The following is a 123477-nucleotide window of genomic DNA, read 5'->3' on the forward strand; positions in this document are numbered from 1 at the left end:
ACACTCAGTGTTCGCTCTCCTATTATCAAAGTATGTTCGTCGTCCGCCATCCCCGGCGTTACTCCAGTTACACCTTCGTTATCTACGCCTGAAAAAGAAAGCGGGGAATCTCTCCCTGTGAACGCCTCATCAACGCCTCTTTTAGAATTCACATCTTTTGAAGGAAAACCAATCGAGTCTCTTCCTTTTGAAAATCTTAATACTCAGGGGCCGGTACCTACTCCCCAATCTTCCCTAACCAACCAGGCAAAAAGTATTAGTAACTTGACCTCTATGTTGGCTGATCCAAGGTTAAAGGGGAGGGGATGCCTTTCTTCTCCTACAATTTTAGCTACTTCGCTTGAAGAGTCCCGTCAGAGGGGTTACTCAGAAATTCACTCCTCGCAGGAGAGGAAGGATGCACTCGCCTTTCCCTCATTGTCCCGGTCTCCTAACCTACTGTCGACTTTTTCTTCTATTTTGCTTGGGAAAAGTTTACTTGGGAATCGGTATTTAAGAGCAGAGGGCAGGGCTCAGAGCGAGCTTGAAGATTATTTATCGAATTCCGGCGCTCACAAAGTTTTAAAGGTTGGCAGCCAGGATGTTTCTAATTGGAATGAGGGAAGTAGCTGCAATGCCGACGCCACTTGTACACGCAACTTAAATACTTCGGTCGAAGAAAATGAAGAAAAACTAGTGGACCGAAACTATAGTGATAATAGTTATAATTTTAAAAATATAGAGATTAACAAGAGTGCAGGTTTGGAAGACAGTATGTATATTGATTTTAACAACAGTGATATCATTAATAACAGTAGTTATTTTAACGGGCCTGTTAATAGCAATGTTAGTAGTAATAACCCAAATAGTAAAATTGGTACTAACGAGTCTACTTCAAAAATAATAAGTGGCAGTCCACCCTCTCAATCATACACTCTGACGCCGCTGCAGATCAACCAGCTTTTTCTAAGGCAGCAACAACAACTTCAGAAGCAATATCAAGTGCAGCACCTCCAGTGCCAGCAGCAGCTACAGCAGCTTGCTACTAACCAGTTTCGTTTACAGCAGGCGATGCAGTCGCCTCGCCTCTCCTCCCAACAACTTCAGCAATTAATTCAGCAAAAAACGTTATTGCAGCAGCAAAGTCAGTTCATCATACAATCTTTTCAACAGTTTCAAGCGCAACACGCTTCACAACTTCTTCAACTACAGCAACAACAACAACAACAACAGAGGCAGTTGGCCCAGGAGATTCTACATGTTCAAGATTATCTTCGCAAAATTCTTCATTCCCAGGCGTGCCCCACAGGTGACTTTTTTCCCTGTCCCTTTTTATAAATCATCACAGAATTCACCTGGCTTATGCTAATCTGCTCAGAAATGGGGTGTAGCGAGCCATGTATTCGGATGAAAAAGGTTTTTCGGCACCTGCTCGTGTGCGATGGAAAGCTCTGTACTGATCACTCCTGCTTATCGAGCAGACGGATCATAAGTCACTACCAAAAGTGTGAACAGGCTAACTGCCAAATTTGCTTGCCCTTTAGACAGCCTACGCCTCAGCTGTTTATGCAACAACAGCAGAACATGGCTAACGCCCCTTTTCTCCCTGCGACGCCGGCCTTTTCAGCTTCTGCGGAAGACTGGCGTGCAAAGCTAAAGTCTAAGGAACGGTTCAACCGCATCATCTCAGCCGTGTAACATTTGTTTTACTATATTGTATATTGAAGCTTAATATTCATGGAGTGTGGTTCATAATTGACAAATTATATAGAGTTGTTGCACTCCAAAAGACATTGCCCGGTGTGGCCCCCGAGCAGCTGCTGCATGCCGCACAAAAGCTTGAGCAGAGCGCTTTTTCGAATGCTACTAGTGAGGTACTTGTTGGCAAACAATATTTTTCTTAGAGCACCGAATTACTAATGCTTTAATAATATTAGGTTGAATATATAGAGCAGATAAAACTTAGACTGCATCAGATAGAAACAACTCAGCAACAAAAGCAATTTCAGCAGCACCAACAACAACAACTTTTCATGCTCCAGCAGCTTCAACAGCTCCAGAGTCGACAGGTGCACATGCTTAGCCCTCTGATCAAGCAGGAAGTCACCGTTACTCCAGAGCTCAACCGACCCACCGTCGCCTCGTCCGCCACTACTCCGCATCTTAACGCCTACACAAATGAAAATGTAACAATTTCTTCTCGGAGTTCCCCTTTGCCCTTAAGCGGCGGCGAAGACCACAACGCAACTATTCAGCAGCACTTGCACCAAAACCAGCTTTACCAACTCCTACAACAGGCTTTATTCAAGCAGCGCAACGGGGACCAGCTAACCCCCTTGGAACTTCATCTATTGGAGCAGATGCGACGCAACCGCCCCAAAACTCCTCAGGAGCCCATAGAGCCGTTAGTGCCTATTCCCCACGATGGCGCGGCCGCCACTGGCAGTGTAGAGGTCGTATAGCATCTGTTTGTACAGTAACTTGTCCGATTGCATTTTTATGCATAGCTCCCTTTAAAAAAGGATGCAGATAAGCCCGCGGACAAACCAGACGAGAACCGGCTGAAAGCTATTAAGAGGCCGCGTTACACGCCACAGGAGGTTGTCCTCTTCTATTTTTTCCAAAGAGCAGTTGCTGACTGTTTCTCTATTGGCCAGGTCAAATCCGACCTGCTTGCCCTGCATGAAGCCATGATGCGGGAGCACGATGCTTTGCCGTTCAATGAGCCTGTGGACCCCGAGCTTCTTAAAATTCCTGTGAGCTTTTGTTTGCTAAAGAATCTTTTTTTTTCCAGCTGCCCTCACGGTTTTTTTTATAGGATTACTTTGACATTATTAAATCTCCTATGGACTTTGCTACTATCAGAAATAAACTGAAAAACTTTGAGTATATCGACCACATCGACTACTGCCACGACGTCCACCTCGTCTTCATGAACGCTTGGACCTACAATTCCAAAAATAGTAAAGTTTATAAGATGTGCACCAACATGAGCAAGTACTTCACTAAAGGTATAACCGCTACCTGAGGCCTTTGCTTTTTTTTAATGAGAATCATCTTTGTTCGTCAGCAATTGGGCCTGTTATGAAGGAGCTCGGCTACTGTTGCGAAGGCCGGAAACTCGAATTCAAGCCTACACCCGTGTTTTGCTGCAGTATTCAATGCCAGTATGCCCCCATCCCTCGCCTGCAGCCTTATCACGTCACGAGGTGTGTTAAGCCCTCCCTCTCTTCTTTTTCTGACCTCTCCTTCCTTCCACCTCTTGCACGCCCCGCAGCGAGGAACCCGCTTATAGCGTGTGTCAGAAGTGCTTTGCTGGCGCTGACGTTGCTGTGGCCGTGGTTCACGAGTACGATACTAACTTTACCGTAGACAAAGAAAAGTTTAGCAGGAAAATTAACGACGCCATTGAGTACGAGCCGGTACGCAGTTGCTAATGCCATGAGTTCCTTGCGCTACGCTTACAGATGTCGCTTTTTTCATTGCCAGTTGCTGGAGTGCCACGGATGTGGGATGCGGTGCCATCATATCTGCCGCTTGTACAATAAACTAACGGACAAGCACATTTACTGCAAAAAGTGTGTTGACGAGCTAAACATTGATGTTAAGGCCAATCGCGTCCCCTCTGAGTGTAAGCGTACCTACTGCCTCTCAATATGCACCGAACCTCTAAAAATCCTTTTTCTGCTGGGGGACGGCTTATCAGCCTTAACTAGAACTAAACTTGGTGACTTCCTCGAAGAGCGAGTGTCACGTTTCTTGACTGGGTCTGGCGCCCCTCCAGTGATAGTCCGCGTCGTCTGCCAAATGAATAAGATCAACCAAGTCGCTGCTGGTATGCGCAAGCGCTATCCTGATTACCCCGCGGAGTTTCCCTACCGGTTAGTAAGCAGCTTGTGCGTTTGGGCAGGAAAACACTACGTGCTAACCATGCGGATACAGGCATAAAGCTTTGTTTTGCTTTCAAAAAATTGACGGCGTGGATGTTTGCTTTTTTGGTATGCATGTGCAAGAATACGGCTCTGACGCGCCGCTTCCCAACAGAAACCGCGTCTACATCTCCTACTTGGATAGTGTGTACTACTTCCAGCCGCCTTCGTAAACATTTCCCCTTCTTCCACGTGACAGCTACCATTGACGCTACCCGTATTTTTTGCAGGTACCGCACTGCCGTGTATCACGAATTTCTTATTAGCTATCTGGAGTACTGCGGGAAATTGGGCTACTTGTACGCGCACATTTGGGCCTGCCCGCCTGCTCAAGGGGACGACTACATTTTCCACTGCCACCCGGAGGACCAGAAGGTCTGTTAACCGCATGCCGCCCGACAATGTTGGCCTGTCTAACTTGTGGTAGGTCCCCAAGCCGAAGAGACTGCAGGAATGGTACCGAACGATGCTTTCGGTGGCTAAAGAGAGGAAGGCTATTGTGGACTTTCGCAATATTATTGAACAGAAGGAGCTTGAGAATATTTCGTCGGTCAAGCAGATCCCTTATCTCGCTGGTTGCACTGTTTCATTAATGCTTCTTGGGGTCCCCAGCTGGTCATTATTTGCACATTACATTCAGGTGATTACTGGCCGGATGTGATGGAACAACAAATTGTTAAAATTGAAGAGGAAAAAAATGCGGAGGATACTTCAGAAGGCGTGGAAAGCAGTAAGAAATCCAATAAGAAAAGTACGTGTCGTTAGTGACCTCCTGTGTTTTATTACTCCGTTGGTAACCTTATAATGCTTAGCCAATAAGAAGAAGAACACGGCCAATCACAGCTCGCTTAAGAAGCGCTCCACGAAAGTTAAGAAGCTAGAACGGCAAAGCTCTGAACTGGCAGAAGTTGTCTTTGAGTTTATGAATCGCAATAAAGACGTTTTCTTTATTATTGATCTCAACCGCAAGGGCTCCTCGGTACTGCCCTCTTTACTTTTAATGGGGATTGCACATGCGTCAGCCCTCTAAGCGTCTGCTTCTCTGCAAGGCCAAGCGGACCATCGTAGATCCCGACCCCATTAACAAGTGCGAGCTGATGGAAGGGCGCGAGGGTTTTCTGAATATTGCACGAGAAAACCACTACCAGTTTAACACGGTGCTCCTCTCCTTTTTTAAGCTTATTTTTTGCTGAGGCGGTTGGTTTCTGCAGCTTCGCAACGCTAAGTACAGCTCGATGATGCTGCTCTACCACCTCAAGCACTCCAATGAGAGCATGGACAGCGAGTTCACCTGTAACCTGTGCGAGTGCCGCCTGACCCCCATCGACCCGAGGTACCACTGCACCGGGGGTTGCGAGGATTACGACATGTGCAAGAAGTGCTACGATACGAGAGGCCACGAGCATGAGATGAACATGATTGGCCTAATTATGGACGATGACAAAGACGATCACCAAGGTATGTTCGTGCTACTCTCGCTTTAATTCGTCACTTATGCTTGTTATTACGTCCGGCAAAAGGAGCGGAACCCCGTAGGTCCAGCCTCCCCCTGACCCCAGAGGAGCGAAAGCTGCGCATGAAGCGCGCGTTGGACACTGTGATGCACGCCTGTCTCTGCTCTGATAGCGCATGCCAAAAAGACAGCTGCTTGCGGATCAAGCAGATGGTGCTACACAGCAGACAATGCCAGCAATCTTCCAAGTGCCTTCACTGCGGCAATCTCTTCAGCTTGTCGATGTTTCACGTTCAGGTGCTAAACCCCTCTCTGGCTTTTTTTATAACTGCGTGCTGAACTGTCATCTGTAGAACTGTCCGACGCCGTCTCGTGAAGTTTGCCCGTTTCCCTTTTGTAACCAAATTAAGCAGCGTATTCTGCAGCGTAAAAAGAAACTTAAGAACAAGCGCAAAATGAAACGCAGGAGGATGAAAGAGCAGCAGGCGTTGGGTTTCCAACACGTGGCCTCTCTGGGTGTGTCCGCTTTTCCCCATCCCGTCCTCCCTCCTGTCCTCCCCAACACCGAATCAGCCGATTTGGTAGTTGGGGGTGCTCCTCCTGAATCCAAGGCAGGCAGACAGCCCAGCACTGTTACAGGTGCAACGGTAGTTGCACCGGCAGGTGGCAAAGATTTAAAGGCAGTTTTTAGCAGTACAAAGTATGGCGTTAATACCTGCGACGACGGTAATAGTCAACATGGTACCGCAATTAGCTATGGAGGGGTTGGGAGTAACTCTTTAAAAAGTGATGGAAATCATGACGAGGGTGATGGCAGTAATAGCCATATTGAAGATAAGTCGACTATCATACATAATGAAAAAAATTATAATGAAAGCAATAATAATAATACGGTTATTCAAACTGAGGCCTCCTCTACGTCTTTAAACTCTAACCTATATGATGATGCTGCTAATAAAAACTTGTTACAGTCAATAAATAATACTCTTCGTTCACACACTACAACACAACGAAAAGATGGGGGTCAACCCCTTCTTCTGGAGGCTCCCGCTGGGGACGAGTTTTCACCGAAGCCTTTAAAAGAGGGGACCATATATCTCTGTCCTCTTTCGAAGGAAGTAAATAATAATAACGGTTCTAAAATGCAAAGTGATATGACCAACAAGGAGTTTAATTCACGTCCAAACCAAAATAATAGCATTTTAGGGGCTTGGCGGCAGTAAACATATATTTAAGCGTTCCGTACGAACTTCAGAAGGAGAGAGCACTTGCAAAAATGTAATAGAAGAAACGGAAAATGAAGAAGAGGACAATGAATTAAATAATAATAAGAAAGATAGTAATATTAATAATAATAATGATGATGATAGCAATAATAGTAATAACAATAGTAATAATAGTAGTAGCAACAATAATAGTAATGATAGTAGTAATAGCAATAGTAGTAGTGATAATAATTATAGTCATAACAATAATAGTAGTAGTAATGCTAATAGTAATAATCATGATAAAGCTAGTGGCGGTACAATTAGCAGTAGTTATGGAACTAACAGAAAAGCCTTTGACGATAGAAGTGCTCAACATGATGCCCCTACTAATGAAAAGTTGCCCCTTCTTACAACGGGACTCAATGGAGTTACTAGCGTCACTTTAGTGCCTGAGCTAAAACAAGACTCTGAGCTTTTTAGTAATCATGACGCCAAAAAAAAAATTAGTGAAAGTAGCGGTATTAATGCTAGTAACCCTTGTAGTGAAGCTGTAAGTAATACCGATATAAACAGCAATTCTGGTAGCCCCGATAAAAATTTTATGAAATTGACTCGCCTTGAATACCGCGCGATTGAGCGCTCTATCTCAAATAAGAAGTTAAATTTCTCTAACAGTCAAGAACTACTCAAGCATTTCGAATTGCTTGTCTCTAAACTGTATAAAATTAAAACAAATATGGATATGGAAATTTTGAGAGATCCTTCTAGTGTGGATAAAGAAGTTTACGGCAGAGTTTTAACCTACTTTCAAACGGTTTTACTTATTTAATATATAAATTGATATACGTAATAAGTAGGCGTACAATAACTAATGCAGGTAAAGCGCATCTCTGCGGCTATTAAGCAAAATAACGATAAAGAAATTTCTGAAGACCTTTTTAAGGTGATCCATAATTTACTTGCTTTTTACGATGATATCCAAATACTTTTAGTAGAGCGAGAAGGTTCCTTATTTTTTTCTTAAGAAGTTTCTATAATTAATTTTTTCATAAAGAAACTAAAGAAAGGGGAGAGTCCGATTTGCAAGCCCAAAAGTTTTCTGCTTCCCTAGAAGCTCTCCTTCCGCCTGCTTACATTAAAAGCAAAACTGCAAAGACTAACTTTTTATCAGGAATTCAAATGTTGGCTTACTCAAAGGAAAGTGAAGGTACAAACAAAATAAGCTCGGAAGAAGAAAATAATGATATGTTTGGTCATAACAAGGAAAACGTTAACTGCAACAAATCTTTGTTAAGGACTAAAAGTAGACGCCCGCCCAGGGCTACCCAAAAATTTATTAGTTTTAAAGAGTCTCCCCTGCGTTATGAAATATCCTCCTATACAGACCGCCTAAAAACTAATGAAGCCTTTACAGATAAGCTTAATATAGTTTCAGAGGGTGGTTGCCGTATTGGTCTAAATACATCCTCAGGAGCCCATGAGCTTGATACTACAAGTAATATTTCTAGAAGGAGAGTTAAAAAATTAATTAGGAATACCAAAAGAAAATGTAATACTCCAATTAAAAAGGGTATGGGCAACGTCAAGGTTAGCGGGCCCCCAAGAAGCCGTTTAAAGGTGAGTCAAAAAAATAAGCAGAGTGCTAAAGGTGAATACTCTGTGACTTCTGGACATTTTCAGTCAACAAAAAGAATATCGCCTCAAAGGACGTCCTCAGAGCAGCCCACAGCCTCTGTCGGACATGTTATGAATAACTTGGCAAACACTTCAGAAGTACAGACTGCCGTTGACTTTGACGAGTCAAGGAGCATTTCGGAGTTAAATGCGGGATCTCTTAACACAAACACAAATTTGGGCTTGGAGTGGGCTAAAGAGCCCTGCCTCGCTGTTTATCCTAACTCGGATTCTAAATCATTTTTTTCGACTACTTCTATTACTATTCCCTCAGTTTCGCTTATGGACCCAAATACTTTTTCTATTAGTGAATCTTCCAGAATAAACCAGCTTGTCGAGGTTATGCCCACCTCTCTGCTTGACAACAGGCATCTTACTGTTATTTCTCCTCACCTTGTTAATAACAATTGTTTGCAAGATGATAAAGTTCAAACTTTACAAAATATCCAACCTGTACTCTCGTCTAAACAACACGCCCTACACTTGTATCATCAAGGCCAGCGCGTCCTACTGACGTTACAAGAAAAGATCCAAGCGGCACGACTAAGGGCTCAGTCGAATGCCCAGCAAATCTTTCAACAGCTTCAGATAAGCGGAATGGATTTTGAATTATATATTAGCCAACTACAACAACACATATTACAAATTAAGAAATCAGTTACCGCTCTGCCACAACCTTTAACTCCAGAAAAGATGCTTGATGCTGAACTTATGGTTTTTCAGTATTCTTACGTTTTGGACTATCTAACAAACAAGCAACTCCTTTCGCGTCAACCTCAAGCGTCTGCTTTTCAGCAAAACCCACGAACGACAGCTCTTGACACCCAGTCAGAAAAACTCATGACCAGTCAGCTGCAAGCACCAGCATTTAGTAAGCTTTTTTTATCCGCCGCAGTTTCTGGCTTAAACAACCCGCCGGCTCAACCTGATATTCGGTCGCCCTACATACCTCGCCAGGTTAGGAGTAGTGCCGGCACTATTTCGCAGATAATTCATCAACGCCTTTTACCTTAATATAACAATTTAGTTAACAAGACTTTTTATGAATATTAAGCGAAACTGACAGATACACATCGCTGGTTCACTAGTAGCTATTTTAGCACGTCACCATGGAACTTAAAGCTGCTTATTGCACTATTATAGTTCATTTATTTTAGTTATTGTTATTTGTATAACTACCCTCTGGTCACCCTTGACAGTGTTAATATTTTATGTATAACTTCCTTTTTAGAAGTGATGGCTAGGCTCCCCTTTTATACAGTTATAATAAAGTTTATTTTTTTAATTTATTTTTTTATGAGCTTTTCTTTTTTCTTAACAGTGATGCGTCCCCTAATATGCTCTTAACTGTATCTGTTAACCTATTCACACATGTGTGAATACTCTATGATTTTAGAGGTTTAGCTAAGTCCAGCGCCCTTATTAGGTTTTGTACAGTGTTTTATTGCTATTCAAAGTATTTTTCAAGCTATGTTCGTTTGTGTTTAGGAAAGACGCCCCTCTAAGATTTAATACAAGTTATACTTTAGTCAACGCTTTCTGGGGGTATACTGTACATAGTGGTTCACTGAACATATATAGAAATGTCGTCTTAAGTATTTTTAAAAGACAACTAACGGTCTGAAATAGCTAATAAGGTCATACTTATAGTATATAGGGAACAACTTTCGGTAGAGGAAGTAATAAAAAAGTTAGAAGCATAAGGGGTCAAAAAACTGCTTTAAGAAGAAAAAAATCAGCCATGATAGCTCGCCTCCTTGAGATATTTTCTGTGTTTACGCTATTAATACCCTCGTGGACCGTGCTAAAGCCAAACGCATCCGATCGACTTTTGAAAACATACAAGCTCCAGAGAATACTTTTGAATACTAAAAACCTCTTAAATTTAATTTGTCGTACTGTTAACCACGTGCGTCTTATTAATTCAGCATGCCTGTGGCTATAAATAAAGGTAGCACACGCCCCTTAGAAGAAAATTTTAATTTTACTGCTTTCTGCCTGGGGCGTGTTGCACTGTAAGGGGGCAGTCTATTTACTGTATTATTTATTTATTATATTGCCTAATAAATACGTTTATTCCTGCCTTGGGTATAGATAAGTCTATGCTTTTTATAGCCTTTACCTGTGATAGTGCCTTTCTTGGAATAATAGTACGTTTAGGATATAATGGTAAGGTTCTAATGTTTAAGACATGATATAGAATAAAGCTTGGAGAAACCAAATAGCATGTAAATTTGTGTCATTAGTAACTTCTTCAATAAATAATAAAGTTGGGTGAGCAAAAACTTTTTCTAATTATCTTTGGCAGAAAGTTAAAATTGTTGTATAAGATTTAAAATTGAGATGTAGAATAAAGCTTAAACTAAATTACCGCGCTTACAAAAGTTCTTAGTATAGAGCTTTCTAAGATGCGTAGGTTTAATAGTTGCCAGATGGGGTTGACTTTGATTCTGCTTTAAAATATTTCTGTAAACGCATGAGTATAACTATATCTGCTACCCTACCTATACAGCTTTTTCCTAGCTTCTTTTATTTGCCCTGCAACTTCTTGATTTATCGCTAGGACCAACTTATTCGCACCCTGCAAGGCAATGAAATAGTTCGAGTTTTTCTTTCCTTAGCCAATTAGGGGCCCCTGTGAATAACTGCACTGAAAAGCCTGAAAGCCTTTTCATGTAGAGCCCCTCAGGCACTTTATTTGGGGATCTAAACTCCAAGCACCACCGCTTATAAAAATTGGGTAAAATGCGCGACCTTAGTGCTCAAATTCTTAGGTCACAAATGAAATGCTTCCTAAGTCGAATTTCGCCAGACACTGATCAGCAGTTTGAGCTAACCACCATGGCGCTCGCTCCGGATAACAACCTGATGATGCTGAAGCAAATACCGTTGGTGGAGGTAGAACGTATATGACTTGTGAACTCGACAGTCACCCTCGACCCCTTTTTTTGCGATAAAAGGCGGCTATTGTTGTAGTGCACTACAGGACTCCGCGACCAGCCTATACGCAAAGCAAATGTCCGCCTATCAATCTTTTGTACAATTAGCAAAAAAGCTGTGCATTTGTTGACGCAAGTTATGTCCTACCAGAATTCCAAGTTGCACTTCGGAGAGTCACTTAACGACTCAAAAGCTCCTCAATCTGCCAAAACGGACGGGCCTATGCCAATAATTTAATAAGGTAGCAAATCCAGCTCTCTGTATGCCGAAAAACCGTAGGAAGTTGGTTCACAAGGGATTCCTTCATAAAATTGCGCTGCGTAGCCCTTCCGCCCACTTTATCTTTCCCTTTGACCCTCGCAAAATGTTATCATTCACGTATTTAATAAGTTAACGCTGCGTAAGTTCCACAGGTTTTCTAGCTTATAATCCAACTTCTCGTTTTCCTTTCTTTCCATTATTCAAATTCTCTATTAAGCTATCCTCTTATTATATTTTAAAATATTTCTTTCGAAGACTTAAAATACTACCATCAACTCGATTGTGCCTAGAGCGCTGTACCCTTTTAAAAAATAATAAACTTCCTTTTTAATATTTGAAAGTACAAAACCCTTTTTAACCTTTTAACAAAGTATATAATGGCACTCTCACATGGTCCAACATTAATTCATTTTTTAACACTTATTTTGCCAGCAACAACAAAGCCAATATCCTTACCGTAATCGATAAAATAATCGAAGAAACTCAACCCTTTTAGTACCCATTATATCAATTTTTTAAAAAATATTCCATATACAGGAAGCAGAACTTAATTACGATTTATTTTAAGCTACTTTTATAATTTCCATAAGGCCACGGAAGATAAGTAAACTGCACATCTTGAAATCTTTTTTGCAATTTACTTAATCTTCAAATAACTATTCAGTTTACTACTTTTAAAAAAACTGAACTTTCATTTTTTTTTTTTGAATCGGTTCTAGGCAGGGAAAAAAATATCTCATTGTTAGCCTTACAATCTTCATTTTTTTTTAAAAAAAACTTAAGTACTGTAGACAAAAGTGTAAAAATTAATTCACTATTTAATATTTACAAAAAATATTTATCAAAGAATATGTTAAAGTTCAAAAGCATTTTACTAAATTATTTAAAACTTTTTGAGCTGCTCGATTAGCACGATACCTTTTACTTGAAACAATAAAAAAAAAAGAATGACGCGGCCTCGTATCAATTTATACCTATATTTATTGATGTTGTGCTTTTAAACGGTGAGCCCTTAATGACAAACAGAAATTAATTAAACAAATAGTAAAAAAATTGAAAAGCCTAAAAAGTAATATACAATGAGCCGATAGAGAAGATACTAGGGGGCAGCATATGATAAAAAATTAAGTGCTTTTAAAAAAACGTGCCAAAACAATGCAAACTAACGCAACATTAGAGCTATCGAAGACACAAACAAGTTGCAGCATAATTTATAATCTCACAGCTGATAAAGTTAGTATACAACAACGATGACTCACAATTAACATTAGCTAAGTACGTTTTTATATTAATCTTCAACTCCAACTATTTTTATAAATAATGTGCAATACAGAATTACTATATGTTACGCAGTTTCTTCCTAGGCTTCTTTTAAAATAAAGATCACTATGGTACATAACTTAGTGTAGAGCGATATTTGATGTACATAACTTCAAGCCAAACTAATTTAGAATTTAAAGCAAGAAAATGTTGTAATAAATAAATTCTTAGCAAAAAACAGACACCTACAACCACAAAATGAGAAGTTGGGAGCAACATATCAAAGGCAATGCTTCTAACAAAAGGCTGAGGTATTTAAACACAATTTACCATTACATCAGAGATAATGGAGAAACGGCGTGTGAAACGCTAATATCGTACTTCTTCCCATATTTTTTATCAAAAACATAACTTAAGGCTATGACAAAGATATAAGGTAAATAAATTTAATAATAAAAACACCTAAAGGAAGTTTGGAAATTGTATGGTATAGATAAGCAAAACCCTGGTTCAAGAACTATGAAATTTCATTTATAAAAATTTTAGACAAAAATTATAACAAAAAAAGCAAGCCTTCTTGCTGAAACCTAGATGCTCATTGATCAGCAGATTTTAAACCAACAAAAAAAATTTAAGTTTCAAGGTTGTAATTTAAGTAGTCGTACAAATGACTTCTACAAAAACTGTTTTATTTTGGTATGATAACCCGTCTCGCGAAGATTAGAATAGATAAATTTTATATTTATTACACTAAACACAGTATTCTGGTTCCTGAATCGGGTTTATTATTTTACGAATTGAAAAGAGGCAAAATAAAAATTTTACGAGAGCTAGGCCTCTGTGAAGTGTTGGTGCGAAATACTAAAGTGCGCATTTTTTAAAAATGAACTGTAAATATTAAAAAACGAACAGACAGGCTCTACAAGCTGAGTGTTTACACAAAATGACACGTATTCAGGTCGCTAAGCAAAAAATTATGCAGCTGCCATAAAAAAAAGGGTTGAACAGTTTGTATGTTCGGATAACTCTTATTGCTCCTTACCTAACGGAGACGCATACAAAATACAATGATTCCTTATTGCAAAGGAGAAGATGACCTGAGTCTAATAATTGGTATTTTAATACTTGATTTAGCCGGTGTTGAATGTATACATACTCGGTCATAAGTACTACCCTACTATTTTGGTCGCCACGTTTATAAGTTGACCTTTTGACCCTAAGTTATGTTTCAATGGAATGGGTAAGGTAGAAGTGAAGTTGACTCGTTTTTAATTGAAAACTTCCTTGTTTGAATGATATTTGTCGAGAAAAATAAATTTCATCAGCGATAGAACGTGTGCTTCATTTAAGCAGTTATAGTTATTTCCAACTGATTATTCGTACCCAAAACCATTTAAACTTATCTTCAAAAAGTTATTGCAATAGATAAAAATAAAGTATTATATAAAATATACGTAATTTTATAATGAAATTATTTTGAAACTAGAGTTATTAAGGATAATGTTAATAATAAACATCCGAAACTATTTTAGTGAACCAACTAAGGACTCAGTTACTTTGTTCATGCCTATAATTTTTAAATTCGGCAGAGGTTAGTTAAATGGTTAATTATGGCCGTTAGTGCTTAATATACCGTCGTAGCTTAAAAGGACATATTAGAATGTAATGATATTATATGTTCATTAGTTTTAAAGTCACTTTATACCAATATTTTAATAAAAACTTTTGGACTTCTGAGGAATGCTTTATAAAAGCTTCTTCGGACCATAAAAATTTCTGTTGCATATACAATGAAGTGATTTACTTTTTAGCTACATAATTACAATTCCTATTGAATAAAAAAACCGTTTACCACCAACAATTAAACGGCATTTCCATGGATAATTTAGGTAGCGTCGACTGTTTGCTTTGTGAGCATTCGTGCTAAATTGTACATCCTTTATACAAGTAAAGAACTAGACTCTAAAGGTTCATAGATGCATAATAGGAAGCGTTTTAGAATATACAATGTCACCAATTTAGAGCATTTGTGTAACTAAAAAGTTTAACTATTATGCAAAAGGCCTTTAAAGAATATATATTTTCCGTTAAGGAGAGCATTTCAGCTAGCATAATTAATCTAGGACAATTTTTTAATTGACCACTATGTAGGCCAGCGCTCGATCTAAAATATTAGGGGGCGGGGGCGTTAAGTCAAGCGAATTCTGAGCAAAGGGCGTAGACATAATGTCAAGTTTAAAGAAGTTTTTGAAACAAACCAGCTCAATCTCTTACTATGAGTATATTTAATAGGATTTTTTTAAGGACATAAGGGTCACGTACTTCCTACTGTGCAGCCTTTTTGCTCAGAAAATTAAATTAAATTCATTTTTTGTATAAGAAATACTAACCGGTTTTATACTCATAGGGCGATGCAAAGCCCTACAAAGTGTAGAAAAAATAAAGCATAATTCTTAATGCTAAATCTAACCTTAAAGTCTTTTTTTTATACTAATTAATAAAGCGGAGGGTATAACTACACAATAGTTTGCGTATCTGGTCACAGATTTTATAAGCCCATATATAATTTCAGGAAAAAAAGTCCCTCAATTTTTTAAGTTAATTCAAGAGGTTCCAAGGCCCCAAAACTAATACATTATAAACAATAATATAATAGAGTATAATATTTATAGAGATATGAGTTAATAATTTAATTGATATTTTTATGGCATACTTAAAAGTCCATGAGACAACATTACGAAACCACAAAGAACATAGTCGCCTTTATTGCGCTTTCCTGATGCTCAGTCGAGCCAACAAACTTCGATACTTTGAGTCTTCTAACAAAGTTGTGACTATTCCCCTCTGCCCTACTAACAAAGCTCGAAGATTTGACCCCATAGATCATAATGGAATGAACTGTACCTTTCCGAATGCGCTCACCTAACATTATCGTGAGCAAGGCATTCCATTTTTTAAATTACGATCTCAAGTAATAAGCCATTTTATATATGTTTTAAAGATCACTCTTGCAAACCGATTGCTTTGAAGTTTTTAAAGGCATATAAAAATAAGAAAACTTTATATATATTAACTTGAATTATTTTTATTAGCTGTGTGCGTTTTAATTAAATAACATCAATTATATACATGTTATGTGCGCGTATGCTCCAGCAGCGTATAAAACTATAATATAACGTATTTTCTTCAAAGATTAAAATCTTTCGGGTGTAGCTCTTCAAGTGCGACAAAACGAACTGCTGCGCCCTTTAAAATAGGCGCCGTGGTTTGTGCGCAATGACTCACTTCCCCACGGACTACAAATTGAGCTGCTGGCCACAATCTTTAAAAATGACACCGTCGCCCTCTCAAACGGATTGTTGGACACGCAAATCAACTTTTAGCGGAAGAACTCACTTAAGTGTTGTAGGACGGCGCACTCCCTGTTTGATTTTGATGGTTGTAGCTAAGTTGGGGGATTATACTGAACGTGAAGACAGTTTTCATGATAATTTTATTTTGTTCTCGTGGACAGCCAAAAATTTGTTTGAGCGCTATTGTATTCGAAATTGTTAACTCGATCGAGCACCAAGGAACGCCACTTACAAATAAATAAGTCTGGTTTCTACTTTTCTTTTGGTTTAGGTGCACCCGCCTCTAGGTTACCTTAGTTTTAAGTTCTTGTCTGCTTCTATTGTCGTTAGTTTTTGAATTGTATTACAACTTAAAGCTTCCTGTTTATTTCGTTTTCCATAGTTCTTAAGGTAACACAATTATAAAAGCAATTACAACTTGCTTGCTTGATATAAACTAAAATAGCATAAGCACCGAAAAACCGCGTTTATTCAAATAAGGTACTACACTAATAATAAATACTTTACGCCATTCTCCTTTTCTTCCTTTTTTTGGTTAACTCATTTTTATTGTCTTTCCTCTCCTTTAGTTATAACTTACAAAAAGATCATTAGACCATTATCAATAGCGGTTCAATGCTTATTGCTTCTTTGTTAAACGTTTCAAGTCTTAAAATATTCCTGTTTATTTTGTGTTTACCGGGTATGTTAACTTCATTCCTCTTGTACCTTGTAATCATAACTATTGTAGTAAGACACTTTTTTTGGACTTATTATGACGAAAACTTTTGTGAAATGACTATTTTGTATAAAAATCCGACGGTTGCTTTATATAGTTTTTCCAAGTTATTTTTATTAATTTTAATTTAGTATTACAAACTTGAACATCCACAGTTAGATCCAAAACTGTTTGATAAGTATTCTCTTGTTTACTATACAGAACAGGATACAAAACAAGTACTAATGTTTTTTGGTTTTAACCTTTTTTATATTGTATTTTTCAATAGTTTACTGGGCACCCTGTTCTTTTTATACCTGGAAACGCTGGAAGTAGAAGGCAAGTTCGCGCACTGGCCTCTGTTTCAACGCAAATGTCAAAGAACATCAACAATAGCATCAACTTTGATTACTTTGCTGGTTTTTTTTACTTAAATATTAAGTTATTGTAGTCTTCTCAACAAATGTATTATTTATATAAACTGTTGCCTGTGCACTTCTTTCTATTTCTCACGCTAAAATTTGCATTGAAGATTTTTTTTTTATTAGTTGATTTTAACGAAGAACTTACTGCCATGTATGGTGTTTTAGCTCTAAGACAAACTGAGTATGTTGGTAGATGCATTGCACAAATACTGGAATATTACAATAATAGTACTTGCTATTTTCTATATGTTATGTAATACTCTCTTACATAAACTTTTAAATTTTTTAAGAAACCAAAAAAATTGTGATAATAGGCTATTCCATGGGGGGTACGATCTTTTTTGCCACTAGCTTTCTTTATTATTTTTCCCGTAAAGGAGTTATTGCACGTGCTGTCTCCCATTCGGCAGAAGATTTTTTAAGCAAAGATCTTCAGCAACTACTGCACAATCGCATCAGCTTAGTGCTTACACTAGCCACTCCCCACAGACCGGTGTTTGTACCGGACATATATATGGCCTTTTTTTATTATAAATTGAATTGTGTCTATGAAAGAGAGAAGCAACGTCGCCCGGAAGGTTTCGAAATCATCCTTATGTTGTTTGGGTGTTGCTAAATACTCATTTCTATAAGAAACTGCTTTACTTCCTCCCCTTGTCTTTATTTCTGGAGGCGACCGGGACTTTTACACCCGGTACGGTTGGCCGTCCGTGGGAAGCTCCAGCAAATACTACGAGCGCATCTACGAGAGCGAGAAAAACAGGAGTCGGCTTAGCACGCTGCTTTTTTCGTCAACCTATGAGATGCCCAACACGTGTCTTTCTGCGGACCACAAGTCGATTGTCTGGTGCAGACAGGTCACTTTACTCTCGTTTATTCCAGGCGGTGAAGGAGGGTGACGCCTGTTGACTTAGGTCATCATTGAAATCGTAAGGACACTTTTTAACATGAACGAGATCGTGGCTCGCAACAATACAAGTGCCGTTTGGAACTCGTTTTATTCCTTTGAAAAACGAAAAAACTTGTCAAGCGGAAATAACAGTTATAAAATGACAGATTAGAAGCATCTTTACCTGACTATTGGCTATTTTAAGTAGGTATCCATCTTCCTGACTTTACTATTGTGGATGTTCGCCAGCCTCCTCACGCCACTGCTATTCGCCAGTCTGTGGCGAAAAACACGTGTTACCACTACTCATCTAACGACACGCAAGTTACCCTTTTGTCCAATGCGAGGGTTGACAGTCTCTTTCTCTGCGGCTCGAAGCAAGGAGAGCCCAGCAAACAGTGTGGATGTGCTTCCGAAAATTGCCATGGGGAAGATATAACCTTGCGAATCCACGTGTTACCCTTTGATTCAAAGTTGTATACGGGAGGCGACATGGATTTTACGATCCTGCAATCCGGGAAGCCGGGAAACACCACCAGTAGAACGTTTTCGTACCTGCTCGTGGAGTTAAAAAGGTATATAAAAGGCCCTCAACATTCCTCTCCATCGCCCGCGAGCACAAGCAAACCCGACTTGTGTCACGGTAGGTCATCTTCTCTCCTGGTCTGCTTTAAAGGAGATAACAGCCGGGACCAAGAAGAATACGTCGACTTCAGCATACCTAAGAAAGCACACCTCCAATTTCCCAAAGGTGAAGCAGTCGAAGATATTATTTGTAAAAGAATATTTTGCCTACAAAAAATTTAATTCAGTGTTTTCAAAAATCTTGTTTTCTATGGAAAAGCCTAGCAACGACGACTCTGGCGTTTATCTTATCCAGTTTACCGTACGTATGTACATCTGTTTATCATAGACTAATAATTGTAGATTTTTTTCAAAAGAACGATTTCCCCTATGCGTTTATTAGCTTCTACATGAAAATCACCCGGGTCCATTGCACTTGCTCTGGTAGGTTTGCCCCTCTTGCACCTTTTTTGTGTTACCAGCGTTATCTTATGCAATATTAGACCGAGTGCTAGGGGTTTTAGGCGAAAAAGAGTTATGCCATGTGTCTCGTCGCGAGGAGTTGCTATTGTTTCTTCAGAATTCCCAGAGGCCCGACGACCGGAAGCGACCAGTACAACTTCAGACTCTGACAAGTTGTTGCTCGTATAATGTGGAGATTGCTGTGTCTTTCTGGAAAACTGCGGCCATTTTATTTCAGCATCACATATTTGATGCAGTGGCCGTTGGTTTTGCTTTGATCTTTCGGCTCTCTTCCAAGCTGGCACTCCAACAAGCGCGGCAGAGCGGTCCTCTTTTTTTCGGCGGGTTGAAAAAGCAGGCTGCTTATAACGAACGTTTTTTTCCCTTTCTCTTTCTTGCAGAGCCCGTTAAACTTTTCAGCGCGGACTTTCTATTAATAGCTTATCTGTATTCGTTTACTTTTACCTCCGACCTGCTGTCCATCTTCTGGATAGGATCCACTTCTGCGGGTTTGTGTCTTCCCCGAGTCTTTATAATATATTTGAATCTCACAACTTTTACAGGCTTTGTACTACTGTTATACGCTTTCACGAGAATTTTACTCTTTAGAACGCGTCCTTCGCGGACATATTGTTGCCGGTGCGTAGTAATTAATTTAATAAGTTAATTATTAAGTTTTTTTTTGTTATTAGCTTACCGCGATCACTTTTTACTGCACGAACATTAGTCTTCGCTCTTATATTTTCAACTCTTCTAGCCGTTTATTTCACGCCAGGCGTTGTAATACTATTGGCAAGTCTACTATTTCTGATCTTGTGCATCTTCAAAACGCACGTGCGTGCCGTTATTCTTTTTCCTCTTTATATGACTTTCGTTTAAGTCAATCTCTTTTGCAGGCAACGCCAATAAGACGGCAGTTGGCGGCACTGCTTGTCGGGTTCTGTGTGTTCTTCGCCACTCTTGAGATGGGCGAGGGTATCAGTTACTTTAAGGCGTTCGTTATTGAAGGCGCAAAATGCAGTCATGGCGCTTTGTTATTTCCGTTGTTTTCCGATTACTTCAGCTGCTACTTTCAGTACGTGACCTCCTCTAACATCGCTCACTCACGTGCCCTTCGGGTCATGGAAATCCTGCAGGTAGCGAAGGCCTCCTTCTGGTGCCTCGCCCTGCTAATGTTCCTGTACAGCCTGCACGGTCCGGAGTGCAGAGCATGTACCTCAGAAAGGACGGGCAAACCATGGTCGGTTCTATATAAATATTCAGAGCCGTCGATGGTGTTTAAAATGCAACCTTTTATGTTTTTCTAAGGGGAAAAGTAGCCAAAAAGTTGTATACTGCTACAATTAAGTTCTCGGTTTTTGTCCTGTCCGCCTCTATGTGCATCAGCGCAGATAGATACGGATTGTTTGCTCTTTCTTGGTACTCGTGCTTGTACGCCTCGATTCTTTTGGTAGTCATTTATAAAACTCCGGACAAAGAAAGGTAGTTTGTAATGTAGAAAGTTTAGTTCATAAAAGATAAGCATAATCCAGAAAAACAGAAAAACGATACGAAATAAACGACTTAGCGAAGAAGCATTGACAACTATAAAACATGGATAATTTCGAACGAAGAACTAATTGCCGTGTACATAATAAAGTGGTTATTATACTTAATATTTCCTACCACGCTAATTTCTCTGCACACACAGTGACAAAAAAGTCCAGCTAAAAAAATTGCTGTGATGAAGGGTGGAGGGGAACACACAATTCAGGATATACAGAAAGCAGTGCCTAACTACTGGCTGTTCATATTTTTATTTATAGCCAAGAAGTCATTCTTGCTTCTTTTCAGAGATTTTTTTCTTCTCGTCTTCGTCAGAATAAGCAAAAAGCTCGGGTAGCTCCCTTCGAATAGCAGCAGCCAAGAAAGTAGACCCTGAAAACCACGCATCCGGCAGTTGGGGGCTTTCGAGGAGAGCAGGGGTAGAAAAGTCATACCTACACAAGAGGGGACGAGGTAGAGCAGAGCTGGCTGGGAAGCCTTAGAGAAGTGCATTACAAGTACGGTGCCTATTAGCCCAATTATGTAAGCGAGAAAGCCGGTCCAGAAGTAGACTTTGGAAAAGTGAGCCTTCTTCTCGCTCTTACGCTTATCGAAGCGTAGAAGAAAGGCGATAAAAATTCCTGCACAGGCGAGTGTGAGCGCTTCATGATGAGAGAAGGAAAGGGGGAAGTAGAGAGTACCGGGAACGACAATGTCTCCGAGACCGAGAAGAAAAAACGATCGAGAGTTACTGGACTCAAAAAAAGCTAAATCCTTGGGAAAAAGCAGTTTTACAGGAGCGTCAAAGGAAGTTGCGACAGTGACCTTTGATAATAGTACATATTAAAATAAAGTGCTAGACTATTAGCGGAAGTGTCCACATCTTACCATGACATCCGTACCAAAAACCCAAAAGATGTCGTATAAAAACAAACCGCCTAGAAGAATAAGGCCGATCTAATGTCAAAGCGCAATACAAACTGCAATTCTAATAAACGAGAAAAATAGAGCAAACTTTATAGGTCCCAAGAGAAACTGACTCGATCCCACAGATGCACAAGGATAAGCCAAATAAATTGTTAGCCATCCATTGTTTGTGCTTGAAATAAACTGCGCCGACAACGCTTCCGACAAGTAGAGAAAATATATTGGAGTAGTCAAAGGTCAAATTAAAGAGATCTACTGCATAAAAGTAAAAATTAAAAAGTTTAAAGTACTACTATTTGTTTTATAAGGTAATAAAATAAAATATAACCCTCCTCGTTTCGGGTCAACGATAATTTATAAGCGGTTAAATATCTTCCGAGACCCAAAAACTGAATAATATTTCGAAGAGGACGAGTTAAAACGTGGCCAATGGATACTGCCCCGATAAGCACGAAATAAATGCTCAAAATGAAGTTAATGTAGTCTTTCCCAAAAATCTTAAAGATTGCATAAAGGCCAAGAAGAAAACCAGAAGCATATAGAGGAAACATCGCAGCTTCCTGTTTTAATAGTTTATAAAAAATCTTCTTTAAAGTTTCTAATAAACCTTAGTAGTAAGAGGCGGTTCCTTGTCATTTCCATCCTTTTTAGGGGATAAAGACCAATGACTCCCGATATAAATAGGGATGAGGGCCATAAGTAAAAGTGCTATATAAGCGACGAATATGTCGGCATCTTTAATTCCACTGAACTCAGCCAAAGTAGGAAAGGCAGTGGCACTTAACAAATAAGACTCAAACCGAGAGAAAGGTGAAAAAATAGTAAGATTTTACGTTACGCTGTTAAGTACTTCAACAACGCTTTCTTCTGTTACATTAGCCATTATTAGTTTTATAAAAATATGTTCGGCGCAAGCCAAGAAGACAATTCAAAAAGGAGTTCTCGGGAAGACACCAGGTAAACCAAGGAGATTTGAGCACGTAAACTGTTTAAACTATTCCCTAGTACTCTGATGTTTCATGTTTAACATGAGTTGCTGCCCTCAGGCAATTGTGCATAGCTTAGAAGGGGTTTCGGGTTCTTTAAGGTGTTTGGACTGATCGAGGGCATATCCCAAATTATGTTATAAAAAATGGCATGTACAACACACCTTTCTTTTTGTTTATTTTTTCCGGTGCCTTTAGCACTCCCTAGGTTGCTCAAAATTTATCGAATAAATTATTAAAGTTTTATATATTTGCGAGTTTTTTTGAAACACTAAGCTTAAATTTTTTTAACGTTGTGGCAAGCATTATTTTTTGGATAAAATAATATTTAAAGTTCCGAGTTAATATAACTGAATCAAAAGGTAGCTAAATAGGGAATATTATTTGACCTTAATAGTTACTGCCTCTTTATCAAGCAAAACTCTTACAAGTTACATTGAAAAAATTAGTTTACAAATGTATAAGCTTGTTTTATTGTATATCTTCTCTCTTCTATCACTTGACTTTTACGCTCAGCAATAGCGCATTGGAAAAACCTATTTACATGTGTTTTACGAGTAAAAAAGTATTGTTTAGATGTTGGTGCAAACCACCCCGCGCCTTAGTCACATGCCATTACACGCGTTTTTATTGTGAGTTATTTCTTTTTACTCACCCCAAAGCTATAAATACTCTTTTTCTATGAGACAATAAATGAGCCACATGCTGGTTGAAACGACGGTTTATATCCCTTCAATTTCGCCTGCCGCCTTAATGCGCCGGCATCGACAGTAATAACTAGTGACGCTTGCCAGCTGGTGTCGCCGTTGAAAAATTGATTTATCGCGAAGAAGCGCGCTACACAGTTACTGCGCTGGCTTATCTTCGAAAAATAGGTAATCTTTTGGGGTACCTGTTGTTTTTGTGCACTGACCGAAGTATAATAAAGATTATTCAGTACAAAAAAATATATATATAATCACTTATTAATTTCACTAGTCCAGAGACGCTACTCAACACAAGAAGTAGTCCACCCCACTACGAATCAGAAGAAAAAGATCTCTAAAACCGCGCTACTGTCTAGCTTATATACAATTTACGACATAGACCTTTCTAAGTTATATTCACTTACTAACTGCATACCGAGTAAAACCCTGGTGCTGAGTGACAATAAGCTCTCGTGGCGAAGGCCATACTGCAAGTTTTTTATTTAGTAAAAAAAACCTCTTCTAAAGCTTTGAATTCTTTTTTGAATAATTATCTGAGAGAAGAATGTTAGTTGAGTCATTAGTATGTGGCGAGAATCGAGATACTCCTTCCATAAAATTTTACATGGTAAAATAAATTTATTTACTCGTTTCTTACAAGTATCTTTTAGTTTGTGCCCGTTAATAAATTTAAGCTCAATTCGCTAAACTAAATTATAGCGTTATCTTTGTGTAATAGTTATTATGGGTATATACAATTTTAAGTAAGCGTATAAAGAAAAAAAAATGTGTATGTTAATATAGTCGAAATTTTAAGAGTACTTTGAATAATTATATAATATTTTTTTTAGAATTATTACAATATTAATTTTAATAAAAGAATGATAAACTCAACTTTTATGTACTTTTTTGGCAAGTATGTGTTTTTAAAACGCATCAAGCCATACTTCTCAGAAGCTATCTTAACTATAATAGTAAAAAGCTGGCTGACTACTTATAAAGAAAGATGCTGTCTGGCATCAAAATTTCATTCTATGCCCGCCTTGTGACTATGAACCAAAATTTATGGCCGTCAAAGACAAACGAAGCTGTTTGCAAAGGGCGCCTCCCACTTTTTTAAAATGATGACTTCGCGAGATACCTCTCAAGTGCGGGGCAGAAGAAAGTTTTTTGTTTTAACTTTGTTACTTGATAGTTAAGCTTGACGTTTTGTAAGTTAAAATTAATATTAAGTGTGGCAACCATAAAAGTCGTTGCTTTATTTTTATTTTTTAAATATTAAAAAAAATTTTTTTTCAATCTCAAGTATTTATAAAAAGGACATCGGTAGACCTCATGCTCCTTAATTAAAAACTCTCACCAAGTTATCTAACAGAACCTTCCAAAAGGGCTGTTCTATTGCACATCGCTTTAAAGAATTATTTTACTTTAACGAGTGGGGCTCCCCTAACTTATACATTAGAATTCCAAAGAAGTTACCCTCCACCAATTTTTTTACGTAAAAAGTCTTTATTAGTGTATTAATTTTTAATAAAAATATATAAGACAAAATAGATAGCTTTTCGTCCATTACGGCAACTACACAAAGCTACCTGACTAATATCATAAACAATTTTGAGCTTTAAAAATAAAGTTAGTTAACAAAATTTACAAGATTATCCCAAAAGAAATATTAAATAAACATTTTAAATTAAATTTACTAAAAGCGGGAAACCAATATTATATAACAACTATATACAAAGGGACGGCGAGTCTCTTTTATACCGCTATGAAAAGATACTAAAAATGCACTCGCAAAAAGAAAATCTTTTCACAAAAATTAATGTATAATGAAATTTGTAGTCATTCAGCTTGTATAAAAACGAGAAAACTAAAAAAATTTTAGGACTGGCTTGTTAAAAGTCTCAAATTAACTTTTTTTTTTAAAATTAATATATAAGATATTTGCGGACGTCGTTTTTCGTTATTAAGCTTATTAGGGTTATCATCTAACAAAGTACTTAAAGACAACACAAACCATTAAAACACAACAAAAAAAGTTTAAAATAGTTAATATACAAATCGTACTGCTTCAAAATTTGTAATGAAAATAGCAACATCATATGAAAGCTTATCTTTAGGTATTGGAACGTAAAAAAACTATAGCCAAATATTTATTATAGAAAGAAAAAATTTCTTCGACGTTTTCGAACCAAGACTCAAAACTACACGGTAATTTTTTACACTAAAGGTTATAAATATTCAAAAATTACTTTTAGAAAGCAAAATAAAATAATAAATAGAGAAATAAAATATTCTATTCAAAGCTATTGTCATAAGAAAACGAAGCCATCCGCCTGCTGGCCATCAATTAAGAAAACTGTCCAAAAACTTTTATTATAGGCTAGTAAGTTAGCAATCACTGGCTTAACTTTTACATATGTACAAAAAAGAAGTATTAGCAGGTGCCTATTATTTTTTACAAATTTATTCAACAGAAAAAATCTAAATAAGTTTCTTATATAAAACAACGTAAATAAGGGAGAAAAATAAAATCGCGATATTTTTATTTGTAATAATTTTATTATAACAAGTCGTAGTCATCCAGCTTGTCGTTATACTTCATGATATGTCTTTTGATCTTCGATGTGTCCACCCACGTAACAAAATCTTCCAAGTTCCTCGTCACTAAAAAAGCAGGATCTAAATTCAATAAATAATAAAAGTTAAAAAAATATATTTGAATAATTAGTTTAATAAATAATTAGTTACAATAATTAAAAATATGATAAAACTAAATAAATTAAACAATGTTATAAAAATAAATATTGCCAGTAATGGTGTCTGGCCCAACCCGGACGTGTGCTTGCTCAACTAGCTGGACGGCTTGCCTGACCTAACAGCACGATTAAAACACGCCTACAGAGTTGATGTAAAACCAAAAGTATAAACTTAAACAAAATATACATAGATAAAAAAATTAAACATATACGCCTTAGTAAGTAAAAACTATTTCTTTAATATTTTTAAAAATATAATAAAAAAAGTCTTGTGCTACAAAAGCTCGACAATCACAATAAATGAAAATTATATGAGCTAATGGTAAGCAACTGGTCCTTTTTATTGAAAAGATGAGCTTAAAGTAATTTAAAATTTTATTTATAAAAAATAATTACTTTTCATTACTTATCATGTACAAAACTAATAAAATATAAAGAGTTGTTCAAATATATATTATGCAGATTGAGCCATCCTAAGTTTCACCATAACAACAGGCAAGCGACGGCGACAAAAAGCGCTTACTGAAACTTTTTCGCAACATTGAAGATTGTCCTTTAAAATTATTATTCCCATATAATATAATTTATTAAGAAGCAAGTCGGTGTATTGTATGCGAAAAGGATCCGAAGCGTCAAGCTCTACTATTCTAAAAAATATTATATATAATTACATCATGTGAAAACGGCAAAAACTCAATAAGTGCAGCAAATCTTTCGTATAGCTCCCACTAATTTATTATTTTTAACGTAATCTTCTCTGTTTTGTAGATGAAAGCGTCTTTGTACCTTTATTTCACGCAAACTATTTTCTTTTCTATAACAAAAGAAATCAACCTTTTTTAAAAGTTTTTTCTCATGGTATTTCAGCTTTCTCATAATCTACCTTAATTAATATTAAGGCCGCCGTAAATAAGTTTATTCCCGATTTACTATTTAGTAGTACTGCGCACGCTTCTTTTGTCCCCAAATAAGATTGGCTTATTAAGAAAAATTCACAGCCCCGTCCTTCCCCTGTCTAATTAGTAAATTTTCAAGTACTTGTAGGCTGTTGCACGTGAAATAAAAATTGATCAGTTTGTAATAATAAAGTATATTACAGCATTATAGAAGGAAATAAATTCGTAAACACCTTTTTATCCTTACATATATAATTGGCCATGAAACTATATAAAACTCTGATTTTTTAGTTTACTTAATATTTAAAATTTAATACCTAAACCTTTTATCTTTATTTAAGACTTTTAATCCTTTTTACTTCTTCTATCCTACTAACTTTGTCACACAGCTTTTAGAAAGATTTGAAGAGGTCTGGAGATTTGTGAGGGACGTAGAAAAGCTCTTTAAACCTCAACCCCAACTTAGAAAAGAATATATGTACCACAAAAATTGTTACCTCCTTTGCTTCTTACTTTAACTTATATACAGCCCTTTCTTAAAAACCGGAAAATCATAGTCATGTTGACACATCCATGGTAGGTTATATAAAAGTGCCCACCTATTTCCAACCTACTGGGCAGCCCTGCCTGGAGGTTTTCTTAAGGAAAAATTTTCTTTCAACTCTTAGAGATATAAGTAATGACTTGATTTAAAGACATTATAAATAAAAATGTAACTTCAAATCTCTTTTTTAGACGATTCAGAAAAAGGTAGTGTTATTAGTAGCAAACTAGTACGAATTTTTTACTTATCCATTGCCGGAGAAAAAGTCACTAAAGTGGTCTCAAAAAGAGTATGAAGTTGCTAAAATTAGCACTCAATCTTTAAAGGAAAATCTTGTATTAGGGGTTCCTGCCCTTTGAAAATATAGTTGCGGAAGATTTAATTATAGGGAGCCTACTATTACTGATCTATTTACATCTTTCAAGATCAGATGTCTCCATTTACACCCATGGTAGAAGCTTCCATCAAAGCGGGATTGAGAGTTGTCGCCGTAGCTCTGTGGTTAAGAGCTTAATCACGCAAGCTTAAGTTCGTAAGTTTTGTTCCCAGAAGCTTTATGACTATCTTTTTCGGTCTATAATGGTTGCATAACTTAGCCTTATCCAATAAAATATTTATTTTAAAGAAGCGCACTACACTCCCCCCCCCCCCCTTTTTTTTGTGGTGTGCGGAGCCCCCATGTTGCCCATCAGGAAAAATACCTGAAATTACCATCGACAACAAATTATTATGGCAAATACTAAAACGACGGCGCTACTGCATTAATTATGCACGGGGTGTGTGAGGCCGGCCATGCCCACATTTTTCCTGCGGGGATATTCGTTGCACATCGTTTACCTTTTCAAATAGTGCAACTACAATTAAACTACCTGCTGCGGCAGGCGCCAGTGCGTCTTGTTTGCACTTAAAGTAAGTTTCGCGTAGCTCTGAGATAGTTCCTAAAGCGCAGCAGCGTCTGTTTATGACTGTCTTGAGAAGCACACGAACTGTCATTGGGTTAAGGAGCTTACATGTATGTCCTAAAAAAACGCGTATTACCGTTACGGGCCGAAGATGGTAAGGTTTACTGAAGATAGTAATAAATAGAAGAAACAAGTGAAACTAATAAGAGTTTAAAGCAGAAGTGGAGATAAGATACAACCAAGATCTTAGAACAAAAGCGAGCTAAAACAAAATTTGATTAAAACTTTGTAAAGGAGGCTATAATAATCAATGTACAGCTATGCTTTTAATAGGGCGCTCTACTACCCAACAGAGCTTGAGGTTTTTGAAGCACGTTATTAAAGTGTTAAAAAATGTTACAAAGCTACAATTCTTGTATTTTAGAAGGTTTATAGAGGGCTTCTAACGTATGACCTTAAGGATTAATTTTTAAAATGCCAGACCATAGTAATTTTTCGAATTAATTAGGTTTTATTTTTTAAAAAATAGAAAGTTTGGGTCAAGTTAAGATAAAAACTTTAACCCTTACTTGGCACTACCTTCCAGCCGGTGTCTCAAGGAGCTCCGCAAATTATCTCCTTTGTGCTTGCCAGCTAATATCTTAATGTAATTATTGATTACAACTCTTAACCTACTTAACGAGTAAAAAAAGAATTAATAAGCTCCTTTCATATAAATGCATGTTAAGTTCAATACTCACAGACGCGTTTTTCGCTTGAATTTTCTCTTCTATGGGACACTTATAGGAGGAAAAATACAAATTTTTTTTCGGCGGTGTACTAACTCCTTACCAAGTCTGTAAAGCTAAATTCATCTCGTAACTGATTAAAAAGAACGCAAAAAAACGCTATGAGCGGGGCCAGCACACTGTCCAACGAATTTTTACTTATGAATATCCTTCGACCTACCTAAACACTTTATTAAACCCATCCGCTCATGCTGGCAAACTAAATACTTATTTAAATACTACCCGACCCTTCCTTCTCTACTACTAATAGTAGTAGTAATTATAGTAATGGTAACAATAGTAGTTAATGTAATAGAATAATAAATAATTTTTTTATCAAAAAAAAAATAAATAATTCTAGTTTATACTAGTTTGTAATAAACTGCATTATCTATGTGCTTCATTCATCTATAAAACCATAAAAGGCTAAATTTTCTCTCCCTTCATTACAAACAGAATAAAGATTAATCAGTAAAATGGACGTGTATTTTAAACTCAAACATGCCAGCTTCATTATAAAATAATTTTAGAGCGCGTAGTGCCGCGCTGGACTGCCTTTTTATAATTCATTTAAATGCTTTAATCCAATCGACGAAATACGGTCGAACGTGAAGGCCATGTGTTAAGATAATAGTTTTACTTGCACTCGTGGACTAAAAATCTGTTTTAAAGCTCGTGTATTACAAGTTGTTAACGGTCGAGTACCAGGAAAACGCCAATAATAAATAATAAATATGGCACATACTAACGTGTCCGTTAGTTTAGCTAACTATAAAGTTGCGTACAGTATTTCAATAGTGCTATTTGCCAGCATGTATAAAAATAAGTATATCGCGAGGTAACCTGCACTTAGTTATTAGTGATAACAAAAGTTGCTGTACTTTAATATTTTTTGATTCCGTCAGTTAAATAATGGGAGCAGAGTCCGTATTATTTATGGGTTATCACATAAAAATATATTCCAATAAAAGTTGAGAAGTAAAAATGACTATTATTCAAAGTTTTAAAAATTAGGTTATAGAGGTTTAATTCAGGTTGGATGTAAATTAGTAAAGGATTACAACTAAAATAAAAATAGCTATTAAAAACGTTCTTAACGCTAAGTATAAAACTTTATTTAAAAACTATATAGGTATCAGCCGGTCCTTTACTCTAATTATTTTTGTTGTCAGGGTTAACGTTAGGTCTCAAGCGGGTTAGTTGCTTTTTCAAAAAAGCGACTCGACTTATCTTATTGATGATTTGCGCTTTTTTTGAAGCAATATCCAAGGCTACTTTAGTAGCTACAGAAAAAAATATATATTAAGGAAAAAATAGAATAATTAAAGTAATAATACCATCAATAAAACGCGACTGAGAAATTCGCAAGTCACGAGGAACGAGTACTCCAAACCACTGCAAAGATTCGTTGTGTTCATATCTCTGAAAGTTCGGAGGTTTTAAAAACACATACTTATCAGAATATCTATCAATAATAATATTGCTGACATACTAACTAGATCAGGAAGTGAAGGTGTCCAAATTTTAGGGCCAAGCAAACTATCACTAGCCTTAAGAGGAACCGAATTAGGTGAATCGGAGTCAGCTTTTGCGTAGTTGGGACTATTGACTCTACGTTTTCTCGTAATCATAGAGGATTCTGCCCTTTTAAGTCCCAGATAAGACGGAGTGACAACTTGAAAATTGTTTCCATTAATAATTTTATTCTCCACCAAATTTTTAGACCTGCTCTCAGTAAAAACTAAACCCTCAAAATCCCTATATAATGAAAACCTTTAGAATACAATAAAAATATAGTGTGTCTCAATTTACTAGGAATTGACCTAATGAACTACATAAAATAGAAATAAAAGTTTTATGTACACACGATAGCGGCTGTGCGTAATAAAAATATACGTAAGCAAATAGAAATGTGTTTACATAGTATCAATATAAGAACACATATTTAAAAACCTTACACAGATACTAAAAAAGAAGGTCGACACTTGGCCGGATAGAGAAGCACAAAGTTCTGAGAAGAAAAATTGCCCGAGCTATAACGAGCTTTAGAAAAATAAATATGGGCCTAAATTCAAAGTAATTTCACTTGATTTGCAAAGTAAATATAGTTATACGTCGCAAAAAAGCTATACGCAAGCATAGTTTAGTGATATACCTCTTGAAGGGATTTACACAGGTTTCCATATAGTATTTTCATATCAGCGTATAACAATATTATTTCAATTAATAATTCGTCTATAGTAACTTGAATCTTTTGAAAAGAATCTGACATTTTAAAATTTCATTTCAATAAAAATGGCAGGATTCAAGTAAAATATATACTTAACAAAATAAAATTTTACTGGTTTGTGGGGCTTTTAATAATTTTTAACGCGCATGCTAAAATAGGCTTACGATTATTAGTTGTTAATGATTGGAATAACGCACGTGATTACATTTATTAACTTTTATACTTTATAACCTTATTATTATCAGTTTATTTAGTTATAATATAGGACTTGTACTTAGTAAAAATTTACCATTTTTTAGTATGTATGATATTTTACTTATAAAGCTTCTATGGTTATTTTTTTTGTAAGGAGAATTAGGTTTTTTATTGTTAATTAATATTAACTTTGAGCCCTCTCATTCAAATTAATTACTAAGGTTATGATTATTATTACCAACACAATTACAGATACAAAGTTAAAATCAATGCATTAAGGTTAAATTTCTTAATGGTATATAAACATAATTAAGTAGAAAAGCTAAACGATTGCTAGGAAAAGACTTTTTAGGAACTTGACTTATTCCAGAAATTAAATTTGACGTATAGTTTGCAAAATGCAAATTAGTTAAGGAATTCATATACCAGCCCACAATAAGTTATAAGTAGCCCTTTACAGTAAAACTGTTAATTAAAGTCATTAATTGCATATGAAAACATACCCACTTTAAAAACTAAGGTCCACAACTGATTTACTGAAAGGAAACAAAAAAATTGTGGTCCCTGAAGATAAAATTACCATTACCCGATCGATAAACGAGGGATATAAAAGTTAAACAAATGAATCTTTTTATTAAAAAGTACAAAGATTATTCATTATCATAAAAAAAATCAGATTGAATCTTTCTCGCCTAATATTTTGCATCTTAATTAATACTAAAAAGGTAAAGTGGTACGGAAAAATAACGTAAATATAAACCTAAAACCAGTAGTCCCTCGGCTCAGTGGGCCGTTAAAGTGACTTCTAAACTTAAGAGTAAAATGCTCTTGAAGTAATAAAAAGAAACTTTTATGGGAAATGAAAATCGCAAAGCGGTTACTTATGATTAGTACACCTGTTTTTAGTCGCCAAAATTATCAATAAACAAGAAAACCGAGTGAGAATAATAATTATTTTAATATAATTAATAAGTTAAGAGAACATATTGAATGAGCTACACATAAGATATGAGGGTTGTTAGGCAAATTTTTATACTAATGACAGCTTTAATCAAATAAGTTCTGCACTAGTAATTGTGGACAGTAATAACTTTTTTTTTAAAATTTACTCTAAAGTAAAAGCGTTAATATAATTCTTTTTAAGCAGTTAAGATTTAATACTTTTTCTAATTTTTATTCTTCACTAAGGATAATATTTCTTTATTTTATTTTGATAAATTTCTAGCAAGATATCTCGCTGGCAAATTTATTTTTGGATATGAGAGCACTCGAAATAAATTATAAACGAAAAAATTAAGCTACTAATACTTTAACTTGACTTAAATTCCTGCAACTTTTAACACAGCAAAAACGAATGCGAATAATTAGTTAAACCTACGACTTTTTTCTATAATCCTTTCTATCTCGAACGCTTTGTTTAGGACTAAAGTCTCCTTATCGGTTACAATGTACGATATTAATGAGGGCGAACGTTATATACGCTACGCCTAGTCGATAAGAATGGATCCCACGAACTTGAGTTTACGCGACAAAGCTCTTAACCACTAAGCCACGGCCTGTTCAGAGGGAATTAGTTAAAATTAATGGCTAAACCCCTAAACGGAAAAATAGTTTGTAGTAGTGGTACGTGGACAGTGTACAAATCTTTGTAGTTACAATTTAATTGAGACCACTCATTTACAAACCAGCGCCATCACGTGCAGGGTTAACAGCGCTTAAATTTGTTCAAAAACTTTTATTTGCAACTAAACGAAGTATTGTCATCAATATGAAAAAAATAAGGGTTACTAAAGCTAATTAGACTTAACTCCAAGTGTTTAAGCAACGACAAAAAATGCGGTCTTTTTCATAAATTGTCTTTTCCCTCGCAACTATGGTGTAATCTTGACAAGATTGCCGGGATTAAAAAGGATATACTAAACACAGTAATTTTTTGGGTAAGCACAAAACTAAATCTCAATTTAGGAATATTAATATAATAATATCCATACATCCAGCCTACTTTAGAGCAGACATAATAAAAACCTTAAAAATGGGTTAGTTAAAAACCAAGGGGTTTATGTTAGTTATTACTTTATAAGATGCGGATAAAATGAAAATTTTTTTTTAATTATACATGTATACATATATAATATCACCTTATAAGTGTTAAAATTTTATAGGCTAATTTAGCACATTGGTTATCAGTATAATTTAGGCTTCATAACAGTTTTTTGCTATAATTGGCTTTTAGTCACGCGATAATGTTAATGAAAATAATAAATTTTTCTGTAACTGAACATTTTTAGTTGTAATTGTTTAACCAATTTGCACTGTAAAATAATTAAACAATATTTTATAGGATATTGATCTCTTACGTTGTACTTAATTTTTTTGTTATTTTTATTTTTATTTTTATTTTTATTACTTTTATTATTCTTATGATTTTTATGATTTTTAAATATTTTAATGGACTTATATTCTTTGTTTATAAAACTATTTATATACAAACGAAAGTTCATGCTATTAAAAGAATTGTTTGTAGTATTATTATTATACCTTATATAAATATTTACTGAAATGTATTTATAACTTTATTATTTTAATTTCGCTGATAGGATTTACTCCTTTTTGTGGGAATGATAATTTTTTATAGCGTTTTCATGTTTTCGCTAAACTAAAGCTAAAAGTCCGCGAGTAGTTATTAAAATTTTATCAGATTATGCACACTACTAACAGTAGATGATCAAAGTATAGGTTTCATTTAATCATAATTTTTTTCTTGCCTAATTTTAGCTATAAATTCCTTCTTTTAGTTTAATAAAACAATAACTAACAAGAAACATTTAATGGCACAACTCAATAATAACCCAATGTTTAAAATCTAATAATTCTACAACAGTTAAATATCAATAACCACGACAGCCGTACACCAAAAATACACAATAAAATTATATATGTATATATACACTAAGAGACATTCTAAAAGTAATAGATTTATTGACTAAAAGACAAACAGCTAAAAATACAATCAAGAGCACATTAATATTTTCTCAGGAAAAATAAATTCATGAATAGACCATTCAGTAATTAGAATTCTGTTATAATAATAATAATAAAAATTAATATTTATTAATATCCATACATAAAAAATAACTTGACTGCTTTTATTGCTTTGATACAACCAAGCAAAAGTAAAATATTTGAAAACCTCGATAAAATTATATATACAACTACGGAAGTTTGCAAGTGGACGATACTATGGTCCGATTTAGTGAGCATTGCGAAAAACTAGGTTTTTCAAGCTACAACCGTGATAAATGTGATAAGACCATGATACGAAGTTATGTTAGAAGAAAATATGAGAGACCAACTGTGCAATCTGAGAAGTGGTCATACCGCCAAATACATAACAGGTGTGTCTAAAGCTAAATGCTCACTTTATAAATAGTAGGAAAACTAAAAACCTAAGGAAAAATATTAGTAATCTTTTATTAAAACAGGAATGAAATGCCTAATAACATCGGGTTGTAGTATAAAACATATAATTTTTACTAGTATTAATGAATTCATTAATTAATTGTGTTGTAGTCTTGCTAAGTGAGGCTATCAGTAATTCAATTTAACCAATAGCGATACATTTAAAAAATTCAGCAATCAAGAGTAATGAGTATCTTCGAAAAAAAGATATTATTTTTAATTCGGACGGCTTCCGAAACTAAAAAAAATTAGAATACTTGACTTTTTACTCGTTACCACAAGGAATTATTCTAGTTTTACAAGTCATCTGCAAGAGTGTAACAATTTTTTAATACCAATCACACTATTTTGAGAGGCGCGATTATAGTTAAGGAAAACATTCAGCACACGTCGTTAAAAAAAAGTAAAGTTTGTTAGAGTATCCATGTAAGCACAGATGTCAGCTTATAAGTCATTTACTTTGACTGAGGGTCGCACTTGCAAGCACGCTTATGAGAACAGTAACTGTTCAATAAAAGGGAGAACTAGGGACAAATGATCTAACTCATTATTACGCTCTCTAGCAATTTTATGTAGTAAACATAGAGAACTAAAAAAAGAATTACTTTCCAGAAAGAATTTATTTCTATATACGAGTTTACCTTAGGAGAGTGGGGAACACAGTTTTAACTGGAGGCTTAGATACTATAAAAATACCTCAATGACCAACTTTTTCGAATGTTATTACGCAAAAGCGGGTGAATATGCTTTTCCTCCACTAGCTCTGGGTATCGAGGCTGCAGAGTTTCCATTCAGAATCAACAAAGCAAGATGATTATAAATTGCCTCAACTACTAAGTCCTCTAGTCTCTTAAATCTATAAACTTAATGGTTTTAATTAAAATCCTAGTAAATAAATGAGGCTTTTTAGAAGATATAAAGATGCCGTTTAAACTTAATAAAAATTATATAAAAAAGTTATAATGGCTAAATCTGCGGGCTTGTCATTATGGAAATTAGCATCATCTTTTAATTTTTACAGAAATTTATTAAATTACCCAGATATTGTTATCCTCGTTTTATGAAACTACCACTATAACTCAAGCAGAGGGACGTTTGCTTGCGTCACCTTTTTTACCAGCTGTGAAAATTAACAAAATAATTAACTAACTCCGGAATAAAAAGGGCTGGGGGGCCTAAACAGTGTACCCAATTTTATACTCTACGACTTATTCGATATAACTAAGTATTACATATCACCTCGTTAGCAGTTAGCGGGAGTCAATTTAATTTTAAAAAAAAAAAAAAAACAGAAAACTTTATAAAAACTATGGCCCCGTAAGTTTACTATCTGACATTAGTGAGTTTGCAGAGATTTTAGTACACACAAATTAAAAATCTTTGTGCATAAAAATAGCATAATTCCGCTCAAACTTGTATAAATTCCACGTGATTTTCAAGGGTAACTTAGATCGATGAACTGCTGTAAAGTTATTGTGCTTCTTTATTAATTCCATCTCTAACATATCGGCTTTATTGAAGCCCACCCTGTTAGGTTTTTACAGAGCTCCTAAATAGATAAGTAGTGAGCTAATTCTGTTTACATGTCGATTTTTAAAGCTTGGTAGAGATCCGTCTGTTTAAACCTCTTTTTTAAAGTCGTTGAACGGTGTTTGACTCTATTGTAAGCATTCATTGGAAAGTATTTTTCGGTTCATTAGTTGACCTCTATATAGTATAAGGCTAACAGGTTTTGGTTTTTAGGTCTGTAATTATTATATCCGAGAGTTTATCCTTTCTTTTTGAATGACAAGTGTTAGTGCATTTTCTAGATGTTTTCAGTTTGGTTTTTTTATGTTAGTTATAAAAGCTGCGTTATTCCTCGCCTTACCCCAGTAATTAGGATTTAAGCCAAATTTTTTTATTAAACTTCTTGTCATTTGCGAGTAGCTTTAACTAGATTCACTTAATATGTACCTGTGAAATCCTTGTAAGCGGCACCGTACCATTACCGGCCCTGATCTCATTGTAATTGAACACATTAATTATGTCCCAGTTATGTGCTGGAATTCATTTTTAACAGTGTTACATATTATTTGTTTTTGGTCCTTGTGAACTTAGTAGTATATTTTGAATCTAGCGTCTGTCAAAACCAAAGCGTATTGTTAGCCAGTATCGAGATTTTGTTTTCTGCGTTGTATGGTAGTTCCACGAATTCCATTCTTTCAGATTTGATTGTGTTTATTATGACCCCTCTATTTCCTTTTTTGTAAAAATTAAAAGAGCAAAGTCTGATAGTGGTTCGGGTATTAGTGTAAATGTTTTCGTCGTTCAGGTTTGCAAGGCTTCTCTAAGATAATAATTATAATTGTTTAAATAATCATTAATTAGGTAAAGGCCGGTTTCAATTTGGGTGTCAGTTCATTAAACTAATTATGCCTATTTTATTAAAAAGGGGATAGTGAACCCAAATTCGTCCAGCTTTTTTTTTTACTAACTGATATGCGCTTAAGTGATTAGCCCAGTAGAGCGTTGCTCCTTATATGTGTTAACGATTATGTAACTTCTTAAAAATCTAAATATTAGACTCCCATTCCTAAAAAATTTCTGGTTATGCAGCTGTGGCAATAGGCATAGTATTATGTAAGGGAGGGAGAGGTGGTTTGTGATAAATTTGATTTTTTAGGGGCACATTAACTTAGTTTTTTCCATTTCTAAAGCATTTTTGGAATTTATTCTCTTTTTATAAAGGAAAGTACTCTTGCGCATGAGTTGTAAGGGCCTTTAATTCTTCTCTTCTTTTTGAAGGTTATTGAGTGTGCCTAATATTGTAAGAATTTTGAATTGTGAAAATTAATGCTTGCGGTATATGTGGTCATGTATCGAGTTACGGCTTGCATGTAAGTCATGCGTTGTTTAATTCTTTAACACTATGTAGACTGTGTCTTTCTGTAAATACATATTAAAGGCGAATGGTTCCCAGCGCAGCTCTATCATATCGCTAATATCCTTGTTATACCTATTTTCATTTAAAAAAAAATTTTGGATTCAAGATTTTTCTTTACGTTATACGGTAGCAGGAAAAGAAGGTGATGGGAGGCCTTAAAAAATAAAAAAAAATTACTGGATCATAGTAATTTTTTAAAAAAATGACTAATGGGAGTTAACCTATATAAGTTTAATTCAAGCCATTAGTCCAAAAATATATACTCGGAGAAGTATCTGGGGAGGATGCAAGTGCAATAGATATCTGTTGGTGTCTGTACTCATTGGTGCGAATAATTTGATACGATGAAATTACACGTTTTAGACTGGAGAACTTTTTTTAGAAAACGCTGCGTATTGGATAAAAGAATTGAAAATTTTTGCTTTTTGATTATCCGTTCCCAGATTAGTGATAAGAAATTAGTTTGAAAGAGCTGCTAAAATAAAGCAGAGGAGAGTTTTCCGGGCGGGAAAAGTTCGTGATGTCTTCCTAAGTTTACTTTATAACCTTATTTTTGCCTATAGTACATTTGCTAGAACAGTTATTGTAAAGAATCTGAATTAGTGGAGTAAAATGAAATTTTTGGATGTTCCCTCTTTTGTTAAAATATGTTCAGATTTATCTGTTAAACGTGGTGATGAATCACTAGAGTGTGTCCTAGAATCTTATTCCTGTAAGCAAACAGGAGCTGATAAAAAAATATTAAAGAAAAAGAATTGCAACAGAGCTTATGAACTGAACAAGGCAGCCTGCCTAGCTCCACCTCAAACCTTTAAGTACTTACTTTTTGAATGGTTAACACAGATTTAGAGTTCTTTAAAACTTCTGCACCATTTAAACAGATTAATAGCATAGTTAGCTAGATTTAATAATTTACTTATATCTGATAATAGTTAATATTATTAAGTTTAACGGGTGCTTTTACTATATAGTTTAAAAAAAGATAACCAACACGAGACAACTACTTGGAAAACGGTGCACTATTTAAAATCAACTTTAAACTCTTCTTTTCCGGATTATGAGTTTTCCAGTGTAGATTCGCAGCAATTTTGCCGGGAACCCATCCTTGAAGCAGGAAGAATAAAGAACTTCTGTTGTTAATACCACCTATATTTTTATATTATTTACTATAGTGATTAGCTCCGTAAACAATTCTCTTTATGATTATGTGGAACAGCGCACTGATTTTCAGCAATACTTATGGGGAATTATTAATGCTCATATTTCCTTAGCTGACTGCGAGATCTACTCGTACATACCGCAGTGCCACTCAGATCCTTTTTATGAAGACAATATTCTGTAAGCCTCTTTGGTTTATAAGATTGTTGTTTTTTATTGAGCGCATGTTTTTCTAACTATAGAAGACTTTAAATTTCAGTAGCTAATTATAGCAGTTGTAAAAACAATTTTAATAGATGGTCCTTCAATTATTTATTCTTCAATCCAAAATTGAAAAGAGTTTTATTTTTTGCTTGCCGGTCCAAAAGGTTTTGTCTATAATTTTTATCTAAAATAAATTTATAAACGAATTAAAAGCAGGAGTATAACCTATATTGCAAAAACTCATGAAGAAACCAATGTTAACGTTGCCTCGACTTTATTAATTAACAGTCCCGATATTTAATATACTGCCTGTTTTACACAATTTAACTGAAAAATCTTACTAACTTAACTTGGGCTCCACTTTCCAGATTTAAAAAGCTTAGCAAACAATTTAATGGTTAAAAACTAAGAGTATAAAAAAACTCTAAATAAATTCAAAATTTTTTTAATTCCCTAATTCCTCGAATATTTAGTTCTTATTTTAGCAGTGGTTTTCAATATAAAAACAAATTAGAAATGAAGGCACACTTGAGCTTTAAAATAATAGTAGGAACCAAGTTTTTTGCTCTTCATTCATTCAAACAAAAACTCTAGATAGAAAAAACCCTTATAGTTTGAAGAGTGCTTAAATATCTTTAAATAAAGGTATTAAGAATTTTTAATATGACTGAGAGAAATTTAAAAAGGTAGGTAAAGATGAAGAAGAGAAACGCCAAATATTTTTATATAGAGCTAAAACTGAAAAAAAATTAGATTGATATTAGCATAAATTTACAGATTCCAAGGCAGAATACTGCTAATATATAGAGAAGCGAATATTCTCCACTCTATAGGCTTCTCTAAAAGATTTTAGACCTGGAAATATTGTAGTTTCGAGAAGCCCGACATTAATTACTCAGTGCCACTGCTTTAAAAAATTTATTTATTACTTAAAAATTTGTATTTAAACGAACTTATACCTACAGTTCAAGCCTTTCAATTCTCTGGACCCAGCTACCCCACTCAAACAAGTTGGACAGAGCTGTTTAAAGCGCTTACTGGTCTAAACGATGCAACTTGTAAAAATTTTATAGTATTTGATTGTAGTCGAAGGAGTGGTAGTGTAAATTTTCCCAGAGTAATATATTATTAATCTTATTTCGTCGTCTCTCCACCGAGCCATTAAAACTAGTTCGTTCATAGATGTCTTCTTCTAAGACAGGCTCCCCAAAAAGGCAAAATTATTATCTGTGTGACCCACACGTTCGGTTCAACCGTCTGCTAAGAGTGCGTTTTCCCACAACTTGTGAGTCCGTCCGCTAAAAGGAGGTTAGCGTGTCCAACTATTCGTTCGCAGAGAACGACGGCCTCAATTTTGAAAAACTGTGGTCAGCAACTCAAGCTGTAGTTTGTGGCGAAGTGTATCATTGCGCACAAACTACCCTCCTTTGTTAAAACGCACAGAAGTTTATTTTGTTGCCTTGAAGCGAGGACGTGATTGCTGATAAGTCGTAGGCCCAGACAGGAGGTGCATATGCCATAATCGGCCGAATGCACAGCACGTAAAAACCTCCGCTTATTTTGCAACGAAAGCTTACTTTCACTGCACAATAATGTAGCATCAGAGCCCCTGCTTGACCTTAATCGCCACGTAAGTTATGTGTGAACGCCACAACAGCTTAGAATCTATACTGACACCCAGGTATATTACCTGAGGGCCCCACGTAATTTCCATGCAGTTAAAAGTTAACGGTGGCGGCAGCGCATGGGGTCCCTTGCACTTTGCTGCGTGAAAGATGTGGTCCCATTGACGATACCCGCTTGCAAGCGTGTCGAGATAAACATTTTGGATGCTGCGGTTGTAAAACAAATGACTGTAACGATGAATAAATCGTCATACCATTGAAAAAAAAAAGGATCATAAAAAAAAAATAATTTTAGCGTGGCTCTTACAGTTGTTAGTGTGATAGAGCGGTGTAGTAAATACCTGTCCTACCTAGTACTTTTGCTCAGCTGAGATAAAATTAACCGAGTACTATTACCTCTTATTAAATCTTTCATTGTTATCGTCCTCTAATCATTTTTTTCTTATTATTAGCCAACGTATCTATTTCTCTATGAACATTGCTTACCCAACCGCTAGTGCTAAGATTGTTACCTATAGGAACTTCCGGATACGAAGGCACAGTTTAGCAAATATAAGCCCTTATATATCACCTGGCGCCCTCCGAAGAATGCTTTTAAGTTGCGATTTAAGAAGCAGGACTTCTATAATGTAAGAGTTAATTAAATTATTAAAAAGTAAAGTGTACAAAATAAAAAAAATATACTACAAAATACATAAAAGTAAGGAATAGTTTATCGTCCATTTTTCGGTCTGCCTTTCCAAAAGCTCAAGAGCGCTTCCATATCTGTATAATGACTTTAATGGAAGCAGATTAGTTTTTATAATATTATCTGTGTAGTTTATATCCAATTAATAAAGTGTGTCAACTTATTTTGTATGCGTTAGGAATTTAATTTCTCTTTTCTTATATTTTTATTGGATACTTCCCATGTAGTTGATTGGTTTAAACACGAATTATTTTTTTTGTAAAATTAATGGGTTTGTGTTTTATGTTTTCTGTATTTCGTTTAGCGTATATGTGTTTTGTAGTAAGTGAATTTAAACAAATACTATTTATTTTGATCTATGTGTAGTGTTTATTTTTTTCTTTTTTGTTTGGTGTTTTAAACCGTGCCATATGTATTTTTGGTATACTACGTTATTGTGTTCCTCTTTGTCCGCCATAAAGATGCTTCAAAGAAAAATTTTTGGGGCTACATCTTGGTGGAGAAAAAGAGTAGGAGCGATCACTTTATTGTCTCATAGGGGAGGGATCTTCATAGCTTCAAGGAAAAAGTACAAATGTACAAACATGGGACAAACATAGAAACACGTACTATACCACAAGCACATGGCATGGTCTTGTGTTATAGAAACCCATGTTGTATATACCCGTAATAGGAGCTCGTAACTGGTGAGAGTTAGTTCCAACACATCTTACAGATAGTAAGTCTTCAGCACATAAGCCTTCAGCACACACTGATATACCTTATCCTAATCATAAAAAAGGAGTATTGATTTGAAATTAACAAGAACTACTTATAATAAATTTATAGCTGTTACTATTATACAACCCAGAAGCTGGCTCTATCTTGCACAAATAAGGCATAGAAGACAGGGAGCCCAAGAATAACCACGGCCTGTCAGAGAAGCAGAGGGTGTCATGACCCAGATACACTTGTATCTACCTTGTAATCCAGCTTTAAATGGAAAACCTAATCTCCAACCCTATGGATCTTTCGGTCAAAGCTTGTTACTGAAGATAGATATTGACTTATCCCAATTTTTTTTATAGTAGTTTACTAATTCAAAAGAGTACGCGTAAGTTACAGCGATGAGGCAATACTAATTCCATAAGCCAGTTAATACAGTACCCTTAAATCGAGGTTAATTTGGTACCTTCCCTTAAAGTTGATCGTGATTATGGCCCCTTCTTGTGGTGTGCTTTGGATAGTTAGTTAAAGAAGTAAAGGATCATAAAAAGAAGAAACTTATCTACTTTATCTTTCTCCAACAGGTGCTAAAGATCTCCCTTTGGGCCATGTCAGTGCTAGCAATAAACTAGCATGTGACTTGCTTAGATACTTAAGTACTTTTACCTCATCGAATTTTATTCTTGAGGTCTTATTGACTCTGTAGCGATAGCCCAGGTTGCTAGTGCACACGTCCGTTAAAAATATAAAAGTTAAAACTTTAAGACAATGGAAGGCATCTTAACCATTGTACGCGAAGTGAAACTTTCTAAGGCAGCTATGCAAGTTCGGCAGGCACCCAATCAGCAACCTAGCCCGTAACCCACGGGAAGCCCCAAGGAATACTACCATGGTAGACACGAGTTTTACATGAACAGATTTTTTTCGACCGCTTTACAACAATGCCTAGAATAGTTGAAACCGTACGTTAGAAGTATCTACATTCTCTTAAATTTATGTGACATCTGGCTAATATATACTGGTTAATAACGCTATTAGAGAGAATTGTCCCTGCTAGAGGGTAGCTAACCCCCATACAAGCTAGACGACTTTTGGTTATAGGCACGAAGCTCATTTTTACTCAAGCGTATCCTTTTTTAACAAAAAAATAACGATAAATTTTTTTTCGTTCTACTACAGAAGAACAAACTAATTAGTTTTGTTCTTCTAGAACAGAAAAATTATTTAGCTCTAAGAAAACATATATAAATAGTATTTACTAAACTATCCAAGTCTACTACTGACTGGAAAGGACCAGTCCACACTTAATGGAACGACCTAGACAAAGAAAAGATAAAGAAAAAAGAGAAAATATGCGACCTCCATGTGAAAAATTTTCCGCTATCATATCATGTAGATCTCACTAATAGTAATTACACATTAAACAGTGCAATATACCCTCTCTTTAAAAACCTATTTAATGATTACAAAACAAGGTTTTAACCCTTATACAGTCTCGTCATAATTAAAAAGGGTCCCCTAAAAAAGATAGAAATTGCTTTTGTAACTGAAAAACTATCCGGATGGGAAAAGAACAAGTTAGCAATACACCTGTAAGATGACTTGTACAGTTATGGTTAGCCAATGGTTTAGATGCCAACTTTAGGGGTTTAACCATAGATGCTGTAAAACTAAACCCATTAAGTGAAGTGCACAGAAATGCAACAATTTATTTGACTGCCAACACCGTAAAGACAAGCCCTTTGTTTGCGCTAACGGTTATGACAATCATCCAATAATTTCCAATAATATATCAGGACTGTTTGGTTTTTCCTTCAAATAGTCTTTTTAAATCTTATAGAAGTGACGATTCTTACTTAGAATGGTTAAACAACATTTCTGAACTAGGCAACTATGCAACTCTAGTTTCCTATGTGGAACGCATCCCGCGCTTAAGGACAGTACGGATGTGAGGAAGTTTCCATGATCTAAAAATCGTTACAAAATGGTTTCCAAACCATTAATCGTCTAAAACATTTTTTACAGGTTGGGTGTCAATATTGAATGCGGTTGTCGAAATGTGAGTTGCATGTGAGTTGCGAGGGTTACTAGAGAAGTTATCTTTTCGATCAAGCGAGCAATATAAGGAATTATTTGTGTTTTATTATAATAAGGCTGTTTTTACAGCGTTGACAAAGCGGTTTGACTGGATAGTGTAAGCCTTCGCGGGTAGTGTTCGCAGCCCTGGTAGATGGCGGTGTGCGCTTCACGGCAGTTTGCACAACTGGCAGGGGCTTTCTTATTTATGTGCATCGCGGCGTCAAGTGACCCTTGCCTCATTTTATGCATCAAGGGGCAGCAGGACAGAAACTTACGCTGTGTCAAATACCTTACAGAAGTGGCATTGTCCGACTCGATTACTCTTTCAAGGCTCTTCCACCTTAACCTTAAGATGGAAAACCGTCTTTAATTTTAAAAGCTTTTGTCGACACACACCTCGATATATACATTAATAATATTTATAAAGGTCGCTTCGTGCGTTTCCATCGACAGTCCCCCGTATGCACTCTTGCTACGCGGAGAGACAAAATGCTTTGCGTGGATAAGTCTCCCTCGAGTAAGTTCTACGAAGGACAAACTTAAAAGCTGCTCCACTGGTAGTTGACGGGTGAAATGTGGTAGCTTTCCGTCACGTATAAGCGAAGTGAAGGTTCGATACTCGTCTGCAGTAGCTAAAAATATTTTAATTTCTTGAAGTGTGTCCCCAGTCTCGGAATGGGCCGTTGGCTTCTGGAAGTTTGCAAAGTTACTATACTTCTATTTTTCGTAGAGAGTCACATGCTGAATCTTATTATTTCGCCAAATTAATGAAGCCATAAAAGGTGGATGGGAGTTGCTAGAGGTAGTTCGGGTAATGGGAGGAGCACTGTCCCTCTCTAATCAACGCTATCATCATACCCTCTAATAGACATACTCTCTCTTTGCTAAATTTATAGCCACTATTACTATTATTAACAAAAGAGTTTTTGATGGTGCTACTAATAATTTTTCTAGAAAGATTTTTACAGGCATTTAGTTTTTTTTGCAAAAGTGAACAATACTAAAGTTATTACTACCACGCTCTCCTGGTTTTCAGTATTTCTTCTTCTTACTAATAAAATTGTCATTAGTTTCTTTTTTTTATTTTTTAAATGCCTTTTTTTCAAGAAGCGCTACCTTCACTATCCTCCATAACTTCTTCTATTCAAGGCTCGCATAGTAATTGAAGAGAAAAGAAAATAGCAATATCAAAATTTATAATAGAATTTTCTATCCTTTCCTTCCATCGTTCACTCTCCAAAGCCATTATTTCAGTGACCTGCAGCTTCAGTTTTTTAGCCATCAGCCCTTTACAAAGATCCTCGATAACAGCTAATGAGTTAGCATATGTCCTTGTAATTGGGTTTGCAGGAGAGAGGAGTCGATTTATAGAACGTAATATATATACAGTAAAGGTTAAAATAAGTTAAATATTTTTATCAAAAAAAAAATGTAGTGCTCAGACCACATCCAAAAATGCTTTTCTATTTACTGTTTAGTGTTTCTTCATATATAATAGCTCATACTATTGACATCTCAAAACCACGTTTACTAATGATTACCACGTGAGGCTCATAAAACCTTCCACGATTAATTTTCAATATATCGTCACTCTACTAACGATGGTTATTACTCTCCCTAAAAGTTTATATAAAAAGTTTTATATTTTTTGTGCTATTTGCGATGAGAAAAAGAAATAACTTAGTAAAGAAAGAATTTAGGGAGAATTACAAAAAGTACATTGAAGATTTGAAGAAGAGATCTAAAGAAGTATTCCCATTATTAGTTTGTTCATAACTGCACTTTACGTATTAAATTGTATATAGTTTTCCGAGCCAGTATCTGAGAAGTTTAGTGACCTTCCTCTTTCAAAGGAAACTCTTAGAGGTCTTAGAGATAATGGCTACGTTACCATGACAGAGATACAAAGAAAAGCTATTTTCTTGGCCTTAAAGGGGAGAGATATCTTAGGCGCCGCAAAAACAGGCTCAGGAAAAACTCTTTGCTTTTTAATTCCTGTATTTAATTATTTTTATTATTATATAGTTTACTTTATCTTTTATATAAAATTTCCTACAAAGATTTTGGAAGATCTTTTAAAGCATTACTGGTCCCCTATATTTGGTTTAGGCGCACTTGTAATAACACCTACTCGCGAACTTGTAATTTTTGCCTAGATTTTACCAGCTCATCTGTATTGGAATATTTTTTATAAGGCTTATCAAATTTTTGAAGTTCTAAGAAAGATAGGGAAACAGCACCACTTTTCTGCTGGATTAGTGATTGGAGGAAAGGATTTATCTGCAGAACAGCAGCTTATTTCGAGGATGTGTATACTGATTTGCACTCCGGGGAGACTGCTTCAACACATGGACGAAACTGAGCTTTTTGAGCTTAAAGAGCTTCGTATACTTGGTGATGCACACTAATCCACATCTTTGAAATTTTTATAGCAACATAATGTAGTTCTAGATGAAGCCGATCGAATTTTAGATTTGGGGTTTGAAAAAACGGTCAACGCTATTATAGCAACACTCCCTAAGCGGCGTCAGACGCTTCTCTTTTCTGCCACGCAAACCAAATCCGTCAAAGACTTGGCCCGTTTGAGTCTTCAAGTGTATATACAGTCGTTATTAATATTATAGTTAGCTTTATTACCATCGCGCAGGATGCGGAGTACGTTGCTGTATACGAGCAGCCACAAGTGCTTACTCCTAGCAAGTTGACTCAGAACTACATCTTCTGCGAACTCTCTTCAAAATTGAAAATTCTTTATTCTTTTCTCCGTTCTCATACCCGAATGAAGCTTCTTGTTTTTGTTTCCAGTTGCAAGCAAGTATTAATATTATTATCATTGGTGTCTTGTGATTATATATTTTATTACATTATAGGTTCGCTTTATATACGAGGCTTTCAGACGACTGCGCTGTGGACTGCCACTGTTGGAGCTCCATGGTTCTACATATGCTATAGTGAGCGTAACTTTTATCGAATGTTTCGTTCAAGGAAAGCAAAAGCAACCCAAACGGATGAGTATCTACGATGAATTCTGCAGGAGGCGTTTTGCCTGCCTTATCGCTACAGACATTGCCGCGCGCGGCTTGGACTTTCCCTCTATTCATTGGGTATCATGATGATCCTTGTTGGTATGGTTATTTGTTACGATTATCGCTACGAGGTTCTTCAAGTGGACTGTCCGGAAGACGCCAACACCTACATTCATCGCGTTGGTAGAACGGCTCGTTACGAAAGTGGTGGCAATGCTCTCCTCTTTCTTCTTCCCAGCGAAAAGGCTTTTTTAAAACTTCTGCAGGTATCCATTTATTTTTTCACATTATTCTTATGTTATTTTTATTTGAGCAGGAAAAAAAAGTTCCCATCTCTGAACTGCAGCTCAATCCCCGAAAAATAAAGTCGATTACGGCGAACCTCGCAGCTCTTTGCGCCGAACATCCCGACATCAAATACTTAGCCCAGAAGGCATGCCTTTACAATAGGCTCTTCTTTTTGTTTGTGCGAGTTTTGCATAACTTTAGTACTTCGTCTCATACATTCGTTCCGTTTTTCTTCAAGCAAACAAAAAAGTTTTCGATGTTTCTTCATTGTCGCTGGACGAGTTTTCGGTTTCTTTGGGGTTATCGCAACCCCCGAAAGTTCGTTGCGTAAAGGTGTGATGTTATCACTATTATAATTATTGTTGTTATTACATTTGTTATAGCAAGTCAAAGATGGAAAGAATAAATGCAGGCAAGCCTCTCAACCAGACACCACCACTCCTACTGCGGAGAAAGTTGGTCTCAACGAGGTGCCCAGTTTTTTTTGGATGCCAAACTAAAGTGCTCACGCGACGCTCCTCAGGAAATAGAAGACGATTTATTTGTAGTGAAAGCGAGCGCAGAGAATGCCTTTCCTCCACTTACAGAGGAGGAAATACGCCAGATAACCAATGGTAAAGATGGATTTCTTACTCGTAAGAAGGCTTCCAAGTTTATTGGCTTTGGCTCGTCCATCAAGTTCGACGCTGAAGAGGTTGCACCTCTCGTATTTTGGGCATTCCATCTTTATTAGCGTGCGCGACTACAAGGAGGACGCTGGCGGGATCAATTTAAGTAAGCAACTCCAGATCATGACCGAGCGGGACAAAGATGATAAAGAAAAGCAGCGCGAGGCGGTGAAAAGAAAACATCGAGAGAAGAGGCAAAAGCTTCGAGAGCAAAGGAGGCGACTCGGTTCGGTAATGTCCCCCTCTTCCTTCCTTCATCCGCCATCCCCGCCTGAAGCACACCTTTCATACCGGTTAGCTGCACTCGCCTCAAGCTGTGCTGCTCAGCGAGGGTCTCTCCAGGGGTGGCTCACCGTGTTCGGATGCGGAGATTGACAATCACAAAAAAACCTCGTTAGAAGAGGACGAAACTCTGGCCCTCTCGCTCCTGCAGGGCGAATAAATCTTATTATTACTAAATACAAATAAGTTAGCGGCGTGAATATCCATTTTAAGGGGAGCTACCTTCGAAGCTTCTTTATACATTAGCGAGCTGTACACAAGCTAGTTAGTATGTTTTATGCTAAGACGAGTCTTAAAAACGGATAGGCGTTTTTACATGCTTTGACATGCTGCCATCTGTATTCATACGAGCCTCCACAAAATTCTAATAAAAAGCCGTCGTTTGATTTTATAGGCTCAATTTAATTTTATACAAATAAATATAAAATATGAACAAGCGCTCAAATGTACACCAACTAAATTAGTAGATATAGTTGTAAACCCGCTGGGAGCACAGCACTCCCTCAAGCCACCAAGCATTAACTCTAAAGAATTTTAAAACAAGCAGTGATGTGCTGCTTTTGCAAAATTGCTGACTGCTTCTATCCGCCTCTTAGTTTTAAAAAAATAAAAACTGTTATTATTATGGTGGTGGTTGCTTTTTTTTCACTCATCAGTATTTATTACACAACTGGCTTGTTTAACTTCAGTGTCATATTTTTCAAATGGTAAGAAAAAAAATAGATTTAATTGCATACACGGCAGCTTCTAGAAAATAGAGTGTTACTCGGGCTGTCGAATTCAATTTGGGCTAAAGTCAACGGGGTTCTTGTTGACTCGAATATAAGTCAGCGGTTTATTAGCGTTTAGAAACATTGCCAGTAGCGTCTTTACCTATATCATTTACTATGTCGCCTATTTAGAGATTATGCAAGTTTAAAAGCTGAAAGCTTCGCGGAAAGTCTGCGTTAGTGGAAATTCCATAACCTTTGCCTGTGCTATGAAAAAAAGGCTTGCCGAGCTGGTAGGGTTATGTGCGCTTGTATAAGAGTATAAAAAGTGTTCTTAGCTTCTTTCCAATTAAACGAGGCCCAACTCAAAAAGTGATGACAGAATTTTAATAAAAAGGTTTTACCCTATTCTATTTAATATTAAGCAACAGCTGTGGAACCACGCAAAACTATAAGAAATTCCATTACTAGAATGTCAATAACCGCACTCGCAAGACAAAACGTATAAAAAATAAACTCATGGAGCACACTAATTTTATTATAAACGAGCATATAATAAATATAGTTTATTAGTTATTGAGGAGAGCCTCCCGCTTCTGTCGGCTGTTCAGGAATTGACTTAAGCATCAAGTAGAACAACAGGCCGGGAATGAAGTATATCCACTAGTAGTTGCTTGTAAGCAACCTCAAAAGTATTAATAAACAATTTCTATTTTATACGTATTTTTGAAAGAATCCTTCGTTTTCGGTAGGCACAAGTGGACTAGACTTTTTACTTCCGTTGTTACTATTCTGCATTTGGTATCTCAGAAGCTGCTCGTCAACCTCCTGCCTGATTTTTTTATTAACAACCGGCCTGCACACAAAATAAGATAAGTGAAAAGAAGAATAATAATAAATAAAATTGAATAAAAAAGAAAACTTGCATTGTTCCTTTAATAACTGACTTGGCCAAGAGGACTTTCGACTTAAAAACAACAGTTACATTACCCTTTAATGGATAATAAACATAGGATATTTATGTAAACGAGAGGAAACGGAAAAGTAAGAAACTTTAAATCCATAATTGACTTCCAAACGGCACGTTTTGTTAGTAGGGCTGAGATCCATAGCTATTACACTCCCCTTTGGACTAAGATGTACAGTAAGAACATCGTGAAAGTTGGAGCAAAATAAAAATCTCTAGATTTTATCTAAAAGATATAAAAAATAAAGTTATATCAACTATAACGTTACAGCCGGCGTTAATGTCATAACATGAGTGAGGGAATCGGGATAAGTATTGATACGAAGCAAATAAAAGCCGTCTTTATTCGCAAGTTCCTAAAGATAAGTGTTAAGGGAATGGTAAAACCTTACAATATTTTTAAAGTTATAAATTCTTTAGTCTTACAGTATAAGGTCAACTTAAATTTTTGTTGTGACAATTTTATTGAGACGAAATATCAAATGGGAAGTAACAATTTTCATTTTTCAAAGTATATAACTAAAAATTATAATTGCTACCAAAAGTTGGTCCTTGTTTAGCTGAGATAAAAAATTTTCACGAATTGACGAGGTATTAATACAAAGTTTACCCCTTTCTTGAAATGTGTTACCGTCATCAAAAGAATGTTCAAAAATAAATTGAGTCTATTATAAATTGGATCAGGAGAAAGAAATGGTGAAAAAATATTTTTACGTACATTTCCTATTAAACAGAAACACAAAAAAAGCTGGAGTCTTAAACCCGGGAAAGAACAAGGCATTCTTATTTAAAAGTCTGCGCTAATCAACCCATTAGTCGAAAGAACTCTGCGCTTGTAAAGGGAAGAATGCCGGTATACACCCACTGACAAAATGAAGTCAGGGGCAGCCGTTAGGTTTTCTAATTTTGGTTTAGTTAAAATTTTCTAATGTCCTTAGACTTTAACTGTAAGGTTATGCATTTACAAACTTTATTGCTCAGTGTATATTTCTTTTTCAGTTTAGTAAAAAGGTAGCAATGTTGCTTTTTTACAAGCGCGGAAGGTTTGTAATAATAGAAAATTTAAAAAAAAAGAGTTTGGCATTAAGCCTTCTGTGACAGCCACTCTATGAGCGGTAGTTTACTTTAAGTTACAACAAAAGAGAAGTTTAGTACCACACTAACCAGTCTGTAATAGAGGTTTGGGGACGTTAAACGCAGATGTATTAAAAAAACTCGTTGTGGACTCACAGCTATTCTACATCAAGAGGTTAGGCTCAACCTATATTTTTTGTGTAGAGGCTTCACAAACGGTTGTAGTATGTTTAAAGGTCCTATTAAAAATTGAGTTAAACAAAGCCTATTATAGTTAATAATTATTAATAGTCCTTACTGTTTGCTAAACAAATTGAATGAATAATATCAAACTATTAAAGATATATTTAAATAAAAACTGTATGAGCAAGGAGGAAGTTTGTATATTTTAATAAAAATTCTTATTAGAATATAGTTTCTTCCACCACCGTGTTTTTTTCCAAACAACTGAACGCTTTTTATAAATTCGGTTAAAAAGCCTGGAGAAAACAAAAGAAATATATGAAACTATTCACTAAAAATGTAGTATGTAAGGTGGTAATTTTATAATATTAAGACAATTTTGCTAAACAAACAATTTTAAAATTTACTTTTCATTATTTATATTTTCTTTACTTATAATATGTCTCCGAACTATTAGATTTTTTTTTTTTGGTATAGACAAATAAAAACTCCTTTTATCAAAACTTAAGTAAAATGTTTTCTGCAGCCTTTAAACCCAAAGTAAAATTTAAGTGATATGTATATAATAAAAATTAGTTCAATATATAATATATTTATGTTTTCCTTTTTCGATCTGCAAAGAAAAGTATCATTATTCTCTTTGTTAGCAATATAGGAAAGCGCGCACCTACTATTATCTTATCCCTATAGCTTAGAGTAGTTCTGAAAAAGTATTGTAGAGAGTGATTGGTTATAAAATATGCCTTAGAGTTTGTACATACCCTTTAACTCCATAAATTTTTTATTAATATATATATGGTCGGTATTTGCGCCCCGTCCCAAACTAGTGAGCCCTCTGCTAAAAGGCCATTTTCCAACCATTCACCCGTAGAGAGCGACAGCACCTTTATCAAAAATTGTAGTCAGCAGCTCAATCTGTAGTTTGTGGTGAAGTACTATATAATTGCACAAACCACGGTATCTTTGTTAAAAGGCGCAGTACTTTACTTTGTCGCACTTGAAGCAATGACGTTGCTGCGGGAGGAGATGCATATCTCATTCTCGGCTGGATGCACAGCACTTAAAAATTTCGCTTTTGTGCAAACAAAATTTTAATTTTGCCGCACAGTAAAGATATAGAATCAGGGCCCCTGCTTGACCTTCTGCGCAACGTAATTTACCTGTGACTGCCACAACAGCTTGGTAATTATAAGGGACCCTAGGTATATTGCCTGAAAAGCCAAAGCTCCATGCTGTTAAAAGTTAACGGTGTTGGAAACTCATGGCGTTTCTCCGTTGTATAAAGCCTCCTGCCCTTAGCTGCGTTGATGGAGGTGACCCCTCTGGCGAGAAGTAAATTAACATACTATAGGTGTAAATGGCGACCCGCGTGTGAAGGCGGACTGGAAGAGGGGTGTTGCTCGTATCTAGAGCGCGATTAGTGGTGAGGGACCTTGCTGGAGTCCCGCCGTGAGATAACGAGGCTACGACAGAGCAGCGCCTTCTCTCATGTTGAAGACCAGGCCTTATAGTTATGACTTGAGTACTTCTCAAAGGCTGCACTGTATCGCCAGAGCATGTTGCTCGCTTAGCAGGCCACCATGCCATACTCGGTCAAAAGCCCTCTCAACATCTAGCGGGTCAAGCAAATGATTCGACGACAATTTATTCAATGTCACAGTAGCCATTAAAAAAAAAAGTATACATTTACTAACACGACAATATTTACCTCTTTCATTTTGCTCTTTTTTCTCGCCATGTGTGTTTGCAACTGGCCCCTGCGACCTCTCAACCTGCGTTCCTCAGCGTAAACCTCAAGGATGCAGCCGTTCCAGTTTACTATACGCTGTTCTACGCAGGATGTTTACAGGTTGACTGAGAGGGTTATAGATAACCAGGACAGTCAAAGAATCCTAGTCTAGTCAGGTTGAGGGCAATATTCCTTGCAGAGTTAATAATGCCATTGGATATTGAATTGTGTTAGATGCTTCGTTTGATCAGGATGGCTTCTCCTCTACCACTTGTCTACAACGGATCCAGGCGATACGTCAAAAAATTGCAGCTGTTAAATGGAACATTTAAGGAGAGCTGTGTTTTGCTGACCACATAGGCATCTATTCTTTCGCGTTGCACTAACTCATGCAAACTGTATTTTTCTGGGCGCCCTCCGTATTCCAAAAACATATTCTTCTGTGTTTACGCGCGCTCTTGAAACTTAAAGTTATTGCTAACAAATTCTAAGCTTTGCACGGTCTTGAGAATGGTTGAGAGACTTGTGGTCTCGATAACTAACAGCTGCCGTAAAGTCGGTTGCGATCGCTGTTCTTGTTGTTGTTAAGTGATTGAGTCAGCATTATCAAACGTAAATAAAATTATTTGGTGGGGTAGCTTGATGTGTTCTCGTTCTAAGGCGGGAAGCATAGAATATAGTTGGAAAATGGTAGCATACGGAGCGGTAAAGGGGTGGCGCGGTCGCGTAGATTGGTCGGCTTTTAGAAGCCTCCGCGGGCAAATGACCCTCACCACATTTGACGGACCAAGGCGCCGCAGCGCACAAGCTTATACGGTAGCCTAAACTCTAACAGCGGTGCATTGGCCAACGCAATTGCTTTTTCAAAGTTCTCCTACTTAGATTTAAATCTGGGAAATAGTTTCGTTCTAATAGCTTTTGTCGTTTTGTGGTTCTGAGTCTATGCAGCAACAACGAACGCTTCTTCCGGTTACCATTGAGAGTGTCCTCCGTGTGCATTCGTCACCTGGAGGGGTATGGCTAATAGACGTAAAGTTAGCATTAACTACTCAAAGGATCCATTTCATATCCCTCTCTAACGGAAAAATTGGAGAACCTGAACTCATTCCTCCAGAAAAACTTAAAAAAGCTTCTGTTGGAGTCCTAAGATCAAGTCAAGAATTGAAGAATTCCGGGCGACCACACCAGAACAAGTGACTCAAAACGTTAAAAATGCATTTGGAAGGAAGTCACTCGTAACATTCATGAGCAAAACACATGAAATGCGTCATGCAAGTAAGAGACATAACGAGTCCATAAAACAATTCGCCAACTGTTTGGAACACATTTCAAAGCCAAAGAAAAGAACAGTGCATAAGCAAAGGACTGTTACCTCATATAGGTGAAATTACAAACTTACATAAAAGCATAGCCCTTATCCCACAGGGTTGGAGAAGAATTTAAATACGATGTTATATCACTAGGACAATATTACAGTAATAATCCAGAAAATTAGGATTACCGTTATGCACTAAATGTCTTATTACAAGTGGGAAACAAGCAAAGTTGAAAACAACTCGAACGCTTTATCCCTTAATACCTCCTGTAATCAACAAACTTACATGGAAAAACAGCCTTCCATATTTTTTAAAGGTTGAGCGCCATCCTGCAAAGGCTAGCAGGGTCAACATTCACGATGTCAATGTCCACATATTAAACAAACATGCTATTTTTGTTAAGAAATTAACCACATTGAAGAGGCACGCCTTCATAAGAATTTATGGCACCAATTAAGTTATAACTCTCCGAAAAATACGAACAAGGGATAAAGATGGTTGTTAACACTGGGGCCTATCCTCATTTTACCAACGATGGGGGTTATTGACTAATACCCGATACGATAAACACGTTACTAATACAATAATGATAGCACTAAGGCTTGTTAAATCGATTTTTTGAAATTGTTAGATCGTGGTAATGCTATATATGCCAAAATTTAAAATATAACCTGATCTCTGTAAGTAAATTTAATGAAAAAGGATTTGATATCTGTTTTAAAAATAAAGAGTTTTTATCAGAAAAAAAGCAAAGTTATTGCCCAAGGTAGAAAAGATAATGTTTACTCCTTATAAACGGTAATGGCTACGATATTACAGCAAATGACCACGACGTTTGATACCATGAGTCTAAGTTTATTATTCTTAGAGAATACTTCAAGTATAAGCATATTATTTGTGCTTAAAAAGAATTTTTTTTTTGGAGTATCATATTTTAGAACTCAAGACTGAAATTTGCCCAAAATGTAAGATGAAAAGAAAAAATGTTAGCAAAATAAGTGAAACTAATAATCAACGAAATCGGGACATTTAATGTATATTGACACCTTATATTGGGACATACTGTCAGATGAGGGCCGTAAGTATGTTACAGTCGCAACGGACGCTAGGTAGGCAACCCCTATTCTTTGTTTCTCTGTTTCTTCTATTAGGTGGTTGTTCGTTTACAAAAGGGGCAGTATTCGAAGCGCTGCCTCGTTACCCTTATTGAAGCTATTACTTTTTTTATTACAAGGATTTTACTTATTAAGATCATTATTACTTTTAATATTTTTATTGAACAATGTATTGTTATTTTACTATTATTATTGTTGTTAACAGTTACACAATTATTATTGACACTATTATGGGAACTCATAGTCAAAAGATGAATGTTACTACTTACTAGTATTAATAGTAACTGTTTCGCCGTGAATAGATTAGTCTTTTATAATTAAAAAGCCTCGCTATTTTCTAGTGCCCCTTAGGAGGCAGGCGTTTGGTTAATCTAAAATTGTAAGACCGAAAATACACTATTATTGTTAGCTATGCTTCCAAGAGGCTCTTTTCGCCTTTTTAACTTATTTTTTCTGGGTGGCTATAGTAACTAACTTCAAAAAAGTTTTGCCTTGTAAAATCCAACTCTTTTATAAAATCTTCATTTATAGCAAATAAATTATCAGTGATAGCTCGCAATCTTTCTTCAAAGGAGAGACTCATAATTAATATAAGAATAAATATATATTTAGAAAGTAAAAAGGATAAAGAAAAAGAAAAAATATATATCTAAGGTCTGTTGTACATAGACAGCAGTTATAAAATTACATTGTTTAAGTTTTCTAATAGAAAAAGTATATTTTAAATGAAACGGTATGTAAATAAGTTATATATATAAATATATATCGCAATTTCTAAATAAATAGTCGAGTTGCACTGACCACATTTACAATAGTATGGACTGCTGTAAGGTTTTTCTACCTCTAACGTTTTTACTTTATTATGATAATTACAAATTTTTGCCTATATATAATATTTATCTCTTTAGTTTGCCTGCTCGGCTACTAAATAAGCTGCTATAATTACTTCCCCAATAGGAACCGTTTTAATTCTATTAAAGGAAAATTAGGTTCAGCACTAGTAGGTAGCTTTAAGCCTGCTTTAAGGATTGAATGCAGTATATTAGCGCTGAGTTCCTTAAAAAGACAAAAATAGTAGAACTGGTGTTTTTTACTTATTCAGTTATTCTATTATTAAATCAATTAACACGGATTATCTGCCCTGTAAACAAAAAGTTTTTGATACCAGTCTAAATTCTCACCTCACTTTAGTTAACAAACTATAATGAGATAAATTAAATAAAAAAGCGCTAGTGCGGACAAACTACTGCAATGGGGGCGCTTATTTCAACCGCTGCAAAAGTTAAAAAAACTAGTTTTCGTATAACTGTAATACTTTTTTAATTACTTGTGGCTACAATACTACTTTTATTTAATTTGCATTATTATAAAATTGGGTTATATTACTTTTAAACCGCTATAATATATGTATATTAAAAAAGCGGCCATACGAATTTTTTTATTACTATTAATGATTTTTGCAGTGCTCGGTGAGGCGCCGACCGCTTAATCTTGATTCGGTTGCAACTAGGCGCCTGTATATCCTAAGGAGGAGTATTATGACTATTCCAATTTTCTACGGGGGAGTGGAATACGTAGTGAGTCTCCTAATCACCACCAAAGTACTAAGTCCCTGAAAATATACTTCTCAGATCGGAAAGGTTGAAGTGCCTTTTGTCAGTGCATTGTCCCCCTTAGCCATACGAGTGTTGGCGGCTGTTACTATAATTACATATATGATGCAGTTATTGTTAAAACCTCTCTCTAAGGAAATTATTTTTTTTATTCAACTGCCAAATCTTTATATAGTTAAATAAGACCTCTAAAAAACATACGGAGTTTTTGGCTTTACACTCTGTGCGATACCTTTCTTGCTAAGAAAACAGCATAGTAAGACTTTGATTTACAGGTAAATTGGTCGTAGTTAGCCTAGTAAAGGAGATAACGCGTTTAAACGTTCATTTAGCTTTAAATTGAGTAGCTTTTACGGCCCATATACTCAGGAGACAATAAACCAAAAGGCCTCCTCAAACGGTGGTCCATCTTTTGATACAGAGAGCCCCATCTTATAAGGAAGCTACTTTACGAAGAAGTTTTGTAGAGTATTGTTCTCTGATCCCTCTTGATTACCTTTTAATGGGCAAAATTTTGGAGCTTAAAATAGATTTGTTTTACGTTCCCTAACTAAATTTACCACTTTTTTATGTTTCGTTAATTGCTGCCTATACGTTAGAACTTGCTCAAACTTACCAGAGATTGTTTCTGAGGCCAGACCTGTCCTTTATGGTTCATTTCCATAGACCTAATCTTGCAAACTGAACCTAAGCGGCTAGTAGTAAACATAGTAACCAGTAACCTATAAGGGGTTAAGGCATGCATGGGCAAGGTATACCATTTATTCACGTTCTGGGACAGTTGACCGAAGAAAAACCATCCACACTGGTTATTAAACTTCCAGGAGAGTACTTTTATATTGTTTTGATTAGGTGAGCATGAAACGTTGGGCAAACCTTAAAACATTTTGAAGTGTCGAAATAAGTCCAGTCTACAAGGGTTGCTTTTTAAAATGGGAATCGAGACATTCATGCTTCGAGTCTAGGGGGGCTGGTTATGTCGCCTGGCAACGGTGGTACGTTGGACTGCACATCCCCTTAAATTAGACCTTATTATGTGGCTTGTAGTTACATACTGAGCACCAGAACCAAATATTTCTACACTGTACCCTCTAAATTAATGTTGTCATAACACCGGCAGAGCTCATTGGCTGGCAATTTAACACTATAATTTTTCATTACTTATAAACTAAGTGAGGTTTTTGTCTACTTTTAGTGCTAGCCCTTGTATAAACGCTTATTAAAAAACCGCTGAAAACAAGCACCTAAAACTGATCCCGATCCCGAGACTGGCATTGCGACCAGTCAGGTATCAGGATATTCTTCGTTGTTTATTATGTAGTAAATTAAGAAATAAAAAATACTTTTTGACGCTGAATACGTTGCCTTAAAGATTCCACCTATTAGGTCATAGCAACATCAAACATTTACTTAAAGGCAAAGACAACTTATTTATCATTATTATATATAATAACACTAAAAATACAAATATTAATCAAAGTGTTTAAACGTCTACACAATGAATAGGGATTTGGCTCCCCCTTCTTTTGCGACACCCACAAAAGCTGAGTTAGTGGAAACATAAAATAGCGTAAACGGGTATAATGATGCTATGGACTAACTGATAAATATCACGAAGTTTAAGCCTTTTTTAACGGTTTTTCATCTTCGTATATGACCTTGAGCTAAATATTAGTGTCAATTAAATTGTTTAAATAGGCTCAGTTACCACCAACATCCTAAAAATTGTTTTAAAATCAAGTAATCAAAATTTTATGGATTAATTTCCCGAACTAACATTAATATAATCTTTATATATAGGACTAAAAAAAATTCTTGTAAAATTTTATAAAAGTAGACTAATATATAACTAAAGATAAATAAAGCAATATACTCGTTTCTTAGCAGATTTAGTCAAAAAAATTACATAAAAATCATAAAAATCAATTAAAAACTTTGGGTTAAGTGTCACAGCTTCATGATTTTATTTACAAATTTAAAATTTTAATTTTCCTCGACACGTGAATCTAACTTTAGTAGTATTACCGAATTATTAAGCAGTTACACTTTAAAATTTAAGCTTATTGGTTAGGGTTAAAATATAAAATTTTTATTGGATAATTAACTAAATGCATTATTCGTTTTTTTTTTTTATCTTTGGCGTCCTCTACGGTTTCGTTACGAGCGCGGTACGACCATCTGATGGGTGCTGACGGTGGCTCAATTCCTACTCGAGGTGAACTTGTTAAAAAAAAGGAGAAGCCGAAAACAGTAGAAAAGGAGGTTTGAAGTATTATTAAGTTTGATTATGTGTTTGATTATGAAAAGTTATATTGTTTATAATATAATTTTTTTTTTTGCTAGAAAAAATCTCTAATTTTTTATTTATTAAAAAGGTCGTTTTAGAATCTAAATGGAGTTACTGTGCCTTGTCTAGTGAGTTTTTAAGAAAGCCTATTGTGGCCTGTAAGCTTGGAAGGTTTGCTTATGGCTAATATTTTTTAATTTAAATATTTCATTGTTTTTAAATGAAAATTTAAATTTATTACACATTATCGTATATGTAAAATAAGACTATACAATAAAGAAGCCCTTTTGAGACATTTACTTGATCGTAGTCAATATAGCGATAACGCGACTTTGGTTTCTCACATACGTGGTTTAAAGGTATATAAACAATTTTTAATATTAATTTTAACTTCATAGTAGTGTAAATATCCTTTATATTATTAAAAATTTGGTGTTATGTTTTCTTTTTTTGTTAGTACGAGTTTATTTTTTTATTTCTTTTTACAAGATATAATATTTTTTTAATTTTTATAATTGATTAAAAACTTTATGCTATCAATACATTGCTATTAGGATGTCGTTACTCTTAATTTGAAGGACAATCCCTCTTTTGAAGATAAAAAAAAAAATTTTACTACGGAATCTCAGTTTATGTGCCCCATTTCTGAACTTCCGATGAACGGCATTCACAAGTTCCGCTTTTTAAATTATATAATTTCCTTTTAAAAAAATATTTTATTTTGTATTTATAATTTTTTATAGATTTTTCTATAACTGGAACTGCGGCTGTGTTTTTTCGGAAAAGTCTTATAAAGAAGTCAAAGAAGAAAACTGTTTAGTGGTCATTTTTTAGGTTACGTGGGAAAATTGATTAATTTTAGTTAAGCAATTATAATTTTTAGTGCAATCAATCTGTGTTTGGTTTGGTTATTCCGCTTTACCCCGATAAAAGCAAAGAAGATGAACTGAGACTTTTACTTAAACTGAGCTCTTCGAATGTATCTAGAATTTTTATTTAGTTTACTTATTTTATTTGATACTATATCTAAATTTTGAATATGTTAACATTGTTCTACAATTTTTTCTTATCCTTAAAATTTAAATTTGTAATTCTAGTAAATTAAGTAATTTTATGCAGTTTAAGGCACGTTGCTACATGGAAGCTTTAGAAACGTTATATTTGCGTAAAACTTTAAGAATGCAGTTCCAAATTTATATAAGTGGAAAAAATTTAAGTCGCTTTTTTTGATTGTTAAAATTTTTGGAAGATTTTTTTTTTGTTGGGTTGATTTATTGTTTAAAATTTAGGGCCGCTGCAAAAGGAAATCAACTTCTCGCTTAAATTCTTTAACATCAGTCAGTGAAGTTTCTATAAAAAAGTTGAGGCGACTTGAGGTAGTTTTATTATTAGTATGTTAATTGTTAGGAGTAAAAGATTTTTCATAGCCGGAAGGCAGCGAAGTTTACAAGTCTATTTTTGCTGATCCCAAAAAAAAGAAACCGGAGGCTTCCTTTTTGTGTCGATCCGTTCACGGCGCTTATTTGTAGTTTTTACTTAATAAGGGCCACATTTTAATTAAAAAGATTTTTTTGCATATAAAAACTACTCGTGTGCTGTAAGTTAATAAGCCATCAAGGTTATAAAATCTTCCTTTAAACAATTGTTATGAATATTCGTTAGGTTTAGAGAGAAAACTAGTTAAAAATTGTTATAAAAATATTAGTATACGCTACGGAAAGTTGTTTGAAATAATTAAAAAAGAAAACGCTCCGAAACAGTTAGTATATGTTATATAAATTTACTCGGAAAATTTAAAAGAAATAAGAACGTTTTTAAAAAACTTTTAGTACATGCTCTCAGTATATGCAGAGGGGCAGCAGGTAGTGCACTTTTACAGGGCGGCGGGTTATGCCTCTATGAAGTTTTTTTAAATCTAATTTTCGAGTATAAGTGTTTGTAAAGAAAAAAGGCAGTGAAATTTTTTTAATTACTTTTAGAATTCTTATACTGTAGTGTTACGTTTACTCAAATTCTACGACGATTTTGATATTTATTTTGTGTTAGCTAGTACAAACTTGGAATAACTGTGTTTTCGCCCGCGTGTTCATTTTCATAGTTAGGTCAAGTTGTATACTAATAAGTGTGACTATATATTTAAGGTCAGTTTACTTTCATTTAAAAATAGATGAGAAGCTAATAAAAAAAAATATCTACATAATTTTCGGTTTACTAAAAGTTTTATAAGGAATTAAATATCTTTGTTTTCTATTAGCGACACGAGCAGCGACTTTATTATATGGCTACGTTTTTTACTTGTTAAGAAGAAGCGTCTCATAGTTGCTAGGAAATTGTCTTTTGAAATGTAAATTCGAATAGTTAACGAATTTAATAAAGGCCATTAACTCGCTTCTTAATTTGTGATTCTCCTAATCGTTTTTAATTCCTTTTTTTACTGTTATATTATTAATCGCTCAGCTCTCTTTTCATCTTACTATAAACGTTTTACTTTTTTCAGTAGAGTATGAGACGTCTAACCCTCCAAGCCCACTAACTTATTTCACGAACAACTGCTTTATACAGTTCAACCAAAAGAGCAGAGATTTAGGATAAGAAACTTTTTTTAAGAGTGACGTTATTCTTATTAATATCTTTAACTGATTAACGCTTAAACACACCTAAAATTACTCTCGATTACCTCAAAGAAATCAAAAGTAAACAAAAATCCTCAAAGCCTTCTGCGCTACGACTTGGAGGTTGCGTCGGTGTAAAGGGAAAAGAGGCAGCAAGGTTTGCCGGAAATGTTTCATCTCATAGAAGAATTAATAGAAAGGCCACAAAAAAGTCTCAATTTATTATTTTAGCCAAAAATGTCTGGAATCATAAAAGACTTCGTAAGAGGGTGACAAAAAATTCTTCACTTCTACTCATTTTCACGATTTCTCAAAGTCAAGCAAGAAAAGTCAATATTATTTTGCACACTTTGGATTATAAAGATAGTATGCTGGCCTCTACTTTACGTATATATTACGGAGAATATAAATGCTAGTTAATTATTTTGATAAAAACTTCCAGAACTTTTTTTTATCATTTTTATTTTTTTGAAATTCTGATAGACAAGCCTAGGGGCACTTAGTTTGCGTATACTTTTCAGCTCTGAAGATAATGCCGAAGTTGTAACCAGCTACCCTCTTTAAAACTATAACAAATCTAACCTGTTTTCTATAATAATAAATATGATAATGTTATGTTTTTATTCTTCTACTATTCTTATCGCTAATAGTATATTTTCCATAAGACTTCTCAGGATCGTACAATTCCCAACGACTGGCCGGAAATAAATGCTTATTTTTTTCGTACCATGAGCGCTGTACTATTTTGCCTGCGTGCGACTTTCAAATATATATAAAATTTATAACATAAAAATAAGTAAAAAATCTGATAAAATTCAAGAAAATACGCACCTCGTCTTTTTCCTTTCGAGCATCGCTCAGCAGTCGGACATCGTCATGCACATCGAATTTAAATAAAGGGCCTGACTTGCCACGGGCTTTGCTTAGAATGAAGTCATAAAAAGTATAATGCTGCGGAGTTGAAGAATATAAAGACCGTTAACAATACAACCATGAATAGAATAAAAAAAGCATATGCACGCCACAAGTCGGGCGGCTGCTACTCACGTGAGGGATGATCAGATCTTCTTTGATGTACATGAGGCTGTCGACTGCGACATTCCTCATGTCGTAAAAGTCTTTTTGCAGTCCTGCTAAGCACTTCTCCAGGAACTCTTTAATGGTATTTCCTTTTCGCACCTCGCATTGAAACACTACGAGTGGTAATCTTTAGTAGTTTAATGTATAGTTTACTTCGACTTCGCGGCGATGACCCGACCCGTCCCAGTACGAGTACACAATTTGAATCAGCTCTACTATAGTCATAATCATCATCCTTATCATAATCATAGTTATAATCGTAATAACACATTTGATGGCTTCCTGTTGCGCAATCCACTCTTTACGAAGTTTTTCTCTTAAAAGTTCTTCTTCCAGCTCTCTTTCTTGGTCCGGCAGAAAAGAGGTTTCGACCTTTTAAAGTAATAAAGTTTTTGTACGTATTCTATAAATGGCAACCAAGACTCCGAGATTGGCACCCAATAATTGAATAGGAGCCCGTTATAATAATTTTTACCCAAAAATAGAACCAATTAACATAAAATATCCGCAAATTACTGTCGGATCCTTTTTAATTTTAAAATCGAGGCAAAAGTTTTCCGAATCTTCATTATTCTCAACTTCATCAAAAGACACGACGACTTTCTTAAGCGACTTTTTATCTTTCCTTTCAGTTTTTCTTTTCAGTAATCTAAAAAAAATAAAAAGTAAAAAGTAAAAAAATTAGTTATTTACGTACATATTTTTTTTCTCTTCAAGTTTTCTTTCTTCGTCGTTTATTAAAAGTTTTTCTAAATTTTCTCTCCGTTGTCTGAAATCGTCGAGCCGTAATAAGCCGAGAGTCTTATTTATAAATTTAACATGAAATTATGATAAATATTATTATCAAGTAAAGGCACCTGATCGCTTAAAGCACTCGTAACATCCTCAGTAACAACTTTAAATTTATTATCCATCTCCTTTAATTTATTTTTCTACAAACCAGAATACATAAAATAAAATAAAAAATTTTAAAATTTATTAAATTATTTTTTTACAAATCCCAATAAGGAAAAAGTAAAAAAAATTAATTTTTATATTTAAAATTTATAAGTTATTAAGATGTTTAACAAGATAACTATTTAAAAAGTTATAAATAAGCAATTTTTTAATATAATTATAATATAAAATGTTTAGAAGTAAAGCAACAAAATTTAAACAAAAGTAAAATTTTGATGTTATAAGTTTAAAATAGTTAAAGCTATAAACAGATTTCATAAGATTTCTTAAATATAACAAAAAGTTTATATAAGCAAAAAAACATATTAACTTTATAAAAATTTATTATGTAAACTAAAAAGAATTAAAAAATGAAAAGATTACAAATAATAAAAAAGTAAAATATTAAAATAAAAATTATAAAAATATATTTTAAAACGTCTTGAATTTCTTTTTTTTTCAATTCAAATTGAAGCTTTTCAAGTTCACGCTGTTTTAGTAGCGCTTCACTGCGCCCAGCTTCGCTGGCTGCTCCTTTATACTGAGCCATGGTGTGCTAATTATCTTCGATCACCTTAGGAATTTTATAAATAAGAAAAAAAAAGATCACTTAATTATATATAAAATCAATATTTATTTAATATAGGTAACTTATTAAGTAAAAAAAAATTAAAATTAAAGCAAAAGGTATAACCTTTTTAAGCAAGTTACTACAAAATGTTCTTATAGTAAATATAAATTAAAAGTAAAAGTAAAAAGTATATTAAAACTATTTTCGTTGTATAAATATTTTTTAAATAATACTAACATAAAAAGATTAAAAATTAAATATAGAAAGTTTAAAAGGTTTTATTACTTTATATATATTTTGTTTTTGAAAAAAAAAATCAGGTAAATTGCAATAAATTAATATCAATAAAAAATGTATATTAAATTTTAAACTAAAAAAAATTTAAAGTTATATAATATTTTTATATTACCCTTTTTTACAGTATTTTAGTAATAATATATATAATGTATTGCTTACAAAAACCATATTACATAACTATTACCCATCTACAAAATTAATATACAATCGCGTGTTCAAAAACTATAAAAGCGTCAATACTTGTAATAATTTTAAACAAGTGTAATAAACTTAATTCTAATATAGTAAATAATAATATGAAAAAAAATTTATATATCAAAAAGGTCACTAAAAGAATCTATAAAAATAATGTACAAAGAAAGGCCTATATTACAATTTTTTAGGTAAACGTTTAACTAAGTTGGCTTGACACTCCAATGAAAGGTTCCACTTTAAATTTGCAACTACCGCCGGGTCCCAGCTGAAATAGCGAGAATATATTGTCACATGGAGAGATAACACTGTACCCACGGAGCTACGGCGACAACTCTCATCTTTTTTGCCTCTTACTCTTCTTTCTCTATCGGGGTCGCTACCTATTGTGGGAATAGTAGTTAATGGGACAGTTTATAACATATACATAACGTCTTAGTGTTTGAGTTATTTTTAAAAGTTTTAATCATAATCAGTCACTTTCTAACTAGTTTTAACTCTAAGAAACTAACAAAATAAAATCCTTTTATTTACTACTATACACAGGTGTACATATAATATTAGTACTTTGTTTAAAAAAGAAAATAGTAGAAGTTAAAGGGGCTAAATCGAATTTCTCCAAAAGTGTGACGAACGTACAACTAAAATATAAGAGTTACAGATGTTTAAAGCTTAAAACAAACATATTTTGCGATTTATTAAGCCGTAGCATGTTGAGGATATAAAGGAAATTGTGGTGGTGGCTTAATTTAAGGTGAGAATTTTGTTATTTCGAGTTACGACGGAGAATTCATGGCCGCACTTAAAAACATTTTAAGTTTTTTAGAACATGGGAAGTGCAAGAGAGGCGCTTAATTTCTATTACAATTCATTAGACGTAATATTGGAGCTTGTTTAAACTTTATTTGGAGGAAAATCAAGACTGTAGTAGTAACGTGAGAGGAAGTTAATGAACTTCTATTGTTGGATTAAACTAGAAAAACAGATGTATTTTTAAAAATGGCGAGAAAGGGGGACGAGATTTTTAAGTTCTCTCATTCGTTTTGAGGAGAAAACAAACTTTAAATATGCTAAAGTAATTTAAAAATAGGTAAAAAATTAATTTTAGAGAGAAAAGATTCTAATTTTCGTAATGTTGAACTTGACTTCCAGGAGGTAGTGAGTTTTTGTTAAGTTAGGTATTCAAAAAAATTGGATTGTAGGCTTACGGGTAAAGATTACTACTTGAGAGATAAAGAATCAGAGATAGGCGGACCTAAACTTTTTGACAGGCGTACGAGACCTTGTTAACAAATATTACTGGTATGAATAGGATTTTATAAAATAACTCTTAGGGACATAACACACATTTTACAACACCTGGTTAGGAAGAATTACCTCATCTGCAACAAGCAACTGAATTAGAAGGATATATAATTTAAGATGGCAGCTCGATAGTGAGTATTAGAATATTGGAACTGCTTCAAGTGGCATCAATACGAAATGAGAGATCTTTTAAAACGTAAAGCGGTCAAGGGAGTGTGTAAAAAACTTTGGAGGATTGAAATGTTGGAACCTACTGTTGACTATCAAAAAAAACAATACCGTGGTAATAGAAAACCCGAGTACAAGTATACCCGTCAGCAGATTCTAGACAAGAACTTCAGAGATACATGACAACGTGCGACACACTACAAGGCCTTAATTAAACAATGTATTATTAATAACTTTGGAACTCGAAGGGAGGTTTATTAACTCAAAGGCTGAAAAAGGCAGGATACTTTAAATTAAACCGCTAAAATTTTTCATTAAAATCTTAGATAAAAAGAGTCTAATAAGTATTTCGTGTTCATATTGCCGGAAGAGGAAGAGTCAAATGAACTGTTCTTTTATTTAAGTATATAAACGCGCCTTTAGAATATTAGAGGGGTATGGAGAGGATTAGGATGGGTTAAAAAGAGTGCGCGTTTGTGTTAATGACTGCTTGGGGGCGGCAAAATATGGAGGTCGGGTGTTAAAAGTGGTCATAAAGTTAAAATTTTGTCGGAAACTAAAGTTCGAGGAGTGAAGATGTGCTTGAGGACCGAGTTCAGGCTTTTACAAATGTGATGAAGCCAGATAACAAGGAGAATTGACGGGATATTTTGCAAGTAATAAATTTTTGGAGTGCTTATTATGTTCTACAGTACGCAGAAATATTGAAACCTTTGAAGACTATAAAGGGAAAGTTGAGTTTATTTGGAAGGGAAAAAAATAGTGGGGAGGGGAGGTCGGGTAATATATTATATATTCTTAAAAATATGTTATGTGTTAAATTCTCCTCACAGCAAGGTTCTCTTTTAAAAGTACGAAGAAGAGTTTGCTATATCGCATTTGTAACTACAAAGCTTAATGATGCTCAGAAGAGATACAGCATTATTTATAGGAAAGCATTAGCGTGGCGTGGTATACAAATTAACTAGTAGATTTTATTTTTTATATTAAGTAGCCGGCGGCTTATAGTAAAGATAAACCATAAGGGCTTATTTGGTTATTCAGGATTAAATGTGAATGCCAAATAGTGAGAGGAAAACGTATACACCGAATTCAACAAGTTACGAATAATTTAATTGGACCATATGTTACGTCCCTGCTAGGAAAGGGGGGGATGATTGCAAATTTGATTTCTAGGTTAACTAAGAGGAAGGAAAAAATTGGAAGCAGAGAGTGAAGTAATGGTCCAGGCGACTAGAACGGGCGTCTAGTAAAAAATAAGTAAAAGGGTTCCGTAGAATTTTTTATGTTGTTCAAATAAGATGGTAAGATTTTTAAACGTGTAATTGGATTGAGCGCATGTAGAGCTGGTCCGTAAATGTGACACTTGTATTCGATTTAGTAACAACCTTGGAACACCTCCATGTGGGTTTATTTCAACTGTATTCGTAAGTCCTTTTCCTCTATTAGTATTAAACGATGACCCCATCTATGTTCAGCGAAGGTTATAGATAACTGTTTATTTATAACACTTTTTTATGTTATTAATTTATGCAGATGCTCGGTAAAATTGAGGGCAGACTGCTTAGTTTGGCTAATAATTTAGATCAACTGGCGGGGTCCATATTCAGTTTCCGCTAGATATCGATTCTTTTTAAAAATTTCATAAAACTATGTAGAGTTTGCAAACTGTAAGTGTGCGATCTAGTGGATTGCGAGGCCGTTGGAAGCGTGCCCCTCTGCCAGGGTTCGTATTTAAGTTCTCGAGGACACTAGTGTTTTAAATTGCTTACAGACACCTTTCAAAAGAGAAAGTATTTGCAATGTCGGAAAAAGACTTTAAGTCTGCGTTTTAAACCCAGTTTATAGTATAATGCGTAATTACGCAAAAATTAAGGTGCGCCAGTCCTTAGCTTCAGAAGCTTGTTTGGTTTCGTCTGCAGGACTGCAATCGCCAAAGGTTTTTCGTATGCCCAAGCAGCAGTGTGTAGGTCACTATAGGCCGCACGCATACTTTTTAAGACAAAATTTATGGCGCAGGTACACTGAGCTTTTTGCGCACAACAATGAGGAAAGCGGATGTGTAGTAGCTTTGATCTTAGCCGTAATAAATTCTACTTAGTGCCGCCAAGTCGCTTATCGTTGCTGACGCCCTATTATTAACCTTAAAGTTCCATAAGATATTAACACCTTCCAGAATTATAGGCGAAGGTAATGTAGTGCATCTTCTTGAAAAGAAATTTGCTTACTTTCTTTACCGTTAATGGTTACTCCCCTTTGCGGGTAACAGTTAGAAACGTTTCTAGTAGCGTTGTAGGTGTTACCATATTAATAAAGGACTCTTAGAGGACGCATAAAAGGGTGGTTTCGTCGGCGCAGGAGGTGGAACACTCCGCGTGTACAGCGCGAAAAACGGGGGTGAGAGCAAAGAACCCTGCGAGTACCAGCTGTCAGTCAACGATATGGCGATAGCGCAAATTTAATTTCTCACTTGGAAGGGGCATGTGCATAGAAACGATGCTAATACCTTGTAGAGGGCTACGGAGTACTCAGTACGCGTGGTTTGTGTAAAAGACCATTATGTCATACGCGGTCGAAGTCTTATATAACGGCGAGAAAGGCGACGCCTGTAAAAAGGATGTTGACCGTTGAGTGGCCCCTTAAGAATGCGAATTGAAATTCTGAGAGCGCTCTGTGTATTTCTCAAAACACTTTTTATCGGCGTATTAAAACAACCTTCCCAGATTTACCCACTGCTAGAATCAGGCTAATAGGACGATAGTTGCTTGGATATGGTAAAGCATGCCGAGTCTTTAAGCATCACCAAAGTGATGGTTTCCCAACATGTTAAGAGGAAGCTAAGAAACACTGCACAAATGCACGGCGTACCAAAAAGTTGAGTCTTTCCCATTTCGGTCAGTTGATCTAGAGGGTGACTCTCACTTAACAATGCGATATATACCTTCACCCTGCAACAACTGCTGCTGTGCGTCCATTTTTTTCGGTGATCACCTTTGGTATTCCACTACAAGAGTGTCAGATAACGCAAAGGACTTCTCTAAACAACCATTTGCGGTCGTCAGTTACTTATCGCTCGAAGAAATGTTTCATGGATTTGCGAGTGGTGCATTATCTCTGCTAATTGTTTTAAAGCAGTACGTCGTTGCTGTTGAGCCGAGTGTGATGCAAAAGATTTTTTTCATGACTGCAAAAAGGGGCATCGGCGTTACTGGAGGCGTTTCTGCGAGTCGTTGACGTGTCGATGATGAAAAAGCAATCACAGCGGTTCTTCAGACGGTCCTCTCGCGCAGATTGATGATAGAGTTTTGTGTGCTGCGGTCCAAGCAGTGCTGCCCTATGCGATCACTCTTATGCAGTTGCACACTTAAAGGAAATGGTTTTAAGGCGAAGGTTGTCGGTTCTTATTTTTTTAACAGGTGTACAAACCCAGACGGAGGCAACCGCTTAGCGCGGTCCTCGCCGTATGGGCAGATTGCATAAAGTCACGCCATACGAGGGGGAAATTAACAGGTTAAATACGTGAAATCATCATTCCGGGATTGAGAGAATTTTTTGTTTTTGTAGGGAAGTCGTACACGTAACCACCCGGCCAGAGAAATGCAAGTTACCACAGACGGGAATCGAACTCGAGACCGTGGATAGCGCGACAAAGCTCCAACCACTGTGCTAAGGTGACAGCTCTCACCTCAGTGTGATGGTTTTGTGTATTTATTTAACTTGTTAGAAATTATTCCAGCATACCAAAAGCGCTCGAAGAGCCCACCAATATAGGCCACAATTTCTTGTCAAAAAAGGCAAGGGGAATTATTTTTACTCTACGCGTACGTGGTTCTTTTGGTTGCACTCGTTTCAACTGTTTCTTCAGATAAGAAGCAAATTCCATTTTTTCTATATCTGATTTGGTAAACGCTCGCCATTCTAGCAGTGAAAGTGTTGAAGGCAATTTTTAGTTTATATCGTTCTTAATATTACAGCTTCTTTTATAAATTTCCTTAAAATTATTAATAATAATTTTAATACTAGTGGTATTAGTATAATTACTATTATGATTACTATTAAAGATTTTAAAGGCTTTTCATTATAACTATTACTACTGCTTATAATAAGGATGTTATAATTACTATTCCTACTAGAGGGCACCAGAAATCTTTTGCTATCTTCCAAGAAGTCCTCTTTTTACGTGCAAGGTTTGTCTAAAAGTTGTAGCGCAGAAAAAGAATTAGTATTTGATAATGTTCTATTATTAATTTAAAAGGCACCTTTCTTTTTTAAGATTTCTTTTTAATTTCAAATTGGTGAGTTATAGTCTTCAACAATTCTAATTCTTTTTTTTTTTTTTTCAAAAATTTGTTCACCGCTAATAATTTTTTAGAGCAGCATAAAGATAACCCATATTTTTTTGATTATAATTTGTGGAACTAGACCCTTAAGAATGAATTAAGATATAAAGTAAGGTAAAATAGCTAATAGATTAAGCTCGAGCAAAAAAAAAAAAAAAGAAAAAAGTCGCTGAGCACGAGCCTTACATTCACTTCTGGCCAAGGGATTTCAAACTAAAAACACTAAAGGGGCTTACGTTAAAAAAAAGTCGATATGCCAGGGAAAGCAAGGGCCTAAATAAATTTGAATGGAATTTTTAAGTGTAGAAAGCGCACGGACAAGGTATTTCGCCCAGTACCATGATCTGTTGGCTGTACTTGAAACTGATTTTAACTTTGGTAGTAAAAAAAGGGCATTATAGATTAAAAAAATGAATTATGCATATATTATGTTTATTCCTTTTGTTCAGTAAGGTCAATATACGAATTCTAACAAGGGTGATAGCGTACATACTAGTCTTAAGATTGTGTTAAAGCAATCTCATTTACATATAAGTATTGTTATTTTTTTTTTTATAAATTTTTTTTAGCCCCAAGCCATATATTTCGAGCCCATTGCGCGGTCTTTTCGTAACTGGCTCCATCCTCAGGTAATCATTGGTGTGCTGATTGTTACAGATTAAAACAATTAAAACCATTTTATAGGAATCTAGAGTTGTCGCCGTAGCTCAGCGGTTCAGAGCATTATCGCACAAACTCAATGTCGTGGGTTCGATTCACACCAACCCGACTCTCTTTTTCTATCCTTGATGGTCGCATATTTAGCCTCGCCTTTATAAAGACTAATTACATTACTCAAGTATTATTAATACTAGTACCATTACAAAATAGCTCCAAAAGTTCACTAAGCTTGCATCCTTCGGATCAAAGGAGTCAGTGTATGTAACATCACTCATTGCTAGACCTGCGTTCGTCTCCGGTACTAACGTGAAGAAGTTTAATCTAGCAACTGAACCGTCCATAGGTGGCGTTAGCCTTGCCTAGAAAAACGTTGTCCAAAGGTTCAATCTGAAGGCCCTGATATATGGCACCTTTGCAAACAAAACCAAGATCCCCCGTCATAAGGCAAAGCTTGCTTCGTGTTATTTAAAACAAAGAGATTATCGCAGTTAGTCGTAGGCCCAATCAGTAAAGGCATGTGTCATGATTGGCCGAATACACACATAAAGTGTCGTTTATTGCGCCACGAAAGTTTTTGCTACGGGCATAAAGTATGGGGTAAAGGGTTTCAACCACTGCCCTGGCCTTCGCCGCGATTTAGTTAATGTGCGACCGCCACGAGAACTTATTATCAATAATACCACTTAGTTAATTACCTTGATTTTGAAGGTCAGCGACGGTTATGTGAGTCTTTGTTTTTAAAGGGCCTGCTCTTTTCCGCGTTAATAGCGATTTCCGACGATGACATTTGGCAAGCGTCTCTAGGTGCTACAAGGGATACTGCGGCAATAAAATAAGCGATTTTGACGAGAAGTAGATCACCGTAGCACCGCAATGAGGGATACCGCTGTGGTGGTCATTAGTAGACTGTGGACCGTCGCTCACCTAAAGTGATGGAAAAGCTTCTTTTGGGACTGTAAGTGGTTAGGGGCGAGGGCGGATCGCCGATATATCAAAGACGCGGTCCCTAAGGTAAGAGCTGATCAAAGTACCCTTGTCATTTTGTAATTAAAAACATAAATCTTATGTGAGTTAAAATACCAAGTCTCTACCCATAATATTATAGCACTAATACTTATACGGTTTATAAACACGCTACTTAGGGGTGTTAGTTTAAGCATGTTTAATTAGACGCCATGGCTAACGGTTAATTTTTTTATGGTTATATCTCTTATAGAGTTTTGAAGTATTTTTTAAATGGTAATTTAATAGGATAATTACTCCTCAACACACGGTTAAAATCTTGCAAGACACTAGTTGACCTTCCTTTTGAGTTGTTTGGTAGAAAGGTGTATTTCCTTAAAAAGTGTAACTGGGTGAGATGAGCGGTATTTGCAAGTGTAATATAGATGGTTAGCTGAAAAAGAAAAATAAAGGAAATTAATCCTTTAAAAAACTAAGCAAGAAAGTATGAGAGGGCGTAGCTCCAGTATTTACAACTTTTTACAGGTGTAAGTGGTTATGGTTGTTGTGAGTGACAAAGTACATACTCTTTTAAAAAGGTGTGATTCTTGTTAATACGGAGTTCCATATGTGTAATAAACTAACCTTGTGTATAATAGTCTTTATAATGTTCTAACTTAGAATTGAAATCTAGAAGTTTTAACAAGCTCAACGCAAGACAGGGACCTTTTCTAATAGTCTCTGAGAGAGACAGACGCCAGGCGCCATCATTTACACAGTAAATTATATTTTAAACTAAAAAACAAATTATATAAGTATACGCTTGACTCCCTTGATGTCCTAGTTAGATCTCATATTAAAAGTATTGAAATTCAATTGTAGACGTGTAACTTTTTTTACTTTCAAAGAGCGCTTAAAAATTTTTAATACCGGCAAGGCATATGAAGAGGATATTTTATGAGACAATATATGGCACAGAGGTATAGGCAGTGTTAAAACAAATCACACAGTTTACATATCTGTATCTTTGTTTGTTTATTTTGCATCGGGTAATTAACGCAATCTGACTTAAGTGTATCTTTATTGGAGGTAATAACCCAGTAAGATTATTATCATATGTATATAAAACCAAAATTTTACAATTTTGTAAGCTAGCACCTCATAATAAGGGAGGCCTAGCTGGCAGTGGTGCCGGCCGAGGTCCCCAAGTGGCAGCGAGGATTTCTTGCAAGACTTACTTAGTGGTCCCATATTAACATAATATTCCATTTTATATATAAAATTATAATTTTTTTAAAGATTATAGTGTTTCTACATTAATAAAGTTATAAGCCCACGTGTAGTAAAAGAAATGAAACATGAGATTGAGGTCAACATACTATTTGTAGAGTGATATAAGTTTATTGCTATTCCAATTAGCTCTAAGTCTTTTTTTTTGTGAGGGCTTGTAACTTTTTTTTTGGGATAAGTGTATGCTTCTCAAATAAACTATAAAACATTTAATTTGTAAGGGTTTTTAAGTTGGAGTTTTTAAGTAGAGAGCATAAGCCCGTCACGGCATTTATCCATATTTCATGAACTTCAACTTTATGTTTAAATATTAAGTAAACCTAGTTGACTAACTATTTTACTTAGTAGTCCTCTAGACTACTAAGATATTTATTAAATTCAACGAAAACCATTACCTTTATAATATCGCTGGTCCTCTAGACCCACGTAAAACTATAACACTAAAGTCGCGTTAAAAACCGAAAAAGGAAGAAAGATCAGAAAGAAAAAAAATGAACTAGCCGCTATGTGCTTTATTAAAATATATATATATATACCATACATGCTGAGCGATTGATTTTATAAAGGTACCTAATAAACAATAAATAGTTACCCTAAATTAATCAAATTTTTAATCCGTGCTGGAAGGTGATTAAATTTGAAACAGCTTACAGGTGTGTGACAAGAACCTCTGATTTATAACTCCCAGAAGTAGCTTATTAAGAAAGTAGCAAGAAGTCTGCGTGCCATATGTCTTCGCTCTTTATTATGTGCAACTGTGGGTGGTTTTAGTAAGTACTTTGATAAGCTTGGCAATGAGTCTATTTGCCACTCGAACGTAGTGTTCATCGTGAAATGTTTCTCTCGCTCAAGCGTATGAAGAGCGTCTTCGATTTAAAGGTTAAAACCGTAGGGTCATGTCTCCTAATAATATTCACTACTTCCTTTTGACGCTGTTTGAAGTTAAACAGACCTTAGTACGAACGTGTACTTCTCTAACTTCTTCAGATAAGTATGGACACCATTTCAAGTAAAAAAAAAAATTTGTCAACAGGCATTGTGCTAAAAGCACTAAAAATATAGTTAAAAAAAGTTATAACACAAGAGTACAGGAAAAAAGAGGTCATATCGGTGTTATATTTGAAAGTGCAAACAGTTTCAGCTAATTAAAATAGGCGGAAGCTAAAAAAACCCTCTCTTAAAATCCCAATTACGGGATTTGTGTTGCCGTAAGCGTAGATTAACTGTTTGCCCTCCACCAACTTTTGTGAATTATTACTAATGTAGTTGTGGACCTAAATGCTCAGTAACATAATCACATACAAATAAATTAAAATATCTAACTTACCCTCATAGGGACTTCCGTAATTTCCATGATAGCTCTAGGCGCAATATGCTTTAAACAACAAATATTTTAGTAAGTTCTATAAAAATATAAATAAAAAGTAACCGTCTGCTTCCACCTCTCTGGTTACTACTAGATAAAAGTTGTACAGCCACTCGGTAATGCAAGGATCATTGGTACTTAGTTTAGAATTAATCACACTATTACAGGTTGGGATAGAAGTTTGAAAGAATTTCGGCAAAATGTTTCAAGCAGATCGTATCCATAACTAAATGACTGGGTAAAGAGAAAGTTTATAAAAGTAACAACGCCCAGTATATTTTAACAAGAAGCTGTCACTGTTCTTAGATTAGCACTAACCCAGCACCACGAGAAATCGGCTGGTACACGTGGATATTAGTGTCACCGAAAATACGAAGTATGTATTTATACTATAAATGCTAAACAGCTCAAACTTGGTACCAAACCACGCTAATCGCCTGTTGAGGAAACTCCACGAAATAAGAATAACGTAGATATTTCTCATTGGGTTCTTTCGAATAAGCGGAATTTGTTTTTCTGTAATTTTCCTGGTGGTGCCTACAAGATAAGCACAATCGCATTGAGAGTGATGACCTTATGGAGAGATGTGCAGCCCACAAGTTTTTGACCAAATAATTGTAAAGTTAAAAACTTAATCTGCAAAGCAAACAAAAATAAAATTAAAACATCCATTTATCATTTTATTCGATAAATAAAAGAAAATTTGACATAAATAGCTAAAAGTAGACAACGAGGATAGTATCATGGAATCAAACCCTGCCTGTATACCGCAAGGAATACTCTTGTGTACGGAGTGTTCATAAAGTTACTAAAATTTAAAAACTATATGCATGCCTCTGTTTAACGCGCACTTGGGCACGTTTATATTGTCAAATTTATTTAAAATTATGAGAAGTATTTTTTCTAAAGAAGTGAATATCGTTAAATTATCAAAGAAAGTTATAGTGTTAGCTATAAAGTTACTCAATTTTATAATTGCTTATAATTATTATGAGCACTAGTTAAACACTTATAGTTAAATAAGTTATTCACTTAAATATACTAATTTATATAATTTTTCATTTAAACACACCTAACATAAAACTACTACCAAAGTTCCGCATGTGCAAATAACTTTTTAGATGTTAACGTACTTCATAACGATTTTTCTAAAAGTACAATCTAAATTATACGGTAGACTTCCACAAACCATTATATTGGGCATATATCTAACGTCATAAACGAAAACTTGAACTTAAGACAGCAAAATAATAAAAGCTCGACAAATTTCTGTTATATATTTTTTAATACTCGGATCAATGTAATGGCTGTAAATTGGAACTATTCTTTCCATTAATTAAGTATTATATGAAGACAAAAATGAACTTAAGAGTAATTAACCAAAGAGTTAATTGCAGTTTATTAAAATAACAAATTTTTGATTTAAGATTTAACACTTACCAGAGGCTTTTTGCCGTAAAAGATTCAATGTAGACCCTTAAAAAAATCATTAAAAATATGGTCTTACAACTTTGCTTTTGAGAAAAGTTTGTGATTGTTACTGGTATATTAAAAAACCAAATACCGTTAATTAGCGTATATTCGATTTTTTGTTGTCTATTGTGCTTAGCTTAAGCAGCAATCCACAGTATTCTTAAAATCGCTCCTCTTATCCACGCAGAGGCTTGCAGAAAAAAAAAAGCTCTACAGAAGAATGACCCCTGACTTTTTGTCTAATACGCTATTACATATTAAGAATCCTAGAACTTATATGTATATCCTTTAGAGAAGCCGGGAAAGGTTGCTCACAAATATTTATCCTCTAAAATAATTTCAAAACTGGGAAGTAGGACTGAGTTATTGAGGCTCAGATGCCCATCTACTTATTGTGAAAATTTTCTCGAAAAACCACTACCAGGACAGATGACTAGAGGCACTAGAACACAAGGTTTGAGGTTTTGACGGGTATTTCCTTTTACACCCTGCCCTTTCAACTTTATTTAATTAAAACGAGATATACATAGTATACAATAACTCCTACGTACTTATTATTAGCCAATCTATGTCAGTAGGATTTTCGTTGATAAACCATTGGATTATCTCTACATGAGTAGGTAGGTCTATATTATGCTGTAATGTAACGTTCCTTTTACGGCAAGTAGCTCATCATTATAACATATTTATCCCCTTTACCCTTATTTCGATGTTTACATTGCTTCATTTTATAATCCAGTTAAAATGGAAGTTATAAAATAGTAATTAAATTGGTTTGACGGTAGTTATATATCGTTCACTGTGATTTAGTGCAAACCAAGTACTTTTAAATTAAGCTTTCTTAGTATTGTCTTAAACACTCATCAGAGTTTAATTTTTTTAAATTTGTGTTACTTCGCATATTAATTAAAGGTTTTTTAAGTAAAAACCAGGTTTAAATGAAATGTTACTTCAAAGCTTAACAACTAATTGCGTGCGTCATTGGTGTGGTATATTTTTCCCTTTTATATAATAAACCACCTACTTGAAAAGTTGTTTTTTGCCAATTTTTTTTATTATAACTTTATTTTTTTTTTTCCTACATCAAATAAGGGTAACTTAAAATTATCAAATCGGTTTCAAAGTTAAATTTTATACCGCTGACGTTGCTCAGTGAGTTTGTTATAATATTGGTTTACTGTCTTTCTTGTGCTCTTCTTTTTTAGGTCTTTCTTAATTATTTGCCATAAATGCAGTTTTACAACGCAAAGGATACAACAAGATTGACTATCAACGTAGAATAAGTGTAGTTACCGTTGACCCATATTACAGAATCAATTATCCTCATTCTACCAATTTTTGTTAAAACAACATTAAAATAAGCTTTTCAACAATAATCTTGTTATTAAATTTTAATAGCTATAAAAGCAAACTATAATAAGTTAAAGAAAATTTTTATACAAAGTCAGGGATTACATATCTGGTTTAACTTAAAAATAGTACATTAATGAAACCTATTTAAAAGGAAGACATAAATTGAAAATTATAAAGGTGGGATTTTTTAAATATTAATTTTTCATTTAACATTAGTTAAAAGATCTACCAGAATTACTACTATACTTATTATAGTAAGTACAGTAAGTTTGAAAGGTTTTTTAAGCCCCTATATTTGTAATATTTATGCCTATATTTAGTCTATACACCTATAGGCACTCACATCATGAAAGAAGCAAAAATATAAAAAATAAAAGTTTGTAAAGATCACATAATGTTACCACTTTTCTACCATGCTCTATCTTGGTGAATTCTATAAAGTGTTCTATTGGATTCTTTATAATAATAATGGTATTTCTTAATTAGTTTAAAATATCTTGCGTGTAATGCAAAAAGTTATTTTTTTCTACATAAACCCACATTTCAGATTTCTACCTTTTTTTTTAAACAAAAATTTACGAAGATTAATCAACAATTTTCTTAGAAGAAATAACGCACAATTAAAATGGGCCTATACCAACTTTCATAAAACGCGTAGTCAAAAAAAGCATGCTTGGAAACTGTGTGTAATTATTTTCTTATTACTCCTTTAATTATTATTAATTATATTAAAAAATTGTTTTACTATGTAATAAGCAATTAACGGGGGAATACGTAAGAGGTGAAATAAAATTATTGTCAGTTCCTTGTGGTCATGCCTCAATATCTAGGTATAGACTGCCAGCGTAACTACTAAACATGTAACAGATATCTAATTAACCAAAAAAGAGGTTTCTCTTAATTTTTTTCCCCTTAAAGAAGGGTCAAAAACGCAGTATAAGAGATACGCGTTTATTCGGCGGTCCCAAGTTTTAGCATGTGTTGCATATACCTCTCTACCTTTTATCTTGAGAGCGAAATACATACGCTAGAACTCCATGAAGCTTTGATAACAGCGACGTAGGCTTTATCGTCAGTATTTAAAAATTCTTTTCAGGCAACTGCGTAAGTTGGGCTCCCAGTGGAAAACACTGTGCCTTTTGAGTGTTTACGTTTGTTAGCTACCATTGTGGTTTTTGTTTAATGTTGTATTTACGCTAGCTGGCTCTACGGGTGACATAAATGCCATGCTTTACCTGAGACCCTTGCGATGATAAGGATTTAATCTTACTTGTCTTGAATTTTTCTTTCTACTTTGGAAGAATAATCGAATTATTATTTCTAGAGCGGTAGTTCGTTTTGTTCTACCAAAGCAGAACTTTTTCATTATTTATAGCATAGTTAAAATCTAGATTCTGCTATTATTTTAAGTACTCAAGTGCTTAACTTCTTTAGCATCATCGTATAGTAATCTAGTTCTTCTTTAGGAGCATTTAGGAGTCGTCTATTGATCTGGACAGTGATCCCTAGCTTTATTCAAGTTCTATGAGGTAGATAATTCTTTAGATTTTTCTTTTTCCTTCTAAATTGATAGCTACCTCTAATAGATTTATTTGCATATTCGATATAAGATACTTACAAGTTTAAAACTATTTGTTCTCTTGGTACTTTGGTACTTCAGGAGCTTTTCTGTGAGGTTCGTCCCTCATGAGCTCGTTACAAACTGGTTGGTTCTATGAGCGTTCTACTAAATAGCTGTGCAAAGGTTAAAACAAGATCTGACATTGGTTCTTTCTGCTAATCTAACTAACTGTAGGTTGGTTGACCTAAAAGTAAGAACAAAGGGAGCTAAGATGGCTTGCTTAACGAATAGATTAAGCTCTTGTTAAAATAAAATGAAAACACAATCAATTTAATGGCTATCGTTCTAGCAATCTTTCTGAAACTTTAAAGTCTTTGTGGCGCCTCTAAAGCAACGTGCAAATCTGTAACTTAAAAACTAATGAAAAGTGAAAATTATAGGTTTAAGTGAATTACAATAAGTAACGAAATTAACGCTATACTGGGACCCGGCGCCTTTTGTGCAGTATGCTTCTAATTTGGCCAAATAAAGAACTTTAAAACGAACTATAAGGTAGAAATCAGTCTTGGTTAAAACACCTACAACTAAAATAATATGTAGTAAACATGAGTAATTAGGATTTATAAAGGTAACTCATAGTGATGCAAATTTACTCCAATTAGCTAACTTATCTCATACATTAAAATTCTTCATTAGCCTTGGTGCTTGCCTAAACCAAAATTAGCAAATAAAGTAGCATTCAAATTAACTTATTTAAATAACTTATCGGTAAAAGCATTGGGTTGAAAACTCGAAGGATGTACTTCAATTCTACATTTAAACATAATCAAGGTGCTAAAGTATCCTACTAGATTAAAAATAACTTAATATCACTGGTTATAAACCCTTTTTGACCTTTAAAGGCGTCCTTTTAGTAATTCTTCTGTTGGCTAAAGTCTACTAAAGTTAGCTGAAGCTTATGTGTTATTTGGTTGACAAAAGTTAATGAAAGTTGACTAAAGTTAACATAAGCATAGGCAATTTTTAAAATCCTTTACAAAATGTTACATAAACCCACAGAAAGTATAAGATAAAAGAGCCTTTAAAAAATATAATCAACTATAATCTAACATAAAACCAGTAATAAACACACAAAGGGATAACAACTCTTTCACCTTATTATATTTATATGGTTATAAACACTTGTTTTTAGATATTTCATGGTTTTTAGCCCCTTTTAGTGCCTTATATGCATAAACTTGTCGAAATGCTTCGCTTTCTATAGATTGAAGCACTGTTTTGGCTTTTCGAAAGATTCTACATGATTTAGTGTCATTTCTACAATCATTAATCTAAGTGATTAGCTCGTTTAAAGAAATGCTTTTTAGTACCTTTATCTCACCCTTTTTGCACGAGACGCGCGAGGCATCCCAAACTTGTCTGTAACCACAGCAGGTAAGGCCTTGGTGGATTATAACTGAATCATCTTGGCTACTGCATAGGCCGGTCTCCTTATGGTAGAACTTAGTCAAGCGATTTGTCTTGGCTGGGGTGGTTGGCTTGAATCTTGTAAATCTTCAAGTATCGTACATTCTTCATGCAAGCGAGGATTGCTTTTGGTCACTAGCTGCATGTCGTATAGCGACCAAACAACATAGGCCCCTTTCTAAACGAGCCTGCTGTGCTTGTTATTCCTGATGTTCTTCAGATAATTGGAAACAACGAATGAAGACTACAGAGTGCCACCCAAAGAAGGACTAACGTGTGTGTGTAAATTAAATAAAAATCGGGTCTTGTTTAGCGACCCGCTACGGTAACGTAGCCTTAGGTTGGTGACGAAGAACTAGTACTCAAAAATCAAGGACCCTTTGCCAAACGTTCATTGTGTTATAGTTGCTCTGCTCGATTTATAGTTGAAGCTATCACGTTGCTTTGGTGTGCCGTGGGTTTGAAGCGTGTTGCTCTTAAAATTGGTTAAAACGGCCAAGCGAATAGGTTCTCGAAGCAGGTTCTAATTATCTGTATCAGTATGCATAGACCGAGCTAATATCGAAACTAGAACAATTGGGGGCGTGCCTACTGATGAATCTATTTGGCTTATTAACTTTATCGTCTTGGGCGAAGTATCCTTACGTTGCCTTTCAAAGCAGTCCTTCGTGATTTACCTAGAAAAAAAAGATTTGCTGAATTCAAGCGGGATACTATTAACAGGTTGAGGAAGGTGGGTAAGTCATATAAGTACTTCGGCCTCCAGCTACTAACTGCGTGTGAAAGCTTTTACTTGAACAGACTAGTATGATGAATAACAGAATAGCTAGCCCGCGTCCATGGACCGCCGGTGGGGTTAAACTAACAACCTAATTAGCTCCTCACTTGGTGTATAATGATGCTGGTACTATAGGTATAGTATTTTACTAGTACTGTTATAAAATAGTGCTATTAGCTGGTATAAGCCTAGGGATGACCGCGTTGAGCCCAAAGAGAGGATTACTCATCGTTCTAGGTTACTTCCTTCAAGAGGCCCAACAAGATCGGCCCTATGTATGAGCGTCTAACGCTGACGTTATCCCACGCGGCTTCCAGTAGTAGGGATATCGAAGGCTGACAACAGGGTACCATCCATAGATGAGAAAGCTTATGAAGGTGGGCTCCTCTAACTTTGCTTCATGTCACCCTCGACTATCGAGAGGCTTTCTTCCTTGATCTTTACAATCTTGACACCTTGATTTGGGTACCTATTTGAGGTTAGTTCTGTGCTAAGGTTTGTACGTTACTTCGAAGAGATTTAGATTGTGTAAATTACGTATGAATGATATGCTCTTACACTGGGTAAAAGCTTGGTGGCAGCAAAAGGTTATGGGGAGGTGTTAACTGCCCGTCTCGGGTTTACTTGGACTGGCCCCATCAGAGTTAGAGAGTCGTGTAATGTTAGACCTGACTGGTGACTTTCATTATGTCAATTCTTATTTCTTGACGATTCTTAGAGGGAAGCACACAGATGCGGTTGAGTATTTGTGAAACATTGGAGAGACTGGCTAAGTTCCGTCATACACTACTTCACTTAGCAAATGCGACTAAAAGCTATCGAGTAAAGAACAGTACATTAGTGACGTTTAATAGCACTACGCTCTCTTCCGGAAGCGCTAGTATGATCCGGTCAAAATCGTGCTGATGCTGGGATAGTGCTGGTATTAAAGATTGCAATGGTTTCTATAAATATGTTATAAAAAGTTTAGCATATAATATGTATTACTTGATTTGCTCGAAAAAGTATTCTTTTTTGGGTAACCTTTAAATGATACTGGAAAACGTGTCTGTTAAATATTTCTATGTTTATTAATAGTATTAGATCTCTTGAAATGAGGACACATTTTACGTTCAGCAAATTTTTACTTTTTTTCTCTTAAAAAAACGTTCAACGGTGTTTGAATAAAATGATATATCAATTAGGCAAATATCGGAAAAACATATGTTTTATTATGAGGAAGAGTTGGTGTTCTTTAGAGGGGAGCATTTAAATTTATCAAAAAGAGAAATAGTTTCAATTTTTTCTTCGTGAGCGCAGTTTTCATCAAGTAAGTAGCGGATGGATGGATTGAAAACCAACGAGCAACAATGAAATGTTTCCGTGAGATTTATGAATCTATATATTTTTTTAATTTATTTAAAGCAAATAAAACATGGTATACTTACAAATTCTCATAAGAAAAAAGAGTATCGAAAGCGTCAGGTTTAATCTCATTGATGGGATTGTTTCGTAGAGATCTAAAAGTAACGTTACACGCCGTCGAAGTAACTCTAAAAAATCCCGTGATCACCCACGTGTTACACATGTTGGACTATGATACCACATGACTTCACCGCGTGTTCGTCCCCAACATAACACGTGGCAGGAACACGTGCCACTACACACAAGTTATTTTACTTAAAAGGTAGAACACAACACACCGAACTGAACCTCCTCCCCTTTTTTTGATTCGTTTACAAAAAAGGCAATTTATATAAATACTTCAATCCTCATATAGTTTGTTGAAAAAGAATTACTTTTACAATTTTAGTAGCGAAACTTACAAGGTTGTCACTTCTGTTAGTTCATAGAATGCTCGATATGGGATTACTTTTATTGAGTTATTATCCATATAGCTTTAAAAAGAATTGTGTAGCGAAAAAAATGAGTTCAATATTTGTTGCAGATATACATATAATAATTGTCTCAATCAATATACACAATAGAATATGCAAGTTCTAAATAAATTTTTTTTTAAGACTTGATATTATTATAGAAATATTATTAAAGATATAATATGAGGACTTCATAAGCTCTTTGTTTTTTTACTTACAGCTCTTCTAAAACGCGCAGAACCGAAAATGCGTACTCCTTAAGTAAGTGGATGCTATTCGCAGTAAGATCCCTATAACCAGCAGTGTGTAATTTATTATTTAAAATTTACTAAGATAGTAGAGAAGCTATTTATAATTTATCTATAAATTAACAAACATTATTCTACGCTAACTTACAAGTATTTAAGGCCCCACAAATCGGAAAACAAAGTGCTTCCGATAGAATAAATGCTATTGTTATTAAGATGTCTGGAAAAAGATTATGATTAGTGGCTTTCTTACTTGCCTGAGTTACTTTATTATTCCACCGTATATACTTGAATACCTTATTTTTTTTAATTTTACTTTTAAAATATTTATTATAGTTAGTGATGGTAATAAGTTGAATAAAAGTAACTATATGGAAGCAATATTTATTGGGGTACAGGAACACAACTTTTCCTTTTTTCATTATTGGTGAAAAAAAACTTTTGGTAAGTTATATATGGAAAAACATACAATTCCGTTAAACTGTGAAGGCCCTGCAACATTTCCTTTGTTATTAAAGTTAGTCCATTCTGTGCTAAATTTCTTTCAAAAAAAATACCAATGTAATATGTTTACATATCTAAATATGAACTCACAAAATTAATAATTCATGGAGTTCAGAAAAAGAAGCGTCTTCTATATATGTGATGCTATTATGTTTAAGATTTCTGTAGGAAAACTGTTAATCCAAAGGCAAAACTGTTTTTTAAACATATAATATATACTATAAATTTAGTGACGGCACAAATTTTTTTTTTTTTTAAAAAAAAAAAATTTAAGTTAAAACGTACAATCTGGTCAAGTAAGAAAGACCTTTGAACGACTCATTTTTTATTAGGGCGAGTCGGTTGCGAGAAAGATCTCTTTTTTTTTTAACAAAAAGTATCTATAAAATACTATTTTACAGCTTCAGTATTTTATACAACTAACAATTGCTTCAAGTTTTTCAATTTGGAAAAAACTGAGTCTTCGATAGTCACGATGCTATTACTTTGAAGGAATCTATTATTAATTTCAACGGATAAATAGTATTTGGGGATTTTTTATTTATATGTTTGCTATAGACAGTATCTCCAATACTTTCTACTTATGCTAAAGATAGTAAATGGCGTGCCATCTTACAAACTGGTCAGGCGGCCGAGTTGCTGAAATATTTGCTTTTCCAATAAACCAAGTTTGTTACCAGACAAGTCTCTTTAGGCAAGCACATAACACTCAAGTTTCCTCATAATTGAAACACATCACTTACAATTCTTTTAAAGCACTCAAATTAATAAATAAAGAGTTTTCAAGGGAGTCAATGCCGTTGTAACCAAGAATTCTATTTATATTTACCCTCGACGTAAACATAAAGTAACGCTAAACAAATAGTTACAATTCTTCCAAGCTAGTCGTCTGGGAAAAGGTGTGGTTTCCTATAGAATCAATCGAATTTTGCAATAAATTCCTGTTCAATTTTGATGTCAACCGACCTTGCTTCACTTATAAAATAATAATTTCAAAGGATACACGTACAAATAAGTGAGGTGAAAAAGATTTTTTAAGTCTTCTTTTGTGACTCTTTGAAGTTGGTTATGAGATAAATCTCTTTATATACATGAAGTTAAAAACTTATAAACCAAAAGTAGTCAATGAAGAAAAAATAAACGTACAAACTTTTTAATAATCGTAAGTAGGAAAATGAACCATCTTCTATCGTGCTAATTAAGTTATTAGCCAAATTTCTATGATAACGCAGCCGATAAGCGTAGTTGCAAGCAAAACTCAAAAGCAAACTCTACACGATTACTAACATTCTATACTTACAAGGAGGTCAAACTCGCTAAACCTAGCAGAGTTTCTCTTTTGATAAAACTTATTCCGTTTCCAGCCAACTCCCTTGTGGTGCATATAAATTAAAACTTTAATCATATATTGTTTCTTGCATGACTTACAAGCTTTCTAAGGAACAATGATTAGAATATACTTGCTTATCGACGATGTTGTACTCACTGAGATTTCTATTATTTTTACTATTCCAACTAATATCAAGTATGTTCCCGCTGTACGTTATTCTATAATTAATTTTATCATAAACAGTTACCAAGTAAGTATCACTATTAGCAAGCCAATCGACCGTACACGCCAATAGCAATGTTATACATTTTAAAACTCACTAAAAGCAAATTTTTACCCTTCCAGAGATCCATCGTAAAAAGAAAGTTCACTGAGAAAATCGTTTCTATTATCTACTTTTTATTAAAACCGTAACGCATTACGACCTGCAATATAAGCTTTCCTGGTCAAAAAATGTTCCGTTCGTAGAGTTGATACTGTTTTCTAAGTTCCTTTTGATAACAAAACGATAGAGAAACAGATAAAGGCCAGCTGGAGACTAACAACGAACAAAAACTGCAAGGTAGTGAGATGGAAGAGAAATTCCTTCTCGATAGCGATAACGCTGTTGTTTTGGAGATCGCTGATTGCATTATTATTAGAAAATAAACTTTATACACCTTTTTAATAGCGCTTTTAACGTACAGATATTTTAAATTTGGCAGATTTTGGAACATGTCTTTAGTAATGGCTGTTATCCTGTTAGTGCCGAGCGCTCTTTTCATGCATTAATAATAAACTTCTTAACATAAATGCTAATTTTTTTTTTTAGACACACAAATGAGTAATTCCTTTCACGCCTTGGAACAATTCTTTACTAAGAGCAGTTAGTTGGTTTCCTGCTAAACTCCTACAAGAGTTTTTCAAGCTATTTATAGTACGAACATATAAGTAGAGAATATACAAATATTTCAGAGAATGTAGATGGGTAAACGCAGAATCCTCAATCGAGCAAATGCGATTATTACTGAGAATACTGTAATATTTTAAAGAGATCAACTCTCTTTTTTTTATGAGCTCTTAAAAAAATATTCAGCCTACAGCGTTGTTAACTTAACGAGTCCAGCAAACATTGACTGGTCTATAAAGGTAAGGCGGTTGTTTTCTAAATCCCTTTAAAAAAAATTTAAATGTAATTTTTATGCAATAATAAACAGTTGAAAAAAATTTACAAAGTCTCTAAAAGAGAAAGACTAGTAAATGTTGAAGTTTCGATGAAGTTGATAATATTATTCCAGAGAGTCCTGAAACAATTTAGAAATTGAAGGAAAAATAAAAAAAGGTAATTAAAAAAATTATACTATAATACATTAAAAAGCAAATAATATTGCAAAGTAGATTAATAAATTATAAAAGTTAGTGATTGTCAGAACAGCTTTATGGATTCTCCCTGCGAAGAAAAATCGCAATCTTAAAAATTTAAAAAAAAATAATTTACAAGAAACTGAGATTGAGAAGATCCTTCACTGTTTCCTTTTGAATTGTTGTAAGAAAATTATCAGCCAAATTTCTTTGCACCGAAAAAAAAATTCCGCTCAAAAAGATTTAAATAATTTCTTTTAAAAAAGTTATCAACTTACAAACTCTTTAGTGCAGTTAAGCCAGAAAAGGCATCAGCTTCTATAATAGAAATTCTATTTCTCTTTAAACTTCTACAGTAAAAGTAAAGTTGAATCAAAGTTTTTTCTTTTTCATATAAAAAACTTCAGCTATAAAAATAATATATAAAAAAAGCCAAAAGTAACGAATTTTGTGATTATAAAAAACTTGGGAGTAAGTAATTACGTACAAGTAAGTTAGTTTTTGGAGATCACGCAACGAATTATTTTGTAGAATCGTTAGCTGAAGACCAGGTAAATACCTGGAGACATGTAAAAAATCATTTATCAAAAAACATTTACCAAACAAAAATTTTCTCGAATTTATAAAACACTTACAAAATTTCCAAATTCTCTAATTCACAAAACGAATCTTCTTCAATAGAACTGATATTTCCCCTGTAAAGGCCTCTACAGTAATATTGAATTACAAAAAATATATATGAGGACCGCTTTAGTTATACTTACAAATAAGTTAATTGGTGCAAGCCTTTGAAGATGCCTCGCTTAATAAAAGGAAGCTGGTTATCGTAAAGACTCCTTTTGAAAATTGTTTAAACATATAAAAAATATTTAATAAAGTTATTTCATAAGGCTTCAAACTACTGTTTAGTGATTAAATAGTTATTATAATTATTAGAAGAAAAAATTAAAATATAAAAATTTTTTACTAAAAAAATGAGGTTGTAGTAATTGTTATGTATAAAGTTTTACATAAGAGAAAAATTATTTAAAAATACAAGGAAAGTTAAAATGTAGAAAGTAAGTAACGTAAATAAAAAAAACTTGGTGTTAAAAAGGGGAAACTAACTCTAAAAAAAAAAGGGGCTTTTTTAAATAATTTAGTTAATATTTATAAACTGTTATTTTTTCATAATAATAACATAACAATTGTTTCTATAAAAATTATAAATTTATTATTATTTATAAAATTTAACAATAAATAATAATAATAATGAAAAATTAAAAGAAATAACAAGAACAAAAAAGTTTAAAGTTGCTTATAGATGAATTTTGATGACATAAAATTTAAAAAATATATAACAGATCACGTAAAGCGAGCTGCTCGGAAAATGACTCGAGATCGATAGTAGTTAACATGTTTGCGCCGATCTCCCTGAAAAAACATGCCAGTCAATAAAATGAACGTGAAACGTGACACTGTGCACGTAGATATACAAGCTGGTTATCTTGGCCGCCCCCAAAAGCAGCTCTTTTTGAATAAAGCAAAGTTGGTTACGGCTTAAATCTCTTCAAGTTTATGAAAGCATTAAAAAAATCTTTCATTATCATAGATTATTTATATCTCACAAATATATTAAGTTCTTTAAATCGTAAAATGCTGAATCTTCTATAAAGTTAATGCTGTTGGTTTCAAGATTTCTATATATATATGCGTTATCTTTTTTTTACTGAAATATGTGCCAATCTTACAGTGAAGTCAGCCTGTCAAGCCCTTTAAAAGAATTTTTTTTAATAAAGGTAAGTCGGTTTGCAGATAAATCTCTAAATAAAAAAAATATTATAATTAAAATCGTGGTACAAAAGTTATTATAGCTATCTATAAATACGTTTTTTTAATGCACTTACAAACTTTCTAAGGACTGAAGATCGGAAAACGCATAATCTTCAATACGGTCGATTCCATTTTTCCAAAGAGTCCTACATTTGTTGGCCAGAAAAAAGATACTTAATAGAACGCGAGTTTAATAATTTTATGAACGAGAACGTACAAACTAGATAAATTGTAGAGACCTTGAAACGCTTCTTTTTTTATAATGGTCAGTAGATTCCTAGCTAAGTTTCTTAATAATAAAAAAAAGTTGCTAGTTTTACGTGCAACTTTAATATAATTATAAGAGCATCATATTAAAAGCTTATAAAACTCCTGACGAGTTACGTACAAACTGTTTAAAGCTTTTAAATTTGCGAAGGAAGAGTCTTGAATAAAACGAATGCGATTTTGATACAAATTTCTAAATTTAATTATAATAGTAATTGGTTAGCTTTTACTATATTTTAGATCCACTTTAAAATTCAATAGTTTCGACTGGAAACAAAAAAAGGCTTTTTTAACGCCTTTACTTCATATTAATGCTAATTAATATAATAATTTATCGATTAGCCAACTATTAGTTGTTATAAATAAAATTCTTATTACTTAACCGTACGAACTAATAACTAACATTACCGACATTAATTTAATTATGATTACTTTTTTTATCATTATTAGTGAGCTAAAAAAAAATTTATTTTTACATACTTAATTTGGTATATTACCAGTACCCCTTTTAATAAAAATGCTTAGAGCAGTATTTGTACTTATTTGTAAGAATAAGTTAATTTAATGGGTATGTCCGGTGTAATCTTTTTAGAAATTAACATTACTACTTTGTAAAATGTTTAATACTCCGCTTACAATGTTTCTAAAGCGCAATGCGAGGAAAAGGTATTTTTTTCAACCTTTCTAATATCATTGTAGCTGAGATCTCTGTTATATGCAATTTTAAAGAGTGAAAAACTGGAATATAAACTTTGTCTTCGACGTTTATAGTTATAGTCGAACTTGTGGCAACGACAAAAATCAACTACCCAAAATATCGTATAAATAAATACTTACACAAATGTTAAGTGGAGAGGAAAATTGTCTTCTTTAAAAGTTTTGTAGCCGCAATGTCTCAAATCTCTTTACAAAATAACAAAGTACAAGTTATTAGGTTTCAAAATGTTAATAATAACTAAAGAATTGGCCAGTAAGATTAAAAAAAAAATAGCTCTCTACTCGACCTTAATTCTCTACATTTAAATTCAGTAAAGTTTGGTAAATATAAGGAGTATTTTTCATTTAAACTTATAACAACTATTTAGAAAGTAAACGTTAATAATCTAAATTTTTTTTATAAGGTAAACGATATAAGAGTTGTTAGTTTTTGGGCTATATTAAGGGAGTTACAAGTGTAGAGTTTCCACAGAGCCAATACAGTGAGTTAATAAATTTTTCGCAAGAAGAATTGGAATTGAGAGCGCTGCAAAAACTTTACCCATTTAATTGTATTAACTTAAAATAAAAATTTCACCCCCTTCCTTAAAGTCTTTTATATACTCACGTTAAAATCATTACTAAATATTTTAACGCGGTAACTAAAACAAGATTATCCATATTATTTTAAACAGTGAATAATGTTTATTAGAAATAAACTTTAAGTGAAATTCTCGGCAAGTTATAAATTTGTAAAATATCTGGCATTCTATAATTTTACCGCAAGTTTATATATATTAGTAAATGAGTTTTAAATTATGAGAAAAAAAATAATTTTTTTGGTTATTAGGTTTTAGTGACTAATATTCCAAATTAATTTGAATATTGGTAAAACTACCTTTAGCTTTGTGTCAGTTAATACATAAAATTACTTATTAGGGAAGAAAACATAGTTATTGATCAGATAAAAGCTGATCAAACAAAAAACCAAAATTTTTGGTTACAAAGTGCTGAAGCTGAAACAATTTTATTAAGGCACAGTTTGCAAATATAGCTTACCTCCAGCACTATTTTTTCTAGAATAAAGTTTACATATAATTTTGCATTGAAAGTAAAGTATATGAGTGCAAGCAAATCTGAGGAAGTGCGTTAAAATGACTTATTTATATTATAAAAGTATTTAATTCCTTATATATTAATAAAACATAAATCTGTAAATTTTTTTTAACTGAAGCTTAATAATTAATTTCATCGAAGGTATTATATCCATTTAAAATAATAGCCACAACTGGTCAAAGTTTATAGTAAATAAGTTTAATTAATCGATCTATCTTCAAATAAGCATGTTTCATAAGATAAAGCATTCGGGATAATTGTTCATATTTACTTTTAAAAAAAACATAAACAATTTTTTTGATATTGCTATTAAGCAGTGGTATTATTTATATCAGTCATTAATGCAACAAGTATTATAGATGACGTCTACAAAACTCGGTAGTTTTACTTCTTTGTCCCACTTAGCGCACTTAATTAGTTGTTTTTAACCATACTTTTTCTTAAAAAATAACTAGTATTTATTAAAACTTTCGATCACATTTTCGAAAGGGTTAATTTGAGTATTAACTAAAACTCCGGTATTTTCTCGTTTCAGTTTTTTGTTAAAGCACCATATCTTTTTATTATAAACCCTCATTTATCTATTAAAAAGTCTATACTTTGTAAATTTTCACTCAGTTCTCTTCTACGAATACCGTTTAACGCTTACCTAAAAATCCCGTAAGCAAATTTTTGATTTTAGTTAAGTTAATATTTGCATTTTGGATTATTTGATTTTTAGTTTATTTTACCTCTACTATAGTTTGGCAAATGTTAAATTTTAGGGGCGGCAAGTGGAATATTTCTCTACAGTAAGAAGCTCGAAAATAAACCTGAGGCAAAAGGGTTAATCACTTTTGAAAATAAACTTTAAACGAATTGATCTTGAGACAAGGGTGGTCTTTCGTATATTACCGTAAAAATCGACTGAAAGATGTTAAGCTAACTGACAAAATGGTAATGAGCCTCCCTGGCGCGTTAAAAAAGAGATACACTTTGGTATAATAGAAGGAATGGGAGTGATTGTGTCTACTACTAAAAAAAAACCTTGAAGTGTAACACCTTAATGCGCAAGAATCAAAGATTGTCATGTTTAACCCTAGACAAGCTCGGGTTTTTCATTAAAATGCTATTAATTAAAAATACTACTCCCAGTTTACGAGCACTCAAATGTTAAGTAGTTGCTAACAACCATAGAATAAATAAAAAGAAAAAATAAAGTATTAGTAGAACAGCCACTTTATTGCACAGTTTCTCACTATTAATATCTTTAAAGGTGAAAATTTTTTTCCATGCTTATATGAATTGATTTTTTTTTCCAGATTAATTTTGTTTTAAAAAAGTGATAATAGCTTAAGCTTATTTTTTGTGTTTTGTTAGTTGTTGATTTCATGGCTGGTAGTTTCGAGCGCTATTATATCATAGATAAATTAAAAAAAGTAAAATATAGGAAAGTAGAAGGAGAAAAAGATACTGCGGTGATTTATTTGACAATCTTTAACTTTCCCGAGCGAAGAACTTGAACTCTTATTAAATTACATCGCGCTACACCTAACAAATTAATTTCTCGAGTATGTCTTTCTAAGGTTTTTTACGCTGCTCATATGCGCGTATACCATTAGCATGTTACTAGTATAATTAACTCTTTCACATTAAATATAAGCAACCTTTACATCAAACTTTTAATAAAGAGCTCATTAATCTATACCCGGCATTAGAGCTTATTTAACTGGAATGCACACAGTTAACCCTTCCCCTTTCTCTCTTCTAGATGAAACTATTCCAACTAGTAAAAACAATATTTTGCGATGGCTTGTGTATTAGTTGCTCTCTGTAGATCCTATTATTTAAAAATTTGCAAGCTCCTAATATTTTAAATATATTCTCGCCGGAAGTATTAGTACTTTGATAACTCGTCTTCAATTGGTAACATCCAGGGGCTAGGAATGGTTCTACTAAAATATATCCAACATCCCTACTAGCTGCCACCTTCCCAAATCGGTTTCTACCTTTTGATTTTACGTAAGTATTTTTTAGAAATTCTTTTCTAATTTTATGTCTTCTTAATTAAACAGTATATCCGTTAAGCTTGTTTTACTTATCCTATTTTTTTTTGTCTCAGTTAAATTTTACGCTGCATATTACAACTTTTAAAATTCCTTTTCCAAAATTTCCAACCATCTAGCAGGGCCTTACCACTTTCATCTTAAGCTCCGCTTTTTGGAAATTCGATATACACAGTAATTGTCTACAGTAACATCATATTTCTTGTTTAACAAATCCACTTATCGCTTTGCTTTTCATAACACTTTTAATTTGCCGTTATGTGTTTCTCCCTCCTCTTTTTTGATTTCCTGATCTTATTGACAGATATCACCACGTTTGTAAAGATCTTCAAAGTTATCATTACCCCCGTTTGACAGTGACACCCAACTCAGGAATTCTGTTATGTTTGGAAATGTATTCAACTACTAAAATAGTTCATGCTATTTTACTTTCGCAACTAGAATTTAGCTTGATTGTTTGAATTGTGCGTTCACAAACCAATAGACGAATGTAATGTGCTTTAACTCCATACTTGTTAAAGAAAGTCACTGGTTTATTAGTTTTGAGGTTAGAATACCGATCTAAAGTTATCTGTTAGGATTCCTACCACTTAAAGATTTCTTCAAACATTCCAAAAATTAATTGAGTGTTATCTTCATATAATGCTTTTGCACAGACATAGCGATTTGTATCTATCAACTAAAATTAATACGCTATCATGACCCTCCATGGTTTAGCACTACCATTATAATTGCGGACAAGTGCTCTAGCGGTCTTTTAGATATAGTCATTAACCGAAGTTCTTCTCAGGGCTTACGTGTTATGTTTCAAAGCTTCGGCAGATTTCGCATTCATCGACAATGTTATGCTCCTGATTTTTTAAATTTTATCTTTCATCACTTGTTGCAAGTTCTTTCTTTTCATTGAAACCACTCTCAATTTTTTTTTTATTATGTACCTCTTTAACCTCGTTATCATTTATAAGGTCATTCATCCCACTTTCACAAACTGTATATACGTAAGCCATAACTGCATCGGTGGGTAATTGAGATAAAATTGCTTTTGCCCTAAATATATTATAAAAACCAATATTGTTCTTTTTTGGAAAATGAGTGGAAAGCTATTATGTCGGTTTCTTAAAAAAATCAATGACTAACTAGTAAGTTGAATTTAGTCCATAAGTTATTTTTGGTCCACGCCACCGCTAAGTTTTCCTATCTGTAACACTATACTTTTACTGTGCGTCATTGAACTTAGAAATGGCAAAAGCTGTGTAATGCAATTGTCCATTGAACCTTCGAAATTAAACTCCCTCTTACCAACATTGCTCGCAACTGTTTATAAAATTAACTCGTAATCACTATTTATATGTTCCTTTCATAATCTTTTCTCTTAAAAGGCGTAATATCTCTATTCAAATTCGGCCTATTTTATATAAAAGACTAGTATGGGGTTTAGTTACGATTTTATTGTTGGGAATATAGTGATTTAAAAAGTTCAAGCTTGTGTAAAACTTATTAATTCTTCCTTACTTTTCAGCCTCGGCAAGTATTTGAACCCCTGCAATTCTATCTTAACTTATTATACATTCAAATTTAAGAGCTCTCTTCCTAACCATTTACATGAGTCTCCCGCAAAACTGTTAGTTTGTAACTATTATAAAACATCATATTTTTAGTTGATCCTGGTTTTTTATATCATTCTTAAAGCACGTAGTCATTACGTAAAAACCTATGGCACGAATACTGCTAAAGTTACTGCTTTCATCCTTTTTTTGTCGTTATGTTTCCCTGATGTCTTGTGTACAGCTATATTTTATTTCAACAGATTAAGTTTTCATTTTGGTTTTTTGGTTTTTTCTTCCCACTAAGTGAAACTTAAGTTTTATTAAATTTGACGGAGATAACTTTCAAGTTTGAAAAACAAGGTTGGGATCGGGATTACCTGGTAACAGGACCTCTATCGTCTGACTCAATTGTTAGTGAAAAAAAAGAAGTTAAAAGCACATAATATTTTGGCCTTGTCTATGACAGCCAAGTTCATGTGTCATGTTGTTACCACGGAACCCCTCAACTGAAGCTTGACAATCTTTATAAACGAGTAAGAACGAAAAGCTACAAATTTTTTACTGGGAAAGTAACTATATAGTTTATAACTCAGTGATTACACTAATGTCCAAGAATATGTTCATCTTTTTTAGATCGTTCTAGTCTCATTTTAACGTAGAAAATTTCCCATCTCCTTAACAGATCACACAACTTTCTATAGTGTTTTACTTTAAATTTGCTGGTCACTAAACAATTATTAATGTAAACATGCGTATTCTTAAGACCCGCCATTATAAAATCCAGACCTATTTTTTTTGGTAATCGAAAGGTGCATTGAAATAACCAAAAGGTAGCACAGTCCATTGCACCATCCTACCGTCCTGTATAGTCATATTAAAATATTTTTTGAATGCTCGAGGTATCTAAGGCGCTAAGTACCTTTTTACTGTTACAATTGGGCACGCGTGTTATTTACCTCGACTACCTAATTTTTACTTACCCTGAGGCCAACTCTCAGATAAAAATTTGCGCCCGGTGTAGAGCTCCTCTATTCTATTAAAAAATTACACACACATTTAATCAATAATAATCCACACAAAAATAATAGTTAAAAGATAAATTAATTGAAAATATCATAAACTAATATTTATGAAATAAACGCAACATAAAACAATTTGGTAGAGGTTATGTTAAACTTAATATACAAATATGGTAATTATTCTTTTAGCCGGGCCATATTAAACATGTTTATTTTTAGAATCTTAAATTTAATTTTACAAAGATACATAAATGGAAATGCTTTTTTTTAAACCTTTTGTAAAGGTATATAATCGGCTTAATTGCCTGTAGTAAAGCTCCTCCCGGCTTTTTTGTTCTCGCCTTTTTTGTTGTCAGTACTGTTGTATTCTTGTTAAATTCTTTTAAAAGGAGCGCATTTTGCCTCTCTTTTTATATTATCTAGATTCCGGTGTTAACCTTAATTTTTTTTTGAGTTTCTTTCGTAGTTTTATTGGGTAATTCCTTCTCTTTTTCATAGCTAAAATTTCGTTTATAACCAATTGTACTTAATAGCTTATTTTACAATTTTATTATTCTTTTATTTTTCGCTTGTAATTTTAACGCGCTTGATTATCTTCATAGAGGCCTAACCGCTTTTTATCTAACATTTACTTCTTAGAAATATTAATATCCCTCTCATCGGTGCCCGGTATCTTTCCACTACACACCTGTCATTTAACCCTTGTAAGGCGGCACACATTTTTATAAATTTCGCTGGTACGTGCTGTATTTTTTTTGGGCTAGCACCTCTGTAAAATACTTACTTTTCCTGTTTCCTCTATATATCCTGCCTTAAATATTTTCTCACACTATTTGCAAGCCGACCTTGGTCTTTGTTTTATTCTTATTTTCGTATTTAGACAGGGCTGGCTAGGTGTTTTCATGAAAATTTGACTTGCAACGGTGCCAATTTCATAACGCTACTAACAACTTTCCACATCATCAAATTTGGTGATCTCTATACCATCTGCGCTCTTTTGTCAAAACAGACCTCCACCTTAGTTATATTCTTTTGATATCGTTTCTCCATCACGATCTAGATCAAGGAGACTCGCTATTCGAAACAAAAAATTTCTAAGTTGGGTTTTCCTAGTATTAAGTCAACTCCTGTTCCAAGTGGAAGGTTACCTTCCTGAAAATCGCCAATTAAGGATAAATTAGCCATCACTACTAGGGTATGACCTCTCTTAGTAAACGAGCTCAATAATTTATACTACAAATGACATACTTCTGATTTTCTTTACAATTTCTAAAGAGTAAGCTGGTTAGTATCCTTCAAACCGACGTCCAAATATTTGGACCATTCGTGTATATGCCAATACCCAGGAATTGTATTTCTTTAGTTCATTAACCAGGAATACTACTAAAGTTGGCCAGCGTTTTACTTCATTATAAATTAAAGAATTATTTAGGATTTTCTTGTAGAATTTAATTTCAAGCCCCCTAGTAAGCCACCTATAACTTGGCTATACTGGGGAGGTTGAATTTCCTATAGGAATTCCGTTTTTCGTTTGTAATGACCCCTTTTAAATTAAAATAACCAATCATTCATCCTGACGCTTCCATAATGACCCACAAGTCGGAGTATAAAATCATAAAATATATCTGTCTACATGGCTTCATTGAAAGAATAAAATTTTTTTAGGCGGAGATCATAAGTTCATAAAAAATAATTACTTAGAAATTTCTTCATTATATTGTCAAAATTAATTTAAAAAGAGATGGGATCGATTATTAGCGACAAATAGTTAAAGCAAGCGAACTAAAGGGTTCATTTTCTCGAAAAACCTTTTTTATGAACTTGGCAAACTCCTAAAAAAAGCTAAGATCAGTCTTTTCAAAGTCATTAAAAGCTCTTGAATAGTTACTTGAATTTAGTTTATGTTTACTCAACCTTCTTACATTTTTTATGAAAACCAAGGATCTTATTTTTATATAACCTTTATTATTAAATGAGTTTGACCCAAAATTTTAAAAACAATCCCTGACATCAAAATCGGTCCATAACTCTTTTTGTGTATAACAGCCTATAATTTTTTGTTGGTTTTACGATAATTAAAAACTGCCTATGATTATATTCTACATTCTTCTTGCATAATTAATAACTGTAAAAGAGTTTGTAGCTCTAGTACGCGTTCTTAATGATTAACTATAGCGTCTCTAACTTAACACTATAGAGAAAGCAAGAAAAAGTCATTGAATTAGCTAGCGCCAACACCAAAGGACTGAAGCCTCGGGTTGACGTAGCTTTATAGTTATATGTACACAGTTTAACTAAGGAATCCGCTTCTGGATGTTATTGTGCCCTTTCAAGTATTCCTTTGTCTCCTTTGCCCGTCGCATACTTTTTTTATAACTCATTTCAATCCAAATAAATATTCTCTGTTATGCTCTTTACCTTTTTTTAATGGTGGTAAGGATCCCTCTCTTACACTAGGGAATAGTGTTTGATAAAATTGTGTCATTAACTCCTCAGGGATATCGTCAGGCGTAAGCCTTGTGGAGAATATAAATATTGCTTTTGACTAAAGTTCAAAGAAAATCATAGGAGAAGTAGATTCAAGATCTATATAACGATTTTAGAAAAGAAAGTGAAATTAACCCGTGTCCTACTGTCTAACACTTGTTTGTAATTAAATAAACAATCCTCCTCCTGTGCCGCTAAAAGGAATCTTTAATTTTAGCTTTCGCTTTTTCACTGTATATGAACGCAAAGTTTCCTTTTCTTGTTGTTTTTATAAAAGAGTTCGAAACAGTTCCTAGTTGCAGAGAGTACAACTACTCAAAACCTATTTTAAAACCAGAACAATAAAGTCTTCTGCTTAGTTAGCTTCTATCTTTCGCTAAATCTCGTACACTTTTACGGTGCTCGATCTGGAGCTAAAGACATTAAAGTATCCCTATTTTAAACTAAAGTCTACATCTTTCAAGTTTTTTTCATGTTCGCATTAAAGCCAAAAAAATGAATCACGTGAAATCATTAAACTTTTTTGTACGAAACACACTCCATAATTAATCAGGCTTCCATATAGCTACCCAGCTCTTCGGAACTCAGGTCAACGCCATATATGAAAGCAATCCATACTAATATGGGTCCCATCTTATCGCCAAACCGAATAGCCGCTACACCTATCAGGTAGGTATAGAAGTAGTTATTCCTATCTGTCTAGTTTTCAACAGACTTCATACTACTTATTATTGGAGGTGCGCTATGGAAGAACGTAGTTAGATGTTAATCTGTTAGACGTGGTAGCCTATAATTAAGTTGTTGTTAGTATATAACTAGTTGCACACACACTAAAGAGAGGGAGAGAAAAAACAGAGTTAATGTATACAATACATAAAATTATAATAGGAGAGCTTAAATTTTACTAATAACAATTTTATATTAGTAAATATGCGTTATCTATTCTAATAAGCGGTGTGGAATTTAACACGAATATAATAACACAATTTTCATATTATTACAAAGAACAATTACATTAGTAATAATACTAACAAACGCAAATTCTCCCAGGTACTCCAAAAATTTTATTTTCACTTTTATAGACTAATTTTTTGGCTAAAGAAAAACAAAATAACAATTTTTGGGGCCGAAAGCTTTACTTATAAATTCCCTTTTACTACGGAAAATAATTGCAAAGATTTATATTACTTTTCAAATGAAATAAACATTAATATCACAAGTTTTAATTACCTGCAAGCAAATCACTCAAAGGAGTAACATTTGGAAGATTTTTTTCTCGGATACAATGCTAAATGAATGAGTTTTTCATCCCACTTATATTAATTAACTTCGAAAACATAGGTTACGAAATACAATATCAAAGAACTCGAATATATCTCTCGTACTCCATTACTACCAAAACGGGAAAAATAAAATAATCATGCATGCCCTGTCTTAATCAAAAAGTGTTGACTAGCTATTGTCATATACATACATATATATATATTAGCACTGGCATACCACGGCCTCTTCAAACCTTAAAAGGCTTAATCTAAACTCACCTCTCCTGCAGGGGTTGGGTCACGAGTGCCTACCAGTGTACGCTCTTTATAAAGCTATAATGACTGTCCCAAAGACTGAAAAAGCGGAAAAAATCGGGCCCAGACTCCCGCCATCCTGTCTGCTGTGGTGGAATCCTGCTAAAAACCATCACCGGGGGAGGTAGCCTTAGGCGTAAGGATCCGAAGCCGGATGGAGACACTGGTCAGCGCCACTGCCAGTCGGGTCCCCACGCCTCATATATTTAATAAACACGGTATATTTATATTTAGTCTAGTTAGTAACTAAGCTTGACTTTTTTAAAGGCGTCCTTTCACCTTCTATTTTATTTTTAACAAATAAACATATGCATTAGTTCTCTGCCCAAGCCTTAAGTTAAACTTTTTTGGCTGATAACTTTTGCGTTTCTTCTTTTGTATGTTCATTTACTCTAGGTATATGCTTTTGTTAGTTTGGGTAAAGCTTACTATTGTTTTGCATTTTTCTTTAAAGTGAGAAACTTTCCACACTTGTAACTTCATTAATTTATAAAAAGCACCCTTTTCTCTAAGCCGTAGCCTGCCACAGTAAACAAAATTCTTTTATAAGAGAAGGCTCTTAAGTCCTTGTTTCTGTATTTATTGTTAACACTAAATAAGACCTTTAGCATGGTCTGATATTGAGTTGGTAATTGATAAATTTTATCTTGTTCCCTATCGTGGACTTTAATACAAGTAAAAGACTAAAAAGTTTTCTGTTACTATTATTTGGTAAGACATTCATGATCCGATTCAACTTTTTACTTCTTATATATTGATTTACCAGATGACATTAATTGTTTAATTATAATATTGGTTCTACCTTTTAGAGAGTTGATAACATTTTTTTTTAATGTTCATCTCAAGTAGTTCCAATGAATCCCTTTCTACTGTTGGCTTAAATTCCAGAATATTTAAGCAGCTTTGATGGCTCACTTGATTTCGACCTCGTTAAGAAACATGCTACTTGGTAATGCTTCGGATTCAGTCAATTCGAATTTGACTTTTTTAATTAAAGAAAAAAAATAATTTTGACCAATATTACGGTGAGAAAACTTGAGCGAGAGACTCTTTTCCCCTGTAACCTTAGCTTGTAATGAATATTAATGTTACACTTGCACAATTTGTACTTTTCAACAGAATTTTAATTAAACGATTTTTTTTTAATTCTTGCTCATAACGTGAACTCTAAAATAAGAAAAATTTAGTCAATAGAGAATGAATTTTTAATTGCCAAATATTAAAAGAAACCGGCGATCTTATTTTTTAAGCTCCAGAAATTTACTTACCTTTTATTCAGAATAAAGGTATTACACGTACAAAGTTGATTATATCTAGATGTATTAGGTTAAGGTCATATTTAAACTTGCCTGATTGCATGATTATTCCCTACTGAGACCCCCTTTCAACTAACAAGGCGGCTTATAAATGCGCATGCCACACTACAGGCGACCAAGATGCACGAGGTTGCTCGTTCCTTATATTGCTTATGTGGAGTTAAGGTCACCTGAAGGGAAAAACAATAACTTTTCGTGAATTCATGTAGCGCCTTGACGCTTCGTTAGCCATGAGATTTTCTCTTTTTGTAGCTAAAAATATTGTAACTTATAGTGCTTATTTATATCGTTTCGGGACACCTCGCATTTTGGTCCACGGAAGATTTATGAAGCATCTTAAAAATCTCGCTATTCCTCATGAAGACGGTTTAACTAGAGATCCCAGAATTGAAAAATTTATTAATATAATCATGAGGCATGGTGAAAAGGGTAAGGCTCGAGAGGTTGTTACTAAAGCTCTAAATTTAATCCAGAAACAACAAGTAAAAGAAGGTGTTCTATCTGTTTTTATAATACCTCCCCCTATTTGTTTTTTTTAGAATGGTCCATATATTTTTATAAGGCGATTCTTGTCCCTTTAAAGGTATTCCACCGAGAGAAGTTTTATTAAAAGCTCTTGAAAATGCCCGTCCTTATGTAAAAGTATCAGTTGTAAAATTAAACAGAAGACGCACTAAAGTGGTACAGTAAGTTACAGGTATACAATATGATACTGCTTAATTAATAATATTATTAAAATGTTAAGATGCCTAAAATAATACCTGAGACAAAGAGGATGCAAACGAGTATGCAGTTTTTTTATAAGTACACATCTCAAGGTTCCGGTGCTTCTTATCGAAAGCTTTACCAAGCCATTGTGTCGGCTTTTCAGTATGAAGGCAATACTTCTACCTTAATATATACATAAATATTAAAACAATTTATGTTACAAAGAGCTTATATAATAAGCTTATTGCTTTTTATAAATATTATAAACTCGTCTTTTTCGATTCCACTTATCTTTTGTGGATTTTTATTAATTCAAAGTAAAGTATAAATATTTTTGAGGTTACTAGGTATTTGTTAAATCTTTGTGAGCTTTTAGTTATCAATTTTTTTTTAATTTTTAACATTTATCAGAATAGTGATATACAGATATTATTAAAAAAAAAATTTAACTGAAGCTAATGGTTTACAAACTTTAAATATATCTAACTAATTTTTGCGTTTAGTTAACTGTTATTTATAATTATACAGGTCCTATAATGGAAATGAGGGAGAAAATGCATAAAGAAGCTGAACGCTGTCGCACCACTGTCAAATAATATAATAAAATTGGTCTCGTATATGTTTTATAATATAAAAAAAATAATTTAAAAAAGTTGTAGGCTTTTTCTTAATAAAGTAGAAGACAATATATTAAAACACTTAGCGATCAATTTATCGTGTTTTTTTTCCCCTACGTTCCCTTGTTTTATTTTAAAGGCGGAGGAGAGAATTTTTAAATTCCAAGCTAATTATATTTATTTTTAAAACGCGGAGGATCCATTATAGTTGCCTAAGAATTTTATTAAGTGAATGGAAGGTTTACGGCTCACGCACGCACAACTTTTTAATCCTTGTTTAAATACTTGTGCACGAATTGTTACAGTTAAAATTTCTACAGGTTATTTTTAAGAAAACTAAGGAAAGCAAAGAAGTATAAAAGGAAGTTAACAAAGAGATGAAATTTAAAGTAGCAAAAGATTTGAAGAAAAGCAGTTGCTTTTTAATATTGTTAAACTTTTTCTTTATATATATAAGAAATCTATTATTCGAGTCATCCTAACATCCATTACTGACGGCGACCAAAAAAAAACCTTCCATAGGAAAAAAATATTAAATCATAAAAAAGAGCTAAATGCTAGCATCCTGAAAAAATCCCCCTTATATTTCGGGGTTTGTAGTATGTGGCTACCTTTCGCACATTTCGTTGTCTAATAATATTGATCTTCGGAGAGTTACTACTCTTAACCCTGATCAACTTCTTTTTTTAAATAATATTTTTGTTTTACTTTAGAAAAATTATTGAGAAATTACCGCAGAGACCCTTCATGGTGAGAAAAAAGGAAGCCAAATTTTTTAGAAGTTGAGGAAAAGTACTTTACCCGAAAAATGCCGTAACCTTTCTTTAGCCTCAGTTAGTTTTTATATTTTTTAAACTCTAACTAGTTTTTAACACAAACCTTAAACAAAAGAAAAGTTATTTTGTATACATTTATAAAAATATCACTTTACAAAGTATAAACTGTATCTACGTGATAGTTTTAGATAATTCTCTCGAGTTATACACTAAAAAACTTTTATTAGTTAACCTTTTATTCTTTCACTTCGAGTGTTCGTGAAGTGAGTTTGCGAGTAAAAAAAATAGCAATACTATTTTGGACGAGTCTTCCTGAGACTTAACTAACTTTTAACATTAAAAATTGGGGTTTTACTACGTATATTCGTATTTTTTAACCGAAAGTTGGTTATCCTAAGCTTTTAACTTTGGTGGTTGTACTTTTCATTTTTATATAGATCTTTGCACTAAAATTAACAATTTTCTATTGCGTAGTATTAGTCGCTGGTGCGACAAGCAAACATAATAATAATAACTTTTTCAATTGCTACTAGGGTTAGGTATAAAATGTTACTTAGAATTATTAGATTAACTAATACTGTTAAAAAAAATTATAACTAGTATGACTTCATTTATTGAAAAAGGGAATAGTAGATCATTTAGTTACAAAAATTATTATTAATATACTTACACTGACAGTAAATATATTTCAATAAGGCCCATTGTTAACTGTTTAATGTAAAGGACTGCGAGTTTTGTTACCTTGTCGAAGATACTTTAACAACGGATTTTATGAGCAGTTTATAATTCCTCGTAAAAATTTTGTTTTTACATAAATAAATTAAAATTTTTATAGTAATTTTAAAAAAGCTGAGGCCCATGTCTTCATAAGAATCGAAAAAAGATACAGTTTAGTTGTACAGATAATTAAGTTAACTCGGCCGCTGACAGATGTAAGTTTTAATGGAACTAACACCATCAGACTGCCTTTCTATTTCGCAGTACTTTTAATTTATAAGGAACTTAAGTTAGTGTTTAAAGTGATGCTATGAATCTTCTGAGGAAATAAAATACAGTTAATTTATCGCGAATAGAATTCTTACTAGAAAAAATGCAACAACTTAACTTACTTGTTTTTTATAAAATTACATTTTTAAGGTGACTTTATGCCTAGTATATATGAAAATTAGTAACAGATATGATCAACTTTACATTATATTTTAAAATTAACTCAAAATTCGATGTTGCCAGTTACATACTTATTTTAGGCCACATAATAATTGTAACTCAGAACTAAACAAAGGCAACCTACCTTAAATAATTGACGCTAAGCAAAGAGGTTAAAGGATAAACAGAAAAGAATATGCCCTAATGTTCTATACTAAGTGCTGTTTCCGAATCAAAGATCTATCTTCTTCGCTATTTAGTAGCCTACATGCTGCTAATATTTGCAAATTGTTCTTGCTAACTACAAGCTGCTCCATGGCGGCGTCAACTCCTTAAGTATGAACCATGAACGGCTCTAAGCCTTCTAAAATAAAATTAACCCATCCATCGGCGCCGAAACACGACCAAGCCAGTTTCGACCCTTGATTTTACTAAATACTTTCTTCTTTAATTTTCTTCCGTTTTTGCTTTTGCGGCCTCTATTTAACACTTCACTCACGAAAATTTACTGCCTAGACGCCTCAGGTCGTATCTATGATCAAAGTGATCCCGTTTCTTATCTTTAACTGTGTCTTAACATGCTTTCCCGAATACTTTGTTTATACACCATTTTTAAGTACCTCTGCTACCTTCACAGGTCTGTATAATCTTCACCCTTTGTTTTACTTTCTGGGTATTCAACGTATACTCTGTCTCCCATGGCATCCTTATTGATAACTCGATATCGCGCCGCCTTTTTATGTCCATTTTCAATTTTTGCGTACGTTGTCTAATGCCTTACCGTGACTGCTCAACTTATCAGTACTACTATTGCTAGGGTTCTGGGCACCTTTTATTTCTTCTGACCCTGAAACTTCCTTTGTCATCATGTAAAAAGGAATAGCTCTTAAGACATTGCAAATTCTGTTGTGCTTATAAATATAATTATTCAGCAATTGAGGTCCCATTTTCTTCCGACAATTAACTTGTTTTTGCGAGGGCCTTTTAGAAGAGTTTGGGCGGCTCTTTCACCTATACCGTTGGACTGGTGGTATTTCACGGCAACAACTTGTGCCTTTATCCCCGCCTCCTTTAGAAAAATTACGATTGTCTAATAAAAGTAACGCGTTTTTTGGAACCTGACACATATATCTTTAAAGCCCTCCAGAACGAAACTGGCACTAACTTTATCTAAAAGTTTCACCCATACATAGCGCGAGTGTCTATCCACAGATCACCAACACGTTGTTATAGCCATTAACAGAACTAAGCATAACCATTATATCTGCTAACAAGCACAGTGGTGTTGAGGTCGTTTCAGTTAAATGTAATTCTTGCTTTGGTTTGAGCCTGCTGACAAGAGTCGCATTCTGTTACAGCTTAGCCCACGAGTCTATCTAAGCCGTTATTCTTAAGCAATTAAATTTTCTTATGCAAAACAATTCTTTATAAAAACGTCGCACTTTTTCTCAAAACTTTTTTCTTATAATGATTCTATTTGATGGCAAAACTTAGCTTCATTCTTCCTCTGAATAGCCGATCGTAACCGTGATATCAAGTCTGAAATAGATTACTTTTACCCGGAATGTATTTTAAAATACAATATATATTTCCCATTGTTTGCTTTATTCGGTAAATCATTCCTTTAACAACCACCCAGTCGTTGTGAAAGATACCTAAAAGACCCTTATGTTCCTTTTTTACAACTAATGCTTTGTCAGTCAGTAGTATGTAATCCATTTTGTTCGTACATCGTGCAAATGCTAAGACTTCTCAATATGTGAAGCTGTACTTAACCTGGGCATCTAAAAATTTCGTAATAACATAGGCGATGTATTAGACTCCACCAAGGTATCTCTGCAATATAATGCCTTCCATACCAACGTCGCTTGCATTTGTTTGGAGCACTAATTCATGTTCACAGGTGACATGTCCAGCACTTTTTTTTTTTCAAATTCTCAGCATGTCAAAGCAGGTTAACTCTTACTGCCTTCCTCCATTCAAATTTCGCTCCCTTTTAAGCATATTAATTTAGGGTTCCGTAATTATGGCAATATAAGTGATATATTGACTCCAAAAGTTAAGTGATTATGGGAAGTTGGTCAATCCTGCTTGTTTTTGGCTTGGTCCTATATATAAATGCTTGTATGCGGTCTTTACTCATTTAATGCCCCTTTTGGTTAGTTCCTTACAAACCCTGTAACTGAAGGTTTCGTAAACAACTTTTTATCCAATCTCAAATTGAAGTTAATATGTTCATATTTAGTAATCAGTTAGTTAAGTCTCTTAATGTGTTCTTCTTTGGAGTTACTTTCCACCAGGTAGTCGTCAATATAAATGGAAGTCTCTTTAAGACCGTTTGTACTACAATTCATACCCTCAAAGAGAGCGCTGATGTAACCAAAAGGCAGAGGCGCCCACTGCACACGTCTAGATTTAAGAAGCCTTTAAAATTATCGATAGTACTAAAATAAATTTTTCTCTACCATAATATTAATGTTTTACTCACTCGGCGCTATATACCTCTCTATCACATGTCTTCTATTTAGTCATTGAAGAGCGTCAAACATCCTCACTTATAATTCAGGTTCTCGCAGAATTTTACCCTTTGACGCTCCCTTGATGTTGAACTTCTCGACTATAGTTTACATGTGATTCAAATCCAAGTCGGAACTCTCTTCCAAAAAACCAGCTTTAAACAGTTTTTCGCTTCTCTCATGATTATTGCTATCTTTACTTTATCCTTTAATTCTCATTTAGTCCAGACAGGTGACATCGTATCTTTCACCTTAACTCTGTTATGACTTAAAGTTAATTATACTTTTCACATTCTGGTCCCACTTTAGTTATATATACGACGAGTCAAATTCTTGACTCCTGGACGCTCACTCCCATTCCACCATATATATTAACTTTAATTTAAATTCTCTAAATTAACTTCACTAAATTCTCATACTACTGCCGCCCTATCTATAAATACTTGTCCGTTAGGCGCCTATCATAACTTATTTTAACTGTCTTCTGTTTACTATTTTACGGTACAATCTTAACGGCTGACTTAGTCTCATTTACCAACTTGTACCGAAGATCGCGAAATGACCATTTCAGTGTATTAACACCCTGAGGCACAGAATTTATTAACACAGTAATATTTTTTTTAATACTTAATTACAAAATTTATTAGCAGAAGCAATGCCTACGGAAGCATATTTCACACCTTTAAACTCTAGAAAGTTTTGTTTCCCATTTCTATGTCCCCTTAACTAAAAAGTAACCAGTCAGCGAGCTTCTAGAGATGAAACTACTTCCTGGAGCTAGAATCTAGCAATACTTTACACATTAACCCTTTCACAACTGTCCTCTACAATTTCTACTTCGGGATGATCAATTGAGGTCTACTCAACAATCAATATAATTCTTAGAAGATTTTGAAACAGCGACATATTAGTGTAGAAGCTTTATTTTTGGTATTGTAAAGACTACAATCTTTAAAATAGTGAGACCGCTCCACAAGAGTAACACTTCAATCCCCATTTAATTTTCTTCCACTATTCCTATTATATTCTGGGTTAAGAGTTATGGGTTTTATGGTCTCTGTCTCTTATTCGACCATTGTGCGCCGTTATTTTTGATCTTTGAAACATACAAATCCTAATAATGCTTGTTCACCGCCTTGCACTTCTCTAATTCCGCTAACTTTTCTTGAGATATAAACTGCCTAAGGTATCGGTTGTAATAACTGAGCGTAGTAATGTCTTTCCGCTTAAAAGAAAGCGCTAGACTTTTTATTGCTTGAATGTCATGGGGCAACCTTTCTATAAAACGTACTTGAACTAGCTGTTATCCTACCTTTTATTGATTTACTCCCATTTTTACTGGCGTACCCTTTGTCTTCCAAAATTCTAATGCAGCAGTTGTTTCCGGATCTCCTACGCGTAGTTCACTGGGATTAAACTATATAGCGCCTTTTAGTAAGAGGGGCAGAGAAAGGAATGGGTGGTTTATTAATTAACCTGCGCTTGTACCAGAGCTTGACTAGTGTCTTGGTTGGCAGGACTTTTAGATAAAATAAATATGAGTAAAGCGTGCCTACAAAGAGATTAAAAGCAAATATGAAGGGAAGAAAATTCCAAGTCTACAGCCTCGTAGTTGGCTGCAATTAATACAAGCTCTTTCATTCGTAAGTGCGTGCGCGAGCCTGTAGTATTAGTAAAATGTTCTGAATTGTACCGGACAGTATTTGCTTTCAAGTTATTATTCGTGCGCTAGAATTAACAAACCTTTTAGAGCGCATAGCGCGACCCACCAAAAATTGCCACATTGCCTATAGGCGTCAAGTGCCTTGTCACAGATAATAAAAATGTGCCTTCGCCATCCGCTGCTCAAGCGCGGTGAGTGGATGACCATTTGGTAGTACAGTAATGGAAGTCTGGTATTCCGCTCGCAAAGTATACTCATTTTGGAGAAGCCCTGACAATCAGTTACCCCGTTTTACCACCATGTTAAACTCAGTTTTTCTAGGTGAGAACGAGCTAGCAAGCTGTCTAAAAAAGGCAATATAGCAATTAGGTTTATTTTTAATTTTTTACTTCACAGATATACTTTGCACCATATGACCTAGAGTGATGTAAAACTGCTAAAAAACTGCTAAAACATCAGGTGATTCCCAGTAACGAGACCCGAGGTTTCCTGGAGACACCGACTAATGTTGCTGCCAACTAGGGCCACCGTCTAAGACTCGTTTATGTAGCGATAAATAATAATATATGCACAAAAACATATATAAATTTATTCGCACAATATTTATCTCTATGGGACCTATAGCGCGATCTATTTTCATCTACCCCCTGCTAGCGCTTCTCTTTCCTCAAAGTAGTGGCTTGCGGTAATATTCTGGGCGGTTCTTTTAAAAGCAAATGCATTTTTCTTGGGGTTCTAAAGGGATGTAATCTAAGTTTATCTATCTAATTAACCCAACTCTGATTCAGAGATTTAAATAAGAACATGGATTAATTTTGATCTACACTGAATTAAGTAACTTTGTAAAAAGGCGTGGAAATTGAGTTTGGAGTTTGGACAACACTCGACATTATTAGTGATCTTTTTAATTTCGTTCTTTGATGTGATAATACTTAATGTTTACGTGCTTAGGCATCTCCGTACGTCAAAGAATATTTTTAATGCGTATAATGGGTTGATTTTAAGGCGTAACCTCAGTAAGACTGTTTATAACCAAAGTACATTATTGAAGACAGTAGCCATTGCAACATACTCAACTTCTCTGGCGCAAGCTTGGCCACAGCTAGTGTTTTTAATCTAAGATCTTCAAACAAACGAGATTTGCAAATCGGATTCAACCTCGTGGCCTGCAGCAGAAGAGGCTTTTAATTCATTGTTTCCTTTTAAAGATGCTTGAAGAGCGTAGTTGTGGGTTTCTTTCAAAAATCTTAGCACATTTAAGCTGCACTTAAGTGAATTTCTTTGTATGTTTTCAACTTTTGCTAAAACTTATTTACGAAGATCGAAATGGCTAATCTAGTATACAATTTGCTATCCAGTAATTTCCTAAAATTAATATTGATACGTGTAGTTAGTGCCTTTTAAAATAAGAGAGAGACGTTATTTATTGAGCATTCCGCAAGATTACAAATCGGGACACAATAAAACGTTTACTACTAAATGTTAATTTAATGTAACCTTCAATATCTCTGCTTTTCTCGATTATGTTATTTTAGATTCTCTTCGTTGTTTGTGTAAAACTTGAAAATCATCTGCATATGTGATCAATAAAGCTCAAAGAACATTAAACACTGATGCAAAGTTCCAATTTGAAAAGATCAAACTTGCCTGCTTAATTCGTAAAGGTCTTAAAATATAAAACTAAATCTCAGAATTGATGTAAGTGTCTACAAAATTTAAAACCCTGTGGGATCTCCACGTGCATACGGAACCTTAAGCAGTGTGCACATAAGCATGTCTTTTTCACTGTGAAGGGCGGAAGTCATTTTGGAACGTAATTATTCAATACTTCAGCATATGATTAGCTCCTATCAAACTTGCCTTCCTTACATTAATTACGTTCGTTTATATAAAGAAAGCTAGAAGAGATGCTTTCCACCCCTTTCGTGAAAGTTAGCTAAATTAAAAAACAAACGGTAATTATTAATTCCTAAGTTGGACTGGTATTTACGCGTTAATTGCGTGGGCCTACCAGAATGCCAGTGCTAGTAGACTACAAGCCTAAAGAGTAACTTGTTCTAGTTTTCCGGAGTTACAATTTTCACAGGAATTGCAAGTATAAGCTTATAAAGACTTGCTCTCAAACGCAGCACTTGAAGGCTCTTAGAGTTTCAACACTCTTTTTAAATGATTTTGTTTATAGCTGTAAATCATAATTTTGTAAGGCCACTATATGTAAATTTGATTTATTTTATAATTCTTACAATTTAAAAAAGTTGTATTAATATATGATACTTATACTAATAACCAAAATGAAAATATAATAACGACAAGAACAGAAATATAAAGGTTTTAGCAGACATTCTAAGTTTCTTGCAGAAGAACACTTTGTCACACGCAGTTGTATTAATATATGACACTTATACTAATAACCAAAATGAAAATATAATAACGACAAGAACAGAAATATAAAGGTTCTAAGTTTCTTTGCAGAAGAACACTTTGCCAAACGCAATTTTGTTTGCCCTTACACCATAGATATAGGGTTGAGCGTTACATTATTTATTAATATTCGAATGCTTATATTGTTAAAAGCTTTTTCTTTATGATTACCCCTTTTTCCTTTAGACTGTAGCAATACTTACATATGGATTTTGACTAAATGCTTAAATTATTTATCTTTTTATTCGGAGATAGGGAGGTAAAGTGTGCCGTTGCTTTACTTAAATCATGTCTGATTTTATAACGGAAGAAGGTGGATACACCTGGGAACAGGCTTATAAACGTACTTGGTATGTTTCCAAAGTATTTTTAGTATCTATAATATTTTTTAAGTTTTTGTTATTAATTTATAAAACATTGTCTTTATTAGGGAGGAAACTGAAGATGATCCTTCCCATACTTTGCTAGATAAAGTTAAAAATCGAGAATTGAACCGCTTGCGTTCAAGGTAGAGTTATATCCCCGTCATATTTATCATTTTTGTTTAGAATTATTTTTTGTGTTTTTGAGATTAAGAACTGAAACACCAGAACTCCAACGAGGCATGATGCGTCATTTTTATATCGTCATTGATCTTTCTTCTGCCATGGACGACACCGATCTGCGGCCCACTCGTCTATTATGCGTTTCTGAGGCAAACTTTTATATAATATACAAGTTTTTACTTATTTTACTTAAAATTCCTAATTTTTTTTAGATATTAGCTTCCTTTATCTCTGAATTTTTTGATCTGAATCCCATTTCTCAGATTGGGATCATCGGCACTCAAAATGGCACTGCTTTTTTTATCTCCGAACTTTCTGGTACGTTATTAAATATATTTATATAATGTATTTATATAATTAAAGTATTTTATTATTTTTTTAATATTTTATTACCATTTTAAACAAAATCATTAATAAAAGTAAATACAAATTTAAATAATTTAAAATCAATATTTTTCATTTTTTAAAGAAGGTAGGCTTAAAAAAGTGATTTTGTTTTTTAATTGTTAATTTAGTCAAAATTTGGCGAACTTAAATTTTTTTGATATTATAATTTTTACAATTAAGCTAATTTTTAATAAAGGCAAATATTAAACTTCTTAGGAAATTATAAAAATCATATACAAGTTTTGCGAGAAAAACTTCCAGCGATGAGTACAGCCGCTCCTCCTTCCCTACAGAATTCTCTAATTCTCTCAAAACATTCTTTGCGGTGAATCTTTTTAAACAACTATAAAAAAAAGTTAATCTGATTTCTTTGCATTTGTGTAGAAATTCCAGTGACTTTTATAATTGGAGCAAATTACATTGTCTCTTTTAATTTTATTTGTATTTAATTTTAATAATTATTTTTTTTAACATCTTTTTTAATCTCATTAAAAATATATTATTTTCACTTTTTCAAATAATATTAGAATTATTTATTCATTTAACATATTTATCGAATATTTATTTTATTTATTTTTAAGTTTTCATTCTTAATTTCTTTTTTAATTAAAATAAATTTAATTAGTTTTGGCGTAAATTGAGTTATTGTGCCCCCTTTAGTCCTAAATTATTATTAATAAAAATATTTGTTCTGATTGGTCAATTAAACTTTATCTGATTAATCAATTTACTCCAATCATTTTTGCTTAAAACTTTTCTTATTAGCAATGTACCATCGCACACGTCTCGTGAAGTTCTTATGATTATTGGAAGTTTGACTTCTTGTGATCCTTCGAATATTTTTTCTACTATTAAAGAAGTCAAGTAATACTTTTTATTAAACTTTTTTTAGTTTTTACTATTATTCTTATTTCTGTAGAGAGGCAGAAATCACATGCTCAGTGGTGGGGCTCGGCGCTCATATGAAGATCTGCCAGACCATTGCCGATGCTACTCACGGTTCTTTATTATTATTATTATTATTATTACTATTATTATTATTATTTACTAATTATTATTGTTAGGCCGTTACGATGTTATTTTACACGAGCATCACTTTAAAGAAGTTCTTCAGTTTTATCTTTCTCCTCCTTGCATATCAAGTAAAGCCACTCCTGCGCTTCTGGCTCTTGTTAAGAATTTTAAATTATAAATTATAAATAATAATAATAACAACAACAACAACAACAATAATAATAATAATAATAATAATAATAATAATAATAATAATAATAATAATAATAATAATAATAATAATAATAATAATAATAATAATAGGGCTTTCCTAGGCGTATTTCCAGCGAGAAAAGTTACCTTTGTACTTGGTGATTCCATAATATTATTTTGTTCTTTACGCGACTTTTGCTTTCCTATGAAGAGCGCTAAGCCAAACATTTTTCAATAATAAACTTTTATAAATATATTTTTCTGCGTTGCTTTTTTTTACTGAACAGTTTAACTCGGCTGTAACGAGCAAATTACAAAGACCAGAGCGCTATTGGTGCGCTCCAATTATAGTCGAGTTTTAGTATATCATTATTCTGGCACTTTATATATATATATTGGCTCAGTTTTTTGCAAAGTGTTGCTTGTTGGTTACAGTTTGACTTGAACGGTCGTTATCTCACCTGTCCTTTTGCAGCCACGGCTTAGTCACCCGGGAAGGCTACACATGCCCCACGTGCGCTTCCAAGTATTGCGACGTTCCTTATGAATGTGCCATTTGTGGACTGACCCTCGTGTCCTCTTCGCATCTTGCTCGGTACGTATTATGTTTTTGGTTCACTAATTGAGACACTTTTTTTAAATTTGGTGCTTATTAGCTATTAATTTAGTGCGGTAATGTAAAAACCTACCATCTTGGTTTTACCCCGTGGGTATTAACTTTTTCTTATTATTACAAAAGTTCGTATCACCATTTGTTTCCTGTTCCTCCTTTCGAAGACTATAAAGAAGAGCTTTGCCTCAAGTATTGCATTATTCCTTTTTTTATATTATTACTATAATCATTATTCATTATTGCTATTGTAAGTGCCACGTGTTGTGCATGTGGTTTTTTGTTGGAGCAGAAAGCGGGCGTTTCTCTATGCAAGTCATGCAGGAATATTTTCTGCACGTTGTGCGATTTGTTTATTCATGAAACCTTGCACAACTGTCCTGGCTGCTCAGTTTTATTATATAAAAAGAAAGACATTTGCGGTATTTTATATAATTTTATGGGGTTCTTTAGAAAAAAAAATAATAATTATAAAAAAACTGTTATTCTACAGAAAACGGAAAATAACCATCAAAATTTAATAGAAAGCATCACATGGATGGTTAATATAGAAAACATTTTCATATAAAAAGTTGTAAACGTGTAAAATTATGTTAAAGGCCAGTCAATAAAAATAAGCAGTTGTTAAGTTTCGGAAACCACATGCTTCCTCAACATGTGGTTGTCCTCCCTTCTCGTCATAGCATTGGCCTTACGAATATAGGGCATTTCTCCTTGTCCCGCTTTGTAATACATAGCTAATTTAAATTTATAATATAATAATAACAGTGATAAGTATTTATTGTAAAGCAAGTTCAGCCTTGTAATAAGTTTATTATATAACTGAACAATTTTTCCTAGGCATTTCTTTTAGTATGTTTATGGTGCCTTTTGAGGCATGGTTAAAGAAGTGTAGTGTCAACAGCCGAGTTTGGTCTTTTATAAGATAAGAAAAACAAAGTTATCGCTTATTGACTGCTTTCGCCAATTTTTTTCTAGTATCATTTACATCGTACAGAAAGAAAAGAGAGCAGAAGAAAAAAAAAAATCTTACAAAACTAATAACACTTAAAACAATAAAATGTTTACACGTAACCACAGACTATCACGCTATACTAGTGCTAGGGTTAAAAAAGCTCTAACTATTTGAAGAAAATTAAAAAAAAAGAAAGTAGTAAAAATTATAAAAACAAGTTATAAAGTGAGAAAAAAAATTATTAAAAAGTTACTATCAGCTGTTAATTTTAAAGATCTAGCATGTGAACTCAGTCTTCCAGAACGTTATAAAAACTTTGAAAGGCATAGTAAAAGCTTTAGTTAGGGTTAGACAATTAAACATAAGTTATTACTTAATATTAACATTTAGCATGAAAACTTTTACAACGTATGCATATAAATAAACACAGAAAAACTACAATTATCTTACAAAAGTTAATAGGAGCCCTTCAATATATTTACTAAACCTCATAACAAGTATGAGTCATAAATAAAATCAGTTAATACATAACTTATGTATTAAATTTCATAACGCTTAACACAAAAAAAAGTTGCAGCCTATAAACACACTACATTCACGCCACAGTAATTTAAGGTGGTATTAAAAAAAAAGATTTTCATAAACCATAACACTTGAAACAGAAGGCAACAGATACCTTTATATAAACAGATATAAACACCTTATATTTTTATATACAGGCTTTTATAATAGTCATCTATATTAAAATATTTAATTAACCTTTTAAAAGTACTTATAGCAAATAAAGAGATAACTGTAAAGAAACTTCAATTATTTAACATACCATTTTATTATATACTTTGCACGCAACTTGCATATAGTAAACGATACGACGCTTTACCCGTCAAAGTCGCGCAGTGTTATTTAATGCCCACTTGCCAACCGGTGTCGTCGTTGAAACATTATTTTTAATTGCCAAAAAAGCATTACCCTTTTTACCACGAAGAGAAGGTAAACCCACGCGCGAAATATTTGAGTCATCACCTACAATAAGCGCTCGTCACGTAAACTATATCGGAGAAGGTCAACTTTGCGTTAAAAGCAAAATTTCTTGCTGTGTGAGTACGTAATGTGTATCCGGTCATTCGTGACAAATGCGTGTGCTGCCTGGTCCTAGTACTCATTGGTAGCAGCTTTTTCGCTTTAGATAGGAATTTATTTATACTTTTATATTATTTAAGCTCAATACAATAAATAATAACTGTCCATCTATACCACATAAGGTGTAGTTGTTATGTATGTATAACGCTTTTTAGATATACATGATAAATACAAGCAACAAGTGTGAGACTTGCATACTATTATTATATATATTATATTTTAGTGTATATACCAAACTTTTATAATTATTGATTTTATATAATTTTTTAATATTTTTTTTTATAAAATATTTGAAATAGCCTATTCTTTTAATTTTATAAAGTAATTGATATAATGCTTTGCATAGTTATACGTGTAGTATACAAGCAATGTGTAAGGCTTTCACACTTTTATTATATATAAATATATCATATTTTGGTATATATTAAACTTTATATACTTTTTTATATAATTATATATTGACTTTATAAATATTAAATAAATTATTACATAGAACATTAAAATTGCCTTTCTTTTGATTTTAATATTAGTTTTCTCTTTATAATTATTTTTATATATCATGTTAAAGTATATTGTTATTTATTGTAGCTTTCTTGAATTGTATACTTCATTACGTTAATAATATCAATTAATCAAAATTTGTTAATTATGTTAATATAATATTTTTTCCTCGTTATTTGTATTGTAGTACACTTCAAACTTAGAGAATCAACAAATATTAACTATTTTTTATAAATTAATAAAAGTTAGCAAATATGTTTAGGCTTACTGAGAAAAATTTCTTAATAATTAATTTGAAAAATTTAGTATCATTTACAGCTTTATTAAACCCAGAAAAAAAATAAATAAGAAATGTTCTAAAGTAAACTATTCGTCATCATCGTTATCTTCAGGATTAGCGTTTTGTATAAGTGTAATACAATCGCCCTTTAGCATAATGGTGCCAATTTTCCGTCTAACACCAGTTTTCAAATAAATCTAAAATATATATAATAAAAAGTAAAAAAATTACTTAAAAGTTAACCAGATTCATAATCAAAGTAAGTAACTTTAGCATCGTTTTGTGCATTATGTTATATGTTATCACATTGTTACAATAGATTATTTTTATTAAGAATTATTGTAAAAGAGGGTTCACTCCCCAATTAATGTTCCACTTTAGTAGAACAAAACAAATTAACCCCATCTCTGGAAATAACAGCTGACTAAATAGAACTACTAAAGTAGAACAAAGAAAAGGAAGAAAAGTTAACTTCTTCAGCTTCGTTAATCACTAGATTCATATATTCATCAAATCCAGCAAATTGGCCTTCAATTCTCATATTTATTTGTTCACATAACCAAACCTGAAAAAGGAACAGTTCAATAATTATAAAATATATGAGCTAATAGAAATGGTGTAACCTGAACTCGAGCTTTCTTTTGAAGAAATCTAAAAATGAGACGTATAGGAGGAAGCTTGACTTTCTGAACTCTCGGCTTGGTGGACATGATAAAATATATATATCTAAAAAAAACTAAAAAATTAAATACAAAAAGATGAGATAGTGCAAGTTTCATAATAAATTAATATAAATATTTATATAAAAGATGTTAAGAATACGTTAATATTTTTCACTTTTAAGAACTACTAATAAGTAAATCTATGAAAGAGAATACCTATTATAACTTTTATTAAACAGCTTACGCTTTAGCAATAGATAGACAACAAGAAAAGTAGAAATTACCAACAAAACTCACCTATTTAATAAAACTAGTAGCCGACGGGTGCAGAAGCAAAGAGAAGTGAAAGGGAGGCACGCTTTGCCCCGATGCCTTCTCTAACGCCCTATTCCATTTTTCACCACGTGCCTTTAGCAAAGCAGCTTTCTTATGATTGTAACTATACAACGAAGTTATGACTTTAGGGCGGAAAGTTAAATCAATAAGTGATTTTTATCAATTATTAAAACCATTTTTAATACGAAAATAAAGGTTAGAAAGAAAATAGAGAGCTTTTTTTAAGGAATAAAAAAGGGCCGGACTACTGTTATGTAAAGTTCACAATATTAAATGTATTATAAACGTATACTACTAATAAGAGTGATGAAATTATATTTTATGACAAATTATTTATAAAAATTAAAATTGCTTAAAGTTGGGGATATATAAGGGAATATTTTCACCTTCTATTTGATTTTAAAGAAGCTTTATACAGCGTAATAATTATTTCTTATTTCAGGTTCGGTTCGTAAAATAATTTTTCATGTTCGTTAGGCAAATTCTTTGTTTTGGACCACTAAGTAATTATCAGTTTTTTAACTTTAAAAAGTACAGACAAGAATGTAGGCCTTAAAAAGTAAGTAATTGAAGTAGTACAATTAACGCTGTAGCAACATGAGTGTTAAAGTATAACAGATATGCAGTATTGAGTCTTCTTATCTTAAAATTACACGCTTTGTAACGAATTAAGAAGAACCCTTAGCTATAAGAATATATTAGAGAGCCTCACATAGTAACAACTATTATTGTAAATGGGTCCAGCTTAAGTCCATTATTATATTAAATTTTTGTAAAATTAAGCAACGAAGGTTTAAAATATTATAATGTAGACATCTAAAATTTTGGACTTCTAAAATAAAGATTTATAATAATTATTAGTTGCAGTATTTTCATGTGAGAGTTCTAGAAATATTAACTATAAAAATTAATTTGTCTAAAAATATTGCTGATACAGTTATTAGAATTATGTGCAGCAAGGAATTTTATAAGCTCAGCAAGTAAAATAAGATTTCACCACTGGTTTGTAGTAAAACTATATAACTTTTTGCTGTAAAATAGTTTTATAATTTCTTTATTGCATAATACGAAGTCCCCCTTTAAAAATTGTTACACGAGCGGACCATTTAGTGTTTTGCTAATTTGGGTTAGTTGAATGTTCTCGAATGTTCCTGAACGGTCGTAGATAACCTTAGCATGTGATTAAAAAATAGCTTCTATAAAGGGCCCGCAAGGACTGCTTTTCTTGTGTACGTTGAAGCTTGCGCAAGGGGACTTTTGAGTGGTAGTTGATCCAATGCGTGTTAGTTTGTATATCTGGAACGCGCAACGCAATAGAACTGTTGATGGTGTAATTCTTGTTGTTCTTCGTTACCATTTTAGGCGCTGTAGTTAGACACTATGCGAGAAGGGTGAGAGCTTTTAACTTAAAAGGAAAATAAATTAAAACGAAAGCTGGTCTTTATTTCTTATTAATGACTCAAGTTATAGAGGCTATTCGCTTAATTTTAAAATAATGTTATATAATTAAGTATTATTTAACTATTGTAGTTAATGTTGCTAATATTATTTTTGTTAATATTAGAATTATAGGTTTCCGTTAAAATATTTTTGGGACATTCGTGCTGGCCTGGAGTCCAAATCTCAAGCTTTAGCTTAGGACAGAAGGAAATTCCTATGTTAGCTGCTTAAATTATTTGACAGGCCCCGAAGTAGCTTGTGAGAACGAGCCATGGCGCCTTGGTTAGCATAACAAGAAAGTTAATTTGGTAGTATATCGGCCAAACCTAAATTTTGTTTAGTATCAGTTTGTTATTAAGGCTCTGGGAGGTAGAGAGCACTTCTTAAAGTCTTTGCTTTATTAATAGCGTAGCCGAGGTATTTAACGGGATGTTTTATTTATGTATTTGTAACACTGGTATGCTGAAGGCGTAATTTCCTCTATTAAGTGTTGGTGTTGGGCTACGACTACATTAATGATTTATTGCGTCATAACAAGAACAGACGCGCTTTTTCATCATACATTAAGAAAGAAGCACCAGCAATATGAAAAAAAATAGTAACACATTATATTATCATAGTGAAATTTTTATACCATTGATGAAGAGCCTGTCTGGGCCCTAGTAAGTCAGCTTTGTGAAATTTTATAAAATATGCTTGAGTAGGCTTAAGGTTGCACTCTCGATGTAGTTGGTTGTTGCGCCCAGACCAAAGGGCATCCACTTCCATCTTTGAAGGAAGTACCTGTAGTCGTATGTGCTGCTTAAGTAATAAACCAGGCAGAGAGGCGTAGATTATCAGCGGACTCAGAGCAGATTTGCATAAATATAGTTTGTTTTTATATATGTAGTTTGCTTTTCCTACATGCAAAAGGGTATAAAACGGCTAGGGCTTAACTGGTTTTGGTAACGACGTAAGAAAGATGCAGAATCTAGCTTACTCTGTCGCCTATTACCGCCCCGCAGGTATTTAAATTTCTTACTGCAAGAAACGGCGGTTTGATTTAATGAGAGAATGCGGATTAGAAAAAGTTTTTCCAAGTTATATTATAATAATACTACTTGGATGCATTAATTGCTAATCTCCGTAGCGGAAAAGTCTCGACAGTTTGCCTCCTGCTAACAATAAAAAGTAGGGCAATTCTCGCAGAGGTCTAGATGGGCAGTGCATCTTGGGTGACAGCACAACAATGGTTTTTTTATCGAGCTGGAAGGGGACCGTCAAAGGGAATGCAAAGCAAGGAGCACCACCTCAGGAAATCCAGCAGCTCATAGTAAAACTATGTGAGCGTCCTTATTATCTACGCCCAACCCAATAACTTCGTGGCCCTCAGGGGCAACTTGAGATGAAAGCAGTTATCGAAGAGCAAGCTGATAGGAGAGAATAGTGCCTTATCTTTAGCGCTAGAATAACCGTTTTTAAACGGCAAAGATAGCAGGCGACAGCTGTTTTTGTGTCTTCATCGGACGTCAGGTATAGAGAAAACCAAGGAAATTCAAGTATGGCACCTCAGACTCCTAAGGTGACATGAACTAAACTAAGGTTACATTCAGAACGGCAACTTGTTACCAACCTTAGGCCCTTGGCCCACCGCGTATTGCATATAGGTCTGAATTTTTTTTTTGCAGCCGTACGACATGGGCCTGGGAACAAGCTAATCGATCCTTACACCCAAGAGCGTAAGTGCTAATAAGAACGTTACCGAGAAAGCTAGCTATAAGTTAGAGCTCCCACTAAGAGCTCAACCTACACATTTGCCCTTAAAGGACTCTTAAATGAGGACCAAAACTTCAATATGCTGTAATCGCTGTATGAGGTAGGTTGCTTACTCCTACAGGAATGGCGGAACAACGTTGAGAAAAGCTTTTTTCTATTCTAAATAGGGGTTTTCGAAGAGTTTAATTATTTTGGTGGTATTTACTATAGTCGTTAATTACTTGGCTTTTAACAACGCTAGTTAAGAGATGACGTTGGTTAGGTTTGAATTAGTTTATTCGATAAGGATGTTTCAGCAGATAAACCACAATACCTAAGGAAATACGAAGTATTTGAAAATGATTTAAATAATATTCCTTCTAGTGAACAATACTCTTTTGAACTACTCGAATAATTCTTTATAGAAACAATATTTAAAATAAGTTCATACTAACCCTAAAGATGTTAGTAGTAGCACATCAGTAGGGATAACATAAGAGTATTGAAATATACAGTCATTGCGTGTTCTTTTTTAATTTAGCCTGTGCCCTTTCTGGATAGTTCTTCTACTCTATCATTAATACTAAAGGACTTGTATTTATGGTTAAAATTGGTTTGAAATAAATCATTTTTAAGTCATGGATGTCTCAAGTTTTAATAAAAAGTCATCTTTAGCTGGGATCAGGTTATCTCTGCTAGTTCATTCTTAAAATAGTGTTTATAGTTAGTATGAACCAGTATGTACTAGTCACCCTCTTTTTTTTCATTGCTATAACCTCTATATCGTCTTGGACAGACTTGGGCTTGCTCCCTTATGTTGAATAATTCTCCCTTTAGAGAACAATTAAAGACTTTGACATGATCGACACTAAATCTCTATTTTTTCCCTCGAGTAACGTTTTCTTATAAAAGCAAAGAAGAAACTGATCAGATCTTTACATACCTCGCTTACGGAACAAGACCAGCACCTGAAAGCTTACGGTATGGACACCAGAGAAAAGCAGGTAGGTAACTGCAAATCTTAAAGGGGCTAGTGATGATTTAAAAGAGGGGTAAACATTTGAAAATATAATTAAATGACAGGTTTGAGTGAATGAACGACAAAAAATGCTAGAAATAGACTTTTATTATGCACCAACGGATGTCCGATTATTTAAGAAATCGAAATCACAATCAGTTATGGACTTTTTCCGACCTGAGTAAAATATAACGCTCTTTTTCTTGCGTTTGCTCCATTCTCATGGATGAAATCTCTTTCTTATCCAGTTAGGATTATAGGGTGACCGACGGGTTTCTCCCCATAAGCATTGCAAAGAACTGATAGTTAATTATTACATCATGTCTAGTTCAGTGTTTCTTGGCAGACGGTCATCGCAAAAGTGAAGAGAGGCTAGCTAACAAGTTTACTAAACCCTGAATGATTAATAACAAATAATGAAGAGCCAGTGGGGTTTTTCTTTTCAATAAGGGACTAAGAGGGGCGTGAACAGATCCCAGTACGCGGTTAGAGTAAATGCTTTCTGGGGTACTCCCTTTTAAATTGCGATTACTTTCAGCACTCGTTCTCGTTTATGTCATGTGCTTTAAAACCTTAAGGTGCCGAATACATAGAGTGGATTGTATTTTTTTCCTAATTTATTAACAAAATAGGGCCTGTTATTTTAACTATAAAATTTCAAGTACTGATTAAGACCTAGTATAGAGATTTCAAACACTGTTTTTGTTTTTTGTCAGTTTTAACTTCTATTATCTTAGCGTTCCAAGTTCTTGTATCTATCCATCGCTCTTTTTATAATCTTCATAAAGCAGTCAGCATTTTTAAATTGAAAAAGTAGCTCCTCTACTTAGTGGAGTAGCAAGTCGCCGCCTCTACATTTGCCTTTGCATGTCTGCATAAGATGACGTTTGGAAGCTGGAGCCGGCAAACGCTTAGCGGCCCCCTACAACAGATTAATTGTGTAAGACCATCATACCGAAATTGAGTAGTTATCATAACTTTGCGGTTAATAGCATGACGCGAAAACTTAAGATTGTGGGTTGGATTCCTCTCGGTGACAGCACCCTTTCGGTATTTGCTGGGTTGTGTATGAAATGTGAACCATCAAGGTAGTTTGCATTAACAACGGATTCACGGAACCCTAGCCCTAACCTTAATCCCCTGCGCGCTTAATGTAACGAGGTGTGGTGTAACAATTCTGTTATATATAAGGCGCTAACAAAGTTTATGTACTCAACTTTTTTAGGCATTGGGTCAATGTCCGTTTACAATGAACTGCTCCGAAATTCATGTCCTTATATTTTGTATATTCTCGTCATATGTAATTTTTTAATATGATTTAATTGAGATAAAGGCAGGTGGATAATAACCAAAAAATTTTCTGTTGCTATTGATTAAGTGCTTTTCTCTTGAGAACTGTGAGCTGAAAACTTGTTTATAAAACACTGCGTTGCGTGTACTAAAATCTTTTAGTAGTCCCCTTCTGTGCTTAAACTCCTTAATATATAAAATTTATGTGTCATATGCTTTGGAAAAAAGTTAGTAAATTTTACAACTTGTTTTTCATACGACTAATTATATTTTTTTCGAATAATTTTGCTCTGCAATAATTTTTATAACTTTTAGCGCGGCCTATTAGTTAATGACTTTTCTTTTATTAATTTAACTTTTCT

At 34.0% G+C, this 123477-nt stretch overlaps 11 protein-coding genes and 3 long non-coding RNA genes across 18 annotated transcripts; 7 read left to right on the forward strand and 7 right to left on the reverse strand.

The window, feature by feature from the left end:
• Positions 1-67: 67 nt before the first annotated feature.
• Positions 68-9440, forward strand: LOC135120638 (uncharacterized; the record flags this gene model as incomplete). The annotated part of the gene is made up of 23 exons (XM_064044974.1): positions 68-1288; positions 1358-1673; positions 1751-1853; positions 1917-2432; positions 2487-2579; positions 2637-2735; positions 2798-2990; positions 3050-3188; positions 3257-3401; positions 3469-3610; positions 3686-3860; positions 3922-4077; positions 4139-4283; positions 4336-4483; positions 4549-4659; positions 4721-4887; positions 4958-5065; positions 5120-5366; positions 5429-5658; positions 5715-6479; positions 6568-7383; positions 7447-7573; positions 7624-9440. Coding segments are annotated over 23 exons (7796 nt in total), but the record flags the coding sequence as incomplete, so codon positions are not given.
• A 7023-nt stretch (positions 9441-16463) lies between these two features.
• On the forward strand, positions 16464-20833 carry LOC135120639 (uncharacterized). Of its 2 annotated transcripts, XM_064044975.1 has the most exons (22): positions 16464-16537; positions 16652-16739; positions 16792-16858; positions 16907-16993; positions 17044-17173; positions 17303-17407; positions 17470-17508; positions 17557-17757; positions 17813-18036; positions 18094-18220; positions 18277-18643; positions 18716-18819; positions 18881-18954; positions 19010-19076; positions 19136-19420; positions 19496-19603; positions 19658-19733; positions 19787-19928; positions 19991-20334; positions 20403-20576; positions 20627-20732; positions 20785-20833. In XM_064044975.1, exons 3-21 carry the CDS (start codon positions 16832-16834, stop codon positions 20673-20675), a joined length of 2730 nt encoding a protein of 909 aa, XP_063901045.1. In that variant the 5' UTR covers positions 16464-16537; positions 16652-16739; positions 16792-16831; the 3' UTR covers positions 20676-20732; positions 20785-20833. The 2 variants fall into 2 exon arrangements, with proteins under 2 accessions (XP_063901045.1, XP_063901046.1); XM_064044976.1 differs by lacking the exons at positions 20403-20576; positions 20627-20732; positions 20785-20833 and having other exon boundaries at positions 18274-18643; positions 19870-19928; positions 19991-20140.
• Positions 20834-20885: 52 nt separating this feature from the next.
• Positions 20886-22496, reverse strand: LOC135120643 (minor histocompatibility antigen H13-like). Of its 3 annotated transcripts, XM_064044980.1 has the most exons (8): positions 22379-22496; positions 22153-22324; positions 21874-22105; positions 21634-21800; positions 21507-21575; positions 21320-21443; positions 21074-21259; positions 20886-21011 (listed from the first exon to the last, which is right to left on the reverse strand). In XM_064044980.1, exons 1-8 carry the CDS (start codon positions 22426-22428, stop codon positions 20908-20910), a joined length of 1104 nt encoding a protein of 367 aa, XP_063901050.1. In that variant the 5' UTR covers positions 22429-22496; the 3' UTR covers positions 20886-20907. The 3 variants fall into 3 exon arrangements, with proteins under 3 accessions (XP_063901050.1, XP_063901049.1, XP_063901048.1); XM_064044979.1 differs by having other exon boundaries at positions 21074-21443; positions 21634-21797; XM_064044978.1 differs by having other exon boundaries at positions 21074-21443.
• A 3275-nt stretch (positions 22497-25771) lies between these two features.
• Positions 25772-26591, reverse strand: LOC135120637 (uncharacterized). Its single transcript, XR_010278673.1, has 3 exons — positions 26437-26591; positions 26029-26092; positions 25772-25899 (listed from the first exon to the last, which is right to left on the reverse strand). It is a non-coding gene; the product is annotated as an uncharacterized LOC135120637 (long non-coding RNA).
• An 11784-nt stretch (positions 26592-38375) lies between these two features.
• LOC135120644 (uncharacterized) lies at positions 38376-39414 on the forward strand. The gene is made up of 3 exons (XR_010278675.1): positions 38376-38710; positions 38867-39233; positions 39350-39414. It is a non-coding gene; the product is annotated as an uncharacterized LOC135120644 (long non-coding RNA).
• Positions 39415-46016: 6602 nt separating this feature from the next.
• On the forward strand, positions 46017-48811 carry LOC135120646 (probable ATP-dependent RNA helicase DDX10). Its single transcript, XM_064044983.1, has 15 exons — positions 46017-46103; positions 46160-46351; positions 46415-46495; positions 46550-46748; positions 46800-46948; positions 47002-47169; positions 47225-47288; positions 47340-47458; positions 47512-47646; positions 47697-47813; positions 47870-48001; positions 48052-48138; positions 48192-48362; positions 48418-48567; positions 48635-48811. Exons 1-15 carry the CDS (start codon positions 46017-46019, stop codon positions 48776-48778), a joined length of 1995 nt encoding a protein of 664 aa, XP_063901053.1. The 3' UTR covers positions 48779-48811.
• Positions 48812-49901: 1090 nt separating this feature from the next.
• Positions 49902-51090, reverse strand: LOC135120647 (ER membrane protein complex subunit 10-like). Its single transcript, XM_064044984.1, has 7 exons — positions 51014-51090; positions 50835-50960; positions 50565-50651; positions 50382-50510; positions 50255-50319; positions 50049-50184; positions 49902-49991 (listed from the first exon to the last, which is right to left on the reverse strand). The coding sequence occupies exons 1-7, from the start codon at positions 51074-51076 to the stop codon at positions 49902-49904; spliced, it is 696 nt and encodes a 231-aa protein (XP_063901054.1). The 5' UTR covers positions 51077-51090.
• Positions 51091-59503: 8413 nt separating this feature from the next.
• LOC135120648 (replication termination factor 2-like) lies at positions 59504-61141 on the forward strand. The gene is made up of 8 exons (XM_064044985.1): positions 59504-59587; positions 59701-59783; positions 59878-59971; positions 60167-60285; positions 60356-60434; positions 60496-60591; positions 60902-60988; positions 61040-61141. The coding sequence occupies exons 1-8, from the start codon at positions 59507-59509 to the stop codon at positions 61139-61141; spliced, it is 741 nt and encodes a 246-aa protein (XP_063901055.1). The 5' UTR covers positions 59504-59506.
• A 1695-nt stretch (positions 61142-62836) lies between these two features.
• On the reverse strand, positions 62837-63928 carry LOC135120649 (protein FAM50B-like; the record flags this gene model as incomplete). The annotated part of the gene is made up of 6 exons (XM_064044986.1): positions 62837-62983; positions 63056-63175; positions 63272-63403; positions 63458-63519; positions 63574-63676; positions 63821-63928. Coding segments are annotated over 6 exons (672 nt in total), but the record flags the coding sequence as incomplete, so codon positions are not given.
• A 115-nt stretch (positions 63929-64043) lies between these two features.
• Positions 64044-65530, reverse strand: LOC135120640 (uncharacterized). The gene is made up of 4 exons (XR_010278674.1): positions 65482-65530; positions 64680-64814; positions 64162-64236; positions 64044-64105 (listed from the first exon to the last, which is right to left on the reverse strand). It is a non-coding gene; the product is annotated as an uncharacterized LOC135120640 (long non-coding RNA).
• Positions 65531-83476: 17946 nt separating this feature from the next.
• On the reverse strand, positions 83477-88667 carry LOC135120641 (insulin-like growth factor-binding protein complex acid labile subunit). The gene is made up of 29 exons (XM_064044977.1): positions 88624-88667; positions 88047-88118; positions 87918-87989; positions 87770-87841; positions 87561-87632; positions 87419-87490; positions 87153-87224; positions 87022-87093; positions 86885-86956; positions 86759-86830; positions 86626-86697; positions 86492-86563; positions 86367-86432; positions 86279-86311; positions 86040-86159; positions 85912-85983; positions 85758-85829; positions 85621-85692; positions 85481-85552; positions 85355-85426; positions 85228-85299; positions 85036-85107; positions 84897-84968; positions 84702-84773; positions 84577-84648; positions 84256-84327; positions 84078-84149; positions 83782-83880; positions 83477-83502 (listed from the first exon to the last, which is right to left on the reverse strand). The coding sequence occupies exons 8-28, from the start codon at positions 87051-87053 to the stop codon at positions 83805-83807; spliced, it is 1479 nt and encodes a 492-aa protein (XP_063901047.1). The 5' UTR covers positions 87054-87093; positions 87153-87224; positions 87419-87490; positions 87561-87632; positions 87770-87841; positions 87918-87989; positions 88047-88118; positions 88624-88667; the 3' UTR covers positions 83477-83502; positions 83782-83804.
• Positions 88668-101359: 12692 nt separating this feature from the next.
• On the forward strand, positions 101360-103251 carry LOC135120651 (small ribosomal subunit protein uS7-like). Of its 2 annotated transcripts, none has more exons than XM_064044988.1 (5): positions 101360-101656; positions 101727-101845; positions 101910-102042; positions 102401-102481; positions 103203-103251. In XM_064044988.1, the coding sequence occupies exons 1-4, from the start codon at positions 101395-101397 to the stop codon at positions 102466-102468; spliced, it is 582 nt and encodes a 193-aa protein (XP_063901058.1). In that variant the 5' UTR covers positions 101360-101394; the 3' UTR covers positions 102469-102481; positions 103203-103251. The 2 variants fall into 2 exon arrangements, with proteins under 2 accessions (XP_063901058.1, XP_063901059.1); XM_064044989.1 differs by having other exon boundaries at positions 101748-101845.
• Positions 103252-111299: 8048 nt separating this feature from the next.
• LOC135120650 (general transcription factor IIH subunit 2-like protein) lies at positions 111300-115665 on the forward strand. Its single transcript, XM_064044987.1, has 12 exons — positions 111300-111361; positions 111442-111519; positions 111582-111705; positions 111769-111874; positions 112160-112268; positions 112709-112807; positions 112863-112942; positions 113008-113114; positions 113261-113307; positions 113625-113744; positions 113889-113951; positions 115575-115665. The coding sequence occupies exons 1-12, from the start codon at positions 111300-111302 to the stop codon at positions 115663-115665; spliced, it is 1086 nt and encodes a 361-aa protein (XP_063901057.1).
• A 1037-nt stretch (positions 115666-116702) lies between these two features.
• Positions 116703-117615, reverse strand: LOC135120645 (probable small nuclear ribonucleoprotein E). Its single transcript, XM_064044982.1, has 4 exons — positions 117595-117615; positions 117259-117361; positions 117108-117200; positions 116703-116832 (listed from the first exon to the last, which is right to left on the reverse strand). The coding sequence occupies exons 2-4, from the start codon at positions 117343-117345 to the stop codon at positions 116722-116724; spliced, it is 291 nt and encodes a 96-aa protein (XP_063901052.1). The 5' UTR covers positions 117346-117361; positions 117595-117615; the 3' UTR covers positions 116703-116721.
• Between the last annotated feature and the right edge of the window lie 5862 nt (positions 117616-123477).

This window comes from Zophobas morio, unplaced genomic scaffold, assembly GCF_036711695.1.
Source record: "Zophobas morio isolate AGI-343-1 ecotype UQ-CSIRO unplaced genomic scaffold, CSIRO_AGI_Zmor_V1 ptg000403l, whole genome shotgun sequence".
Taxonomy (NCBI): domain Eukaryota; kingdom Metazoa; phylum Arthropoda; class Insecta; order Coleoptera; family Tenebrionidae; genus Zophobas; species Zophobas morio.

Bases quoted from the DNA above. Each gene is read 5' to 3' on its own strand.
- LOC135120639 (XM_064044975.1), top strand. From the start codon at position 16,832: ATGACTATTTTGTATAAAAATCCGACG. The intron at 17,758-17,812 runs GTTTCGAAATCA...CATTTCTATAAG, and splicing joins GAAGCAACGTCGCCCGGAAG to AAACTGCTTTACTTCCTCCC. The intron at 19,604-19,657 runs GTTTGTGTCTTC...CAACTTTTACAG, and splicing joins GATAGGATCCACTTCTGCGG to GCTTTGTACTACTGTTATAC.
- LOC135120643 (XM_064044978.1), bottom strand. From the start codon at position 22,428: ATGGCTAATGTAACAGAAGAAAGCGTTGTTGAAGTACTTAACAGCGTA. The intron at 21,801-21,873 runs GTTATATTTTAT...ACTTTTATGCAG, and splicing joins GTTGACCCGAAACGAGGAGG to TAGATCTCTTTAATTTGACC. The intron at 21,576-21,633 runs GTTTGCTCTATT...CTTTGACATTAG, and splicing joins TTTCTCTTGGGACCTATAAA to ATCGGCCTTATTCTTCTAGG.
- LOC135120646 (XM_064044983.1), top strand. From the start codon at position 46,017: ATGAGAAAAAGAAATAACTTAGTAAAGAAAGAATTTAGGGAGAATTAC. The intron at 48,139-48,191 runs GTGCCCAGTTTT...GACGCTCCTCAG, and splicing joins AGAAAGTTGGTCTCAACGAG to GAAATAGAAGACGATTTATT. The intron at 48,363-48,417 runs GTTGCACCTCTC...CGCGACTACAAG, and splicing joins TCAAGTTCGACGCTGAAGAG to GAGGACGCTGGCGGGATCAA.
- LOC135120647 (XM_064044984.1), bottom strand. From the start codon at position 51,076: ATGCCTTGTTCTTTCCCGGGTTTAAGACTCCAGCTTTTTTTGTGTTTC. The intron at 50,652-50,834 runs GTAGCAATTATA...ACTTATCTTTAG, and splicing joins TAAACAAGGACCAACTTTTG to GAACTTGCGAATAAAGACGG. The intron at 50,511-50,564 runs GTAACGTTATAG...GATAAAATCTAG, and splicing joins TTATGACATTAACGCCGGCT to AGATTTTTATTTTGCTCCAA.
- LOC135120648 (XM_064044985.1), top strand. From the start codon at position 59,507: ATGGGTGCTGACGGTGGCTCAATTCCTACTCGAGGTGAACTTGTTAAA. The intron at 60,286-60,355 runs GTTCCGCTTTTT...AATTTTTTATAG, and splicing joins CCGATGAACGGCATTCACAA to ATTTTTCTATAACTGGAACT. The intron at 60,989-61,039 runs GTAGTTTTATTA...GATTTTTCATAG, and splicing joins AAAAGTTGAGGCGACTTGAG to CCGGAAGGCAGCGAAGTTTA.
- LOC135120641 (XM_064044977.1), bottom strand. From the start codon at position 87,053: ATGTTTGCTGGACTCGTTAAGTTAACAACGCT. The intron at 86,433-86,491 runs GTTCGTTGTTAG...TGTTATCAAAAG, and splicing joins CTCACTACCTTGCAGTTTTT to GAACTTAGAAAACAGTATCA. The intron at 84,150-84,255 runs GTAAGTTAGCGT...TGCTGGTTATAG, and splicing joins TTGTGGGGCCTTAAATACTT to GGATCTTACTGCGAATAGCA.
- LOC135120651 (XM_064044988.1), top strand. From the start codon at position 101,395: ATGAGATTTTCTCTTTTTGTAGCTAAAAATATTGTAACTTATAGTGCT. The intron at 101,657-101,726 runs GTGTTCTATCTG...TATTTTTATAAG, and splicing joins GAAACAACAAGTAAAAGAAG to GCGATTCTTGTCCCTTTAAA. The intron at 101,846-101,909 runs GTACAGTAAGTT...TAAAATGTTAAG, and splicing joins ACAGAAGACGCACTAAAGTG to ATGCCTAAAATAATACCTGA.
- LOC135120650 (XM_064044987.1), top strand. From the start codon at position 111,300: ATGTCTGATTTTATAACGGAAGAAGGTGGATACACCTGGGAACAGGCT. The intron at 111,362-111,441 runs GTATGTTTCCAA...TGTCTTTATTAG, and splicing joins CAGGCTTATAAACGTACTTG to GGAGGAAACTGAAGATGATC. The intron at 111,875-112,159 runs GTACGTTATTAA...TAAACTTCTTAG, and splicing joins TTTTATCTCCGAACTTTCTG to GAAATTATAAAAATCATATA.
- LOC135120645 (XM_064044982.1), bottom strand. From the start codon at position 117,345: ATGTCCACCAAGCCGAGAGTTCAGAAAGTCAAGCTTCCTCCTATACGT. The intron at 117,201-117,258 runs GTTACACCATTT...TTCCTTTTTCAG, and splicing joins AAAAGAAAGCTCGAGTTCAG to GTTTGGTTATGTGAACAAAT. The intron at 116,833-117,107 runs GTTAACTTTTCT...TATATATTTTAG, and splicing joins TGATTAACGAAGCTGAAGAA to ATTTATTTGAAAACTGGTGT.